Here is a 123,687-nt window from a genome sequence, read left to right on the forward strand (position 1 = left end):
TACCCAGGCGTTCGACAGCACAGTCGTGCTGGATGATGTTAGGTTGCAGGTTTTCTCTCTCTCTCCCTCTCTCGCTCTTTCTCTCTCTCTCTGATGTGTGTAATTGCGAGCTTTGTCTTCTTGCTTTATTTAGCCACCAGTTAAGCCCTGTCAGAGCAGCGCATCGACAGGGGATTCCAGTTGGTTAAGCTGATGTGGGTGGAGGCCGAGTAATCAAGGCTGATTGTTGTCTGCCACACACTGTTCCACCCAGAAGTTGAAACTTTATCACATGTTTAGTCCACTTGTTAAGTCAGCAGTGTTGCTATCAGCGTTTTCCATCGGGGAGACCAGTGAGACGTCTCAGGGCCACGCGATTGTTGTGTGTGTGTGTGTGTGTGTGTGTGTGTGTTCCAAGGCCAGTCTATTGTTATTTGTTGGGTAACAGTAAGTCTCCATTGCATTTGATTTGGTCTCCTGTGACACCCGCAATGAGCCTGTCCTTGAAACCGAAAGGTGAAATTTAAATGCAAACATAATATATATAATATAATATAATACATATAAAGCATCAAAAATAAATGCTTCATTGACTAGCAGATAATTATAAATCATAGATCATAAAGCAAACAATGGTACTTCAAATAAAATTTAATTAATCAATTAAACTTTTCATTAGTAGGACATTTGTAGGACATATGTAATTTTAAAATTAATATGTTGTTGGTGATCAACAATCGAATGTTATAACTACTGTGCGTTTTTTGCAACAACAAACATTTAGTAATTCTAATTACCCTTATTTAGTTACTTTTTGTAATATATTTGTAATATTACTGAAATTTCTTGTATCTTTTGCAGCCATTAATTACTGAGACATGATTTACTGGTGGCGAATCATTACTGGCTCAGATCATTAGCAGCCAAGGCAATGCACAGGTGTCACCTGTCAGGTGAATCACAGAACCATTATATCAATATAGCAGCAATGTACTGACGATATTACGGTACTCAACAAGGGTGACTGTCACCTTTGACATAATACAAATTTACTACAAGAAGGTAATGTGTATGTTCAAGTAAGACTCATTTATAATTCATTCCAAGCTGTCCTTTGATGCAGGCACAGTGCTGGGACTTTTATTGATTGTGAGTGAGACAAAGTACATTTTCACTGTGCTTTCTTATTATAGACGTTAATACAATTTGTCTTGCTTTGACAGTTTTCATATATTTAAAGCTAAACTGACTGGTAGGCTGAGGAATGCAGCCGGTGATTCATGATCATTATGACGCTTCATTATTTATTAGTAACAACACACATAGATTTTATTTTAAAGCTGTTGAAGATAAAACAGTGTGCTGTCAATAATGCAGGTTTTTGGTCTGCATTGTGTAAAAAAATGCTCCAATTCCAATTCTTTGGCACACATGCAAACTAATAATATGAAAGATACCTTTTTTTATTTTACTGATTATTTGGCTATTGAAAGTGATTGCAGGGAGAGCGAGAGCTGAGTGAGCTACATTGAAGTCAACAACTATCATTTCAAAAGCTTGTCTCGACGTTAATCAGTCCATGTGCTTTTAAGATTGTACAGAGATTGTCAAATTAAGCAGCAGTTCTGAGCTCTAATTAGATCAGTTTTTATTTTTAGTATAGCTTTAGATCTTATGAAAGTTGTCTCATTGCTTTTTCTGAGAGGTGTACACCATAATCCATGTCCATGTCCAGAGGCACACAATGATGCTCTTTACGAGCACTCTTTCTAATTACTGCTTTCTTCCAGCACGAATTATGGTGAGAATCACTGAGGGATGCCAGCAAGTATCTCTGATGCATTTTGTTATGCGAGTTGTCAACCTGCAGTATGAGTGTTAAAACAGCCTCTGGTCTTCCACAGCTGCTGAAGTGAGGGGCAGAGGAGATGCAGAGCCACAAGGTTAATTGAAGGTTTATGAGATCTTTCATGGCTGATGCAGAAAGTCACATTAATGTATAATTCATGCATGAAACCTTGCTTAAGCCTATCTGGATAACCCAAGACAACATAGAGTTTCAGATAATTGTTTTATTTTGCTAGTTAATAAGCAAAAAGTATGAGTATTGTGTGTTACCTTGATTTGTGATATGTGAGCAGGTCTTGCTCAGGTCTGAATTAAATACTGATTTCCCCTTGGGCAGAGGCAGCATCCTTCTCTGATTGAGATGTTAGAATTCAGGTCTGCTGTTACCATTTACCGCCCCACTCCTGCAGACAGACGATCCTGTGCACAAGCACTCGCTGGTTGCTGCTTATTCTTCTTGCTTTCCTTCGCTCTCTCAGACCGCATCAGTAGTCATTATGGAATACGGCACAGGTGACATTGATGATTACCTTTTAGCAATTCTCATTGGTTTAATTCCTTACCAGGATGAGAGTGTGTGTCTATGTGCATGCCCCTAACTGTGCACAATGTAATTCCTTTTCAATCTAATTGGATGGCATTCACTCTAATCAAAGATTGACGCTGAGGAGTCAGAGTTTCATTCATCACTGTTCATCTTTTGAACTTATTTGGTGAGGAACATACCTCTTTGAAAAACTGTACTGTAGTTTTTCTGGAATGCTGGGCGTACTGTCTTCCTCTTTCTTCCCTGTCTTGCAGGATGTCACGGGGTTCGATTATTGGCCTTACTCTTTTTTCACTATTAAATGCTGCTGCTCGGATCAATTAAAGTGAAGCATGTCATTTCTCAGTTACATCACTAATGACATTTGCACAGCAGTTAGTGCATTTCTCAAATCAATTAGTGCAAACTGCAGAACCTAGTGGATAACCTGCAAAAGCAAGTCACTTGCTCGAAATGGATATTCCATTCCTCAAAAGCAAGTCTTTGTGCCAATGAAACTGCCAGTGTCATCAAAATGAGAAGTCTTGACACGATCGTTTATGAACAAGAGACTCAAATGGCTTCGTCATGTTTTTATTATGACAGTTTATTCTCTTGGTGTTTTCCAATGCAAAAAAAAGGTCAGAACTCGGTGACACGACCTGAAAATGCTCCAGACAGCACTATACACTACGGTACTTCCACAGCCGTTTGAATATGACAGTAAAGTTGCACTGTAGTTAGGCGAGTGAGTACAAGACACTGCATACGTACGATTCGCATCTTTATCGTATATGCCCTTTGCAATTCGACAGCATTGTGCAAAAGAAACATACACTATAGTCACCTATTTAGACCAAACATAAGAAGCATCTTATGTTTGAAAAGCTGATCTTTTTCAGCTTTTGTCCATGCATTTTCTTGTAGACGAGACAACTGTATTTTCCATATTAGCACATATCTGATGTGATTAACAATAACATTTACTTCATCATCAGTGCTGGCCTCTAATTGAAGAAGATAGCTGTGGTATGCATTCATGTTTTATGCATGTTATGCTATATATCAATGACAGCAGCCAACAAGTAATTCTGCTGTCCTGGGCTTAAAGGATTTGTGCCATTATTCGCAGGTAGGAATGATGGAATCTTGCTAACTGCACATCGATCCGTTGAGTGAATGTGCATCCATTCATGAGACAGTGCTAATCCTTCAGCGTCGCTGTATTGCACTGCACCTTCGTCGTCTCAGGTATATTCAGTTTGCAGTCACTGCCTCCTCATGGCAGACTGTTTTCAATAACACTTTAAAAGTCGTAAAGCAAATAGCAACTGAAGGTCGGTAAAAGAGCGCACCTGTATTAGTTATTGTGAAGTTGAGTTTTTATTATTTAGACTACCGGTACCTTTTACCTACCTTTTCTTTGTTCTTATTTGACTTATCCATGACACGGAGAACAGCGAAAACCGCCTAGAATCGGATCTTTTCCACTTCCGGTTCGAGCCTCTTCCATAAGAGGTCTTAAATCAGACACAAACTGTATTTACAGTGAAACCTCAGTCCCTATTATTACCATATTTGAAATATGACAGTTGAAAACCCTGCAAATCCCACAACAATGCAGATTAGCAAAATTTACCACGCTTAATTGAAATACTCAATGTGATCTTTTTTTGTGGGCCCATTGACAAGTTTTGACTCCCTTTGCTTGCACCAGTATAATGAGGGTAACCCCGCCACAGTTTCACTCTATGTATGACCTCCGAAAGTAATCTCTTTTGTGCAATTTAATATAAGGACATAACACATGGCCTCTGATAATCAAGCTAAAGGAGGACACAATTAATATCCCTCCACCGCTATGCGCTTCAGTCGGAGCCGAGTACCAGCTGTGATGCACACACACACACACACACACACAGAAATTATAGAAGAATGTCACAAAATAAATGAGATTTGGTATAATCTGACATAGAGACTTTATTAGAATTAGATAACATCAAACAGGAGAGCAAAAGCAATGAATGAACAGCAGGAAAGTCAAAGATCACATGCAACAAATCTTCTTCTCTGACACACACACACACACACTGAACACACGTTCCATGCCAGGAATATACAAATGCTATCCAGATGATCTTTGTGTGACAGGGAGCATATCTCTCTTGTTGGCCAAGTCACAGTGGCTGTAATGATAATGAATCGGTGCTGTCATAAGAGAGGCAGGCCTGCGAAACCTCATTCCTCCTAATAAACCAGAATGGAAAACTGCACATTCCAAAGTACAAGTCATCTCCTAAGGCCTTTTGGCGTCAGAGCAGCAAAAACGGATGCGTCAAAAACAGAGAGCAGATCAGAGAATCCTGTCAGCCATTTTTCACAGGTTGTTTTCTCAAACTTGTCGCTCTTTGAGAAAGGACAATCATCCCCACGGGCGTTTTTTGTTGATGAGGCCAATCTCCGACATGTCAGATCCAAAAGTGTTGCCATTGCCCATATTTGTGTTTCGTGGTTGGGGAAACAACCGAGGCCATTGCTTTCGTCTCCTGCTCTTATTTAGCCTTGAACAAGACTGACTTGTGTATAAACACAGCGAGTGATGCACACACACACACACACACACACAAATACTGTACATTTGATACACACTTAAGGCAATGGTGGCCTGGCAACTGTGACCGTTGAAGTAGATCTAATTGTGCCCTTGCATGCTTCTCTATTAATTCATCCCTGCTCACCCACATACATCTCAAGCCTCAGTAAGATGCTTAGAGACATGACACACTGTTGAATCAGTGCTTTCAAAGGACATCACAAAGCAAATATACGAATAAGAGTATAGTTTCACGGTGTTTGTACCTGATTTCAGTGGGTAAATATGGGTGCAGATGCAGTTTATATTTTCATCCTGTTTAAGACGGCTCGTGTCTCCATGCGCCGATGCTGCTATTCACAGAAAGATGGCTGCACTAATCCCAAATCTGTCCCAGAGATACCAAACATCAGCACTAATAAAATAATTCCCAGATGTTTGCTATACATATTTCTCAGACGGCATCATCTTTCATCTTTTGCATTAAGCTTCACAACATTCTTTCTGCACTAACTTCACATGAAGACTGAAATGAATAATGCATCTATCTAACAATTGATAGCCTTATAATGATATTAAAACACAACGCGTGCTGCAACTTGATGTGAATATGCATGAGAGCTGTCCAATCTGCTGCACGTGACAAACTGCAAAGATGACAGCCATTAAAAGATTGAACTGTGGATTTCTTTTTTTTTTTTTTTTACTGGCTCTCAAGGGAAAGTGAAGCCTTTCTTGTGCCAGAAATTAAATCATGAGATTCTAATAATATCATTATTATTAATAATAATATTTCATTGTGTTCAAATAATCGCATAAGTACATTTACTGCAGGCAAAGATTGAGGCAATATGTGGAGGGTCATTAAAGGCTGAACAGCAAATGATCTGCCATCAGGAATTTTTTTTTTTTTTGAAGATGAAGAGTCTTTTCGGAGAGTGCTCCAAATGACGCACGTTTAAACTGGCGATGACCTCTTTTGGCTGGGGTCGTTCTAATGAGGCAGAGGAGAAGAGGACACGTTCCGCATCATAAGGAGATTGCGGCAGGTAAGACGGCTCCACAGAAGGGCAGAGTTTAAATTGGGAGATTGACAGCGGTTTCAAGCAAACAGTTATTTGTTGGGGCTTTTTTCTTTTTTGCAATATGTATTATTTTAAGCAAAATTTGGAAGGTGAAATTAATCTGAACAAAATGCAATTTTAATACAAACCGTGATCTTTTTGAAGACTACGGAATAGGCAATTAGTTGTTGTTTGTTGCATGTATGTATTTTGCCAATTAATTTGTGGGTTTTGTTACAATTCCCTTTAAAAGTATAATGCTTGACCATCAGTTACCAGCTATTTCAATTACATCTGCATTGCTGGTCATTCCATTTCATTTGCCATTTATTCACTCTTTCTTGTCCTCCTGCCACTGCTCTGTGTCTTTTCCATTAATGCACCCTTGCATTCCTGTCAGGCAATTTGGCACCTTAAATACCAGCTCTATTCACATCAAGCAATTTTGACCCTGTTCAAACTTGAGCTGGAAGTTTGCCCCCCCCCCCCCCCAAGCACAGCTGCACCATTTGTAAGTGACACGATTATAACGGTATTTATTGTAAGAAATGACTGCTCTTCTATTCGGAGGAACAACGTCTGTCCAAGCTGCACCTGAAACTACTTCAAAATGTGTCCAAGAAGCAGATATTGGCATGCGACACAGCAAATGTGAGCAATGTCATGATCGCGCATGGCAATAATAGGCTTAGAACAGAGCAAGACCGAGGTGGTGGAAGGTGAAATCAATCGGCAGTCCCAGTAAAAGCTTTGAGTTCTCATTGTGTGTGTGGGGGGGGGGGGGGGGTAGTTTAACCAGCACTAGGGGCATAATAAGACTCAGGGGTCACTGTGTAACGGTCGACTCATTGTCTTCATCGATTGGCCGCATTTACGTGAGAATGGATCCTGGTCGTGATTGTTCAGCAATTTGATTAGTTCGTGGTAGAAGCCATTTAAAACGTAGAATTATATTTACGTCATTAAGTATACATTTATGTAAGAATATTGTCATGGTCAGTATGTATGGGGACGTGTCAAACAGCAGCATTTGATCAGCATTAACTCCGCGTGGCCTTGCCGACACGTGTAGCGCAGGTATCCCACGCTGTGTACTACTATATTAACGAGTAGTGGGTGAGTGGCTTCGTGTCAACGACTCTCCTTGTGAGTTAAAGACCTTGAATACTACGGACGTCTTCAAGCTTTTACAACAAGTCAAGGTGACTTTATTCGACACAAAGGTTTAGCACAAGTAAGTAATGCAATATAAGGAATGTGTTTTGCTTAAATGATCAGTTGAATGCTGTTTTCTTGAAGAAAACTAAACTTGCTCTTATCCTGATCTTTACTTAGAAGCAGTTCAGGTGGTCTTGGATGTGGTCCAGGGTCATAACTGAGCTTTTACAAATAAGGCCGGTGGTTTTAGAGTGGTAAGCGTAATTTAAATTGGGCTCAACAAACGATACAGTAGTAATAACCTGCCCTTTGACTACTGTGAAAAATCTCAACTAGTACCTATGGATAACATTGTATTACATTTTATCACCATTATATTACATTTATATCAGTCAAATAAACCGGTAATAACCATACCATATCCTCCTATTGTATAAAATCACATAAAAAAATTGGTTAAATGGTTTTCCTGTAAGACCCACGTACAATGATTTATATATTGTGTCTTGTAGTTTTTATGATATCTGTAATAAGAATATTGTGTATTTCTTCTCCACAATATTTTCTACAGCTGCAAACTACAATTCAAAGTGTCACATTCGTGTTTCTCTGTAAGAACACAACTTAAGCTATAGCAGCATACACAGAAAAACTTACATCTTCAAACTTAAAAACACTGAGCCATGTCGAACTGACATACCGGTACATAAAACAGTATTTAGACACAGGCACTTAGTCCAGAAGGCAACTGCATCACCATCAACCTAAATAAATAAAAACAAGTGACAATAAACATTTTTAAAAGAAAAGGAACATTAATTAGCTACACAAGGGATAATGCAACTAATCCCTTATATATCATACAGACACCGGATACTCCTATTGCACTACTCACACAAAGACAGCACATATGTCCTGGCCTGAGCAAATAACATGTCTTCATCCACTGTGAAAGAAATAACTGTACATGTTTCTTATATATAAAACCATGAATGTATTTACATTCTGAATTGTTGCTTCCTGAAAGCCTTAAATCTTATTTTTTGAAACATAAAAAAAAAATACCTACATAATGTTAAATAATGAAAGTGTTGATATTATGTCAAAAATGTTGCAGCTAATGAGCAAGGAAAACAGGATAATAAAAAAAAACAATTTTCATTGGCATTGTTTTCCACAACTGCAAGGTAAATAAAGGGATTATACTAAACCGGAAACATTCCTTCTATAATAGTATTTCGGTTCAGCTGACTTTATTGTCTCCTGCAGGAGAAGTTTGCCATGGACAGCTGCTAATGGCTATTTAGCAAGAGCTCATACAATGTTGCTGAAATTAAGTTAACTGACTAAAATGACATGGAGGGCAGTGTACTTTTCCTTGGGGGGGGGGCAGCTCAACAACTCTGGTGATTAATTTGACAGGTGACCAATTCTTAAAAACATCACCTTTTCGCTATTCCTTATACACATTTCCTCACAGCTGTTGATGGAGTTTCTACCGTGGTACGCTGACACTACGTCCTGTCAACGTCACCGCCACTATGAACATGCGTGTGGGCTGCTGTGCTACCTGCAGGATATCTGTTTCTTCTGCATCGTGATTCCATCAGTCTGCCTCAGCAGGTTCCCATGGTGCTGACGGTGGTATAGCTGAACTTGGACAAGGATGCTCCCGTTGCCATGACATCCTCATCGTTATCCTGAAGCCCGCGATGACGGCAGCGACGGCAAAGCGCGGCGCAGCATGAGAACGTGGCAAGCAGAGCTTTGCGAAAACGTGTGTTCATGAAGCAGTAAATAATTGGGTTGACGCAGGCAGATATATAGCTCAGCAAATGGATGTAAGCCATAGGCGTCCCAGAGAGGGCCTGTTTGGCAGAGACGTCATCAAAAGCCCGCCAGGTGTTGGCACAGTAAAGTGGCATCCAGCACAGAAAGAACAGGACAACAATGACCACCAGCATGCGGATAACGCGCTTCTTGGCCTCCAGCTTCGCTTCGGATGTGTTACTGCGTGGTCCTTCTACCTTGGCCTTCCTGGTGGATGAAGTCATGGTGGACATCTCCATTGATCGCGGCCGCTGGGCAACATTAACGTAACATCCATCTCCATCATCGCTGCCGGTGGACACTGCTGAGGTAAGTCCATTCTTCACATCTGATTGGGAGAGCAGAGTGAAAGAGACTCGTATAATAAATGTAATGGATTTAAATCCTGCATTATTTGACGTGTGTGTGTGTATACAGTATATAATTTTCATAATTTAATAGAAAAACTTGAAATAAATCCTTATCATTAACAAGCTTTTGCTTTCAAATGAGTAAATCTGGCGGCTGGAAAACAGCCACGATTTAAAAGCTGTGGAGCTTCATCTTGTTGCAACAGTTTTTATTCCCCTTATTTTTGACTAATATTTCAGCAACTGGATAAAAAAAAAATATTTTATCAGTGAAATTGGCTGCAGCTGGTCCATAAAAAAAAAAGGAATTAACAAATGAGGCAAAGTGCCGCGGCGCTGTGCTAATTATGCAGAGTGAATCAGAGCTCCTAAAGACCTGCAGCTCACCTTAATGAAAAGAAGGACAAGGAGTTCTTGCTGAACCTCAGCAACCATCCAGGGATACTGCAATTTAGTCATAAAATCTAATTCTACAAAGTACAATTCACATTGATTGTAGTAATTAGAGCACTAAGCCAAGCCAATCCTAACAGGAACTGATGCCGTGCAGACATTTTATGTGCTTTTCTAAACCACCGCTGGATTATTAAATCATGCACATTTTCAAAGAGGTAATTTTTTTATGCTTTGCTTCCTGATGTTTTTTTTTTTAATTTGCCGAGTTATTTTTGCATCAAACTCTGTTTTTCAAGCTTTTTTTTTAAGGACATCTCTCTCTGAACAGAATGCGACGTCCAGGCCCGCGGCTGCCTGCCAATTCCCTCCTCTAATGGAGGACCAGGAATCACACAGCATCATGCTCTCATTCAGATTCACTGTCATATGCCCACAAGAGATTATGCTTCACTTAACCTGCACACATTACAATTATTGCCGTGCTAATGAAATTATGTCATGACGTTTCACATCATTGGTGGTTAACTTTACACCATCCAGTTATCTAATGTCAATCAAAAAGTCACATTAGAAAATTCCAGATACAGATAGATTGATGAATTTACAATATTCCCGAATTATGAAAATTAAAAAGTAAAATCAGATCATATTTAAAATGTTTCTTCGAAAATGACTTTGAGAAAAGAATCAGAAGAGTGAAAACGCATTTCTGTTTCATGGCCTTTCCTTTGTTGATGTTCTATCTATTTCAATTTTGTGTTGAATAACAAGATCTCATTACTGACTGTTTTAGGTGCACAACCTCTCGTCAGTGATGCACTTATTTTGTGATGCATAGATAAAGTCTTTCTGATTAGTGGTTAGACGAGCTTTTATTTTCACGAAATTCATTCTCTTTTTTTTTAACAACCAACATTACTAACGAAAACAGAGACAGACAGCCTAATTAAATGCACTGTTACCAGCAAATTATAATAATAGCCAAAAAATATATACAAATGCTGTTTAAATGCACTTGAATGTGGAAATATTACGTATTATAAGTTATAAGTTTGATGCAGCTCAAAAAGTCAAATGTTGGAATATCTATTGGAAATACCGGTACTCAAACACATAAATAAACTTGTTGCTTTTGCTCGTGGCCATGAATCATTAATCAAAGCATTATCTGTCTCTATTATTCATCTCTCCAACGTGTGGTGTGCGTTGTCTCACCAGGACAGTCCTTTCTGTGGCCTATCTCAAAGTGGATGCCTCTATAAAGTTCCCTGGAAATTAGTCCATAAGCCACAATCATCACCAACCCTGGGATCGCAAACAGCACAAGAAGAAGCAGAATATACCTGAAAAAGACAGAATGGAGAGGTTGAGATCCAGCTTCCATGAAGATATTATATCCATACGGGGACAACGTTGTTTACACCCCTCTGTTAATGAAAGAAAACCCCACAAGGATTAATCAAATAACGTGAAACTGACAAAATTAAAGACATTTAACCCACATTGCTTTAGAATTGTGCGTCAACAGAATCATAATGATGATGCCCTTAACTTAATATTTTGTTTAAAAACCTTTTAAGGCAATACGTTCTCCTTAAGCTGGATTATCATAGAGTGGAAAGTCCTAAGAATAGCTGATTGCTATTTTTAATAGAACAAATATAAAATAATAATAAAGTCTGCCGAGATAATGTGTGTGAAGATGAAAGCGCATGTTTGTGTTTTTGTGTAGTTATCTTGCTCTCCAATGTGAACCACTGATTCTTTTTTTAGAGCTTATTGCTTAGTGGGAAATGACAGTTGAAGGAGTTGTGTGTGTGTCAGGCGTTTATTTGCTCCACGAGTGATAATTGATTATACCCATCCAAAATAAGGGATGAAACCCACTTGTAGGTTATAAATAATGATTGCGTGGATGACCTTTGCGTGAGTTTGTTTATCTGCATATTACACTCCCAACTAACGTGAAATATAACTTAATACAGTTTTATTCAGTTCTGTTAGCTAAGTATTGGCTTACGCGTGAAACTTTAGACAGAAGCCGTGAAACTTAAGTGACTTTATGGCCGCTGTTGTTCGGTGCAAGACAATAACCTCTTTCAAGCAAATGACTGACAATTATTTAATTCTTCTGGTTGCCCTTAGGCGCCGCTACATTTTCACAAAGCAGTGCAAAAGAGTTGCCTGAAGATTTCAAAATGAAACACTCACCACGTTTGCTCTGCCGTTGCGAGGGGCCACATGTGGCGACACTGGTGAGCAGTGGTGTTGTCAGCGCGCTTAAAAGAGTCCAAGTGACTGATGATTGGATATGGAATCATGATGAGGAAGGCCAGCACCCATGTAGCAGCAATCACTCGATAGGCATGAGACCGGGTCTGCCACACCCGAGACTTCAGAGGATTACAGATTGCGCTGTAACGCTCAATTGCTATGGCAACCAGGCTAAATGTGGAGATGCTCACTGATATACCTGTAGCAAAACAACAACAGATTGTTTTAAAAGTCAGTAAACATGTGGCGCTTCTTTGTGTTCTCAGATGTTATTGTGTCTTTATGAATGGAAAGTTATTACAGCGCTGCCATCAGAATAGAGTTAGGATAATAAAAGGTAAAAACACGATGGCTGATGTGCGCTTAATATCCACAGTAATAACCGAGACCAATATGTGGTGCTCTGTGGAGATGTGCTTGTGAATGAAAGAATATAATGCAGGGGGGGGGGGCGCTTTGATGATATCTGGGTGTTGGTAGGAGAAATCATTTTGGTCCAGGCCACTGATGTGATCTGGCATCTCCCTCCTGACAGGGCACGACGGGAAATTACTCTTTTCTCTTTACCTCTGTTTTCATGTGTGCGTGTGTGTGTGTGTTTTGTTGTAGTTTTTTTTTGCTGGGGCGGGGGGGGGGGGGTAGAGTCTTAGATTTATTAGGTGTTCATGGGGAAAGCATTTTTATGCGTCAGGATTACAGTATGAAGAACAGTATGTGATTCCAATGGAAGTCAATGGGAACAAAAATCTCCTCTTCTTCACACCACGCAACGGAAGGTCAACAACAAATCCTGACCACAGTTACCTTTTAAACTATTTATTGATTTTTAGAATACAGGGTCCTGCTGGTATTGTCTTCCTCTTCCAGCTCCTCTTTGTCTTTCTCCGAATCAAGCTCCTCCTCCAGAAGGCGAGCCTCATTAGAACCTGAGGTTCTCTCTTTGCCATTTTTCTGGGATGTGGAGGCCACGTCTTTCTCCTGTAGCTCCTCCTCCTTCCCCAACTGAACGTTTGTCTCTTCAGGAGGATATGACTACTCCTCCTGCTCATCCCAGCGACGCTCCAGCTCCTTCAGAGCCATCTTAGTGGTGTTGGTTTCCAGAATTTGTTCCACAATGGTCTTGACGTACTGCAATCTGGACCTCCTGTAGCAGGGAGGCGTTCTCCTGTTGGAGTTGGAGGCTCAGTTGACGGCACTACATGTTGTAGCTGGCGATTCTCTGTACGCCCCACCGGAAGTTGGGCTTCATGGTCATCCTGCATTCTCTCCATCAGCGCCTTCCACTGCCCGTCTCTCATCTGAGGAGTGCCGCCCTTTCGTGCTCCTGCTCCCACTCCAGCAGCTTCATCTCTGCATGCGTCTCCTTCACTCCTTCTCTGAAGGGCGTTGGGGTCGACCGACTGCTGCACCTCACAGGGGAGGTGAAGCTTCTCATGGAATACCATCAGCAGCTTCTCCTCGAGCTGGATGTTGAACCTCCCCACACGTTTGCTCTGGGAGAGGCTCAGAGTCGTCATCCAGCTCACGTCTGAGACGTTTCTTAGCCTGCATTGTATTCTGCGTTTGCACGCCGAGGAAGCGAAACAGATCGTCCTTCTCAATGTCAGAGTGGATTCTGTCCGTCAGTGGGTCCATTTTAATGGGGCTATTCAAATTGTGTTTAAGGTATGTCTTCTTCTGGAGGTTTATTTATCTGTTAGAACCTTCCAGTGTCAACATACCAAGTGTCTAATTATGACATTGTTACAGGGTTAATCATTTCCGCAAATTTTTGTTAAATGCCTCCATTGTAAGTAAATGGGAAAATCCAGATTTTTTTTGTATCCAGACGGGTATCAGGATTACTCTCAATATTTAATGGGATCAAAATTGTATCCGAATTTATAAATTTATAAATAAATGCCATCAAAAACATAACCTTCTTGGTCGAGGTAAAAATTGATTAAACCTCCTCCACAATCCATTCCAGATGATTCGATGAGTGTGTGTGTGTGTGTGTGTGTGTGTGTGTGTGTGTGTGTGTGTGTGTGTGTGACTCAGGGATGCGCTGTCTTTTTGGTACCGATGGGAGCAGCTTTAGAGCAGATCTCATTGAAGCAAATACCAATCAGCCAGCAGGCCCTTCACTCAGTGCATCATGATGATGGCTCTGCTTTATTCAGTGCCGTGTGCTTAATTTAATCCACCTTTTCTATTCAGTTCCCGGAGGTTCATGCCCTCGGGGTACGCACAGTGTTCCTGTCCTCGCTCATGTTTGTCTCTAAATTTCACATTACCGCAATCATTTTGTTGTTGTTCTCCGTTTCACAAATTGTATTCACTCGCATCTCTATTTGCATGGAGTATTAAGTGTATTTTTATATTCTCCTAACTTAAAGGGGACATATTATGAAGAAAATCACTTTTCCCATGTTTCTACACGATTATTTTGGTGGTTTCGGGTCATTACCAACCCAAAAACTACTGAATCAAACCATCCAGTCAATCCTCCGTAGTTTGCTTTTTTGGTGGTAATGTTACGGCAAAAAATGTTTTTAGTATGTGCTAAAAGTATATTGCCATGGTAGCGTGCAGCTACTCGCGTGTCCTCTATGAATTTCGGTTTTTTCGGTTTCATTTTCAGAGGCGTTTCTGACAGCTGTTTGAGACAGAAATGACGGACGCTGTCCTGCAGCATCTGTTTGCTATTTTGACCAAAGACTGTCACAGATATTTCATGTAAGTATTTGGGAACTGCAATAACTTGTGTAAAAAGTGTATAATATGTGACCTTCAACCCCCCCCCCCCCCCCCCCCCGTTCTCTCATTCTCTCACCCATAAGGTAGGACACTATCTTGCACATGGCAGCTCCAAAGATGAAGTCCTTGAGGATGTTGGGGATGAGGGTGAAGGGCATGCAGAAGAGCGCCATCATGAGGTCACTGACAGCCAGCGACAGCAGGAAGGTGTTGGTGACGGTGCGCATTCGTTTATTGGCCGTCAGCACCACAATGATGAGCAGGTTGCCAATTACACTCAGGAAGAAGATGAGCGAGTAGAGCAGGATCCGCAGAGTGTGGTCCCCATCTAGCACAGAAAAGGAGCAATATCAATACAATGACTCTGTCTTCATGAATCCTGGCAGCATTCAGACAATAATGTTATACTCCTTGTGGTAAACGGAGCGGAAGGGTTTATTCAAACTGGCTGAGAATCTGAAAAAAAACATAATGATTGTATTTCAAGTTTGCATTTTTTTTTCTATGTCCATTTCCTCCTTCCAATTTATGAAAAATGTGGCAAAGCTACTGCAGACCTGAACGACTGGTATCTGGGGACATTTTACATCATGTCAGCAGGAAAGGTTGTGTTTTGAACATGGGCAACCTGAAAGCTTTTATTTACTCTGAAACAGAGGTTAATCCCACCATTGCTGATTCATATTTTCTGGCTGATCATCACTCTCAACTCACTGACTCTCAGCATCCTGAATGTTAATAGTCTAACACTATATAGAGTATTAATTCCCCTCCACTCCGACAACTCGCAGGATGAGCAATGAATTTAGCCTCAGTCAGTAAGTCAGTCTTCCTCCGTTGGATTGTCCCATTATATGTCCTTTCCTTCGCCGTCTCTCTCACTCACCTCTATGCAAATATAGAACAATCTAATAGAGTGGCTTTCTGCTGACAGTGCATCAGGATTCCTTCATTAGAGCAAGTAAAAGTGTTGCATTTTGTGCAAGCATCACACGAGCATGATGAAAACATCCAGACTGACGATTGGGAGAATAAGAGCCAACACTCCTTTATTACTTTCTCTCCCTCGTCTCGTGAAATATGTTGCCTAATCAAAGTCAATGACTCTTCCTCTGTGCACTCTGGCTGTGCAGGAATTCACACACACTTCCAACAGCTGCTGCTGGTAGTGTGTGTGTGTTGAGAGCATTATCACTCACCTTCTCTCAACAATGTTCCACCTTGCAGGTCTTGCTGTTGCTTAAGTTCTGTAGCCTGGCTGGGTCCGTTCATGCTGATGCAAATACTGTATTCAACGAGTATCTGGCCCGACCCAGCTGGGTGATACGTATAGTAATACTACACAGACTGCTCTTTGTGTACTAGAAGTGCTGTGAGGAGCTGAGTCGTTGGCCGGGCACTTGACTTTGGTTTTCAGCGTAGGTCGACGGTCAAACTGCTTCTTTCAAGGAGGCTACATGATTAGTTTGTTTTATTACCTCCAGCAAGAAGGTCATGTTTCCGCCTGTCTGTCCGTCTGTCTGTTGGCATGATCATTGTTTTAAACCCTGCAGAAGTAGATTTGCATAAAGAGGTGGATCCGTGTTTAGTTGTTGTTTTTCTAACCCTGAGGGCAGCCATCTAAATTAAAGAAATTAGACACACATTTGCACGAAACCTTTAACAGCGCGGAGGTGGATGGGACGTGTGATTTTCGGAAAAACAACTCGCCAGGCAGAACGGGAAAGGTTGACTCTTTCACTGCCGTTTTTTCCCATACACTAAGATTATGGATGGACCCAAGTTCTTGGTGTGTGTTTTCATGGGCAAAGGATCTAAATACAGACGCTAGAGAAGGGGTCCTCTGGAGGGAAGGATCAGCCTTGGCAGAGGTTGGTGGCTTCTTTTTGACACTGAATGTTTCTTTCTTTTTGTCCATAACCTCCACGTACTATCTGTGTGATGTGTCTCTATCTGCTTCTCTGTATTGTTCAACATATGTTGTGTTGAGACCTTGATGTGTGTGTTCTGTATTTTACAAAGTTTAGTTAAATTGTGCAAATTCGCACTCAATTGAAAATTACCACATTGATTGAAATGCTAATTTTATGATCAGTTTGTCAGACCAGGCTATTGGTAAATGTTGCAGCTGCAGTGCTAATCCAATATGGTAAAAGTCACCTCAGGCTAAATCCGTAAACCAGCTGCAACCCAGAATTACTGATAGTCACAGAATGAAACCACTTTCTGTTAACAACACCACAGTAGCCACAGAAGCCGCGGTAATGGTGGTTAAACTACATGCAGGTTGCTTAGCACAGACTGCAGGCGTTCAAGGAGAAGTGAGACGGGAAGGTGTGAAGGATGAGGTTATACCCAGAAATGGCAGCGGTGGCGCACTGAGCGAAGAAGGAAGTAGAGAACAGTCAAAAACCAGTCATTCATTAATTTTCCAACCGCTTTGTCCATACCGGGTGGCGGGCCATGCTGGAGCCCATCTCAGCAGTCAATGGGCGAGAGTAAAATGAAAACCAAACAGTCACTGTTAGGCAGTCCAAAGACAAGGCTTCCAACCTCATAAAGTCATAAAGGGGTCCGATATACACCATCAAGAAAAATGTCTTCTGGATCTGATCCAGAATGAGGTCAGGAAAAAAAATTACATTTTAACATTGAAACTCCATTTATGGATTCAAAAATCAGTCTGATTCACTTTGACCTTTAACAGACCAGGAGTAAACGTATCTCAGACTTTACATCATCAGTTTCTAATACAATTATTCCTTTAACAAAATGTAATATTAGCGCAAAAGTCTGATCAAATCCTGTTAAAAAAAAGCTCCTCTAACCCAACGATTTAGTTCAGATGTTGGGAAAACACTCGCAGTAACAAATAAACTTTGCTAAAAATGTAAAGAATCAGGAGGCATTAATGCTTTTCTGTTTTCAGTTTGATGCAGAAATGTCTTGATGCTAAATCTACCTTTTTGGGAGCAAAGGAGGAAGTCATGGGGTGTTTTTAAAGAGCGATATCATGTCTGTGGGGAGGAGGGCAGGATGGGTCAACAGGACATTAGACTTTAGTGACGGAGACAGATGTCCATCTTCGAAAAAAGCTTGGCAATCGAGCGGCTTTAAAACAGTGACGCCGTGAGCATTTAGACCGGTTCCCCTGATGGGTCACTTTTACGATGCAATTGTATCTTCCAGAGTGTACGATGGATGACTGCTGATCCAGTCCGGTCATCAGCCTGCCATTATATTTGTCTGCTCACAAAAGGACTCCCCCCACTGCTGTCTTCTTGATCAACTACACAACACTTCAGAAAAGGCTGTTTGCTCTGCAGCCATCTCACTAATATAGCATCAGAAGCAGCACTGTTAACAACTTTAAACCAGTTGCCTATGCTACGAAGCAGCGTTTGTAATGAGCAAAGGAACTTCTTGCCAGGGTGCATCGTCATGGTAACTCATACATCACACTTTAAGTAACAGGTTGTGTTTTAGATTCCAATAAAAACACATGATGACACCACATGCTGGTCAAATAAATGTCTCTCTCAATTATCAAAAGTGTGGAGGGCCCATGGAAAACAGTATAAATAGTAATTACTAACAAATCTTGTGGTCACGTTTGGAGGATGTTGGGGCTTCCAGCTCATTTATTTTTGACAGATTACAAAATATTCCGATCCAGATCCAGCAAAGCGCCATTGGTGAGGATGAAAACCTGCAGACAGCATGGCTGTTTGACCACAGTAGCGAAACACGGCAGGAATGATAAATGGGTTAAAAAAGAAATCCAACTGAAGAGAAGTGACCATCTGAGTGGTGGTCTGAAGGTGCAATTACGTATACATAAATCACGCTTTATGTATAATTCTGTCATTCTCATCAGACACGAGACGCAACCGACTCTTCCTGAACTCATCAAATAGACCTATTTGGGCAATAAGTTTGTGATTTGCAGACTTCTGATTTAGCTCAGCAGCTCTATAATGGGTGAGTACTCAAAAGTACCAGTGAGGGATATCACAATGTAATAATACTGCACTACAAAGAAAAGTCCATTTATGGACGATCACGAGGAAAAGGTAAAGTGCAGAAAAATGTCCCTGGGAGTAAATTATTCACATATTAGTCATATAATGAATGTTTAAGAAGGTCAATTCCAGCTGTTTCGTATACTCTATGTCATTAAAGATTCATCTGTGGCTCTTTACTTGATTAGTATTCATTGTTTGGTTAATAAAAGAGAGAGATGCATGTAGAGTATGAATAACAACAGCCTGCAGCTTTCGGTGAGCGAGAAGTCAAACCTCAAAATGATTTGGTTTTCAGTGACCTACAAAAACAGCTAATAATATATATAAAAAATGTGTATAACAGCTTAACAAAGTTGTTTAATCTAAAACTTTGTATATGATTTTAAATATTAAAGAAAACCGTAATGTTTTGAAGAATTTGATATGCTTCGTGTGTAAAATTTTGAATTGTGTGTGGGGGGAGGGGGGGGGTTGAGCTGTAGAATAGTGCAATTATTGACTAATAAAATACTAGTGAAAATATAATAATCCCATCACTGCTCACACTGGCAGGTGGAGAAGATGTGAGAATGACTGAGTGAACAGGGAAATACTGTGAATATCGTTCATTTGTGATAAATGGAGTGTATTTCCCCTTCAAGTAGCCGATGCAAAGACACACACACACACACGCACACACACACACCTCATCAACATGGGGACCCTAACAGACGGTGAAGGATGGAGATGGATAAAAACCAAGTAAAGAGAGTGATTAAATGTTCTTTCTTCTTTACAAGCTCAAATCAATTTTGTTTTATCGATAGAAACCTAAATCAGAAACTTTCCTGCAGGCTTTGCAATCAACATCTTTATACCCTCACTTTGAATCAAGGACTAGGAAATGCTAGAAAACAGAAAAGGCTATGAAATAGAAGCAGGAAGCAGCAGCCGGTCCGTGCAGCACAGACCAGATATGACGCCATTGGACTTTTTAAATCCTCCGTGTAGGCAGGATTTGAGTCCTTGCTGTGACACATTTTCTCTCTGATCCTTATTTTTTTTATTGTATTTTATTTGTTTGTATTTCTGTAGATTTCCGCTTAACATAAAGGTAAATACTAACAAAACAACATAGCTTCAATTTAATTTAGCTTTTTCTTGTAAGCCTGCCAAGTGTATAGAGGAGCTGTTTATACAGCGCACAGCTGTTCACTTTAGACCTGTGATTTTCATTCATGACTAAAATGTCCAACAAGCCTCTTTCTTTAATGGACACATTTGCACAAATTGAGTTTTAGCCTCCTTAATCTCCAGAGATCTTCAGCTCCACCATGTCAATCAAACTCTAATCACTTGCCACTGCGTGAACTCTTGGATGACACGGCCGTGGCAGCATTTGATGAACCTTCGCGTGGTAGAACTTGCGTGTCCGCTCACCTTTCTGCGCCACGCGATGCGGTGTGAGGAATGTGGAGACGTTGCCGTCGGTGTCGTTTGTCTCCAAGTTCCCAGATCCGTTCAGCAGCGCGTCAGTCTGTCCGACGCACTCTGGGTACGTCGGTGTCTCATTGCGCGCACACAGGTCCATGTTTTTGCTCTGTTGCGCGCGGCTACAAAAAGTTCGATTTTGACCTGTATATTTCCGCGTGCGCCTCAAACATGGTGAAATGACAGGACTCCGCATCCACTGAGCTTCACCTTGATCTCCCCTAAACCGCTGCTGCTGCCTTTGACCTGTTTTTGTCTCCTGCTCTGTGAGCGCGTCAGTCAATGGTCGGCTCAGGACCGGTGCGCATGAGGAGGGCGAGTGCGCGCAAAGGAAAGTGGTCGACTAACGCTATATAGGGTGGTGTGTGTGTGTGTGTGTGTGTGTGTGTGTGTGTGTGTGTGTGTGTGTGTGCGGCGACTTTGCTGTGGACTATATCGGGCTTTTAAATTCTTGAACTGTTTATTGATAATCTTTTTTGCTATTTTCCTCGCTCAGATATAAATTATCATAGCCCCCCCCTAAATAGAAACAGGATTATTATTATTTTTTTTTTTACTGTATATAATAAGCCTTTCATGCCGAATTCCATTCATAGAACACTTTTCCCAACGAGATTTACGCTGAACAATCCAGAACGGTGGATCAAGGCGCATGTCTGGAGGGTGATGGAGTGTGAACGTTTCGTGTTCAACATGCAGGTCTGGATAATTGTCGACTCGAACTTGCACGTAAATGTGAAGTTAGTGATCTCATGCCTTGAACGTTTCCCGAGCTCGTAATAATTATTTTCCATGTGCGCTGCTGCCCTCTTGTGGTGTGTGAGTGCACCTCCGGTCGCACAGTGCAGTGGAAACTTGTTAAATCTCATTTATTTAACATAATCATGGTCATGTTTATCATAGTTTGTTGAAGTATTTGTATTTTTTTTACTAAGTTTATGTGTGGAAAATAGAAATAACCTGACATGCACAAAAGGAAACCTGTCCTTTCCTCACTGAACTCGTTTGATGAGATGTGGCAATGATAAATCTCACTCTGTGTGGTGAGTGAAGAACACGACAATCAATCTGTAAATATTATGAGAATGTAAACGGATTAATGGCCGGTTTTGTAGAGCCGTCATCTGTTTCTAGAATGTTTAAAATCTTGGGATAATACGTTTTTGTCGATCTGAACCCGAGCAATGCATGTGATGTGTGCCTTGAGAATGGACCGGGTGCATGCTTGTTTTTCCTGAAAGCAGCGAGCGACTGCCTCTTCTGTACCACCTGTACATTTGGGAGGCTAAAATGCTGCTGCTTTCTGAGGCGTGTTATTGCTATGGAGAGCAGGGACTGTCTGCCAGGCCGCCGAATGCTCAAATGACTCCCAGAAAATAAAAAAGGGAAGGGCATTATTTCAATCGGCCTACATCAAATGTTTTTTGTGGTCTAATTAACTGTCTCAAGCAGGTCATGTGCAAGATCCACTTACCCCACGTGAACGGTTCGTGTGAGGATGCCAATCAAGATGAGGAGAGAACCAGTGCAGTAATCACAAACTGGCATTACGTGTTGATCGCTGATGCTCCGCTCCATAAGAAAGCAGGTTCCAGGTCATCTCTCCTGGGGTTGACTCAGCTCATTTCTGCAACTTGGGAGGGGTGAAACATCATTAATGCATACGATGATGAAATAAAAGAGAATAAAACAGCAGCTTTGACAGATTTAGCAATCCAGAAAGGTATCGCGTCGCAGAAATACAACAGATTTCATTTTATTCCAGGTAAACAGATGGTGATGACTGAGGGGAATGGGTGGCGAATTCATCAGCGCTGAGCCAAGCTGAAGACAATTGCTGTCTCCTTCCAGTCCCATCATCTGTTCTCCGGTTGGGGCTCCTGGACCTCCCAAATCGATTGTTCAAACATAGCTCCAGGCTGGTAGCGAGTGTGTGTGTGTGTGTGGGGGGGCTGTGAGTGCTCATGTAGGTACATACGCCAGTGACTGAGTGTCCTCATGTTCAAACACAAAGACTGACGCCCCACATCCTGCTGGCATTTTGACATTTCCTGCAGTTCTCAATTTCTGGCAGACAGTCAAGCGCCATCCTGTTATTCATCAGTGCTGAGTGGGAAAAACTAACATTCACTGAACAATCAGGAATTTTCACAATTTGCTCCTTTTTAAAATGGATAGATAGATAGATGACTTTCTAGGAACATGTATAATTATGATGCTTACAAAAGGACATTTGATTCAGTCAGATGGTTCTGTTGATGATGTGATAAGACAATGGATCAACAAAAACGAGGAAGAAATAAGTAAATCAGACAAAGCTGCATAGATTGTAAACCCTTAGAAATGAATAAGATGTAACAAGCGATAACTCATCGTAATATTGTGTTATTTAACTAACAATGAATTTAACTGAGCACAACAGCCTCCCTGGTGGAATAATACATACAGCTTTGAAACAGAACTGCATGCAAAGTCATGAATTAACGTGCGTTTGCAGATTTGTTTTGCTTGTCTTTGGTCGGCTGCCACCTTTGTCCCATCCCAAGGATCGTATCATAATAACCCTTTTACAACGAGAGGACTCACCCATAGCTATCGACCATAGCAGCCAAACCTATAGAGATAAACTACGCCCCAGCATAACACGAACCTTTAGAACCTTGCAGGTGAACGTTCAGGAAATAAACGTGCATTTTGTCCACTCAAGTAGATGTTTGTTCACCCAGATTTGTATTATTATTGCATCATGTGGGCATCGACAGTATAATCTAACATCTGGTGTCCAATCAAAAATGGTGATTTGACACGATGTCCTAAGAAATGTCCCAAGTTCCGCTGTTTTAAGAGCGACGCTGTCAAGAGGAAGAAAGTTAAAAGATAAAGTGCATTGCAGCACAGCCTGTATATTGTCCCCAGAGAACAACAATAATGTAATCAGGTGAAACGACACACAAAGTGGGCCACAGTACGATTCAACAAAACACACCCATTAAAACAGCTCAACTGCAAATTGCTTGTAAAGGGGCCAACATCGTAGATATTCATGCCACAAAATATGTCTGAAATGAGGAGGATTAAGATATATGAATGTAGGGAAAAGTAAATAAAACACTTTTTCCTGAAGTTTTTTTTGTTTTTGTTTTTAATTATGTTACCATTTTTTGAGTATTTCCGTAAGGGTAATGTTGTATTGCTCACGTTAATGTTATAGTGTTTTTTAATTTGTTGTAGTGGTTTGCACTTCAGGGCCACCGTAACTATTAGTCGATGTTTCTTCATCTTAAGAAATAGTTGCCAGAAATCTTTTTTTTGGGGGGGAATAGTCTTAGTGTAACCTTATAATAATTCACATAAATTTGCTCTTATTCAATATGTAGAACTCTCAAAATCCCAAAACGCCTCGTTTATCAAATGTGACACATTTGGCTTTAAAGGGTTAATAATATATACTGATGGTGCAAAACCTTTATTTATATGAACAGTCTCTTTGTGCATAGCTGGTTTTCTTCAACCGCATGTATGATTATAGTCCTTACTGCACTATAATCATAGCTGCCATTTCAAACTGCGTCCTGAACATTTGAACACCGAATGACTGCTGAAAGGCTTCATGGTTCCATCTTCCTTTCAGAGACCGATTGCACGGGGCGGTTAAATAACTCAGCCTTTAGGCTCACCTTTGACCCATCAAAGTTCCTACGGCGTTGGGGGGCGGCTGGCAGGTTCAACAGACAGCGGCGAAGCAGTGACAGGTGAGCAACTCCTTTTGGATCGGGACACTGAGCAGGAACAAGCTGGTGAGTTTCTAAAACTTGCTTTCAACTTAACGTGCATGGATAATTATGTCATCTAATTATTTAACAAATTGAGCAAAACAGAGCATATTTACGGGGGTTAGAACTCCTTCAAGGGGCTCCATGAAAAGAAAGGATTAGTTGTTGCATGATGAGAGAGAAATTAAATCTATTATTTTATTTCAACATTTTCCATCGAGTAATTTCATCCTAATTCTCCATAAATAAAGTTAAAGTTCACTTTTTGGTGAGACTGGGCATACATGGTGGTACCGGGTCACTTAATTAAGGAGTCACACGAGATTTTAAAAATAAACTGTTGGGAACATTCGGGCGATACGAAACCAACCCACAAAAATATACATTTGCTTTATGAATATAATATGGAGATTTGTGTTGAACAAACCTTGAATAAGACCATATAGTATGTTTATATCATCTCAAGTTGTTCATTCTGAAAGCGGATCTATTGATGAGAGAAATGTGTGTAAAATTATCAAGTTGATTTTTGACTATTAATATGTATTGATTACGTTACATTTGCATCAGTGCTAAAAAAAAAAAAAGTATAAACAGAATTAATTTAAGGTGAATTTTATCAACAAATTCTGCAGGCGTCACATAAAGTGTTGTCTTTTTACGGAATAGCACACACACATCGTACACAACGAGAACACTGGACACACACACACGCTTAATGTCGAGCTGTCAGCGTACCGACACACACACACCCTTTATGACCTTCGCATGGCGATGTATCAGTAACAGGTGCTTCCGATGACAAAGTCCACGTCTTCTGCAGGTAACCCTTCCCACTCAGCTGCTCCATCAACCATTAACCTTAACACTCAAGCCATGCCGTGAAATCAACTTTTAATCTGAATCTATTAGCACCTCTGAGGTTTTAAAAGGCTGTACGCTCTGGCTCAGGAGGCGGCGCAGGCAGAAAGTTGGTGGTTCGAACCCCAGCCCTTGAGTGAAGCACTGATCCACATTCTCCTCTCTGGTTGGGTTTCCTGCATTCATAAAGGATTTTTATTTGTATTTTATTTCAGACCTAACCCTTCTCTCTGTCTTTTTTTAATAATTTATCTTTACAGCTGTGTTCACTATGGTCTAAAAACAAAATCACGATTTATTCCACGTAGACTATTTCACAATTGATATTAATTGGTGACATCTGGAGATAAATGTGCCGAGTGCAGAAAGCCAGTTTGACTTGTTTACATCCAAACTGAGTGAGGAGCAGATGAAAGTAGAACTGACATGACGGTTTTGTCCCTCTTGTCCACATTAGGACATGTCCGGGTACAAGCCCAGGTTGATTTCCTTGACCAAGAGGCCGGGTAGCACTTTCGGCTTTTTCTTGAGGCTGGAGCAGGGCGAGGACGGCCATCTGATCCGCTCCCTGGATATGGGCGGTCAAGCTGAGCTGGCTGGCATGAAGGACGGAGACCGCATCCTGCGGGTTAACGGAAAGTTTGTTGATGGGCTGCTCCACTCAGAGGTGATGGGATATTAATGCGGGGCATGAATTAAGTGAGACAGGACAGCATGGTGGCGCGGGAATGACTTATTTAGGAGACGTTTATCAGACAAAAACACGTCAATGACAAACACCTTTGCTTTCATCCAACATCATTTAGCAAGAAAAGAAAGACAGCTGGTTTTTTCCTTTGACCCCAGAAGACATTATTTAAGACCTCCTGCTGTGACTGTGTTCCCCCGGACAGGTGGTGGACCTGGTGAGAAACAGCGGCGTGTCGGTCACATTTCACATCCTGGACGAAGCTTCCTATAAGCATCTCAAAACGCAGGGAGTGGACCTGTCCAACCCGCAGAGCCCACTCGCTGCTAACGGCGCGGCCGAACAGGCGCCGAAACCGAAATTCTGCTACCTGATCAAGTCCAAACTGGGTTACGGGTTTTCTCTTCGCTCAGGCAAAGGTGAGCAGAGTTTGATTTGTGAACTTTAGAATAACGAATAAAGAGAGATAACATACAAATACAGCCGTTTAACATACACAGTGAGTGTGTAGAGAAAAGATGATCTAGTTTAAACCCAAGATTACCCACAATGCAAATCACCAACAGTTAGTTTTGCCAGTACTGTTGACTTATTTATGACCTCCCTGATTGATAGCGAATATATTTCTGCTTCTAAAAATCTCCTGATGTTTTTAATCGCAGTGAAACATTTATTTCCGCTGAAATATCGCCATCTTTAAATACATTTGTGCTTTGTTTTCTATTTTTCGCGGCATCCTCTCTAGATGAACCGGGGTTTTTCATGACAGAGGTGGTGCCGGGAAAAGTGGCTCACATGGCGGGGGTTAAAGGCAAAGACCGTGTGCTGGAGATCAACGGGGAGACCGTGGAAGAATCCTCACACGATCAAATCGTGGAAAAGATCAAGTTGTCCGGCGACGGCCTGATGATCCTGCTGGCCGACGAGGAAGCACAAGAATACTACAAGAACAAGCCCGTGAAGATCGGATCGTGGTTGGCCACCATCAAGTACCTTCCACACAAGCCACGCTCCATCAACATCATCAACGGATCCGACGGCTACGGCTTCCTGCTCCGGGAGGATCCCAGGCAGACAGGCAAGATCCGCGTTGCTCTGATAAATAACACGGCAATGCTGAGAAGACTCTTGTGTTTCGACTGTGTGCTCATTATCTGCAGGCCATTTCATGAAGGCTATAGACAAGGGGGGTCCAGCAGACAGAGCAGGCATGAAGGAGGCAGACAGACTAGTCGCTGTCGATGGCAAGGATGTGGAGAAGTGCAGCCATGAGCAGGTGGTGGACATGATCAGACAGAGCGGCAGGACATGCAGCTTCCTCGTGGTCGACAAAGAGACAGACCAGATGTTCAAGCTGGTGAGGAACGTTTCCACGCTCCAACACCGTAGCTGAGACATCTCCATGACGCCGCGGCTCTGTCCCTCACAGGGGAAAGTGTCTCCTGTGGTTTTCTGTGAAGACGCGAAGACTTCCAGCTCACCACCCAGTTACAGCGAGGCCCTCAATTTACCGACTCCCAGCAGCTCGTCCTTAGCTCCCCAGGTAACGAAGGAGGGGCTCAAGCCGAAGCTGTGCACAATGGAGAAGACCTCAGGTGGCTTTGGCTTTCACCTGAACAGCATCCAGGGGGTGTGTGGGCAGTATATTATGGAGGTAAGGATCGTCCACGCCGCCATTTTCACAGAACCATTTCAAATCAGTGGTGAAGCACAAGCCGGTTTCAGGTGGTGAAGGGCGGAGCGGCTGACAGGGCGGGTCTGGAGGACGAGGACATCGTGGTTGAGGTCAACGGGGTGAACGTGGAGAAGAACAGCCACGAGGAAGTGGTGGCAATGATCAAACGCAGTGAAAGCACGCTGGAGATGCTCGTGGCCGACAGGAGCGCCTACGACCAGCTCACGGCTAAAGGAGTGGCCATCACACGCCGGCTCCTCGGGAAAACGTCTTACGCCCAGGTTCATTCTGAAGAATCTCCCGGGACCAGTTTGGAGGACAATCTAAAAGCTGCAGGCGCCAGAGAAGCAGTGAGAGAGAGGGTGAGTAGCAGCGTGGCCCAACCTGAAGCATCTAGTGAGCAGATTGATATAAACTACGACGGACAAGGTCAACGATTTATTTGAGAGAGTTCAGCAAGTCCAACGTGATCCCTGCTGAAGCACCGCTGGAGAGATGTCTGTAGGAAAATGTAGCCGGTGGAGCAGGATACAGCAAAGAGTTCAACCAGAATGCATTCTCTCACCGGACCAATAACAAACAACAAACAAGCTGATATTACAGATCTACAGTAAACCCTGAAGCGTTCAGATAGCATTAGATGGATCTAATGGACCTTTTTTATTAATCCTCTTTTTAGCATCTGTTTTAAAAAGAAGTGATAAATGAATGTTAACTATTTTAAACGACGATCTTTTATCTTTCCTCCCCTCTAGACCTCTTCTTCGTCATCTGAAGGCAGCATTGACGTGAAACTCTGAGAAGCCATCGCCATCATCGTTTTCTGATTTGACCCGTGTCCATCTAAAGTCGCTTCTTTCAATCCGTCACATTTTTCTCTACAATCGGCACCAAGGTTTTCACACGTCCAATCATTCTGACAAAGAGAGGAAGAAAAGACAGACCGAGCGCAGTTAAAGACTTCTGAAATTGACAATATAACATCTCCACCATAGCAGATGAGTGTTGCATATAAGAGGGAACCTCTACCTGCGGGCATGTGTAATGATCTGAGCATGTGTGTGCATGCATGCTGAAAATAAACTGTCCACCACTGCAGCCTTTATTTGCTGCTCTAAGAATGAAATGTTTCTGCTCTCTTTTTAAGACACTAGTAATTAAAGAGCTGTATTCCAAAATCAGAGGTAGGACAGATGGGAGCAGCACAGGACTGGAGGCTCCTTGTTGATCTGGAGCAGAGACTCTGCTTTCCAGTGGAGATCGCCACGACCAACCTCAGGCCAGATCTTGTGTTGTGGTCTACCTCAATTCGAAGTGTTTACATCATAGAGCTCACAGTGCCATGGGAGGATAATATAGGCGAGGCCTTTGAGCGGAAGAAGCTTCGGTATGCTGAGCTGGCAGCGGATGCTGAACAACGGGGCTGGAAGACCACAGCCCTCCCTGTAGAAGTGGGCTGCAGAGGCTTTGTGGGCAGGACCGCTACTAGTCTCCTCAGGGGCATGGGAATCCGGGGCCAGGCCCAACGGCAAATCATCAAAGCCCTGTCCAGTGCTTCTGAACGAGCAAGCCAGTGGCTCTGGATCAGGAGGAGAGACAACAGCAGGGGGTATAGAAGGGGGTAAGGCAGAGGGGGGCACACCCGGGACGCCAGGTGTTGCTGCTGAACCCTCTTGAGGTGTCGTGGGCCTGTTCAGTGAAACACCTATGATGGAGGGTGCCCACCTGATGACCCCAATGAAACCCTTAGCCCCTTCTATCCTGCCCTGTGATGACTATAATCCCTACCCATTTATCAAGGTAATAAAGGATTGTAACATCCAGTCCCATTCCGGTATGCAGTCAGTGCACTTTGGGTAATAACACCATATCCTGTGTTTGTAAAACCAAGGAGCTTCCATGAACGCAGACAAATGAAGTCATACAATCCCGGGTTAAACTTGCTTTATAAGCATCTGTAAATGACATTTGTTAAATGATAGTGTGAGTGACCATCATCACCTTTCTTGATAAAGTCCATTTACACCTTAAACAAAAAGCAGCAGCAGGAGTTTGCTGCAAACAGTCCAGCTCCAGTGTTCGCAGAAAAAAAAAAAAAAGACCTTTCTGGACAAAAGTCAGGAGAATTAAAGAGAACAGACAACAAGACCTTTGCATTAGTGGTAAGAAATAAAGTTCTAACAGTGTTTTGTCACAGAAGAGAGGCCCCTTTAAAAGCTTTTTTCTTTACACTATTTCCATCCAACAATCAGTTGTTCCTGATTCAGGAACAGACAGTCTATATAATCAAGTCCAGCACAAAAAGAACGCAATTACTGGATGTACTCCAGAGGTGGGGAATGGCATCCACCTCTGGATCAGAGAGCCATGTGTTTCTCCGGCGCCTGCTTGTGGGCCAGATACAGGAAGAGAATGCTCGACAGGGCGCTAACCAGGAAGATGACGTCAAACCAGCGGTGGTAGAAGTTGAACTGCAGCTCTCCGAGGACCTCGGTCACGATGGAGCGATACTCCAGCGGCATGCTCATACGCATCAGCAGCACAGAGGAGACAAAATACATCCCCTGAGACCAAGACAACAGTTTGCTTCAGCAACTGGTTGCAGGTTGTGTTAAAACTGTCAAGAGACCGACTCACCATGATCTGAGCAAAGACCAGCACAATGACATTGGAGGACTTGCTGCTCGATATTGCATAGAAGAACTAGAAACAAGTGTTAAACGGTTAAAGAGAAATCCATGGTCTGTAAGCCAGCTTAGCTTATATCATGAGATGATGTTACCTTAGTCAGGGTGATGAGTAAACCCCGAATGGATGTAACGATTATGATTCCCACCAAAATGAAAGAGATGTGTTGGGACCAAAACTTCACCTGGCGGGGAGGAAGAGAAGAATGAGAACAGCAGCGAGACGGGAAGGAACGGGAACAGAGGAGGGCGCAGCATTATCCTTACAGCTGTGCAATCTGACATGCGATTCCCATTACAGGTGTGTGTGTGTGTGTGTGCGTGTGTGTGTACTTCTTACATCAAACTGGATACCCAAGTAGTTCACGGTAATTTCGATGCCCCTTGTCACTGGATCCGTTTTTCCAACTCGATCAAACACAATGTTTATTGTGGCCTACGGTAGAGATGAGAGGCGCTTTAACAGAAATATAAAAGTACTTGGTAATCGATTACAGGTTCAGATCAGAGTTCTGGTTGGAACTCGACACCTCGACACAGCAGTGGTGCAAAAGTGAGTTACATTCTGAAAAGTGTGCAGTTGAGCAGGGAGTTAATCAGGAATGACTTATAAAGACGAAGGTCAACATGTTTATAGGCAGATATCAATCAACTAATCCTTAAATAACGATTTACTAAGCTTGAGTCTCCAGAAACTCTATTCTGGAGTCCAATCGGTCATTAATGAATAACTGAGAGTTCCTTCGTGACTCTTCTGGTCGTCCCTCACTCTACCGCATTGAAAGCCGTGTACTACGTAAAGCACATCCTCAGTAATAAAGGTGATTACAAAACAGGGCCGCAGCACGCCCTGTACCGACCGGTCAGTGACGGAAGACACTAGCATGGGTAAGACGCCGCCGGGAATGTTCTTACCATGAAGATTTTCCAAACACAATAAATGGAAAAGAAGTAGCCAAGGAAGTTGAAGTATTTCCCCTGGAATGTCTTTGAGTACTCAATTCGTTCCTAAACCAAGGAGAGGAGGCGGGTCAGATTACAGTAAGGGAAAATGACCAGCAGGTTAATATCCAACAATAACTTTACTCCAGATTCCAGCCTCCATGTCTCGCCTTGTTGTCCCTATAGACGTGTGTGTGTGTGTGTGTGTGTGTGTGCGTGTGTGTGTGCGTTTGTGCTACCTTCGTGGCTTGCAGATCCACAGTCTCCAGAAAGAGTTGCCGACTCAACTCTTCCAGAGCATCAACCTCCTGCTGGATCAAAGATAGGTCTGAAGGAAAGACGTTACAGCTGACATGAGTTACAATAAAATGATAAAAATGAACACCCTTCGCAAACATAACACATAAGTGTGAGGATACTTTCGCTGCCTGCTTGAGGCGAGGTGACGCTCTTGATCATGCCCCAGAATCCGGTCTGTTTGTTCTGATCTTCGCCACGCTGGTACATCTGCCTCCGCGTCATGGCGATCCTAGACACAACGTATCTGAGGCTCAATCATTTTCTTCCATTAGAATTGCATCATTAGATTCATCCTCGTTTTCACCCACCGTTTCTTCTTGCTGACAATCATGTCCATCGTTTGAAGCAGTCGCCTCTCCAGAGCGAGAATGTCGCTGTCTGTTACATTTCTGTGGAAAAACGCCAGAGCAGGCAGCGTCATTCAAAACGGCCCTAAAAATTCACCTTTCAGGGGGGGCAGAAACGGAGATAGTCATCACGACTCTCTCCGGATCAACCCCCCACCCCCTTTTTTTGTCCACCTACGTTGTACATATTATGTGTCTTTTTAATTTATTGTTATTTTGCATCTGTGGTGTAATTTATTTTTAATGTATTGTTATTTTGCATCAAGTTAGGAATCTAATATTCGTTTTATTTATATTGTTAAATGTCGATGATTTATGTACTAAGGACTTTCAACGGAAACAAGACCGCAAGGGCTTTTTTGAAATGCTCCTCTTAGACAGGATGTTTGACTGTACTTGTGCTGTAATACATGCTACTGTCTGACTATTTGTACTGTAATACATGCTACTGTCTGACTGTATTTGTACTGTAATACATGCTACTGTCTGACTATTTGTACTGTAATACATGCTACTGTCTGACTATTTGTACTGTAATACATGCTACTGTCTGACTGTACTTGTGCTGTAATACATGCTACTGTCTGACTGTACTTGTGCTGTAATACATGCTACTGTCTGACTGTAACTGTACTCTAACATTCCCATCTAATAAATATATTCATCATCATCATCGCACCGGCAGCATGGCGTCCAAACAGGGGCGTGGATCAGGACGTCTCATAGGCAGACCTCGTTTAAGAGGATGTTTGACATGACTGATGACGGTCGGAGTAAAGCCGCAGCTGAGCTTACCGAAGGAAATATGACATATATGTGTAGGGACAGTTGACAGCACCAAAGCCAGACAGCAGAGCCATGAGAGTGACCCCGATCACACCGACCCGACTGATGAGCTGCTCAATCGACAGGATGCCTGGAGAAAAACAGACGACAGGCTGAAAACGGCTCGGCTACCGCTTCACTCGCTGTGGGAGCGAGAAAGGGACACGCACTCACCGTGCTTCGGGCTGAGGATGGGAAACGGGTCTCCCAACTTCCAGAAGAAATACATGAAGGTGAACCACACCATGCAAGCAAATAGAAGCCTCTGCCTGTGCACTGCACAAAGCAAAAGGCTTTCTGTGACACAGGATTCATCGGTTATTTCAAGCGTTTATTCTCACTGCTGAGCAGCCGGCCGTACTTACACAGGCGGATGTTGCTGACGACGAAGTAACCGATGTAGAAAGGCACCACAAAGATGAGAACCAGCAGGATCACATGGAGGTTCAGCTTCCAGTGGAAATACCTGGAGCTGAGGCAAAGACGATTAAAAGCTGTCGCAGTAAAACCGCGGGTCAGATCCCGCAGAGAACGCACTCACCTGCTGCTTAAGGCCCCCAGAATCTCAAAGATGATGAGCTCAAACATGGTGCATGAAAAAGCAAAGGTGACAGAGAACACCACCTGGACGATGTACTGTCGCACCTGTCAACAAACACCAAAACAATGACAGCCGTCGATACAGATACAAACGTGCATTTGTTTTCTCATCAGAATCACGTCTGAAATAAATTCCTCGAATAAGGGCAGACCTCGTAGTCTTTGAAAAGCTGCCGCATCGAGAATAACCAGCCAAAGCCGAAGAACAGCGCCTAAAGGGGATTAAACGGGGATTACTTGAGGGAAGACATTTGTATTTGTCTCACTTGGCCAGCTCGTAATTACCTGTGAGGTGAACATGATGACCGAGTCCACGAGAAACGACATGTCTCGAAAGCAGCCTTTATTCAGCTGATCCTGAAGGCGTAGCTGTCGAGAGAAGTTTCCCTCCGTGTCGACATGAAATCACCGACAGACCGGAAAACTAGGAAATGTCTGTTATGATGCTATTGAGCTCATTTTGGAAGCATTTGTTGTTCGGCTGCTCAACGTTATCGCTCAGCAGGTACGTCGCCAATAAGCTTCCGACCACCACACTTCCGTCGAAGAATTATGACGCGACAAAACCCAATTACAATACAGTATTACAAAATTAGACAAAACCGGAATCGCTCTGTAAATTATTTTTATTCATGCTAAAACACAAACTTGATAATCTTATTCAACGATGTTATGTTCTGTAGTTCTTCTATCTATTTATAATTGTGACATTTACCTACAGGGGGCGACAAAACAACACAATTGCCGATCGCTGCTTTAGTAGAGATGATAATGCTACTACGTAATTCTGCTGCTGCCATGACTACTACGCTGACTACTTACTGCAACTACTAATAATAATAATAATAATAATAATAATAATAATACGACTACTAATAATAATCATCATCATCATCGTCATAATAGAGTGGGAACAATTATATTCTGTATTCTTCTACTCTTTTTATAAACAATTATGTGTAACTCTTGTCCTTGTCATGCTTTAACATTTAAATGTCAATACAACATTTTCTAAATGTTTTGAATGTTGACAGGTTTTATATTACAAATTGCATTTCTCTTCAGTTGTAATATTAATATGTTTATGAATGGTTCCGGCTTTCTCGTTCTCCTGAAACAATGCAGCGCTACTCTCTGAAATGCACTGGAGGTCGCTGTGAGTGTGACGCTGGCGTTTGGCTTCAGAAGCCAACCGGAGTTCTGAGCCGCCGCCGGTTTTGTTCATTGTGCTGCTGGTGCGCTTTTCTGCAGTGATGCCCGAATAGACTGCTGGCCCGGGTCATAAGGACGGATAAAATGTTACTGGGGTAGACCGTCCTCAACGGATGTCTTTTAGGAATTAGAAAAAGTAGAGGTGAGTGTCTAAATATCGTGTTTGTACAGTTTATGAGTAGAAGAGCAGAGGGGAAAAGGGTATTTTTTAATTGTTGTATTTGGTGTATAAATTGTTTTAAGTAGTTAATTAAGTCGTTGCAAGTTGTTTCAAACTTAAATGTTATAAAATATCTGATCACTTTTAACCCCGCTGATTCGGGATTGACTTAAATTTGCGTTGCCTCCCAGGGAATAACTGAATTGCTGGCAGCATCTAAGGATCACGAGAAGATGCTCCAAATTCCACCATAACGTCAAACGTATGTCTGGATCACGGCTGGATCAACAGTCCTTTGGGAGTCCTGGAGTTCAAATTGTGCTGAATCAGGCACCGAAACATTCCCGTCTCAGTGCTCACCCTTCGCCCTCATTGTTGAATGAGCGATGAAGGCTACGAGGAACGCTCTGCCGCTGTGCGTACTCTTACTGGTGGTGAGATGTCTTCACGGTAAGTAAGCCATGCTCATAATAAAAGATCTGCACAAACTCTAAGCAAGGATTTGAACAATGTTTGTCATTGGGTGGACGTTTCAGGCAGGGTGACAGCGCCGGCGCGTCTGGAAGCTCCAGTGGAGAAGCCTTTCACTCTGACCTGCAGTGTTTCACGGGATCGCGGTGAGTCTCTGAGGCAGGTGCGCTGGCTGGACGTCCACAACCAGACACTGCTGACCCACCAACCCGGGCTGAAAGGCAGCGTGAGTGGACAGCAGCACGTGGAGCTCGCGTCCTCTCCGAAGGACAGCTCGGCGATCACCATCCGCAGGGTGGGCTTCCGGGACGAGGGCTGCTACACCTGCATCTTTGACATGCATCCGCCCGGTTCAAAGCAGGGACAGACCTGCCTCGCTGTTACCTGTGAGTAAGGCCATTGAGGACAGGCAGCCCACAGCATCACTCTGGGTTGTCTCTATGAGGATATATTCAGTTCAATCAGTTTTAAATCGACCTATTTTCTTCTACTGAGTAATTTGATCTGCATTTATATCTGCTTTATTGTCTTATGATCCGTTTTTTGATGAATGAGTGAGACCACATCTATTTGCATGTTAGACATTTATTTGGTCTAATATGCAAAGAGATGCGTTCTCACTAAATCTGACTTAAGTTTATTTGGTGAATTGACCCGAGTCTGCTGTTTTAGAACATCTGATTATAATTTCAGTTAAAACAACATGCTGTGATTGATTTTGGATATTTGCCCCTTTACAATCGAACAACCCTGAGACGTTACTATTCTCAGGGATGGCTACTGCTCTATGCAGCCTGGATATCAGCAGTGGTGATTCCCAAAAAATCAAGACATCCTTAAGTTGATGATCCCGTAGAGACTTGGATGTAGTCATGTTAATAAAGCGCTGAGCTGCAGCAGGTCAAGAAGGACTTTTCTCCGAAGCAGAAACAGCTGCTGCAGATTCCAGTCTGCATGGTTTCTGTTCAGGGGGCTTCGTGTTCTTAATGTTTAGCTTTGTGCTATTTTTCACCCTCTGTCTCCTTGTAATGTTTTTTCTTGCCTCTTCCCTTCATTCCTCACCCTTTAATCGGATCATGGCCTCTTTATACTCCTAGCGCAAGTCACTGGCGGCAGCAACGTGACTGCGGTGCGAGGCAAGAAGGCCCTCCTGTCCTGCTCCTTCGGTTTGCCTGAAAAGGTGCAGCAGATCCTGTGGAGACATTCGTCTGCACGGGGAGATTCCACAGAGGTGGCCTCCTTTGCAAAGCGTAGCGACGCCATGATAGAGCCGCCGTACCAGGGGAGAGTTTGGCTCAGCGCCTCCCTGTCTGACAGCCAGCTCGCCATCCAGCCCGTCGCTATCCAGGACGAGGGATGCTACACCTGCCTGTACACGCTCCCCGACCGGGAAAAGAGCGCCAGGGTTTGCCTCACCATTTACGGTAAACATATTTTTCTAATTAGCCATTAGTGATTGTTTCAGAATGCATTCATAGAAGGGCTCACAAAGGAAGGAAAATAGACTTTTGTAGGGTGAATAATGATAATAAAATGTCTCCATGTAGAAGGTCATCTGTATCTGATCAGGCACCGTCCTTTGAAAATAAATCGGAGACTTGTTTTTTTGAAATCTCCTTTGATTGAGTATGAGACAACTGGAACGTTTGACCTTTTGCACCAAATGTGTTTGGAGAACAAATCATGTGATTTGGAATCAAAGCCCGGAGACCGTGATGATCCATCGAGATGACATGTTTCACTCTGGACCAAAGTCAGGCGCTCATTTATGTTCTCAGACACAAGCTGAATGCATCATTAAAACAGTCTGAACAAAGAGCTCCAGGGAAGCTGTTGCCGATGAGTTACGCTGCTTCGCTTCCCACTGGTGTCCCACTCGTGTCCCACTCGTGTGAACCAGCTGGACAGCCGTGAGGGAATCTATCCTGCATCAGGTCCACGAGCTGAGAGGACTGGATCATGCAAAGATTCAACCCAAATGTTGGGAGAGGCAGGTACCCCTGGGGTTTAGACAGGAATGCTGATCTTTGCTTCCTGAATGGCTCTGCTGCATGCTTTCCTTTGACAGACTATGCTATACTGGTGGCTGATCTGTTACCACACAAACACAGAAGGGTGTGTCCATAAGAAAGAATGGAGCATTAGACGGAATGACGGCGGCAGGGAGCGAGGGAGGGGGTGCATGACTGGGTTAGTGTCTGCAGCAGACACTGATTCCCTCTGTGCTTTGTCTTTCTCTCTTTTTGCTCATTTGTGTTCCCTCGATTTTCCCCTTTCTGTCAGTTATACCCACAAACAGATGCGCTTTTGTTTTAAGTTGATCCGTGCTGCACGCCAGGTGTTCCTCAGGTACAATTCGTGTCAGCTTTACCCCCATTTCTACTCTGCAGACAGTGGCAGCGATGGTTAAAGGAAATCCAAATGCGCTTGAAAAGAACGGATGTAAGTGAGGCAAATCATAATAAATCTTCTACAACCAATGGAATTAAAATGCATTACAGGGCAGCAAAGCGTCGTTACATAAAAGATGTGACGTATTAAACATATTGTAAATAAGCACTGCGAATAGTGGATTCTGAGGGGGGACAAAAACACAATTCAGGTGACTGATTTGGTGATAAACCACTTTCATGTTTGTGTCTTGTCCCTGCTGGTACCTGTTGGTATTGGGTATTAGATATTTATATTTTATGACCCACCATTAAATCTGCTACGCTGCAGTCCAGACAGGGTTTTCCCAAGGAGACATTCGAACTATAAAATATCTTTGACTCCACGCGTTCTCGCCAACATAAACGTTGCCGGTTCCAGTGCGTCGCATTCCTTGCTCGGCCCCGAGAACAGTAACTTAAAAGTTCAGGAATCCACATACCTGAACCCTGAACTGATCCAGAAGCTTCGAGGATATTCTCCAGGATCATCACCGTGATTTAACCGAAGACAGCCTGAACACGCAGAGGCTAAGCCAACGCAGCAAAAGCCTCAGAGGTTTTTGACTTGTGCATTAAACACGGCAAAATGGATCAAGTGAAGAAGAATGAATGTAATAAAATGCACTATATCAAATAATGTGTTGCTTGGCAGAGCGTGTTCCAGTGAGCCGGTCATTCATGTTGCCGTTAGAGTTAGATTTAGGTTTGGGGTTATTTTTTCAGGGTTTAAATCCTCTCCACTCGTCCTTGGTTGTGCATAAACACGTTCCTGAGCCTTCCTATGCTGCTTCTGTTTTCTCCCAGTGCTGCCCAAACCTCAGGTGAGCTACAAGACTACCTCTCCGGGTGTGATCGAAGCCAACTGCACCTCGGCGTCGCGCCCCCCAGCAGAGATCGTGTGGAACGTAGAGCGAGATAACCGCACTCTTGGGCCCCCCGTGACCACACATCTCCCCCAGGACGACGGGACCACTCTGGTCATCAGCACACTGTCTGTCCAATCTGGGCTGCTGAAAGACGTGTCCGTCAAATGCCTGGTGCACCACAAAGGGCTCGAGTCCCCGATCGCTGTATCCATGAACACAAAAAGTGAGGTGACATCGCTCGACTCTTGCTTACGCCACATTTCTGACAGAAATTCTGTTGTTGTTGTTGTTTTTATCCTCCTGCAAAGCAATGTTTCAAACTCAAATGACCTTTATTTGTATGAGAATGTCACATTTAAAAAAAGAAAGAAAGAAAAAACGTAATATATTTCATTTCATTTATATATTTAAAACAAATCATGAATGGTCTGATATATTATTTACTTGCTGTTTGTAGTAAACAAATCACACAAGAACAGCATGAAAGCCTCAATGCAACATATTTTCCCCAAACGTAGCACAAAATCCTTCTTAGCTGACAACGGTCTCAAAATTCTTCACGCCTTCCTGAAGTCCTGGGACTTTTCTGTGTCTGCATCGTTCAACGATAACGGTGCATAAAAAGGAAGTTGTGATCAGACTAGCATAGCTACAGACACTGATATACACTTAGCTTCTAATAATATTTAATCTAGATCTGCAAAGAACAGGTTTAACCCCAGTAATATATTAATGTTTTTGGAATGTGTCCTTTCTCTCCCCAGTTGGGACGGCTCTTACAATCCTGATCTCAGTAACGACCGTAGCAGCGCTGCTGGTCATGTCCCTTTGTTTTTGCCTTTGGAAGTGTTTCCTGCGCAAAGAAGGTGAGACTAGCATTCTCAAGGTTTATATCAGGCAGTAGAAGAAACCAGTGTCGCACCCATCTACATCGCTACGCTCGAAGAGGCTGGGTGGTTTTAGAATTCCCTGTGAGGAGAACAATCTGCGATTGATTAAAGTCAACGGGTCACTGGAGAGGCAGAAAAAACCTCCTTATGTTTTGCATAAGTATTTTAACAAAGCATAAAATCTGTAAAAAAAAAAAAAAATAATAATTCAGATCATTCTGATCTTGGTTCCAGCAACACTGGATGTAGACAGATGGGAAAGATGAGGAACATTCCACAGGTACAAGGTTTACCGGTTATGAAAGCAAATCCGTAAGAGGCTCAGGCATTCAGAAGCAAGGATGGGGGGAGGTTCACCCTTAAGGTTCGGCCTTAATGAACACGGGTTGTGTGGATGATGCTGGGGCTCAGAGCCGCTGTTATTGTTGTGTGTTTATTTTCAGATGAGCAGTCGCTTGGATGAAACCTGAAGTTAAATAGAAGAGGATGAATTGTGTCCCTGAATCATCAGCAGCAGCAGCAGCAGCATCTTTGCAGGAAGGGGAACTGGTCGGATGCACCTCAGTAGGATGTTGAATGCGATCCTATGGATGAGCTGCAACTGTTCAACGATATTCGCCTCTACTCACCCAACCGCAGCGGATTTATAGAAACCTCTTCTGTGTCTCTGTGTGAAATGTGTGTCCTGTTGCCTCTGCATGTCAGAGTCAAGACATTTCATATGATAATGTTGAGTGTGATAAATAGACCAAGGATTTCATGTCTTAAAGTAAAAATCCAATGAAAGATTTGATTTATAAGATGGTTCATGATCGTTCCTATGTTGTATGTTAATTCATTGATACGAGCGATAAAGGTGAATCGCCGTTTGTTGTCCTCGTATGTTTTGAGTGAGAAATATTGAAATGATGATCGATCATTCCTTCTGTGTTTGGCTGCTTTTTTTTTTTTACAGGTATGTGAATGACAACAGAAATAGTTATAGATAAATTAGTCTTACTTTATATTGCCCAAACCTATAAGGCCTATACAGAGACGCTGGATCCAAGATGCATCCTCATGTGTGTATTTATTTGACACCAACGTACGGCGGTACTGGAGATGGACAAAGTCCATAGATAATGCTTCAGACTCCCAAGCTATATTCATGTTCACCACACGGGGCAGCAGAGACACACACATACAGTGCTCACCATAAGCATATTGTCCACATTGAGGTAAATCACACTTACCTTCTCTATTAGACATGTTTATATGGTTGGCCACAGCAAAAGCAAAAAAAAAAGTCAGCAAGCCTGTAATATAATAAATAGTACTAAGTATTTACTTATCATTATACAATGCTTTCAGAACAACATCAAAAAGAACTCTTATCGTAGATTTGGACTGCTGCGTCTGTCTGAGGAGGGCGTTCTGCTCATTTCAGCTGCAGTTTTCTTCATGTTCTCCATGAGACCCACACAGGTATAGAGTCAGTGTGTGACACGAGGTTTCCCTTCCTTCTCAGACGTCATATCTCTCTGCTTCCTCACCATGTCTGAGTTTCATATTCCTCGGTTTCTCACGTATGTGCACTAAGGTGTGATCCTGAAGCATGTGCAGGATGCTGTGTGAACAACTCCGCAGATGAGTTATAGATAGAGTTTACACGTTGAACATAGCTGGCATAGGGTTCCACTTCCTCTACATTGTCACTCTGGAAAAAACAAACAACACACAATTCATTAGCGAAACCTAATAATGTGGAAAAACGGCTTCGTTTAAAGTGCGGGGTGCAGGAAGATGCCTACCGGGGAAGATTTGGATGATGCTGGATTGTTGGACTGTTGGCCTCGCCTGGGAAAACGTGGATGAACGAATTCATTCAATTATCAGAAAAAAAAAAGATCTTTGCAATCTGCAATTGAGCAGCTCATTTTCATCAAATAATAATCCTTACCTCAAAGTCTGTTTCTTTCGTACAATAAATATAATTCCTATCAAGACCACAAAGACCACCACCACCACCACCACAATAATGACACACAGCCAAGGGACATAACCTGCCGTGAAAGAATGAACATTTAAAACATAGAAATAATCTGTTAGACACGAGTATAAAGTATGTGCAAAAATACCAAAACAATAGCAAACACTAAAGAAAATCTCCATCCTGACCTTTTCTCAGTTTTGGTAACAAAATCTTTTCCTCTGGCCAGTACGGGTGGCGGATGGTACAGCTCAGCTTTTCTATATCCACTCCCTCGGGGAGTTTAAGATGACTTTCCACCGTAAATAACCCGTTTGAATCAGCCAGTGTTGTTTCCACAGTGGTTGAGTTTAACACGTGACTCCAGCTGATGTTGGCTGCAGGTTTTCCTCTTTCAGCTTTACACACGGCCACCAGCTTGTTGTCTCTTCGCTCTAACCAGGACGATATACTGGGAGGGACTGACAAGATTCAACAAGAGACATTAGAATCAACATTGGATGTTCTCTCCTACCTGATAGTAGTTTACAAGTAGTTTTAAATGATGATGATGATGAATATATTTATTAGATAGAATGTTAGAGTACAAGTATAGTCACACAGTAGCATGTATTACAGTACAAATAAAGTCAAACATCCTGTCTAAGAGGAGCATTTCAAAAAAGCCCTTGCGGTCTTGTTTCCGTTGAAAGTCCTTCGTACATAAATCATCCACGATTAACAATACAAATTTAACAATACAAATAAAAATAAAACCAATATTCAATAACTCAATTGATGCAACGTAACATTAGAAAAACAAAAATAAAAATAAAATGATTTTACACCGCCGATGCAAACTAACAATTAATCTAAAATAAATTACCCCACTGAATGACAATAAATTACATAAATTACAATAAATTGCTTTTCAGTTTGAAAATGAGCATAAATATTTGTGAGCATTAAACATTTGCAGGAGACATTTGATGAGAGCAACGTCGTGTATTTAACAGTGAAAGCGCGTCTAACAAGGGAGGAGCAGAAAATCACAATCGCAATCCGGAAGGAAAGAAAGAATTCAGTAGCAGACACTTTATAATGTAGGCAAATATTACAAAAATCTAAATAATTACAAGCAAAGAATAATTTTCACCACATGTTTTAAATAAAGCGTCGACTATAACATCCCGCTAGAAGCAAGTAGAATCTGTGGTCATTTTTTTGGAAAATGCACCATTAAATGTATTTTTCCAATTAGAAAATTCCTACCTGTGATAGAAACTTTGAACTCATGACGGTCACCTCCTCCTTTGTAGGCCGACTGGCACGTGTAAGTCCCCACGTCATCGCTCGAGAAGTTTGAGATGTGCAGGAACGACTGAGCGCTGGCCGTGTCTCGGAGTGTCTTGCCATCATTGCAGGAGTTTTCATGCCGTCCATCATTACTAAAGGCAATCTTACAGAATTTGTCTGTCAAATTTAAGTTCCAGATAACATAAAATGTCTCTGCCCGGGTCTTATTGCTGCATGTCAAGTTGGCATCACTCCCCAAGTTGAAAGCTGAATGTCTGACAACTGGAAACAAGCAAAGAACAATTTTATTATTTCAGGATACATATGGGAAAATATGGCCTAACAACATAAATAAACTCAAAAGAAAATGTTGCACATCTGTAATTTTAGGTATGATGCGCAAGATAAATAAAAGGTTATACAGTTGCAGCTATGAAATAAAGGATGTGGTTGAAACCTTTTTTTAGCTTAGTTGGGTCATACTTTAATACTTTAATTTACAGTACTTTAATACGACTTTAATATCAATTCATCTTCTTGAAGACGAGACGACCGTAATCGCCTCGTCTGCAGCTGCTTTTATCGGAAGCTGTGGGTCACGGGTTCTGCTGGAGTCTGTCCCAGCTGAATACGGGCCAGAGGGAGGGCGTACACCCCGGATGAGACACCAGCTCGAGTTGCACGACTTGGGATGACAAACCCACGCCTACACCTTTCCCCACAACAGAGAGAGAATAACGCATCATGGTGCTACCCCCCATCTGAAATCGTGATTTCCACTCATTCCACTCATTCAGAAATCGATGCTCAGTATGATTATTTCCTCCCTTGCCAGCGTGTGCTCTACCCCCGCCTCCAGGCTCCAGCCATGCTGTTTCCACTGACTCCTATGAGACAAACCACAGCAGGAAGATGCTAAGCGGTTGCCTTTACAGATCATGACTCTGCCCAGCGTCACAGATAAAGTAGCGTGTCCAAAATGACACTTTCATGGTATTAAATTGTTATTTTAATTGGCAGCAGTAACAAATACAGCGGTACACAATGTGAATACATCCTACGAAGACCACCTGTTTGGGCTTCTCTGTCAAAAAAACATACTGTAATGATAAAATAATGAGAATAATTTCTAAAACATACCCCCAGGCTTCAGTCCTGACCCTTGGCTCCATGCTCCAGACAATAAGCTGATGAACGCGGCATAAATCCACATCGTCTCCCTCATCTCCAGTCACCGTTAACGTTCTCCGTACACTGGTGGGAAGAGCCTCTCTCTAAAGACACAGTCCTGAACAGCGTCTTGACAGGAAACTCATTTAAGTAACTTTGCTCTTGCTGTCATGGTCTATAATGAAGTTGAAGTATTTCACAAGGTCAGGGTGAAGCAGGTTCTCCTCCTCATAAAGACAAACTGAAAATCCATAACACCCCTCATGAGGTAGATATTCTCGCTCTTCCCCTTCTCCAACTGCGTTCCACTGAAACGTCTATTTCTTCCTCCCACGCAGAATGACGTCTGGCTATGTCAAGGCACCGATTTCCTTTTGTGCTCTTAAAAGCAGAATACGTGAATGCTCTGAGTTAGACAGCGGCAGTTTCGTTTTTATTAAATACATTTAGCAAAAATGTGAGAGGTGTTTATTTAACGCAGTCTATGGTGTCATAAATATGTTGCAATATATATATATAGCAGCGCATATAGAGTTCAAACGTATTCTACAGTTCAATCAATACATTTTCTTTGTGAAAACATTCATTCATGGAGGTAAGAGTTCTTGTTTTATTACGCAGTTTGAGGTTTTGAGTAATGAATTCACCACTGATCACAAACTTCAAAAGAAATCTTTCATGCTGAGTTTGCCAGAATCGTTTGCTTGTGGCCTTGTGCATGCTGCTGTAAGCACATCTTGTCGTTTAGCGGTTGCACAATGCAAAGTGGCTCACATGCACATTAGAATGTGTGGGCGCAGGCGTCATAACTGATGCAAGTCCCAGTTTGCAGGTCAGAGACATCGCATTATTCTGTTATCACATTGATGTGGTCATGCGGAGGTTGTGGCTCTTGAGTAACGAGACATCTGGTTAATAACGGTCATTTAAGGCTGATGAAGAACGGAAACTCGGCGTTTCCTTTTCTCTGCTACTTCAAAAAACCCTCAATGCAGCTATATTGCATTTGAAAGTATGAAAAAGTCATAACTGCATTAAAACTAGGTAAAACTAGCTGTGTGTGTTCTGCTTTTTCTGACGTCTAATATTAGTTATCGGGCACGCAGGCAGCAGTTCAGCTGACTGTGTGCTAGACACAAAGGAACTTATTTTTCCACATAATTGCAAAAAACCTCTAGTCATGAAGTAATGTTGCTCAGCCGTGTTCCTCAAAAAGTTGAAACATTAGGCTGATGAAAAAGGTCTGACACATTGTGTGTGTGTGTGTGTGTGTGCACTGTTTCCCTTTGATAATGCAGACTTCCTGTTTATGTCAAAATTAGCTGTATTGACCGCCCAGAAATAAACACGAACTTCATAAAGTGACTCGTCATCTCAAAATGAACAAGAGGCAGAAAATAAATGATTTGATTTGATCTGTGGTTCATTAAAACATTATTACAGGCCTCAGTTTGTCCTTTTCTGTTCCCGTATCTAAGCACACACACACACACGCACACACACACGCACGCACGCACACACACGCAAAAAAAACTTTATTGGTTGCTACTCTTGTTCATAAAACGAAAACAAAACATTTTTGGCATGTAAAATAAAGTCATTTTAAAACTTACATAATTTCTAGATTGTGTCTCGGCGTGTTTTTGAAGGGCCCTCCCATATTTTAGTTTTGTGAGCGCCCTCCCTCTTCCAGAGGCTCCGTTTATCGTTTCCATGGTTACCGTACACTCAAAGGCTCCAGAGGACATTTCGTCGTCTGAGGAAGAAATACGCGTTCTAAATGATAATATAAGTGAAGAAACATGAGCTTATCTGTGAGCATGACAACTTCGAAAAGAGACTGTCATAAAGTAGTTCAGCGGCAAAGACGTTATGACTGCTTTTATGGTGAGTAAACGCGATTATCGGCCGGCAGGGCTAACTTGGGCCAGCCGCTAGCTCGCTTGTTTGACGTCACCCGATCGGTTCGTCACAGATCCCGTTTTTACGGTGTCCTCGGAGGCGGACCTCGTTCGGTCCGGGCTCAGGGCACATGCGTCTGAGGACCGAGTTGTGAGTTGTGGCCGCGTTTATCCTCCTGACACAAACTATCCATTGTGTTCGTGACGTTTAGGGCACCAGAGAGTTGTAACATAATTATAATAATTATAATATTATTCCTAACCCTCCCCAGAGGGGCCTGCCTAAGTTCGGGCCGACGTTCACTAACCTGGCCCCCCATCCAGCGTGCACCCTACATATGGACCCTGCTGACCCAGTACCGGCCTCTGGGGGCCCCACAGGCCAGGGGTAACACGGATTAGTACCACTTTACTACTAGCAGTGACGTAGTCTGCATAACTCCAGATTAGCTCCATTCTTTATTAAATGCTTTGAAATGTTGATCCTGTAATAACTGTGATTCTTGACAGACTCAATCCAAACACTCGGTCGTGGATGAAAATGGAGGAGTGTCACGTGACCGGAGCTGATCGCTGGAAATACTTTAATCGGTTTGATTAGTCAGCGTGCCACGCCAAAGTTTTTGATACTTTTGAATCCCTGTAAATCTTCACCTGATAGTATAACAGCTAAATAAGATAGTAATACCGTCTACATCAGTGGGTCATTGTATCCGATAACGTTTCCTCTTCCTTTAGACCTCTGATTCCATATTCGCACCAGCTGCCCCCAGATGTGATTTTTGCCTTGCCAAGGTAGGTTGAACATGTTTCTCCTCGTGTTTCTTTATTTGCCAGGCATTATTATTACTTTGTCTCCTCAGAGAAGATTATTTATCCACCTTCAAAGACAATGCGGAACGACAGCCGACCCACTTCACCGTGGGCGTCCAGACGGACTACAGAGAGAGCGAGACGCAGACAGACCCATACAGCCCCGAGTACGCGGCACAACCCGGGACAACGCCCTCAGAACTCCTGCAGCTGGCAACTTTGACTTGGGGTGTGTAATCACATAACTTCACCATTTATAGTACATCTCACTAGACAACTCCAGGAGACATGTATGTGCCTGATGCTTAGCGTGTACTCTGATACTAGTGAAGTATAATTGAGGTTCATCTGTGGCGCCAGCAGTAGTGGTGGTAATAGCATAGGGGCAAGTATTTGTCTGTATTTAAGGTGAGCAGGATGGAAAGCTTCTAGAAAGGTATAATTCGTTAGCCAATACCTCTCGTCATCTCTGCGTATTACATTGGCACCGTCTCCGGTTTAGGTCACGGCCTGCCTGCAGGCCTGGCGGAAGTGGAGCTGATACAACGGGCACGTGCCAAACAGGCTTGGGAAGCCACCCTTCCTCCATTAAATGACCTTAGCCAGCGTGACAAAAGGAGAAGTATGATGGAGGAGATGGAGGCCGCAGAGTGGGCTTTCAGGGAGGGGGAGATCCAAAAGTGAGTGGCGCTGCACGGGAACAGCGATTATTCAGTGTTCTACAATACAATTCTATTCATTTTTATTTCTATAGCACCAGATCAAAGCAGAAAGTCATCTCAAGGCACTTAACAGGAGGAGCAGGGAAAGATAGAGCCCAACGTATAAATTAGTTGTTCTTTCTGTACGGCCCGGTTACTGTGCCCCATGTAGTGTCATGATGGTAGCTCCTTTCTACTGCCCCCAAGAGTACAATCGGCAGTACTTCATCTAATTTAATCTAAACGCTCGTCCGTAAGTCATATCCAGTTGGTGATGCTCCCTCTCGGTGTTCCCGCCGTGTTTAACCTGTAAAAACTTGCCCTGTTGCCCCGTTTCTGTGGCTGCTGGCCAGGCTGCAAGAGGCTCGTCTCGCTGCGTGGAAGGATCTTTTGAATCGGAGCGATGAGGCCCAGAAAGAAGTAACGAGAAAGAGACTGGACCAGGTATATTCTCAGCACTTAAAGGAGAAGGGGAGGAGGCAGCAGAAGATTTGCAACGACTGCAGCAGAGGTAAGACATCCACGAGCAAATATTCAGATCAATTTAGTTTAGTTTCATTTCAGCGCAGATTGTTTTAGGATTTGTTTCGCTCCCTCTGTTTCTTTTTTTTTTTTTCTGTAGCACTGAGAAAACTGGAAGCTAAGAGGAGAAATGAAAAAGCGAAGATAGAGCAACTAGGAAGAGTCAGATACAACACAGATCCAAAGACGTACGCCCCTCGGGACATCTCCACCAACAGGAACCCCCAAAACTTTGGCCTTAAAAGCTACTATTTGGACACATATGAAGGTCTGAATCAAAACCACGTGTGGCTAATTACATTTAACGATCGAGTGTCTCTTCTTGTGGAGGTAACTTTGAACTTTGGTCACGCATAGGCTTACTAAAACTAGAAGCAGGACTCTCTGACTCCATCCGTGAGCCACAAGTTAAAAAGCCCCAACCCAAAGTCAGCAGAGAAGTGATCAGGCCTCCTCCCAGCGCGGCGCTAAAAGTGATGAACAAATACGAGGTAAAGCAGAACGAAACCCTCCGTTCCGTATCTTTTAGATTCCAGGCCTAAATTGATCACCAATCGTGGCTCCACAGGTCAGTGAGAAAGTGAGAGAGAAGCCAATCCGTTGTCTTGTCAAGAAAGAGAAGCCTGTCCCTCGTCCCGTCTCTCCCAGAGTGGAGGCGCCGCCGCAGGTCAGCTGATGTCGCTCGCTCTAATGGACACCCCGCGTAGACGTGTTGTTTGTTACAAACGGTGTCCGTCACTCACTAGGGGGAAGAGGACAAAGAGCTGGCAGTCATCCACTTACAAAAACTACTGAGGGGAAGACGTGTCCAATACGAGGTCTGAGCACGTCTACGCGTGTGTGTGCGTGTGTGTGTGTGTGTTCTGGATAGAAGTTTTGGCTTTAAAGGAGAAAGACAGAAAGATTACTTTGGATTGTGTGTTTACCTGAATGTTGGATTCTGTTATGCTTCCAGAAATGTTTGTGCTCTGACGTCTCCTGCAGATGTTCGTGGGCAAGAATAACCACATGGAGCTCATTCAGGAACTGAGGACTGTCCACGCCCTGCAGGGGGAGGAGCAGATCCTTCAGAAAGCTGACGAAGAGTTCGTCCTGAGCCTGAAACAACAGAGAGACAAATCCAGACACAAGGTTAGACCCACAACCACGTTCACCTGCAACATGCACAGACTCCAGACGTTCTCAACACTGCTTTACTCTTCTCACCCAGACGTCTCTACAGGAGGCGTCTCGGGCCGGACTGGTCGGCGCAGAGCTCGGAAACCTTTTCGACACCTTGTCCAAGGACCTGATTCGTCTCCAGGAAGAGCGAAGGATCCATGCTTTTACACTATTGGCTGAGAGAGATCGTCGCCTCCGAGAGGCTGAGGAGAGCGGGAGGAGACAGGTGGAGGAGCGCAGGCGCAGAGAAGAAGATGAAATCTTCAGACAAGTGTGTATTTGTATGCATTTATATTCATTAGTGTGCAAAGAGTTACAAGAACATTAAAATGTGTCTGTGCGGTGGACGTGTTTTCAGTCTTGACATATTTCTATGCCCTTATCCTTGTCTCACAGGTGGTGCAGGTACAACAAGAAACGGTGGATTTGTATTTAGAGGACATCATCCTCGAGACCTTGGAGCAGACAGCTGACCAGCAAGCCAGAGAGGAGATCCACCGGAGGGCAAGAGAGGTCAACAGCGTCGCTGAAGCAATGGAGGAAAGGTATCGGATTCCTCGTCGAGTCTGATGCTTTTATTTAGCAATTCAAAGCCTAAGAAAATGAACGAGTTCTTTTCGTGTGTCCGAGCAGCCGGAACAACCTTCAGTCAGAGGAGATCGTGTCAGAGTTGGTTTACAGTTTCCTCATCCCGGAGATTCAGAAGATCAGCGCCCGACAAAAAGGTCCAAAAAATGTATTATCATAGAATAAAGTTTAAAAAGGTAAAAGATCCGTGAGCTTTCTAAAAGAAAAAAGAAAAGTAAGACATGATGATAATACAAGCTTAATAATAATGACATTAATGGAGGGCACTGAGCTCACCAGCCAAACCTTTTTATTTTGCTCTTCCAGTTCACCAGAGGCAGCAGAGACACTTGGAGGCAGCTCAGAGTATTCTTCAGGGGGCTGCAGAGCATCCGGGGGCCGCTCCTATCGTGGGGGTCTCCATGTCAACCTGTCCTGATGACGGTGCTGCCAAGCAAATACTCGAGGAGGTGGAATCCAGTGGAGAAAAGGAAAGGAGCAGAGCAGAGCTGCACTCAACCCAAGAAGAGGATTAATGTGTGTAAATGTGTCCTCTCACCTGATCAAGTATATATATTTACAGCATTAAAGCGTCGTAATAAGTATTTAAATTATTATGACACTGTTTTTGGCAGGGTTCAAGAACGAGCGCCTCCATGTTTGGGGAGGAAATGACTTCAGAAAAAGACAAACACTGCTCCCCTGTGGCGAGACAAAGATACAGCACGAATGGACAGACGGGTCTGGGCTGTGCTGCAAAAGAGCGTTTTGGGTAAAACCTCAGATATGGACTTTACATTAGTAAAATATAAAAGGCGAGAAATAAATACCTGTGGACACGCACGAGTAATGGGATGGATGTCGGAGGGCGTTCTATTCTCCACAATGAAATTCACAAGCCGTTCACAGCCCAGTTTGTGAAGCTCAATCTTTGATGACTTTCTAACGCTCGACTGACACCAGATCTCACGCTTTGTAACCGGCCGTGTCGGAGTAACTTCAGCGATGCCTGAACTCATGACATTCCAATGTGATGCGCTTTGTTGTTTCAGTTATGCTAATTACTCAAAACAAGAAGACTGTTTGTTGATTTGTTTTCTTTTCAAGACAATGCAAAATTGACTTATTAAACTTGATCGGCTACACATGTAGAAAGAACCATCTCATAAAAGTTGGAGTGAAGACATGCGTTCTTATAACATTGCAAGATGTTTTTCTCATGAAAGTATGTGGAAGGTTTTGGCCATGTACCGCAGAAGAAACAATTCTGGAGTAAAACATGAATATTTACAGATTGTTGAAATCAGACTTTTCAGTGTGATTTTGAAACATGGATTTTTAGATTTTAATGAAACTTGGAGTGGAGTATGTTCCACATTTTGAGTGGCTGTGGAATCCGTGCCGTGTTCATCACAGAGAACTCAGAGGGCATTCGTAATGATGCACAGATCTTGTTAGAAAGAGTGTACAGTACTTCCATTTATCAAACATTAGCATGCCAACATGCCAAAATGCAACAGTAAACATGCTACACATTATGCCTGCGCTACATTAGCATGTTAGCATTGCAAGTATGTGGGTTATTGTGTCATCACGGTGCCTTTAAGTGCATCATTTGGCTTCGTATGAAGAAATAAAAGATGGAGCAGACACAGTTGATTGATCATTTCCAGGCTATCCTACTCTTTATTTAATGCAAATTACAGTACCAGGGAACTATTCCTCAGAGCACGCAGAGGGAATATTTACAGAGGTGCACATTTAGCATACCTTCACAAGACAAAAAAAAGAAAGAAACATCAGTCACAAACAGAGGCATTCAAGTAGTAGTACTGTTATACAAGGTGTTTGTAGCATTTTCTATGATTCTTCTTTTCTTTAACCCCAGTTACTCGTTTATATGCTAGCAGAAACACCTGCTCGGCTCCTTTGGTGTTTTTATTGAACTGGAGTTATGGGTACGGTGAGGAGATCAAATTATTGTGTGGTAGCATCATATTTGTGAACGCAAAATTACAGCAAGCGAGAGATGGGGGAGACGCTACATGACTCGAACCCTTAGGTGCTACTGAATTCCCCCCCCCCCCCCCCCGGATATGCAAGAAGGGAGAGAACAGGCAGGAGGACAAGGAGACGAATTATTCAGCATGAGAGTTAGAGAACACACGACTGCGTCTGAGGATGGCTCATCACAACTACATCGTCTGGCTTTGGTAACAGAACCGACACTGAGTAATACGGAAACTGTACTGTACTGTATATATACAGTAGATGAGGCCTTTGCAGCCCCCGCTGCATCCACAACTACCCCCCCCCCCCCCAACTTCATGCCCCGGAGTCTGTGCCAGGACGGTAGTGTACATGCTTGTGCCTGCATGTGTCTGCTGCATCTTTAGACGAGGAAGCTTGTCCTCATAATTCATGCCTGCAGAACAGGCTGAGGGTGCAACGAAGAGGGGAAAGCCTTGTGCGTGACGGGGGCGGTAAAATCAAGTACGCACTGTATCTGTGAGAGTGTTGCAGAACATTCAACAGCACCAAAGGGAGAGTCACAATATCAGATGTGTGTGTGTGTGTGTGTGTGTGTGCTAAATGGTGAGGGCCTGTTGATAAGGGGGAACAAGGCAAAGGTGTATGAAAGCAAAGGCACTCCAAACTATAGTTACACTATACATGACTAGTTCTTGTTACAATAATACAGCTGTCATCTACTGTACTGTACAGGTGAGATTGAACATATGGCTGGATAAAGCTGATCATCCTCATCATCCATTAACATCAGATTTGCCCCCGATTCGATTTCTTTTTTTTTTAATCACATTTCTTTCCCTACCCTTTGTCACCGTTGTTCTTGTTCATAAACAGTACACGGGTCTGCATATATACAAACATACCTTGAACACAACATGGAAAAAAATGATCAACATAAAAACAACAACATACATGTCAGAATTTTGGTGAGGAGCATTTATACTGTATATACAAATCCGCCTTTTTCTTTTCTTTTTTTATGTAATGAGTATTCTCTGTAAATAAGACTGTACCGGTGGCTCTATGCGTGGCGGGTGGGGGGCGGGGGGGCACGAGGCCAACACTTCAGTCAGTGGTCACAGACACAAGACACGGCGCCGAAACGCAGGCCGCCGCCGCCGCGACTTTTCGGGGAGTCGAGGAGAGGAAAGGTGTCAAGAAACATCTCAAATTCTTCACAGAGCTGGACAACGAAAGGCGCTCGTCTAGACACTGCACTGCCACAGAAACAGTCACAGACGGGTACAACCACAGAGAAGAGAGCGGCGCCCCGGACCCATCTACAGTCTCAATGCAGACGGCCCGAGAGAACCGGGAAGTGGCCGCTGGAATGGGACAACACTCCAGCGAAGAAGAACAGAAACCCGAACGCCACCTGATCTACATCCATCGTCTTTAGGCAGCAGCAAATATTGCCGCTGCGCCGCCAGATATGGGCTCGCCATAAACGATGTCTGAACCATTTTAGTTAATATACATCTATATATACGTTTTATACATAAGGAAAAGTAATATATAAACTGTGTATGTATGCGTGTTCGTTTTGTACTCTATGTATATATTATACAAGCACACAGGATCAGATACGCGTCGCATCCATCGCACAAGGCAATTCAAAAAGCAAAAAAAAAAAAAAAACGTCTGCCCGGGAGAACAGAACCAAAAATTAAAAACAAGGTTGATTAAAGTTCCCATATTATTAAAAACTCACTTTCCCCATGTTTCTACACTAATATGGTGCATTCGGGTCCTTATCAGCCCCAAAAACAGAGAAATAAACCATCCAGTCGATCCTTCGTAGTTTGGGTAGGTCTGTAATCACCTCCTGAAACGCGTCTGGAAGAAATCTCCCCCCAGCTTGACGTCAAGCGGGGGCACGTGCACAAGGTGTGCGTTAACTTGTGGAAAAGGGTACAATATGGGACCTTTAAAAAAAAAACTTGCTAACCATTTAAAAACAACCCCAGGCAAGGAAAAAACAGCCCATCCAAATATTACCCCCCCCACGAGAGGACTGCTTCTTTCCGCATACATCAGGTACATCATGCATCCGTGTGTGTGTGTGAGTATGAGTGTGCATGTGTGTTTACCCGTGCATGAGCGTCATGCCTTGGAGACGAAACGTGAGGAGGGGTACCCCGGGTGATCCTAACCATACTCAGGCCATGCACTACAGGAGGAACCGGGGTGGGGGGGGGGGGGGGGGCACGAGGAGCAGCTTCTCTTACAAACAATAGCAGGCTAGCGTTGTGTCTACACGGACCGTGTACTTCAAGAGTAACAGCTCTGTTCACGTCCCCTGTTGAAAGGGCACAGACAGATGTCTTTGATGAAGGATGGCGGACAGTTCAAACAGCTGGATGACGGGTCAGTCGGGGGGGTCAGAGCGGGGATCGTGGCGTTGGGCTGCTGAACCCGGGCTGCGTCAGCATCGCTCTGCTGCTGTCGAGGAAGAGAGCAGGACGGAGCAGAGCTAAGCGGCGCTCACCCCCCCCCCCCCCCCCCGGGCCGGGGCAGTGGCGAGGCGGCGAGCTGGGGCTGAGACCGGGGCGGGGCGGGGTGGGGCGGGTGTTCTGGGGGCTCAGGAGGCGGAGTTGGAGGTGGAGGCGGAGGCGGTGGTGGTGCAGGGACCTCGCTCTGTGCTGCTCCCATCTGTGGAAGCAAGGCGCTAATTAACAGTTTACGAACGCATTACTACTAAAAATCTATTCTGATGGAGATGCACTAATTATTTTTCAGTATAAATGTGTGCTCCAGTTGGTGCCATTTATTTTATTGATTTTATTGATTCAATCAGGACATTTAGCCGAAAGTTAACATGTTGATAAAGCGAAAGCCAATAAACACGTCGCTGCCTCTGAAACCACTTCATCGCTTTATTGGCTATTAGAGATTCACACTCTTTTTCCAGTCGCCAGTTACACAACCCACGCCCCGCACGCCTCGACACAAGTGTTTGGAGGAAGCGTGGCTCTGACCTGTGGTGGCAGAGGTGTTGGCCGGGGTGGAGGCGGCAGCCTGGCTGCGGGCGTGGGCGGGGATGAGTATGGAAGCCAGGGCGGGGTTACTGGATAACTCTGAAAGATAGATGGGAGCCAAAGATCAGACTGCATGGCAGGCACCAGCGGCAGGAATATTGCCTGAAGTACATAATGAGGTAATAATACTTTACTATAATACTGATGTGTAAGTGCAATGACGCTACACTGGTGATCGTTTGAAAGGGGGCACTGTTGGATCTGCCCTCTGGAACCCTGCTTTGTGTTCTGGGTGACAGATACCCTGGGTGGTGAAATTGAAGAGCGACGGCTTCTCCCTCCCGTTGGGCAACTTGACGTTGGGGTCGCGCAGCTCGTCAAAAAAGGAGTGCGCGCAGGCCTCCAGCGGGGTGAAACGGGCCGTGGGCGTGTACTCCAGCAGGCGAGAGCACAGGGCGATGGCCTCGGGAGGGGTGCGCGGCCGGAACACCTGAGCGCCAGTCAGACACAGAGACAGATGGTAAGTGGGGGTAGCGTGCAGCCTCGTCGCCGCTGCCGCTGGAAGAGAGAAGAAACGGCATTAATTTCTGCACGCAGACATAAGCAGAACCTGAGACGTCTAAATTCACTGCAATATGATGAATGAATGAATGAATGAATGAATGAATGGCTTTGCTCAAAGAGAGCGAGCACAGCAGGGCGTTTAAGGGCCAACAGGATGACCTGTTGCTGCCTGCTGATTGGATGAATCTGTTATTCAGTGGAAGAGCTTGGCTCGGGCCAGCAGGACAGAACGTTCCTTTTCTGTTTCCAACCCATTTTAGGTTCACTATAACTTTAAGATGAGACAATGTGACAGTCAATTAAAGCCAGACTGACACGAAGCCGTTTGGCACCGGCTTGTAACCGAGATTAAATTCTACACAGTCAACGGCCCAAACAAAAGTATCGTTTTACGGTGCTTTTGTTGGACATATATCATTTACTTACTTCACTTTGACTTTTCTTAACGGTTAAGAAATGTTGTGCATCAGAGTATGTAAGGTTAACCAAGGGGTTACCCAACTGAGAAAAGTAGAAGATGATCTCAGAGCATCTTATTTATGCTCTAGCGAGCTAAGCATTTTGGGAATACCGTCGCTATGGCGACATTATCAAGGCTGCTCAAAGGAGAACATGCTTGAGAGGAATACGAAGCAGCCAGATTAGATAAATCAACATTTTTCAGATTATCTGATAGTAAACAAATACGGACGGTCACGTTACAGACAAAGAAGATTTCAAAAGACTTTGAAAACGAAACGGTCATCCGTTAATCTGAAAGCGTTTGACGACTTTATGAAAGTCTCTGCTGCACTTAGCTTAATGTCCTCGGATATTTACAAGACTTATCAAGCCAACGTCCGTCTCGGATAGCCAAACTGGACTTATTTATGGCGACAGGAGGTTTGAAGGCTTGGGGGTAATTCATTTTTGCACATCTGATGGTTTGTACTGTGTATTAATGTCTTAATATTTGGGACCAAATCAATAAGTATTGATATGTTGCATTTTCTTCTCCCTTATCGGTCATTCTTAGCTCAAAGCATGTAAAGTCTCATGCTGCTGTGACGTGATGTGAGGAGGTGGGAGCAACACTTTAACAACACAAGCATGGAGACAAGAGATAATGCAGGGTGGATCGTAGAAAAGTAAAAAGACTCTTGTACCTGTTGACTCACCTTAGTCCAAGGGTGTGCCTTGATCTGGGGAAACTTGAACTCAGAGTAGTTGGGGTTCATCTCGCGGATCTGCTCTCGGGTCGGGGTGCCGAGAACCTGGACAGCGCAAGATGAAAAGCACAGGACGCAAAACGCCATCTTGACTCATCTCCGGGGGGACACGGGACACCGCTGCATCACACATGAAGACTTTTACCCCTGGCAGGTCACTCCAGCCATTACCTTGATGATTTCCACCAACTGATCCACTCCACTGTCTCCTGGGAAGATTGGCTGTCCTAGCAGAAGCTCTGCCAGCACGCAGCCGGCTGACCACACGTCTGAAAATGGAAGGTGAACCACAAAGGGGGTCCGATAAAACCAACAGAGAGAGAGACGCCCTCGCAATCGTGCAGCGGCTTAAGGGTTAAACGTGACTGCAGCTGCGATCAGCTCACCGATGCTGGAGGTGTAGTCGGTCGCGCCGAAGATGAGCTCGGGGGCTCGATAGTAGCGAGAGCAGATGTAGGACACGTTGGGCTCCCCACGGACCAGCTGTTTAGCGCTGCACACACGCACACACGCACACACACACACACACACAGGCTCATCATCATCTCCAGCTAGCTGCGGCGGCACGCCGAGCCCGCAGTCAAAGACTTAAACGGAACCGAGCAAACATTTTCAGCCAACGCTTTAAAGGCATATTTAGATGCACCATGCAGACACCAGAGTGGTATTGATCTGTTCATCCGACACCACCTCCGAAATTGTGAAACTATTCCAGAGCACACAGATCACTGCCGTCACAACTCGCACCGACAAACTCACTCACCTGCCGAAGTCGCAGAGCTTGAGAACGGCCATCTCTGGGTCCAGCAGCAGATTCTGGGGCTTGATGTCCCGGTGACAGATCCCGAAGGAGTGGATGTAGGCCAGACTCCTGAACAGCTGGTACATGTACAGCTGCACGCGCACGCACGCACACACACACACACACACACACACACACAGGGCATAAATAAATAACAATAACATTTAAAACAGAATTTCATAGACATTCTTTTCTTTGTAAAGCTCCAGTAAATAAAATATCTCCTGACACGAGTTACATTTGTGTGAACAAACATTCCACATGTACAATCAAAATGTTTTTAATTATTGGAAAGATTTCAGATTTATATTTAAAGTAACGGAACAGAAATGTCCTGAAATCTTTCAGACGCTCTCCTGACATAAAGACGTAAACATAAAGCACACTGTACGGGAGTTTGAGTAAAAACGGCCTTTCATAGGGTTCGTTAATAAAGCTACCCTCAGCAACTGTGTTTGTGCGCGCACACACACACACCCACACACACACACACGCACACACACGCACACACACACACACGCACGCACGCACACACACACACGCACGCACGCACACACACGCACACACACACTTCCTACCTTGACGTACACCATGGACAGCGTCTGTTTGGCTCGGCTGTAGTGTCGGGCCACTCTGTAGACCGTCTCAGGAACGTAATCCAGAACCAAATTCAGATACACTTCATCCTTCTGTCGGAGCGAAGCGACAACGAAGACAACATTTAACCCTCGCACGACCTGGAAGTCCCCGTAATAAACAATGACGGTCGTTTGGGAGGTGTGAAAATCACGGCAGCTGTTTGCTCATGATTACGTTTTGTCATCGTTGGTCATTCTCGACCCGCATGGGGTCAAGCCGGCACCGGGGCAAAGCTACCAGCGGGACGGCAACGCGCAGGCCTATTACAAGGCAAACATTCCCAGCTCCCGAGCGGCGGCCAGTCGCCGCCCCTTCCCGAGGTGCGGCAGGCGGATGTAACTTAAGTTTTTCTCCCGAGTCCAACTCGGAATCCATCGTTTAGAACCCCCCCCACCCCCGACAGCAGGAAACGCATCGCCACGCATCATAATGGCCGATACTCAGCAGCAGCCGCAGACAGCGATATCATCGGCTTCTTCCCTGGCTGGACAAGGCCTTTGGCGAGCGGCGGGCGTGCGCACGTTCCGCTCTGGGGCACGCCGGAGCTCATGTCTGCGCTCGCTGCTCGCCTGTGTGCCCGTCGGCGGCCCGTCGGTGGTCCGTCGGTGGCCCGTCGGGTGTTATAACTTTATCCCCGCTACTCCTGATGCACTGCAGTCTCCTCAGACAGATTGCCCGTCGGCCTCCGGCAGCTCAAAGGCCTGCTTTGTGCGACCGCTCTCTCCCACTCCATCAGGGCGCCTACATACTGGGCGGGAGTACTGGGAGGCCGGCTCCCATGAACTGGTGCAGCCGTCGGCCACAATGAACAGCTTTCAGACGCCGGTAGCGTGGCGACAGCATTCCATCATTAGCATCGCCCAAACTCGTTCTGTGCCTGTGCACCCCCTTCCTTCCTCCCACTGATAACATTCGTGACGACTACAGCCCCTCCTGTTGCCGCCACTTAAGCTATATTTAGCCTAGCAACAGCAATGACTCACTTCCTGCCTCACTATAAAGCCACTTCCTTGGCTCCACACAGCCAAATCGTTCGGCCTCTGATTTGCTGGGCTTGCACCTGAACAACTGGCTGAGCTCTCGACCAATCCCTGGGCTACGCCGTGCACGAGGAGGGGCTTGATGGGATCTGCGCCGCGCGTAAAAGACGGCATGCACGCCACTTTCTACGAGTGTGGCTTATAATAGAACTTGCATTTGGCGCTTCCTGGTACGGCGACTTTGTGAAGCTCATTTAATCATACTTGGCATATTGCACGAGTCGGGACTCGACGTAATGCATCCATATGATCCGAGACATGCACAGCAGTGGATGTTTGTAATAACTGCAGAGCGAGGGGACAGGGGACGCCGCCCGATGTCTTTGGTTCATCACAGACTCTGCAGCGCCACCACCAGACCTTCTTACTGGAACGTCTGTGTATACAAGAGTGTCTCTGTGTTTATGCTGAGATACCGGCCACTGCAGAGCGGCACTGGTGCGGAGAGGGGCAGGTAAAACTGCTACTGGGTCCCTGATAAAAATAAGCTGTTGGCCAGCCCACTGCTCTTTCTCTCGCTCTCTGCGGCCCGAATGTATCCAGAAATGTTCAAGTGACCGTTACACAAAGTCCAACAAGCAGACTATACATGGAAACCGCAGTACTTTCACCTACAAACCAACCAGCACGGAATTAATGGAGGTACTTTGGTAACGTGCATTTATTTAGAAGCGCACCATTTAAGCAGAGTCGATGATTCAGACCAGGTTTGAGGTTTTTAGAGACTCCATTTGTATTCTGGATTTAGTGCTTCGGCTTCAGTTACAGCAGAATTTAATTTATCATTCAATATACAGAATATTAATCGTTGCAAATTATCAAATGAAGTTGTATTTGCACAAATCACCACTCCAAGTCAGTCAGGAGATAATCAAGCAGCCAACGCAAACAGGCCCTCGGAGGCCCTCTGATAGGGTGAGAGTCGAGGAACTTTGTGTTTCAACTTACTGGTTTATGTCGCGGTGAGACAGAATGTTTAATTTACACCAACGGTGCGTTTTCCCCGAGATCTTATTTTGAAAAGGTAGCAGTCAAGCTGCTCTTTGCCTTCCTGCCTGCGCCGCCTGAACCCGCGGCCGTCTGTTTGAACAGTATTATACAAGCGGCCAAAGGGTACAAGCAAAAGCAGTGTGCGTCGAGACACAACGCCACACGACAGCAGTTACATAAGAATACCTGTCGACACGTCGATGGCTCCTCCCCACAGGAAACGCCCCCAAACGCCCGACCTGACCTCTCGCCTCTATCTAGCCATCAACCTGTCTGCAGCCCTCTGCTGCCCCCCCCCCCACCCCGTCTACGCTCAGCCAGCCGCCATAATTAGCCTTGGGTGAGAGAATGTGACCGGCGAGGAGGAAGGAGGCCATTAATACATGAAAGGCAACACATGAAGGGGGATTTAGGAGGTGTGAAGGTAAGAGCGGGGACAGAAACACAACAAATAAATAAACGAGTGAACAACGTGGGCTCGTTTTTGTCATCGCTGTGCCAGAGTACCAAGAATTAGCCGCGATTCTCAGAGGCCAGCAAGCACATGACACGAGGCGGCGACAGGGTGGAGTTTACAGCGAGGGGGGGGGCGGGGCTAGTCTATTATTAACCTGAGTCACTGCCCTGCCCCCCCCCTCGCTGTAGTCTCCAGACACCCAGGCTACGCGCTCAGAGAAGAACCTCCCCGTCACACGTTCTGTACGTACTAATGAATTAAGGAAGAGATTCACGCTAATCTTTACAAACAGAGGAGACATTTTGAATCGCTCCTCCTGCCCACACATGGACATTTCCAGGGCAATGAACCCGAGATGACCAGCAGGTCAGCACCTGGTATACAGGACAGCACCGGCCCTCACTATAAAGAGCAAGCGTCCGGCCCTTTGGATGTAAAGGCATCCTGTCATAGAGTCTCCAACCTATTAGAAATCCACACAATGCAGTCAGTCAGCTAACAGCTAAGACATGACAACATGCTAATTCTAGTTTTAGTCATCATCTTAAAGTCTGCCCATTTCTCATCCAGCTAAAAGTGTCAATTAAAGCGTCAGAAGAATCAATTACTGTTGTTGTTAAATGTTTTTATGAAGAAATTAAAAACACAATTCAACGTGACAAAGTGCAGACAGGCCGGCGTCGGGCCGAGCCGCTGACCTTGTCTCCGCTGGAGTAGAAGAAGTAGCGCAGGCGGACGATGTTGCAGTGATCCAACTTCCTCATGATCTGCAGCTCCCGGTTCTGAAACACAAAGAGGCAAAAGATAGAACACCAGTCCTGCGTTGCGGCTCGCGTTAATTAATTAAACAATCAGAAATGTATTATTTCACAGAACGCCGGCGCCGATAGATGGCACGCCGTCCGTTACCATGCACGGATTAAAGTAGGGATAAAAGACATCTGGGAAACTAAAAGAGTTCACAGAACAAACCTTCAGCCAAAACACTAAATGTGGTAAAGCAGGATTCGTCTGCGGTGTGAACAGAACCGGCGTCACGGCGCGTCAACGCAGAAACTGGTTCGCCATTAGCTATGCAATACTGAGCAGCAATTCATGGAGCAACCGCTAGGGCTGATACTCTCTGCCCTTCTTTATCGCAGCGCCGCGTGTTTGTTGACTTCATCTGAAACGCTCGTATAAAGTTCACACAGGAAGTTAGCGGAGAATCCAGAAGAAGAGGATCGATCGTAAGACAAAGAAAAACATAAAAGGTCTGAGGACACGTCACCATTCGTATCGAGCTGCCGAGGCGACAAATGAGACCTGCTGCTATGTGGGTCAGTCCGACTAAAGCCGATGGCCACATTACGGAGGATAAATAATCCCCTCGCAATCATTTTTAACGCAACAGAGCGAGGCGTACATCAACGAAACAAGACCCCATCCTCCCTGCAGCAGATAGTAGCTCCACAGCTACCGGTAATTCACTGACAAGCTAATGCTAAACGGTCGCCCCCCCCCCCACCCTTCCTGCAACTGCAAGCGCACACGTCATGGCGTGCGGGTCACGGATCGGCCATCGAACCATCATGCGCCGCAGGCAACGCCCTCGCTCTCTTGCAGGGGCTCAGTGGGAGTGTCTGAGGGCGTGTCTCTTTGTGCGTTTGTGTGTGTGTGTGTGTGTGTGGAAGATGGGCCATGTGGAGGAGGAGCAGACGGGCTGTTCAATACATGCCCTGCCCCGGTTATGCTGCAGTCCTTCCTGCTGACCTGTCATCTGCGAGTGTGTCGATAGCCAGACCAGCAGAGACGGAGGGATGGAGCGAGCGAGCGAGAGAGAGCGAGAGAGAGCCTGCAAGAAGTCTTAAATCTGCCGTGTCTCTCGTCATAAGAAGTCTTTGCCCAACTCGTCCACCAAAGTCTGTGAAGCGTGTTTTTGTGCTGGAGCCGTGACTGGGTTCTGTTCATGGTGCTCAACCCGAGGCCTTCTGGCGTGCCAGTCGCGAGACCCAAGCCTGGTCTCAGACCTCTTTTGTCAGGAGGAGGAATAATCCGGTGGACACATGTATTTACTTCGCCATCGGAATGTCTCCAGACTCGCTGCTCGGTCGGGACCAGCGACAAACGCCACATCTGGCTTTTGAGTTGTCTTTTTGCGGTTGTGGACCGGATAGAAACGGAACTACTTTGGGTTCGTGGGGACAACAAAACTGGCTAAAGTGAAATCTGGCGCTGTGGGAGGATGGAGCCTTTTTATTCCTTTTTGTTAGCGTTCGTCGACAGGCGTTGCTCTGCATGCAGAACTGTCCAACCCACAGCAACAAAGTCCTTTCCTTAAATTCCTGACTTCACTCATATCATAGACATTGAGAAGACAAGATGTCAGTTTATCTCTGCAGCCCTATAGTGTCCACTAAAATGATCATACTCATTGAAGCTTTTAATAGCTTTAGGGCCAAACTATAACAAAGAAAGCCACAATTTGAACTAAAGAGATTTGATTAGCAGATAAATTATTAAGCCGGTTTCATGCTCTCACTCCGGGCCTGCTCATTGGAAAATGGATCCTTGCATTAAAACCAATGAGGAGATATACGATCCCTCTGATGGGAGTGGGGTAGGATTTATCCCATAATGCACCAGGGGTAGATTGTAAGTTCATCAAGGTTACCTCATGCATTTGTCAGCTACAAATCTAACACTATTCACATGGTAACCTTTTTGACTTGCGCGTGTCTGAGACGGTGACAAAGCCTTCACACGTTGGACCAGAAGGGTTCTGCCGATGGAGAATCACTTCCCAGACAAAGGCCCAGTCAGACAGAAGAAGAACAGAAGTGTGGAGAAAAGGCACAGAGGAGAATGAAAAACGAGAAAACGGAACGCAGGTGTTTCGACGCGTTTGCCTGTGGCAGCGGAAACGCTTTCTGGGTCTGCTTGGGGGGTCATGTGCAGCGTATTAGCACTAATGTGCTGCACTTTTCAGAAGGAGCCGTTCACGAGGAAGGACCGGCCAGGCCAAGTGAAAAACGGTGGGACAAAAAAAAAAAGGCTGAGAAGTTGGTGAAGAGTCTCAGATCACAGACATCGTTGCATCTGTGATCGTTAGCTGACCGCTGTTTAAAACGCAGCACCTGCTGGCATGCTGCGCTAGCCGCAAGCTAACCGCAGGATAGCAGGAAAGAGCAGGACTTCATCACGATCAAGCAGAAGGACCGAACACTTGCAGATGTGATTTCTGGCAGCTGGCCATCATAGGGCTCGTCTGGTTTTGTACAGTAGCATGATTTCACCTACTGAAGATTTGGGCTGAACCTCCAAAAGGTTAAACCAGAGCCGCAAAGCTGCTCAACTATTCAGCCGGACCAGTTGGATCGGTAAAACCATCCGATGGTCCCTGAAGGGAAACGCGGCAGGCTCAACTTCAACCCTAACAGTCGACATCGCCAAAATATCAAGCTGATTGTTAAATTGTATTACCCAGTACAAATACTATAACAATGTACAAACACTATAACAATGTGCAGCCATTACCATCAAGCCTAAAGCCTTCATGAGAATCCTAACAGCCGTCCTGCCAGCCTGGTGGCCTGAAGTCTTTCATCCGTGAGCCGCCAACCCCCCCCCCCCCCCCCCCCCCCAAACAAACCACAAGTCAAATCTATTCAAAACACAAAGGGAGGATACCAGCAGAACTTTGCTTGGAAGGAAATGGCTTTCCTAAGGACGCGACTAAACTAAACTTAACCGAGTATCAGTGAGTCCGTTTGTGGTGGAAAGGATCTCGCTAAGGCCACACAAACCTCCCGCCAGGAGCAGGAAGGATCTCTGCCTTCGTTTTCTCTCGCTTCGCAGCTTCACTGATCTCAACGTTCTTGTGAAAGATCACTTCATCCAGTTAATCAGCGTGCCGGCGTATTATCCTCCAACTCCCGCGACTCCTCTTTTTGTTTCTTGTACTTTGTGAACTGATCTAAAAAGGTACTTGCGTGTGCATTTTACCTTAAACCGTTTGTCTTGCAGGACTTTCTTGATGGCAACCAGCTCTCCCGAGTCGCAGAGCTTTGCCTGGTAGACGACGCCGAACGAGCCGTTGCCGATGACCCTGGTGTCCATGTAGCTTACTTCCTGTGGCCGATCGGGACCTTGGCCTGGAGTGGCCACAACTGTTGTAACCTTGCTGCCATCTTTATCCCCTAAAGCGAGACAAAGAGAAGTACGAAAGAGGACACTAAGAACAAACAACAACAGTCATGTAAGGCAAGGTGGTCGACCGTCGGCAGGGCAACCAGCTCTTTTTTTCTCCGCATCGTTCATCGACTGTTGTCAGCAAGTTTTTGGCCAATTACGCACGTCGTCTCTGCAAAGCCTGCAGGCAAATAGTTGTACAGCTGAATGAACAGAAATGGAAGCGAGGACAGCAAGCTAACAATTGAATGCAAGGAAGCCCATCATTAGAATGCAAAAGCGGTTTTACAGTGACATCAGGAAACGAGCAACTAAAGACCAACCAGAACGGTCTACGTGGTGAACACGAGTCATGTATAACTGGTAGGCGAGCTCCGCTTATCATGCCAACAGCTCGCATATCAGCAGTCCAAGGTCTTCCTCCGTGTGTTCAAGGGCAACCTTTCGGTCCAGACATGGGCAATAAGAGGTGATGCAACAGTGAGCTCTCGGGACAGATCTGTGATCAGCTGACCAATAAAATACCCGTCACTGAAGAGTCAGACAATGATAAGACTATGTGTGATGCTGCAGGACCGGCCTGGGTCTGCTAGCATGCCTCTCTCAGGTCAGTGAACAGGTGTCCTCGTCCTACTGCCTCGTCCTCCGTAAGCATCAAGAGGCCAATCAAGCAGATTGCACTTGAAATTGAATTTTTTTTTTTTTTTTTGAGTGAACTTTTGGACACGTGTGCCCAGCATGGCCTTCACATACTTATCTAATCTAGTAAAGCCAAAATACTCAGCTACAACAGAAGAGAGGGATGCTGCCATTTTTTATCCAGAAGCATCAATAGTCAATTCAGGTCACCAGGCGAGTCCAGGCCACGGCTGGATGTGGCTAGCATGTGCACAAAGAGGCCAAATAAGCCATCATTATTAATACATTTGCCTCCATGTCATACTTGCATTAGAAGGTTCTGCAGAAGAGAACCATTTATTGCAGTGAAGCGCTCTCCCTTTATCCATCAAAGACTTTCCCCACATTACCGTGACAACAGCCGGCTGCTTTCAACATTCTCTCAGGCTAGTCAATGAGAAAATATCCAGTTGAAGTGAAAACACGTATTCACTGCCAGACGAGAAACCCTCGCCTGATCATTCATGAATCACCATGACTGAAAGTCACAAACGGTCCTCGTGCTCGCTTTCTGAAACTGGGCAAACACGGCCATATGCTTATATCAAATGGTTTTAGATATCACAAAGGCGTGCCGCCTAAAACGTCATGTCAAGCTCCATCAAAGAACGCCAACCCCCCCCAAAGGACTGTCCAGAGATCAACCGTCTCGTCCAACATCATGGATTGCAGTCAGAAACCCAGAGTGACTCTGATGGCTGGAGTTTTCTCCCAGTCGCGTCCTTTTCGTTCGGAATCAAGGTTGGAATATTTCACTTTGTTCTCATCGTCACTTGTTAAATGAGCGAGGAAGACAGAGAGGAGAGGGGGGGGGAGAAAGAGCTGCACCTTTGAAATGCTAAGCAGGCCTCTCGTTGTTCTTGGCCAGCTGCCTCACCCAAAAAAAATACAACCAAAGAGCGCCCATGTGGGTGTGTCAATGTGTGTGTGTCCCTGTTCGCCTGTATAGGAGGGGTTAGTGCCTCCTCAGGATCATCCATAGTGGCTACAGCTGCTGGGGATAATCAGCCAATGTATTCACACACACACGCGTGTGAATACGTGTGTGTGTCTAATTTGGTCTGAAGCACAATTAATTGGTTCATTGACAAGTCCATTGGATAAAAAACATTTCCAAAAATATGTTCTGACATCTTTGACGAGTTTATCGTTCAAGTTTGTAACATCAGTTGTTTTTTTTACATTTTAGATGCCAAGCAATTATTAATTTACTGACAAAATCTATATTCAGATTAACTGAAAACGTTACGTACAAACTTCCTTTACAGAAAACCAGGAGGTCTCACAATATTTGAAATTAAATTTCAAGACAACATTTGCAGGATTGTGACTTCCCGTGCTTCCGTGTGCATTTGGACAACACCAACAGTGGGTGATAGTATCTCGACAAAAACCTCCTGCAGCACAGCCTTCGAACGCCAACAGGGTAGAAGACAATCAGTGCGATGTCACTCAGAACCGGAACCTCGTTCACAAAACCATGTTCTCAGATTTATATTTAAACTTGGTCTTCCTATTGCGATATGAAATTTAAAAAAAAATGAAATTAAATGACAGCGATCGCTACGCAGCTTCCATTTCTATGAATCCAGCAGAAACGACGGCTCGATCAAGAATAGCTATGGACCGAGACAAGAAGTCAAGATCCGAGCGATGGCATCGAGAACCGAAGCCAGGCGGCAGCTTTTATCCAGCCGGATAACCGGCAGGCTGACAAACCGAACCAGGACGTAGCTCGGGAGTGTGCGTCATCACTGCAGCGGACGAGGTGGGGCAAGAAACACGGAACATCGTCAATCTTTATTGACAATGTCTATCACACTATTGATAAAGCTTACGCGAAGTTCACCACAGGAAAGGTGATTCATCCCAAACTCACGGCAGCAAACTTTAACGCGACCATTTCCCCGTCCAGGCGAGGTTTACCGGCGCGATGCGGCTACGTGGCTTCCTACGCTTCAGAACAAAACCCACTGCAGCTCCGTTTTCTGCTTGGTTTGCACAAATGTTACTCAACATTTAACACCAGAAAGGGATTGGTTTAATAATTTGAGTTTTCTGATTATTGCTTTCACTTTAAGCCCTTATGACTCAAAGTCTGAACTCCGATCGACATTACAAGAAAGCGAGTCATCGTTGACCCAATTTGACATCGAATCCACCGCGTCAAGAATCCAACAAACCGCCCATGTCCTATTTGATCAGATATTATTACATCAAGGGGATACCCCGTCCGGTTTACTTTACAGGTTTGCTTTGAGACCTCTAGTAAAAACGATTTGGGCTGCGATCATTCAAAATGATGAAGATTCGCTCTGCAGACAAGATTTGACCAGATTTTCTCGTTCATGATTATCTAATTAAAACGCTTGATATAAACCAGTTTATAACTTGCAACCCTCACAGACACAAATTAAACAGCTGAGCAGAGGCCGACACCTTTAGCACGTTCAACCCAACCATGTTAAAAATACACTGCAGATATCGTTGTGTTTGTGCACTACCCGATTATTACAATCTGGACTAGCGCGTTCCTCGATGGGCTGAAAGAAATCATTTAACTGGGTGGCAGAAGTTCCAGGCCATCATGATATATAATAATAATAATAATATATTGACTTTAGAGATGAGTCTTTTGGTAAAAGCAGTAGTTTCAGGCGGAGAAGTCCCAGCCAGAACGCCATCGTAAAACTCAACTACAGAGACGTTTTTATGGTCATCCTCATATCTGGTGCCAATTTAGTAGCAAACCGATACCTAAAGAATATTAAAGGGGAAGTATTACATCTGGCGTGGATATTTTGCCACGTTTCTTGCCATTGCAAGGCATCATAAATTGCATGCCGGGTCTGCCTCCAGCTCCACGGCCCAGAGTGGTTCAGCATCAGGCCTCACGCCACCAACACACATCATGCCCACATCACCAGACTGGGGTGGGGGGGGGGGGGGGGGGGGGGTCCCCTCACACCCCCAATTATGCACAACCGAAAGAGAAAAGTGGACGTAGCTGGAAGTCTCCTGGGCAGGAGGCAATAACGATCTGTACAGGAAGACTTGAATACCTGAGCAGGTGGTCTGAAATCGATCACATGACGATTACGAGCGGTAACCGGCTGCAGGGGGCGACGCGACGGGAAGTAGCACCGATCTACGGCAGACTCCCGTCTGAAGGGAACTCGAGACCCGGCTAGTGTGCTCGGGTCCGGCTGCCAGCGGGCCCCTTCGGGAGGAGGACGCTCAGGAGACGGGACGCTCAGGAGAAGGGAGGGGGACCCTCAGGAGACGGGACCCTCAAGAGAAGGGAGAGGGACGCTCAGGAGACGGGACGCTCAGGAGAAGGGACCCTCAGGAGACGGGACCCTCAAGAGACGGGACGCTCAGGAGACGGGACGCTCAGGAGAAGGGAGAGGGACCCTCAGGAGACGGGACCCTCAGGAGACGGGACCCTCAAGAGACGGGACCATCAAGAGACGGGACCATCAAGAGACGGGACGCTCAGGAGACGGGACCCTCAAGAGACGGGACGCTCAGGAGACGGGACGCTCAGGAGACGGGACGCTCAAGAGACGGGACGCTCAGGAGACGGGACGCTTCGGAGACGGGGGCCGTCTCGTCGTCCGATTCTGACAGCCTGTAAACCAGGGGCCCAGTCCTCCCCCCCCCCCCCCCCCCCATCTGCACCGGCCCTGCCTGGCGCGGCCTCCCGTGCTCCACACGTACCACCCGACACGTTTATATGACAGGGCTAGGCTAGGCTAGCGGGAGCTAACATCACGCTGTGTACCGGTGATGAGGGGGGGGGGGGGCAGGTTAGTACTTACGGCTGACTTTCAGGCTGCCGAACGCAGAGGGCTGCGGCACCGGCTTGCAGCTCTCCGCGAAGGAGGTGGTCCTGGGCCGACCGGACATGATCCGATCCCGGCGAGGCTCTCTCGATAAGCGGGACTGTGACTCGCTGAACGGCTGGGCTGATCGATCAGCCGGACCTTCTCATCCAAAAAGGGATGGCCGGATACGATATTGTTGGGAAGCCAAGCGAAAAGCGATCCTTCACCCCCCCCCTGACTTCGTACAGTCTTGTGAGCCCCTCTTTCCCCAACAATAGTCGCTCGCAGCCTCGTTAATTCATTATAGTCCAGGTTCTCTTCAGCGGGCCTTTGAAGACGCGTCTAGGGCTAAAACACTCATGAATCTGGCCTCTCCCCGTGGGCCCCCCCTCCCCTGATTAAAATCAATTGCGATTTATTTTCACGCAGATGAAGAAGGTAAAAGCTCGGACGTTCAGAGCGTCGAACCAGAACGGGGCGAAGAATAAACGGGGCGGCTCCTCTTCATATCCCGATGTGGAGGCTCAACGATCCGGCTGCCATGGCGGCTCCCTCGCTATACCCTAACCTTCAGACCCGAAAGCAAGCAGTCTTCTTCGGCGAACTCAGCGGTTACGGGGTGACTCTGAATCCACGCTCTTCGCCGTGAAACGTCGGCGTCGTTACCGAAGGCCCGGGGCGGCGGACTCTTGCGTACGGCGTGCGACGGGACTGAACGTCTTCTTTTATTCCTTCCCCATAGGTTTCGAGCTCGCTGTCTTTGTCGCTCCGGACGTCATCTACGCTAATGGCGTAAAGGGTTACGGGGATTGCTCCGTTATCGTGGAGGGATGTTCACGCAGTTGGCGTAGATTGCGAAGGGGAATAAGAAAAGTGAACGCGCAAACGGCAAATCTGGGTGACTTTTTTTTAGCCAATCAGAGAGGGTAACCTTCAGAAATGGGCGGTAACCGTTTTTCATTGCCCAATAACAATGTCGCTCTTGAAGCACCACATGGAAAAATTATCATGGCACCGCCCACTGGACTTCAGAAGCGCCGCCCCCCCATGCCGCGACAGGAATAAATGGGCGGGTCCACTCTCATGATTGATGTTTTTATCAGCCAATGGAAATCCAAACTGAAATATGATTTATCTTATTCACCATATTTGATGTCCCTGTCTGTTTTTATTTTTAATTCACAGAGCATTGCTTTGTTATGTAACAAAACTGAACCTGCCTTAACTTTGCATTATATTATCTAAGGGCCATTTTGGATGGTAAATAAATGGTGATACAATTCAAGTTAAAGGATTTATTATCTCTTCCTAGATTACAGTTTCACCTGGGCCAGGTCTATTTAGCTATTACATTATCAACATTAAAGATTTGATTTACAATTTACAATCCCGTTATGAAGGATTATCTGGGAATTTGGCATCATTTCTGCTTTTCCAGTGGCATAAAACCACTTGAGGAGAATCAAATCATTTCAGAAATAATTTCCCAATATTATTAATTTACTGTTTAATTCAAGTAAGCATTCTCAGTCATGAAGAGAATGCACATATTCAAGATACTTTATTATCATTATGCGAACATAATAAAATCGTGTGAAGGCCCACGGCTTAAGGCACTCATCGGAACACAACGGGGAAAAAAAAAAAGGTTTTACAATTTTACCTAAGCAAAGAAAGAAAGAGTTTCCTGCTGCACATTGATGCTGGCAGTCTGTCTTTTGTGTGGTTTATTTAAACTCTGTTATGCTCGACATCAAAGGGAACTTCTCCCAGGCTGCCATCCAGAATGGAGCACAGAAGCATCTCAAAAGCAGGCAGCAGAGTATAAGTAATGTGACACGCAGTTTTTCCCTTCATATAGAAGCACCTCCCCCGGCAAACACACTTTTTCCTATTAGCAGAAGAAAGGAAGCATGTATATGTGGTCGGAGGGAGAGCGAGGCCAATGCAAAATTATGATATTATTTAGGGGAAATACGCTGCATTTAGGATTTGCAGTAAAATATTTCACTTGAATCAACTCCCTCCAATACAGTCATCCTGGTTCAAGTCACATGGAGGACACAAGTATTTTAATTTAGTACATTTTTAAAGATGTTGCTTATCAAATTAAGGAAACTGAAGGCCTTTTTAATTTTTACTTCACAAGTCAAAGTTGATGACGAGCCAGTCAATGCACGCGCACACACACACACACACACACACACACACACACACAGACACACACACACTTTGATAGAGAAGCTCTTAGGATAGCTGTGTCCTTTGTACATTAAATACTCCAATAAATGCACGCATCCCATATTATTTTTAAGGAATGTTATACAAATTAAATCAGTTTAAAAAAAAGAGAGGGAGACTGAGAGTATACTGCAAAACATCCCAAAATAAATAACAAAATAAATACAGTGTTTGTACAAAAACCTTCCGGCTTTCCTGTAAAAGTCATTGATTTTGATTTCTATGCTTTTGCTCTAAAAGTCGGCCATTTTCAGAATATCACATGAATCCTACCTGAACGCAGACGTACGGCGATCGTGCTCTAAGTATGTCAAAAACAACAACAACAACAAGAGGCCAAATAGTTTCATAAGCCAAAGATCCACTTTAACCACATTTCATGAGGAATATAAAATACATTCTTATATTAAAATAACCTTCCATGATAGATGCACATTAACTTCATGTGTGTTAGACCTCAATTTTAATTTTAGACAACACTTAGCACACTAACACAAGTGGTAGAAATGGATGAACCCGTAAAGTGCAGTCAGCCTTTGGTCATACGAATGTGGGCTTGATATCTTCGTTGAACACCACGGGGTGTGGGGAGCGATACAGGCCTGTGAAGCCTTCGCACTCGCTGTCGGAGGAGTCTGAGGAGCTGTCTGAGGACAACAGAGTGCCCCGCTGCAGGCAGGACTCACAGTAGGGTCGATGGTAGTAACAGTAGTCCGTCGAGCTGCTCGAGTCGGAGTCCCAGGACCCACAGGAGTCTCTGATGTGTCTACGGTGCTGCTCAAGCTCACTTCCTGCTTCCACATCAGGTGACTGATTGTGTTCTGCACAAGGGAAGGCAGAACATCTGTGGGACCTTGGAACACACCTATGACATCTCGCTATCATTTCATCTGCCTCCGCATCCACCTCCTCCATCTCAAGGTCGTTGCTGCGAACGCCATTCGGTCGTCTGCCCAGATTACGGTGCTCACACGTGTTCCTCTTCATCCGACAAGCAGCAGGCTCTGGATCAGTGTAGAAGCGAGCCAAAGCCCTTCTGGAGGAGTGAAACGGCGGACGGCGTTTCCTCATCGCATAAGGGGAGATGCTGGGGTAGCGGAAGAAGACCGGTGGATTGAGGGAGGGAGGTGAAAATGCAGAGGCTTCAGGACGCTTTAGCGGAGATGGTGTTCTAGACGTCTGGTTGGGAGATCGGAGAGAGCGTTCCATGACTGCGTCCACACTCAGCTCCTGGAGGATTTCCTGCAGCTGCTCGCTGCTGACAAAACCAGCCAGTCGGGCGCTTGATCCCAAAAGGGACGATGGCCCTCTCTGGTAGGTGAAGGTTTCTGCTTGAGTGGGGCTTAAAGCTCTGTGAGGTTGTAGAGAAGTGACAAAATGAACTGTCTCTTCTGCTGTTCTCAGACAGCCAGTGGGCTGGGGGGGCGAAGGCCGTGTGAGATCCTCCCCGGCTCTGGACTCGGGTATGTCTTTCCTTCTAGCAGTGACACTCCTCTGAATTTCACCCATATGAACATCAGCAGGGAGCGCAGAAGCAGCAGCGTGGCTTGAGGAGTCTGGAGCAGAGGGAGGCTCAGAGAATGGCGCAACAGCAGCGGTCACCGTGAGAACAGGGGAGGGGTGTGTTGGTGACCGTTGTGATTTGGTGTCTGTTGGAGGTAGAGGTGAAGAACAGGGGCCTTCGTGCAGCAGCTCTGTGGCCTGAGTGGAGGAGGAGTTGAGGTTTGTATTGGAGGAGTCCATGTCCCGCTCCTTGGCGGTCCTGCTGGCGGACATGAGTCGCAGGAGTTTCTCCTTGGCGTTGCTCACCTGCTCCTGCAGACTGTCGATCACAGCAATTTTCTGAAATTGCCGTGGCAAACGAAAGATGAAATATTATGAGAACCACGATACACATGAAGTGTTTCATGGAAAGATTGTTTGTGCATTAGTCACCTATTGTCTGGGGGGGTTGTGTGTTACATCTGACCAAAAATATCATACCGATGATACGGCATCATAGGTAAGCTAATATATATCACGATAAGCACAATAATGTACAGACTAAAAGAAAACGCAACACCTCGTTGAGGAGTTTCTTCATGGAGCTGTTCTCCCCCAGCAGGTAGTAGATCTCATCCTGGCTGTACACCGACGGCTGGCTCCTACTGGGACTGCTGAAGTACTTGGCCATCTGATTCAGGCTGTTCTGATCCTCTTCAAACTGACGCCACTGGGTCAGCTGCAGGTGCGAGTGTGTAAAACGTGATTTAAGATTTATTTATTTTTATCTGTCGCCCAATATTCGTCATCAGGCCCTTTTGACCAGGTGTGTTTCAGCAGATTGCTCACTGTTTGAATACTCCCCCCCCCCCCCACTGGAGATGCATGCCTTTATCGCAACGCAACCCACCTCCAGACTGAGAGTCGTAAACCTGTTTGCAACAGCTGACATGCTTCTGACTCATAAACACCTTCGACGTGAGTCACAATCCACTGATAGGCATCGCAAACTGACACGGTGAAAAGAGGAAGTGGGTTCGCCACGATCATTAAAATGAATTTACTGCCAAAAAAAAGTAAAGACGGTCACACAGGCATTGCTGTCACATGTCTCACAATCAACAGATCCCGTTTCTCCAACTGTCTGCTCCAAATCCTGGTTTCTAGATGTTTCTAGACCCCCCCCCCCCAATACACACACACACACACACACACATAGAGGTTTCTGCCTTTAAAAGTTTACACATCAGAGTCTTTCAAAAGAACACATTTTCTTTAAAGTTTGGTCCTGGCATTTCTTTTCTTTTTTTTGGTCTTGTATCTTGCCTATGTATTTTTGAGCTGGCTTATTCTACCTGAGGCACAAACAGCATGCAGTTGGTGGCCAGAGTGCAGGTGAAAATGGCACCGGCCACTGTGCTGTAGAGCAGATTGGGCCACGTCTGGAGGAAGATGGACACGGGGGCCGCCACAGCTGAAGAGATGCCGACCAGCGTGACGACTGTTAAGATGGTGGGAGACTGGTTGACTGGAGGGAGGCTGACGTCGCTGGTCAGGCCAGCTAGGTAAGTCCCATAGAGAAGAAGGCAGCCCTGTAGAACACAGAAAGGCAATCTTTTGATAAAATGCCCCGTTCTGCTCTGTTTCTCTGGAACGTACTGGACATGTCCTTCAGCTTTTAACCATTTATCACGAAACATATCAAAACGAAACATATCAACCAACATTTTATTGGTTAATATGTCCAATGCTTCCACATGATGAACCACGCCTTTAAAGGGTGCTGCTTTTATAGCCAACTAGGATGTTATGTTATGTTCAATTCAGTTGATTCGTTAAAACCATTGAAAAGGTTTCCAATGTTACGATAGTATAAAACGTAGAATATTTACCTTCTGAAGAGCAATGACGATGATCCACAGATCAGAGTACAGAGAGGAGCAGGTGTCCAGCTCAGACAAGGAGAAGGAGACGTCCCTCTTCAGCACCTGGGCCAGGAAGGTAAGACAATAACGCATCGCTACTACTGCATTGTATTGTAAGAATAACAGTAGTTGATATCCCACCAACATGTGTCTAATTCATTACGTTATGGCTTTGTGATTTTTGCAGTCACAAAATCAGGCTTTACACAAGTGCGACGCATCGCTGTTATAATCTGTAATAGTTATTTCATCAAAACAGAACCTTTACTTGCTTTTCAGGCGCAACAATTAAAAGGATTCTACCTTGACAACAGCGGCGACCGATCGTGAACACCTGAAGGGGTCTGTGAAGTGCCAGACAGTGAGGACCAGCATGTCCACCAGGATCAACAGAGCCACCAGACCCATGAGCTGGACGTCTCGAATGATCTGAGGCGCAGGCGCCAAACACATCAGTGGCAGTTACACAATTAGCTGAGGCCCTTGTGCAGCATCAGTGTTACACTAGCAAGATAGCAATAAGAGAATGCTCCAATCATACCACTCTCTTGTCAGGCATCCGCTGGGTGAACACTCTGTACAGCCGCCACGTCTTCCCCAAGATGGGTCCAAACACCAGCGTACTTCCTATGCAAAGAGTCCACAACCGAGCCTGTGGGGGACGCATCGACCTGTCAGGCGTGTTCAGCAGGCCGAGCAACGCTCTAGCGACGCCGTGGCTCTTACTTGCAGCACGGCGGGAGACGCCCCACCCTGTGAGTGCGTGCGTTCATCGAGGGCAAACAGGAAGCCGCTGCTGTAGGTGAGGACACTTCCAAATAGAGTCAGAACATTCAGGTTGGGACTGGACATCTTCACTATCCTGATGATACAACACGTGCAAATATAAATGATTCATTCCATTTTTATATCTTCTTTGGTTATATGTGTGTGTGTGGGGGGGGGGGGGGGGGTCTTTGTGGTCTACCTGTTGTTTCTGAAGCGCAGGGTGAAGATGAGGAAACCAAAAGTCAGTAAAATACCGCAGGAGAGGAGCGTCCACACGACAGCATTTAAGACTGGGGAGTGAGGTCGGCGTGGAAGCTCCCCCACCACCTGAACACACACACACACACACACACCCCTTTAAGTCAAGGCTAAGATAGCACCAATACCGCTAATTCATTATCATTATTGATTGATTTCAGACATTCTAATCTCAGGTTTGTCAGTGATAGATGTAAAAAAAACAAAAGCATCATAAAGACATGATTCAGACGTTCAAGCGACTTTTATTAAGTCAAAGCCAGCAACAAACAGCATGTGAAATTAAAACGTTGCATTTGAAAGCATTCAGAAATGTAAACGTTCTCCATATTAGACAGTAACAGGCAAGATGATCAGAGGAGCCAAGTTGAGGCCACAATGGTTACGCCGGGGGTTGAAGTAGGGGAAAAGACGTTCGTTGAACGTGCATCCAGTGAATGAGTAGATATGAGCAGCGGTGCCCACGCTGTAAAAAGAAACCTGCCCCCAGTCCACGTCCACGTACACCCCAACTATCTGTGGCTCCTCTACAGGCACCACACAAACGGGAGTGCTGCTGAGGGCCCAGAGGCTCCGGTTCTTTCTCATGCCCAGGGCCCAGTAGCCGTTTTCAGGGTTCACTGTATTTCCTCCTTTCCTGTTTACGGACTCGAGCCCAACTCCAATATCCCACTCTGTCTTCCCTCTCACCTGCACCTCAAAGTAGAACCTGCCCGAACAGAAACCCTCCTTCCCCAGAACACTGAGCCCGGGGTAGAACCTCTGTGGGTTGTCCGGTAGGCTCTGTGCCAGGTCGCCGTGGAAGACCTGCTTCTTGTCTTCAGACAGCACCAGTTTTGGATGAGCTGTGTCAGAATCCAGAGTCACATCTGCAGCATACTGCCGAGCCCTCTGGAGTTCTGTCTTCGATAATGTCCTTGTCTCGGCTGTCGCTCTCACCTCGATCTTCCATGCTGTCTCCCTGACTGCGCTCCTCACCTCGCCCACATGGGCGGTGCCCACTGCGCGGGCATCAAACCAGTCCCTGGTGGCTGGGAGTCTGGAGCGAGTTGGGAAGCTCCGGAGAAGGTAGAAGTCGTCGTCGGTTTGTGAGAGGCGCTCCAGCTCTGCGTGGCTCTGCCTCAGGTCCTCGATCTCCTGCTGCAGCTCCACGATGAAGCCGCCGGCCTTGCTCTCAACTTGCTTCTGCTTCACCCCAATCGCCTCCGCCGCCTCAGCGTGGCCCCTCTGGACCAACAGCAGCAGTTTGTTAAAGACTTTCAAACTCTCCTCGGCCTCCTTTTCCATGTTTTCTTTGCTGAGCTCAACAATTTGATTGATTTCATGGATTTTCTGCAGTCGGCTAGTGATCGATTCTTCGGCCTCTGCGGTTAACCGTCCAATCTGGGCTCTCCTAACTCTGCTCTCATCCCCAATGGGTACAGTGTCATGAGCTTTGTGGCCTTTCTTGGTGCAGATCTGGCAAACACATGTCTCATCAGTGTGACAGAAGCGGTCCAGGGGTTTATCATGCTTCTTACACACTCTGCTTAGCATGTCCACCGTGGGGTCGATCAGGTGGCGCTTCTTAAATGTGTCTTGAACATGGTGAGGGTCCAGGTGGGTCTTGCAGAAGGATGCCAAACACCCCAAGCAAGATTTAAGACCCTTGCCTCTTTTTGCAACGTTTAAATCACGCGACACAACTCCTTCCTTTCCACCGTAACGGTCGACAGTCCGGACCGCATCCTCATCTGCCTTCTCCAACGCCTTCTTGAACTGAGACGTCACCTCAGATATGAGGATGTTAACTCTCAACTCTGGAAGCCTGTTGAACATCTGCTTGCACACGGGGCAACGCGACAGGTGAGCGCTCCGCCAGTATCCTTCTATGCAGTCCCTGCAGAAGTTGTGTCCACATGGAGTCGAGACAGGCTGAGTGAGTAGATCCAGACAGATGGGGCACTGGAGCTGCTCCTCAGACAGCACGCAGCCAACGGCAGCCATATCTGGGAATACATCCAGACAGACAAGCAGGTGGGATTTACGGAATAACTCTTGGCTCCAGGCCTCGTAGTCTTTTGAAACAGTTGTGACTGGGGAGCTATTTATGGCCACAAATAGGGACAAATGCATATTTCATTTTAGTCTCAAGTCAGCTGAGGTCAAAAGAAATGAATGACAATTTGGAATTAAGATAGAACAAAATATAACATTAAAATGCAATCTTGTCACAAACGCATTACAACAACATTAGATACTGCGCCGCACAGATTGGTTCCCCTTTAGGGAATATTATAGCTTCACTATTATACTGATGTGCACATAAATGAATATATAACAACTCACCTTGCTTCCATGTGGCGTAACACAGAGAGGAACGGAGTGTGTGTGTTCTCTGACGCAGTGTCACTACTTCAGATTGAATTTGGACATTAGACCTTCTCCTGTCCGTCTCGGGTTTCTGGGTCCCGCTCCCCCCCTTCTCTTAAAGGCATCGGTGACTGATGCGATGCTAAACATAGCTTCCCTAGTCCATCAGCGTTACTGTCGAGAATGATATGTTCTGTTTTACAGTGTTTGTGGTCATGTAATAAAATACCATAACATTTGAACCCAATAGTTAAGTTTAGCAACTACTGTCAACAAAAACTGCAATGGATAACTTTAAATATTATACTGCATTTAAAAGAAAAATCTGGGATCATGACTGAATGGTTTAAGTCAACTACTATAAAAAATAATCGTTAAAATGATATATTTAAACTTTTAGGGGCCAGAAATGCCTCGTTGGTGAGCCATACTGGATACACACACATTTTATATATGTGTAGGCACACAAATGTCCTTGTGTGTGTGTGTGTGTGTGGGGTGCTTGTGATTACCGTGCTTAGACCACATAGTTTCTGCAGGATGTCGAGGCCTTCCCTCCTGTCGATGCCAGACTGGATGGAGCACAGCGAGGGGTCGCACCAGGAGCTGCAGTTCAGGTCAGCCTCCATGTCTGCCCAATTTCACAGACGCCTTCTGAGGAACAGACAATATGATGTGGAGAGATATCCAAATGAAACATGCTACTAAATGTGTTGCACCCCTTTCATTGTACCGAACATGTTTGCATGTTACATTTAGTTTTGGGTCTAACTCAGGCTGTAATTCACTGAATAGTTGTAAGTTGTGTGGCCACCACCGTGTGGCGCTCTGTCCTCCGAGAGGAACAGCAACGGTCATATCGTCGGCCCCAGAAATATTTGGACAGTGACACGATTTTCACAATTTGAGTTCTGCATGCCACAACATTGGACTTGAAATTAACCCCCGTGAGATGCAATTTAAGTGCAGAGTTTCAGGTTTCATTCAAGAAATCCTATGAAATGTTTCGGATTTTCAACCATTTTTATACAAAATCTGCCCATTTCAGGGCCTCGGCCATAATTGCATCAACATTACCCTCAATAAAATGGTAAACGTTAAATGGACTGCACTTTCAGAGCGCGTATAAACCCACCGTACCGGTACAGGTTGATCTTAGTCTCATCCATCCAAAGAATGCTGTTCCAGAACCGGGTTGGCTTCTTTCCCTTTTTTTTTGTGTAAACTTGCCTTTCTGTTTTTGGCGCTGCTCAATGGTTTGCACATGACGGTGAACTCTCTGTATTTGCTCTCATGAAGTCTTCTCTTTATGACAGACTTCCCTTCTTGCTGGGATGTTCACGTGGGTGGATGCCGAGAAGGGTCTTTCTCTCGAGACTTTTTACCTGCTTAACTGATAATGGATTAAGGAGGGAGCCCGTGCAGCCTAATAAATAGCTTTTGATTCAATTGTCGAATACTTTTTGTCCTTGAAAAAGAGGCGGCTTCGTATTAAAGAGCTGTAATTCCTATATTTTTTCGCCAAATTTGAATGTGAATACCCTAAAAATGAAACACTTTATTAATTTATATAATATATAGCCATAGCTTGAATATACTCTGGCAAACAACTAAAAAAAACTAAACTTGTGTTGGTGTCCAAATATATATGGAGCTAATTGTATGTTTCCACTGCAGACATCAAAGTTAGACAGATAAATTACTTTTTTTAAAGGCAAAAATGATGATAATGGTAAATGTTAAGCTCCCAAAATCAAACTGAGCAGCTAGGACTTTGCGAACTGTGTTTCTACTGATCCTAAAATTCCTAACCCAACATCACCGGGTAACCCAGGCAACACAGGGTCACACTGTGGTGTGACACACATCTGGGTACACGGTGAAATGCAGACCTAAAGAAAAAGAAGCCGCGCTATACAGAGGGCACATCGACTGTGTGTCACTCTTACCATTGGTCTCTTTATGGTTCTTTACCTGCGCTGCACTGACATGCTCGATATTTAACGGCATCACCTGAGCGTGAGCCGCGTGAGTCTGACAGCTGTGACCGCTGCAGTGATTCAACAGGTTCTCCAGACGATCACACGCTGTCGATCGTCAGAGAACGTATGTCTGTGTATGACTAACACACAATCAGAGGACTCAATGAGAACAAAAGAGTGAGAAATGTGTCGGGGAAACGCATCTGGTTTAGAATTGAATGCCATTTTGGGACTTTTTTGAAGATTTCTCTGGGTGAAAATTATTACATTTCCAGAAATGACTAGTATGAACAGAACAATGAGGCCCACTGGGCAGCATATCTGGGAAATGTCTGGAGTTCCTGTCCGTGTCCTTTCGTCACTTTCCAAGTTTAGATCACGGTTCTCCTGCTTCCTGCAGGAAAAGCCGGCAGAGAAGCATTTCCTCCAGTTTTCAAAAAAAAAACGCCACCCCGCAGAGGTCAACAAAGGTGGGCCAGTGGGGAGGGTCGAGGCATAAGCAGGAGAACTGGCCCTATTCCCAGGCTGTTTCGACAGTTCAGAATAGTCATGAGGAGTGTCTTTAGAAGTCCTGACTGTGAAACCACAAATAATACCTGAGGTTACATGAATGTAGGGCGGGCCTGAGTTCCATCTCTTAGTCCTCCAAGCGCATGTTTTGAATCGTCGTTTTTGGTTGATTTATAATAAATATACATTTTCAAACCATTTCTAAGAGGCCACAAAACCTTTACACGAAGCCGAACGTGTCCATTGTACTGTCGGTCGCTGTTTGTCTTTAAAGCAGCACCGCTCCAGCTCAGGGGCCAATATTGAAACATTCCTCCTCAGAAAGTAATCCGCTTATAGCCACGTTTATTCTTTAGGCTGCGTTAGAACGCAAATACCCAGACCCGGAGGACACGATGCGTTTTATGTCCTGCATCAAACACAAACTCTCATTATATCGTTGTCTTAATGTTCTGAGGCATTTTGCTGAACTTAGGTGGCATCACGCGCGTAAAAACGTGTCCGCGTGCGCGTAAATTGAAAGACAGTGAAGAAACCAATTAATCACCGGACCGTCGGGAAAAACAGAGCAAGGCAGTGCATAAAACAAAAGCGTAAAAGGACAAACCTCGGTCTCCGAAGGACACCGTCGTCGCGTCCCGCTCCAGGCGCCATGGCGCAAGACTCCGAAACGTTGCGGCGCTGAAGCTGGAAGTTAAAAGAACGGACAGCGCGTTATTTATCATCGCTGCAAAGGTGCCATGTCTGGAGAGCCGCGGCGAATCCCAGACTTCTGTCCGTCAAACTGTCATCCCGTTCAGGAAAGGTTCGCACCGGGAGCCAGAGGTGCGCGTCAGGAGGAGGCGTGTTCATGCGCTCTCGCTCCCCCCTCCCCAGATGCGCATGATGCTGCATGTTGCCGGAGACCCGGGGGACTGGGTGGCAAACGGGACCGACCCCACAGAACAAATAAATAGAGAGAATAACGGCGCTGGTTTTAATGGAAAGAGAAACACATATATCTATTTGTTCTTTTTTTTTTTACAAAAGCACGAAGCACGACGCTCGGAAAACTAGATTGGTGGTTGCTTTCTTTGCGGAACATAAATGTGCGCAGTAGAAAGACTTGCGCGTTTGTTGCGCCAGCCGCAAGAAGCGCAAACGTGTTATTAAGACGTCACAAAGATTTATAACGCGCACGGTCATTCCTGCTGAGGGAGCGTCGCTAATACTGACACATGTTATTGTGGAGCAAAAAAGCACAAAGGAAGAGAAGAGCAGCACCTCAGTGTGCACGTGGGCGCGCGCGCACACACACACACACACACACACACAGAGTGTTCTTTCTTGTGGTTGCACAGTGTTATGTTTTAAATGTTTGAGAGATTCTCTCTGGAGTGAAATCTAAAATTATTTTATTATTATTTTATTTATTTTTAAATAAGAGGCTTCAATGATAGACGTTCATCTGCGTCTTCAGATCATGTATCATCCGGTTAGCAGCAATGAAGGGGCTGAAGCGCTGCTGCTGTCTCTGAGACTGGAGGTCACAGCTCAGGTTTCACTGAAGATCAGATGCAAGGCGGACGGGACCGATGCTCACGTTACTGGGAGCGTCAATATTTCATTTGGGACATGAAGCTGCTGCAGGGAAGGTATAACTGGATGAAACGGGACACGCGGCATTCTGCCGAGGGTCCCGTGGATCCAAAGAGGGGTTCATTCAAAAGGCCGGTGTAGCGCTGAGTCAGGTTGTCTTTCTGATGCATTCTGTCAGGCCCACCGGTTGCTTTCTGTGGTCGTCTATGGTGATGGCTTTCTTCCATCGCTGAGAATCACAGATCTCCTATTGCGAGTTGGACCGCAACAGATTCCAAATGCAAATGTCACACCTGGAATCAACTCCAGAACTTTTACTTCCTTCATTGATGATGAAACAATGAGGGAACCGCTCACACCTGTCCATGAAATAAGGTTTGAGTCGATTGTCCCGTGAACGTTTGGTCTCTTAAAAGTCATGGATTGCCAATTCTACCTGAAGTGAATCTTAATACCCTCAAAGTGAAAGTCTGCAGATACGTAACACATCTCATTCGTTTCATTTAAGGTCCATAGCGATGGTGTATAGAGCCAGAAAGGGGAAAATTGGATGTCCCAATTTTTATGGCTATAAACAGCGGACTGAATGCATCAGCTGGAAGCCAACCAACAAAAATAAATACCATGCGAAGCTTCTGAACCGAGTGACGCACTATTTCCTGCTCAACTGTCCTGACAGGCCACACCGCTGCTTCCTGACATGGAAGCATCTGCGGCTGTGTTTAAGGCTGTGTGGGTGCAAAGGTGTGTTTGTGTGTGAAGCATCACCAGCTCATGGCCTCAGTGAGGATGGACACTCCCCTGCGACATGCCCAGGTTTGCCTACGAACCTCCAGTTACTTCAGTTTCGACTGGTTTACAGCGTGTTGGTGTCGATGCGTGCTCTCATGCAGTTTAGCACAGGACGGCAGGATTTAGCATAAACAACACTTTTCTTAACGCTGTACTTTTGACCACTTCAGAGGCTGCGCAAGGCGCTGCAGACACAACAGGGCCATCGTGACCGTGGCAACGGGACAGCGTAAGCATTTATTTGCAGTCGCTTGTGTCCATTTGAAAACCGTTCCCTCTCATTTGAGTTTTTTTTTATCTGCAAACATCTCAGTTGAACGATCTGGCTGCCGAGGCCTCCAGCATGTTCATCAGCATGCGGCTAACGCCGAGGCCGTTTCACCCTTATGGTGGCTGAACATAATTACGGGATTCAAGCTTCTCCTGGTAGAGCTGAGGAAGACTACAAGTTACAAGTTCGCAGCAGGAAGTTTTTTCTGTCAAATTGAGCATGACATTATCAGTTAAATTTGTGAAACGCATTGTGATGCAGAGGTCTTCCTTCCCGCTTCAGCACACAATTCCTAAACTGTGAGATGGCAGGTTAGATTCAGGCAGGCCTCTTTCTCTCCCGGCGTTTCCTGCATGACTCTGTATTATCGGCAGATTTCATGAAACTGACCAGAAGTACGTTTTTAAAATGTCCCATCTTTCCCTTTGTTGCACTTACGCGTGATTATCTGGTGTTAACGGCTGCTTTGCACCTTCTGCAGAATAATATTTAAATATTATTCAAATCTCAGCTGCTACGAAGAGCCTGTGAAGACACAGAAATGAGGGAATAATTGAGAGAGGTCATTCATAATGCCAAATCACATGTTTTCGTACAGTACTGCTTGACTGTTCTTTTCTTTTCATCAAACCACCTCCTGGCTTTGAGCTTTAATCTGACTTTCTCCTTGTAGGATTATTTCCTAAGCATCTGCAGCGTGTGGCTGTCGTGTGTGTAAGGTCGGGGATGCACGCTAATGCACACCGGCCTGCCTCCGGCAACAAGAGGCTTACAGTAACACAAATCCCACATGTCAAAGCACTTTTGTCTGTAATCTGCCGATTGCCTGTAATACTGTAAGCAATGTTCGGAGTCACAGATTTAGCAAGTGGTGCAGTTAAAATTCAGTAGCCGAGAAAAGAAGATTTAAGTTACCAGGCAGTATATGCTGCAGATAAGTACAATCGATGATCAATCTCATCTGGAATTTTAATTTCAGGGTTCAGATTCAAGGCTTGATTTATGTCCTCCGACTCGTCTGAAGCTCGTTTGACACGGTGGTGACAGCTTCAGTCCTCCTTCGCCGTCGCGGTGCTTCCAGTTCAACGTGGTTACGTCAGAGCGGCATTTCAGGTTCCATTCGTGAGAGGATCCCTTCGTGTCATGTTCAAGCCTCGCGTGTAACATAACGCCACACAATGGGCTCGACAGGCGCCTGCTGTTAGAAGTCCTGCATGCACGTTTCAAAGGCCCTCCGAAAGCACCGGGCCCCCGGCAGTGACCCGGTCAGAGAACATTCAACTGCACAAAATGCATGCAAGTCTAAACACAAGTTTTTGCCAGCTTGTCTTGTAGAAACCAAGAGATGAAAATAACTGGAGGAAAAAGATCACCAGGGCATCTGGACATTGTGACAGTCCATCGGGAAGAGGATTACTGCCATTATCTATGACGACAAACACATCAACCGCTGATAGCAAAACATATTCCATCTTCAAATTGTCACCAGAGTCCTTTATATAATTTACATGTTTGTTACTGACTAAATTGGGACAAATGTTAAAGTGAGGAACAAAGTAGAGGCTATTTTCATATGATATAAAAGGCATGCAGTTGTTTCCAAGTGTTACGTTATACATTAAGCATCCAACAGAACATGTTCTAAACAGCTAACACCCGGTCACCCAGGTCACGGTAGAGCTGTGCTGAAGGCTGGATTAGGTTAAAGTATCTGGACCTGAAGCCGAACAGAACTGGAGAAACAACTTACGAGTCCAGTTGACTGTACCGGTATTCAACACAGAGCCCGTGTTCTGAAGGACGAACTCACCGCTTCAATAGAATCACACAAAACAAGCTCTGATGTTAAAGTCTTTATTGTGTTCGGTACAGTCCGCCTACTTCAGCTGAAAGGGATTCACGTACGTACAATTATACATCTCAATATATTTGCTTGTCATTTAAATACTTTTTGAAAAATAAGTTATTCTTTTCCAGTTTGCCGTAGACTGACAAGTACACTCGCTGAAATAAATTCAAAATTAACATCACATTTCCAAGGTGGATATTTCACATTCCTCTGCACATTTGTTTCCCCTTTAGAAAGTCATCATTACTAAAGGCACTTCAATGATTTAGTCTAGACGTCACTAATGGAGGAGCAGCCCGTTTTTATTTTAGACTACCTACAAGTCTAAGGTGAAGCCAACAGTGAGACACAATCAGTCAGTTTTTGGTAAACATAGCAATTATTTAGAATGCCGTCCTATAAAACTGTCGTCTACTGGGAATAACAGCTCGCAGTGTCATCAGCAGACCGCCATAAACTACCTTGTTCATTTCTAACGTTAAAGATTAGGTGAAACGAAAAGCTTTCGCTGCTAAATAGCCCTAAGTGCCATATGGAAAGAAAAAAATACAATAAAATGCAGTGCCTTCAGTCTCACTGAGTTTCACTGCCCTCTAACGCTCAGCCATGGGACCAGGACATGATCCTCGAGGACTAGCAGGAAATGCAGCATTTCTTTTTTTATCACGTTTGTGCATTTCATGATGGTTTCATGGGGGCGGGGGGGTTACACATCTACATAAACGCTACTATAACCAAGGCAGCAGGACAGAAAATGGGTGCGATGTTGTGACAACCCATGGATTCCAAAGGCAGCCAGCAGCTCGTCTCTCTAGGCGGGGTGAGCGCGAGATGCTCCATCGCGTATCGGGGAAGGAGAGACATTGCTGCTCTCATCTGATTGTCAACAGAGCGTTGCTCAACGCAAACTAGAAAAGCACCCGGAGAGCGCAGACCTCCGCCAAGCAGCTCGTTCCCCTCCCAACCGGACGTACACCATCCACACGGTGATCTGAATAATCTCCGAAAGGTTCTGGATTGTTCTTGGTGTCTTTATACACCAACCATGAAAAGTAAAAGTGAATCAGAGTTTGTGTATTTTTCAAACCATAAATGGAGTTTTCAATGTTAAAATATATATATATATATATCCATTTTCTTTTTCCTGGCTCCATTCTGGATCAGATCCAGATTATATTCGGTGGAGAGATAGAGGTCTCCGGTCAATAATCAACCGAGATATTGAGTAACAAATTTTGAAGCTCCGCTGACTGCAACGTTAACGGATATTTCAGGGTGATCCAGAACCGTCACCAAAATGTCATAATCTGCTACTGGCAACATACCCAGAACATCTCGTCCAGATCTGTCCATAACTTTGAGTTATCTCGCTAACAGACGGACGGACAGACAAACGGCAGCGATTACGTAACCTCTGCCTCACGAGGAAGGGGCGCAACGTCCCCGTCGCTCTGTCCAGTGTAAGGAAACGAAGGCAGCATAGGGAAGGTCCTCATTGGGATCGTTTGATCTCTGTGTTAAAGGAGCGAGCGTTGTTAGTGTGCACACGATGATGTGTATTTGCATACACGCCTGGCAGCCATATTCACGGCCACAGAAACGTTGAACAAAGACGAGACCACGTCGGGTCAAAGGGTCAGAGACGCCGCCGCGTGGCACTATCCCAGAAGAACCCTCTGCAGGCGGGCGGCAGGAACGCTGCTCTCGTCCTCCGACTCCGCGTCGCTCTGTGGGTTGGAGCTGCAGGGGGACGTGCACTCCGGGGAGCACAGGTAGTGCATGAGGGGCAGCCGGTACTTCCCGCAGAAGTCGACAAACTTGATCTGGCGTACGCACGAATCAAAGTAGACGCCTGTAGAAAAGAAAAGGAAAAGCGAGAGGCAGATCAGCGGCTCGTATTCGTCTGGCATGGATACAACACGGACTTTCATTGATCACGTCAAACAGGGTTTTAAAAAGGAGAAGGGTCTCACCAGCACACTTAGGGTTGGGGCACTTGCTGGCCAGGTCCAGGTACCGCAGCAGGTTTGAGGGCAGCTCGCAGGGGTAGTAAGGAATATTCCGGCTTTTAACCGTACGTCCTGCCAACTCGAGCAGTGATGGGGGGTCATAGGTCATCTCTTTGACAAAGCGCACCACCAATGGGTTGCCACGGAGACTGAGCTCCTGCAAGTGCACCAGACAGAGGATCTCCCTCGGCAGGTAGGCGAGCAGGTTGTTGTGGAGGCTTAGGGATCTCAGTGAGTGGAGCCTGGCGTGAGAGAGAGAGAGGGGGGGGGGGGGGGTGAATGGTTTCCTACCAAAAACACAACCACAGGAATATTCAACCGTCAGAGCAGTAGTATGTACTACTTCTACGCCATCGCTACAGATACCTCGTGAGTTGCGGGGGAACACTTTGGATGCGGTTGTCGCATAAGACCAGGTAGCTGAGGTACGGCAGGTTGGCCACCTCCGGAGGAATGGCTGAGATCAGGTTCCCACCGAGATACAGCAGCTCCAGACTAACAGGATAAAAAAGAAAAGGGTTTAAATGTGTTTATTTCCTCCGCTTCACTCCAGTGTGGATTCACATTCAAGTACAGCACAAGAAAGATTCCCCCAGTTTCAAAGTGTTTTTGTGGTTGTTGCAAAAAATAAAATAAAAAAGGTAGGAATATAAAAGTCAGACAAATTCAATCTAATTTCCAAAATCTTAAAACCTTACAAATAAGGTGTATTTTGGATTGTTTTCCTGTCTTGGTCATTAAAATGCTTCAACGCTGGGCTTACAAAAGGACATTAGAGCAAAGATTCCCAGGCAAGACGTTATCATCACGTGAAAACCATTACTAGAAATATAAGTGGAAAAACCAAACGTGATAACATTTTACTGTACGAGACTTCACAGTTGACCAACAGCACTATATATTATAAATAAACATTACGGTATTAAATCAAATCAGAGCTGAAATTTGCCAATGAGTATTTTTAGAGTTTCAAATTCAGGATTTACTGAGTTTGAGGTAATTATTACAAATCAACAAGGCAAGCCTGCAGTAGAAATATGTATACACATTTTAAACAGGCTCTGATTAGATCATTTTTCTTACATCACTCCTCTTATGTTTTACCTACCGACAGGTATCATCAGTGGTCGAATACACTTTTAACATGTGCAATCATTTTAATGGTGACGCAAATACAGGTCGAGGCAACCGAAAACAAACACCAGAATGTCGTCTCTCTCTCTTTATTCAGTCTTACTCAAATATAGCTTGCTTGGATGAGCTGCTGCGACCGGCTTCTCTTAAAACAAACAAGATAGAGCTTATCTCATCGCCGTCCTGCTCCTGTCAATATCAAAGGCTTAAGGTGAACCGTCATAATAATCGCTTTCAAAACCGACATCTGCCTCAGTCCGTTCTGCCGTGCCGATTCCCCAGAACTTGTTTTTTGACTCTTGTGTGTGCACGGAGCCTTTATTTTCTGTCATTTTATAGAATTTTGAATTTAGGCCATTGACTTTTCAGTACTTCAGCAGATTCTAGTTTTTTTCCTGACAGTCCAAAACCGATAGATATTAATTGCACAAGACACGGACTTGCAGTAAATCCTCACAACGGACGTCACTGAACTAATTCTGTGTTGATAAATGGCATCTCTCATCTCCCTCCACCAAGTAGGTGGACGATCGATTCCATGATCAGTAGTCATTAGTAAAATAAATACATATGGCATTCATAAAGTAGTAGTAATATTGTTTACCATCTATTGTCGCATTGCCACAAAACAAACAGTTTTACTGTTTTTCGTGCTTCTCCCAAACCACGTTGACCTTTGGAAACAGGAATCGCGTGGGAGGGGACATCTTTGTGTTTCTCGTGGAAACTATTACTAAATTAACTAATTAAACTATTCCTGCTGGACAGGTTAGCGCCACACAAACACGTAATGAAATCCTTTCTGCACTAGTTCGATAGTTTATCGAGTTTGCGACCACGTTACACCGGCGTGGATTAGAAAGCACCAAGTAGCCGACATGCTAGCGACCCCGGGCTAACGGGAGCTCCACCGGGCTAGCGCGGCTAACGGTGACATCTTAACCCGATAGCAGACCGCTGCCCTCCCGGTAAAACAGAATAACAGTCTCTGGATCTAACGCGATCATTTGCATCGATCGTCGGAGTCCGCGTTAACGAGCAATTACATGCAGGCTCATCAAAGCAATCAGCCAGTGGCAGCTAGCTCGGCGGCGCTAGCCAGGTGAGCTAGCTCAATGTTTGACTAGCTTACCTGGTTAAATTCTCGATCTCGGCAGGAATGCTTTTCAACCGGTTGCCCCCGAGCGAGAGCGACTGCAGACGCAGCAGCTTGGTGCACTGCAGCGGGATCTCCTCGAAGCGGTTGCCGCTGAAGTTCAGCACCTCCAGCTGCAGCGAGCCGAACTCCTTCGGCAGCGAGGACTCGTCCAGCCGGTTGTTTTTGGCTATCAGCGCTTTCAGCCTGGGGAGTCGCGTAATTCCCTCGCAGATGACCGGCAGCCCGTTATTGCTGATGTCCAGGAACTCGAGGTTGTGGAACAGGCCGATCGACGAGGGCAGCGCCGTCAACCGGTTGTAGTTCAAGTAGAGCTGCTTGGCGTCCCGTTTCCTCTCGTCGCTAACGCTGTCCGCGCTGAAAGCGTTCAGGCTCAAACGGGAGAAGTCGAGCACGCTGTCGCCCGGCGCAGCCGCCCCTTCGGACACCTCCATTTTTACGGTTTTATTGTTAAATAAAACTGAACAAAGTCCTTCAAACGGGTCGACGAAGCGCCCCCGGAAACCGAGCGTTAGCTCCAGTACTTGGGAAAAGAAATGTTTTCTATACACCCACCCGAAAGATTCACGCTCATCTCTAGAAAAGTAGGCCGCGGACTGAGAAGAGGCGATTGTATGCTTACGTCAGAGAAGGTGACCTCGTCACACCCTACGCTGTGGTTCCTTCTTAAAGCTTTCGCGTTTAGTGATTGGCTAATTTCCACAGCAAACCCCGCCCACACTCCATTTGATTGGTGATTCTGCCCTTTCAATCGTATTCCAGCGTAAAACGTTTCTAACATTTTTATACGATTGATTTGACGTATAAAATTACGCTAGAAGGTGTAATTTCACGTTTGAAGTCCCTCAACGACGGTAGAACGGTCCAGTGATCCGTCAGTCCAAGTGCCCACTGGTCCTCCGTTACGCAACGCACATGCCTGTTATATGATGCAATACTCCACTGACTTACGTGCACAGAATGAAAAAGTAAATATTTTATTTAAATTCACTTAAATCCTTATTTACAGTAAATATGCCAGAATTACAATCACAGTATTGCCTCTGAGGAAAACATTGATCATGCAGCACAAGCCTTTGGTCATTCTCCAGCAAAGTCCATCCATAGTGCTGCCACACCGTTAGAGCCACCGGTTCAGCAGTGGACAAAGTCCTGCACAAAGAACTTGATTGGACGCTTTCAAAGTGCAACTCTTACAGGCACTTGAGCCACATGGTAACCTCAGACAAAAAAAAAAGAGTTCTAAGGATGAAACGTCCCTCATCCGAGTTTGTTTTAGTGATGAAGCAATGTTTCATGTTTCAGGGAAACTGAGCACGCATAATGTGATCATCTGGGGGTCAGAATATCCCAATCGGACGAGGAAACTTCACTAAGAGAGAGCAAAGGTGAATGTGTTGTGTGGGATCATGTGCAATCAAGACATTGGTCCATTATTCTTTGCCTTGACCTTTTGACTGAATATGTGGCACCACAACTGGATGGCCTTCAGCCAACCATCATTTTCCAGCAAGATAAGATAGTACACCACCACCATCATTTTGTCAGGATTTCCACATATTTGTCTCTTCATTTGCTTTTATACGAATGTTTTGAAGTTGTAAAGCGACTTTATGGACACCCTGCATAATGAAAATCTTCAAATGAATGCACACAGCGACGGAGCTTTGGGGTGGTGTATGAGCTTTATTGGCATATTTCTGTGTTCCTTACAGTCTCTGCACTTTTAGTGGAATATAAAGGTTAGACCTAGAAATGCAACTTTCACACTGACATGTATCAGGAATCGCATTCCAAAGCACTACCGCTAAACTTCAACAAAGCTCGCTCGTTCTTTTTACGAAGCATAATAGCAGGCAAAGGTAGAGAGCGATGCTGTTTAAGGCACTGTTTTTTTTTATTGTCAAACCTCCTAATTCTAAAATAGGAATTTAACAAATAATAAAATGTATCAAACCAGACTACTCTCAGCATAACAATTCACTATCACACACATTAATACAGTCACACAAACACACACAAAGTGTATATGCACCAATTTATTGATGCATCTAAGCTACTTCAGCCGACACTGAGGCTAGTCCTGATAAGGGTGATAAGGGTGAAAGTACAGGTATAGTGTTGTTGCTGGGTCCAGCGTGTTGTTTCACCTGGAGAGTTCTGCACATCATTCAAACGTAAAGACTTTGGTTTCAGTATTCGCCATGCTATATTCAGATTAGGTCTCAACTGGGTGCTTTTGTGCTGCGCGACAGTGAAAGAAGGGCCACGACGTCCGTGCCGATGCGTTCACTAAAAAGCAGCAGAAAGACTCAACTGAGCATAACATGGGGAAAGGTTTAAGGTTGAGGCCTCAGGCCAATAACACACTGTATGTAGAGCCAAATGTAGAAGACGTCTATTCTAGCAGTAAGATTAAAAAACTCATTTCAAGCTTGTGATAAACTGAGGAAAATGAGACGGCGTAGAGAGGATTGGTCCAGGAGTGACTTGCTTTAGCAGTTCTAAATGATGACACAAATCATTGGTAGCTTCTTATCCCAGATTCTGTTAGAACCTTAAGGTGGTGAACGAACCCGCTGTGCTCGGTGTCACATGGTCAACCGTCTCTGTGCACCCCCATTCAAACGGTGGAATCTCACGGCTTTCACAAACTATGACTTCCATATTCCATTGAGAATAAATGTAAGAGTATAATGATTGTAGTAAAAAAAATATATCCCCAGGGTTAATGTAGAAGCGTCGTAATACAATCAAACACGACAATACTGAACACGAGGGATTGTCCCAGAAGCTAACAAACTACAACACAAACACTTCGTAACTTGACAGTGTAAAAAAAAAGTATAATATTAACATAGTAGAGAAACATGAAAAAAAACTGTTTAATAACGACACATGGCCGCATGGTAAATCAAGTATGGATTACAGGTGATGACGATGATCCTCTTCTTCATTGCATCCTTATTTAGGCCTCTTTTGTACTGCTCTTCATCTTCTCAACTGTTTCCTGTAGTTAAGCAATGGAGCGAGTGACACACAGAAGGAAGAATATTTAACAACATTAATAAAAGTGCGTCTTGGTCAAAGCATCTATCATTCATTGTTTTTGGAAATACACATATAATATTTATGAACGCTTTACTCATTAAAAGCCATGAAGCAAGGTCCTCGTCACTGAATCATTCAGATTGGTGCGAAGAACTAAAACCTCCAGAGTCACATTTGTTTGCAGCCTATTATGAGCTGCCTTTCTGCAGTACAGAATACCTGATGACCTTATTGGCACAGTCATGCCCTAGTTCTAACCTCGTTCATTTAACTATCAGTGAACTGACACCAATGGCCAGCCCATTTGAACCATTTTTGGACACAAGTAAATTTACCAAATTCTGCCACTTAGGATATATATATATATATATTTTAAATGTTACTGATGTGATTTAACATTACACTCCTAAAATATGTTACACTCATGATGGAGATTTGAAAGCAATAATCTGACGATGACCCACACCCAACCCACCGAACCCTACCTGAAGCTCGTGTTCGGAAGCGGCCAAACGGTTTGCCCTCACAGATATTTAAATATATTTTCTTTGCACTGTTTTCAAATAAATAGCAAAGAGATTGGAACATGATCGCATTGTGTGTCATTATTGTTTTACTGAGTGTACCAACATTTTTTTTTAAAATTGGGATTGTGAAATAAAATCTGGAGGACACTGACACTGAGGACTTTGGTTTATTTGTTCGTCTTTTGAGCCATGAAGCTGCATCGCCTAGCATTTTTTGGGTTGGCACACAGTTAACAAATCTGCTGTGAAACGTTTTATGCTGGCTGAACATTTTGCTTTCAAAAGGCTCCAAGCACAGAAACACACTAACAGTAATGAGGTTGATAAGATGAAGGATTGTCAATGCAAATCATTGGGCCTTAACTCTGTGATACTTTATGCAGCTATAATATAAAAGTAGAATCCTATAAGCAGCTTTTCTAAAATAGAAAAGCTATGATTCTGTGAGAAACATCTTGTTGAAACATATGATTTATTATTGTATTTTTTTGACATGACAGTTTTGTATCGCGTACACTGGCTTTCAGAAAGACAGACCTGGTGCTTGTTGAGCTCAGCCACACGGAGATTCCATTCCTCCTCAGTCATCTCTGCCCCCACGTCTGTTGAGTCATCCCCATCTGCTGTTTTATCTGGACCCATTGTGAAATAATCAACGATGTTCACAGGGAACTCACAGTAATGCGTGCAATCCAAAGAGCCAAGACCATTTATATAATTCCAGGTGGTTTAACTTACCGCCGCAGGTCATAGCAGTGCAGACCCAGTTACCACAGGCACAAACACAGCGGTTACACTCCACCTGGGTCTCGGCTCCGTCCTCGTACGTCTCATCCTCCAAGGCGCATTCTGCAGAAACACACGCAACAACCAGCTAACTCCAGGTCGTGGGCTGCAGAATTCATTTCCCAAGACAAAGATTTGCCAGCATGAAGAAAATGCCACATTTTCACATATTGCTTTACTCCTTTATCTGTTTGCTAGTTTAAGTTTACTAGTAAGGAGTCAGCAAGATTTAAAAATGTCTAGTTTCTAGTGTCAGAGCTCAAAATATTTCCGAAATGCTTTGAGATGTCACGAGTTTGATACACTCAAGTTTCAAAGTGCTGATTTCTATAAGCAATTATCTATTGTAAAGCCAGCTGGAGTGTGTTGTAGGATTTGCTAGTATTTGGTGTTCTGTGTTTTTTTTTCACCTATTTTCCCCTCCCCACTTGTTGTTGTTGTTTTATTTTTTATCAGTTTTGTTCCCCCCTGGTGGTCTAAGGCTGGGCGGGGCGGCCCAACCGTTCGCTCCTGCTTTCACCTTCACACACCTGCAGCCCACTCAAGCCAATGAAAGCACAGTTCAAAAGGCCAGATCGTTCATCCACTCCTCGCCAGTTCGTTGTTAATCCTTCAGTAGTAATTCTCCGTGTCCCCAAAACTCTTTAATTTTAGTATGAACTGTTATGTTATCCATCCTGCTCCAAGTCTTCCTCGGTTTTCCACCCAACTAATTAAAGCCTTGAACCTGCTTTCGGCTTCAGGGTCTGCATTGTGGGTTCGGTGATCACCTGTCTGCACGTGGGCGTGTGTGTGTTGAAGGGTGGAGGGTGTGTTCAGTGCTTTTGCATGGGTTTTTTCTCCACTTCCTGTGACCTTTATCCCAGATAAACAGAAGATCAGGTGACCGAGCCAACTGAGAATCTTTCCAACAGTTTGAAGCATATCAGGACTGTTAGTCTAAACTCAGTCCAGCGCATCTATATTCTGTATCTGCTGGCGTGCATGTTGATGCTACATTAGCATGGATATAAAAGCATCCTCTGAGACTCACTCTTCTCTGGGGGGTTGAAGCCAGGCTTCAGACAGTTGAGGAACTCATCAAAACTGAGCTTCCAGTCAGCGTCCTCATCGGAGAGTTCAATGAGCGCGTCGACACACAGGCTCCTGGGAAGCACAATACAAACACAAAATAAGTGGCGTGAAGAATGGCCTAGAACGGGTGCGTGCAGAGCTGCACGCTCCCACAGGAGGCCTCCAGTTCGGTTTGCACCGATCTGGCTCAGCGATTTACGCTGTGAACCCTAAAACAGCACCGCAGCCCATCGATATGGAGCTGGGGGAGGACTGACCTGAGCAGCTTGTTGCTCTCCTGGTCTGCGTAGGACTGCAGCTCCACAACCGACTCGTTGTGCTGGATGAATTTAAGCAGCTCTGAGGAGTCCATCTGAGAATCGCCATTGTCGTACGACTGCAGAAACATCAACAGACTTCTTCACCTTTTTGACCTCGGGCTAAATCCTGTTAATCTTAGCCATAGATAGATATCGAGAGAACTTTAATAATTAATTAATTAATAACTATATCTGCAGGATGGCACTGTGGTGCAGTGGGTAGCGCTGTTGCCTCACAGCAAGAAGGTTCCTGTTTGGATTCCTGTCTGTGTGGAGTTTGTATGTTCTCCCCGTGTCTAGTTCCCGGGTTGTGTGTGTGTGCGTGAGTGAGTCTTTGTGTCACCCATCAGAGAAGAGAAGCCCACCTTGAAGTATCTGAGCAGGATATCAGACATGTTGGATCCCTTGACAAACCAGCCATCTGGCACGACCTCAGTCTGCAGCCACTGGATCACACGGCTCCTCAGCTCATTGCGGTCAGCAGCGTAGCAAACCACTGCAAGGGTGGGGGCATCAATACGTCAACTAAAGGGCACACTCGGGCCTGCTTATCTGTTTCCCAAGTGCCCCCTGTCCTTCTGAGTGTAGATCAGTGTTGCCATGTTCATTAGAGCCCTTCATTAGAGCATAAAATAGTGACAGAACAAATAGAATAGACACATCAATATGTTTATAAATATTTCCAGCATTCCCGTGTTTGAAATGAAAAAAAATAAAAATTTCAATTTGGATTTTCTTCTCACCTCAAAAAGATCAGACTTAATAATAAATTAAATGTGTTTTCTTTTTAAATATCAACTCATTTTAAATATTCTGAACAATTAAAGACCTTTGATTATACATTCAAAAGTGTGCAGACGCATACGTGAACGGCCTCACCTGGGCTGGCGGCTGCCTGCTCAGTTTTCTTCTCTGAAAAAAACAAGATGAAAAATGAGAAAGGTGAGACAACATTCAAGGTTAAAAAATGTGGATAACTGATAAACATGAATTATTATATAAACCAATATAGAACCATTTTCTTCACGGCTCTGATCATTGTTCAGCGTGCCACAGCGTAACATTAGAAAGCCCTTTAGACGCTCCACAGATACACACATAGATTCTGGAGGTCAAGGCCAGCAGTTCGGCGAGCCTTATATAATTTACGAGCAATGCTGTGAACTCACGCACCAGGTCAACAGTTCAGTTCAGTCCAACAGTAACCATAGCAGATCAATAGCTGCAGCTCGTATCGATGCTCGTCCCTGAACTTTTCACCCTCGTCTGTTTCAAATCAAAATTGAGTGAGAATCTGAATAAAAGCTTTCAGCTGCGTGTGTGCTGCTGTCACTGGATCGCATTAGTTCAGAGAGGAAGTAGACGACGACCCTGGAGGAGGACGATTGTCACACATGGAGCGAAGCCTGAGCTAGCGCTCCAGCTGCACTGCTACATGAACATATGACAGGCCTCGTTCTCCTCAGTCTGCTGCAAACACTCTCTCCTAATCCCGTGGTGCATTTAGCTGCAAGAATTCCAGTGCCTCTGCTGCTCTCCGTGCACGTTGCTGCCTGCCCATCACTCCTCCGTATCTGGAGGTAAATCAATCTCAAGGGTTCTCAAGGGTTCTCAAGGGTTCTCCAATTATGTCGTGCAGCTGTAGAAAACATTTTAAATATGTGAGTTTCTAATGGGTCCAGTCCATCTTTGGGGGGGGTCCTGTGGTGAAGGCGCCTTGTGTTCCGCTGCTTGTACCGTGACAGTGTCCATCGTGGGCAACCTGGATCTTCAGGCCGGTCAGACAAGCGTCCCTGTGGAGCTCGCAGTGGTTCCTGTAGGTCTTACTGTTGCTGCCACACACTGACCTCTTGTGGGGTTTGCAGCTCTGTAAAGACAGGGGAGGGGGGGGACGCAAGCCAGAGAAGTGAAAAATAAGGGAAAACTTTACCTCAAGAGCTTTTTAAAGAAATATTCACACCAATTTTATAGGTCTCTGCAAAGCCAACACTCACCTCTATGCACAGACAGCTGGGCTGCCCCTTCTCATTAACGGCACACTCTCTGCCAGCCCCACAGAAAACATTGGCGCACACTTTGCTCTTGCTTTGCACCTCCTGAAAGAACAGAAACATTCTGACATGCCTCTGGTTTCCACCACAAGGCTGCGCTGTTATCCACTATTCACAGGCCCCAATGTGGTCGACACCCTCCACATTTCAAAACGCCCACTCTATGCTCGTTCTCTATGGAATCAACATCTCATTCTGCTTTCATATTAAAAGCACGCTCAATCAAACTTAAGCCACTGAAAGCCAACACAGCTTTCAGTTTCTCCTGAACTGTAGAATGAGATGTCTGCTCATTTAAAGCAGGTGTTAACAGCGTTGTTTACTACAGCTATCACTTAAATCCAGAATGCATCCTCATCCATCTCCCCTGGATTATTCTCTGTTCGCTTTTTGTGTCTTTTGTTTGCAATTTAACTCCATTCTAATGTCTCCTTTTTATTGGCTTGTTTCTGAATGGTGCTAGATAAATAACTCTGTTACTGATCTAAACAGTCTGTGTACTCTCTACTGCATTGACAGTATAAAATCCCCCCCGAGATTCATTTAAACTAGGTTGGACTAATTTATCTTATTTGCTCATCAGCAACATTTCTTTGAAGCACTTCAGAATTTTCCAAGACATCTGGTGGAAAGTCAAGAAAAGAACAGCAGATGAATGATTGGCCGAGTATTTGTCATCATTTTGTTTCTAATTTATTGTGAAATATACTTTGTTTTGCAGTCACATTTTCCACAAACTAGATATTTAATCAAAGCAAAATGAATATTACTTAAACTATCCAAGCGTAAATGTGCCCTTTTTAGCATAAGCTGTTTTTCAACACGTCGCTACCTCCGCCAAGGAGATTATGTGATCGGGTAGCAGGGTGATACAAAAACTACAAACACTTTTAAACTACAAAAACTACAAAACTACAAACACATAAACATTTCTGTTTAGATAAATGCTTCAGGATCCCCGTTCTCTGACACGCCTGCTTTTACAGCCTGCTTGTTCGCCAGGCTCGAGAAGTGGCCATGCTCCATTTACAAAAGAAGGTAACCCTTGTGTGTTTGTGTGTGTGCGTGTGCGTGTGAAGGGTGTTTCCACATCTGGAGTCTGAGCTGTGTTTTCCTTTGGGCCAATTCCCATACCCATGATATGTTTCTCCTCTAGACTCCCCTCCTCCTGCACAAGCCGCCGTTTCCTGTAGGAGGGAGACCGAGCGCCGGCCTTCCATGTATCAGGACACGTGATCTGGATTCCAAGCTGCTGCGCGTGTTAGCGAGTTCAGGTTCTGGTATGTAGCTTAGAAAACAAAGCTGGGTCATTGTGATCGAAATCTAATAAACTCAGTGATGAGCAAAAAGAAGAAGATGGAGAGAGAGAGAGCCGAGCAGTTCACTTCTATGCATGATTTAAACACTCTCATGCACACACACACATAAAGTTGAGGTCATGGAAAATGTTCAAAGCAGCCCCTTTGGCTCTGAGGATGTTGGACACTTTAGTTTGTTAGTCACAGATGGGCTGGAATCCTGCTGAAACCTGTAGAAACCTCCGGTGAGGACATGAATAATAGATGGGTCTCCTGAAATGAATCTGGGATACCAGTAGAGCGCAGTCTGTCCGTCTCTCAGAGCAGAACCAGCAAAGGATTCGTGACATTTGGCAAATTAAAAGGGAGGCACGGCACCCTGTTTTTTTCTCCAGCTGATTCAAGTGGATTGTTGCTATGGCGAGGGCATGTAGGGATTCCTGCTGTGGCAAGATCGCAGAAGTGTCAATCAGCTAAATCAAATGGAGCTAAACACATAATGAGATCACAGCAGGGCGTTTAAAGGTTTCCACACAGACAGCAGTGGTGAAAGCGAATGACACTCCAGCCTTCATTACAGCAGGCTGCCTTATGGCGCCATAAATCACGCCTGCGTTTTGCTTTCATTGTTGCCGTGAGCAGGAGCGCGTGGACACGCTCCATTATATGGCGGATGTGTCGTCAATGATGATATCTTGATGTGAGGGCTGACATTATCGAGCATGTCTCTCATTGCAAAAACCAATAAAAGGAGCCATCAAGTCCCTGCATGCATTGTGCACGAGAAGAGACAGCGCGGCGTGTGTCGTGCAGTGTCAGTCATTTCCTCCCGTGATAACTGAGGCAGGCGAAAGATAAAGGCCAACGATCTCTTTCTTCATATAAATAAATGAAATCGTGATTATCCACAGCTGATGAGGACTCACCACAGCAGCGACGCAACATCTGCATCCGACACACAGAAACCCCAGCAGGGCGTCTCTGTCATCGGTTAGTGCACAGTGCAGACGACCAATGGAGCCTATCCACCTCCAAGGGACCGCTCTGTGTTTGGTGCATACGTGTGTGTGTGTGTGTGTGTGTGTGTGAGATGCATCATTGATCTAGCAGCCCAATCAATGCTTCTCTCTTGTGGATGCCACATTAGAGCCAGCAGGAATCCCATTCCCATAATGCACAACCAGCCCCTCATTAGCACAGAAAGCATTGATTTATAGACTGTAAACACACTGGCTCCAATACACGCTTCATGACAAATAGCATAATGGATGTTACGAGAGAAAAAAGAATCAGCAATATCCATTTGATCAGCTCGATCTGTCGATTATACACACGGAGATTCATGAAAAGGAAATTCAACAACGGAGCAGTGTCCTCTCCTTTTCATACGGACTTGAGTCTTTCTGCAAAACAAAATAACTTCATGTATGACAGTAGATTTCAATGCATCCTGTCTTTACAACTGATAATAATGTACATATATGCATAAAGGGAACGATGAAACATTTTGGGTAGATTCTTTTTCTTGGTTGTGTAACTTAAGAAATACGAAACTAGTTTAGTTTTGTTTCATTTAAAGTCTTAAAGAGCTCGTTTGTCTCTGTAGAATAATAGAAGAAGAAAATTGACAACTTATGAGCGTGCATGTATGAGTAAATTCATCGAAATCGTTTAACATTTAATATCTAAACACTCTTTTCATGCCACAGCGCAGCGTCTGAGCACGGCGAGGCAACTTTACTCTCACAAATCTTTATCGCCGTTTCTCAAGCAAGACTGAACGGGAAAGAAGAGGTGAGGGGTTACATTCCTAAACTATGCCTCAGCTTGGGTCTGACAGAGTTCATCTTGAGCCAGTATTTAGGTCAGAGAGGTGCCTCTGCTCCCCCCCCCCCCCCCCTCACTCTCTCTCCAGCTCTTCCCTCCGTTCCAGCGCTCCAGCCATGGATTGTCCAACCTTCGTCGGCCTCCATGAAATGTGGGCTCACAGCCAGCAGCCAAAAACAACAGGGAGAACTCAGGCCGAGCAGCTCGTCTACTTCTGTCCGAGACCTCCCTCCCAAATCTCTCTCTCTCTAAGCAGAACACACCGGAAGAGAAAGGGAACACAGCCGAAGGGGAATGAGAGAAGCACTCGTCCACCAGACACGGCACTGACACGTTCAAGCCGTTTTCTACTTTAAGGAATTTATTTCACAGGAGATCAACAGAGCGAACCACCGGGTCTGGTTTTGACTCATTCCAGTCGAATCCGCCCTCAATACTTCTGAATCTATTCATTTATGTCTTTGTACATATCGAATCAGGGTGAGTATCATTTCCTCTGTACCTCCGCCTCCAGAGATGAGACAACAGCAAGGAAAATCTCCACTGAAGAACACATGAAATCACCATAACGACGCATTCTGAGTGTTGACTGGCGACGTCCTTGGAATAGCGAGGCCAGAGTAAGACTCATTTGAGGGTGTCATGATAACATGGGCGTTCTGCGGGTGGTCTCAGATACCGGCTGAGGGGCCAGATCTGATTTTAAACCCGCAGGAACGAAAGAGGCCCTTAATAAAGACCGGTTTGTAAAGGGCTCTCTGGTATTCTTCACTCTTCTCCTCTAAATCTGATGCAGTGTGAAAGGAATGCGCCAGTGGAGAGGACGATGATGTCACCCCCGTCTAGGGACTTAACACTCACCATCCCAGTTTCAGAAAGCTGAAAACAAGAAACAAAAGAAAGAAACGGGGACAGAAAGAACCGAAAAGAAAAGAATGGAGGAAAAGAAAGAGGAAAAAAGAGAAAGAAAGAAAGCAAGAGGCTAAAATAAAGTCACAGTCTGGGCAGAGCCACATCTGGCAGCAGTTAAAGCGTCACTTGAGAGCATAAACTGCTCTAAACACAGCACCGCCCTCCTCCCCTACCCCGGAGTATGTTGACCAAAGTGTCTCTTGTCCCCACCAGGTGACCGTGTCAGTCCCATACAGGACTGTCCTGCCTTTGTCCCGCCCAAACGCGTCTACTTCCTGCATAAAATACTGATGTTGTCATTCCTGTCAACAGACTGCACATTTTACCCTCTAATTCCTTGTCTTATCATTTTATCTCAAAAGTCTTTACTCTTTTTTTCTCCCACCTTTCTGTCCCTTCCCTGCCACCCTGCTCTGTCCTGGCCATTTTCTTCCACTGCCAGGAAAAGAGTGGGGGGTTAGAGGAAGGGAGAGGGGGGGGGGCACTCCAGGCTCAGGCCAGGAGACTGAGCAGCTCCGTTTCCCTGCCCTTCGCTTCGTCTCTGAGTTCAGTGTCAGGGCTAATGGCTGAGTCGTGTTTTTTGCCTCATTCATCCCCACAGCTCACTGAGAATCCGTGAAACATTTACCGTTGTCTATGTCCAGTCTCTGGAGACCTGTTTGCTGTTTTAATGCAGATAAATAGAGCTGCACAAAGACGGGAGATTGGAAGCAAAAGGCCTTTTTTTCCATTTAAAATGTAAAGTCAAGAGGCCACCAGTGCCACCAAAGAAATCTAGTCTGTGTAAAAAAGTTTTCCTCTTCTATTTTGTGTTTTTATTTAATTAGCTGAATAAATACCACAAGTTGTATTTGAAAGCGACAAAAATGTGCACCGGAGAACTCGTCGAATAACCCACTTGAGAGTTCACCTGTGTAAATGAGCCCATTTATCAAGGATGTCTGCTTTACGCGTAAGAATTTAAGAATTACTGCTGGAACGACGCCAGCAGTTAATCGCTCGTCCCAATTCTCCACAACAGTCTGCTTTCAGACTCAGCCAGGTCTCGAGGTGCGTTCAATACGAGCACAGGACGGAATCTGGAGGAAGCAGACACACGGCTTGTCGTCAGTGCGTCTTCCCTTTCTCCTTTTCCTGATTCAAACCCACTCGTAGCCCACTTTTAGCACGCAGGCGTAAGGTAGCGTGTGACATTATCTTCCAGACACAGACCTTTTGAGTGTCGTGCTCGGCTGTTTGCTTGTGTTTATCCGTGTGTGTGACGCCTTTGAGCGCAGAGCGCCGCTAATGATAAGACACAAGTCGAGCTTGGAAAGGCTAAATGAGGACTGCTTTTATGCCAAGCCGAGAGTGAAGAGAACGCACTGCGGGGACATGAAAAGCAACGCACACCCCTCCGTTTTCCTTTCAACACCCTCACCAAAGCTTTACCCCCCCCCCCCCCCCCCCCCCCAATCTCCTCTGCTATAATTGCATGACTGTCGCTCTGTCTCCTTTCTGTTTTACATCGCTCTGTCTCACTGCCCTCCGCTGTCCCTGTGCTGGATCCATGGCCGGATGCTGGACTCCAGTACCGTAATTGCTGAACTATTATGCGCACCTGTGAAAAAGCCGCACCCACTGAATTAAAAAATATATATATTTTGTACTAAAATAAGCCGCACATATTCGTAAGCCGCAAGTGCATTGAGACAAATGATATTTAACGGAACACGGCTCGTAACGATATCCGCAGCAGGTCTCCAAGGTGAACAGCCTCTGGCATGTTAGAATAAGGGAAGTCGGCAAATCAGATCCGTAACTTCGGGATAAGGATTGGCTCTAAGGGCTGGGTCGGTCGGGCTGGGGTGCGAAGCGGGGCTGGGCTCGAGCCGCGGCTGGGGGAGCAGTCGCCCCGTCGCCCTCCCCTCTCCGCCCGTCGGAGGCTGCGCGGCGCGCGCGCCCGCCTGGCCGGGTGTCCCCGTCCCCCTTGCCCCCGTCCCCCTCATCCTCCGTCCGCGGGAGCGTGGTGCGGCAGGGGTGGGGACGCCCGGGAGGTCGAGGGGGTGGGTTCCTTCCCCGCTACGCGGCGCGTCCGACGCCGCGTAGCGGATGGCGGACAGGCGGCGGGGACCGGGTACGGCGGTCCGGCGGCGGCGACTCTGGACGAGCGCCGGGCCCTTCTCGCAGATCTCCCCAGCTACGCGCAAGCGGGGCTTTCCCTCCGGGCGGGCGGGCGTTAATTTTGTAACGAAAATAAATAGTCTTTAACGAAACACGGCTCGTAAAGAAAGTGGGAAAATATACGTAAATTTGCCGCGTCGTTGCATAAACCGCAAGGTTCAAAATATTGGAAAAAAGTAGCGGCTTGTACACCGAGAATTACGGTAATTAGAGCAGGCCTGCAGAGGACACGGTGTCCCTTCATGCCCCCCCCACACCTGGGCAGATATTTTTAGCCCACCTTGTATGCAAGAGAACAGGCATCAACATGGCAATGTGGCAGGCTGCTTGGAAGCATGCGGCTCAGTCAGCCAGGCTACCTTTCTCTGCCCTACTATGGGGAAGTCAATACAGACCCTACTCTGCTCTGACAACGTACCCCCCCCCCCCTTCACTCCCCTGTTGTCTTCAGCTAATTCGATCAAAATTGTTTTAAATGTGAATTTGTGCTCTTAATCATTAGCAATGACACTTTTTGAAATGTTATGTCTTTCCTTGAGTAGAAAGAGGAGGAATAATTTTAAACCATGACTTGACGTAACAACACGAGATTTCAGCCAGCGATGATCAGCGGGTAGAATCATGCAATGAATGGATTTAGCATATTCATAAAGAATAAGAAATAATCAAAACGTCTGGCAGACAACGACGCCGTCTATGCAAGAGGAGGATGAGGTCAGCAGATGATGCGTTCAGTGACAGGATCTTTGTCATTCATTAGAGTAGCTCACGAGAGCGCAGGATAAAAAAAACTTCAACTCATTGAGAAATGTCATCGTCACGCCGAACCGATCAGAGAAGGGAATGTCATTCCCTTGCCTCCAGATTTCCGGCTTTAACTTCCAGTCTTCTTTTCTTTATCAGCTACAGGCCTGCCTGAGAGGAAAGAAGAGCTTGTTTGTCGTTTATTTGTTGGCCTCACTTCCTCTTGAAGGCTGCCTGTTTTAAGATCCAGCGACAGAGCAGATCGTGTCTGTGTCCTTCCACTCTGGCACCGTAGCCGGTGATACAATAACATCACATGCCATGAAGACGGAACTATAATCACTCCTCCCTGTTTATATGCTGGAGGTTGCTGCACAAGCTCCCAGGGCTGCAAACCCTTCAGACTTTATCTTGACCTGCTTTGCATTTGAATAACATTCCAACACGCCCACATCCAACCGTCCGTCCGTTAGCAAGATAACTCAAAAGGTTCCAGACGGATCGGGACGAAATCTTCAAGACATGTTGGGAATGTTACCAGGAACAGATGTTTAGATTTTGGTGATGATCCAGAAGAGATCCTGGATTATGGATCAGTTTGAAATGTTTGGTATCATTGCAGTAAATGGAACTTCAAAATGTGTTCCTCAGTATCTCGGTTGATTATTGACTGATGCTTATGGAGTTTGACACAGTCGTGTAGGGTGGGGGCCCCTATCTCACCACCGAATCTCATCCGGATCGGATCCAGAACTGAGTCAGTAAAAATATTTTATTTTAACATTGAAAACCCCATTTACTGATTACAAACACACATCAACTCCGATTCACGTTTACTTTTCATGGTTGGTGTATAAAGATACCAAGAGCAATCTAGAACGTCTGAGTTTAGTTTAATAGATGGACCATCTTGTGTATTTCTCACCTCAGAAAACATAGTCCTTCATAATAAATCAAGGGTTAGCATCCAGATTTTGTCTTTCCCTATGTATAACGATATCGACACGCCCTGTGGGCTCATCGGATCCACTCCTGTCATCGCTTTGCTCCAACTTGTTGACCTCCTTCACACAACACAGTGGAATGCAGCCAGACAGCAGCCCATGCATGACCGGGGGAATTACCTCCAGAATAGATTCTTCTAATGCCCCCCCCCCCCCATTAACATACACTGAACACACTCAGCTGTGTGTTCTATCTTCACCATACCTCACAGATCACCCTCAGCAGTCTAATAAAGGGAAGGACAACAGGGGGAGCTAAGAGAGGAGCCGGCCTTCACATTAGGATGGGAGTGATGAGACAATTGATTTATCCGTCGCTAAAGCATTTGAAAACCCATCCTCTAATTAGCGTGCAACTGTGGTGGTGGTCAACACGGGTGTAAACACAACGGCAGGTGTTAAACACAACGGCAGGTGTTAAACACAACGGCAGGTGTTAAACAGCTGTCTTCAGTCACCATCAACAGCCGCCCGTGTGTTTCTGCTTCTCAAAGCAATAGTTTGACATTTTTTTTAATTGCTTTTCTCACAGAGTTCAGAACATTAGATCCAGCCTTCCCTCTGTGATATAAGGTCAGCTAATAAGGTCAGCACATTATCTCCTCTGTGTTTATCTTTGTGCCCCCCCCCCCCCAGTACACACACAAACATCTGTTAAATGACCACCCAAACACAGTTTGCCGTTGGAGCAGCTGCCAGTCGGAGGAGCGTGTGGCAGCCTGTGTGGACGATGAGTGGACATCAAGCACAGCAGCAAGATGGGCTTTGAGATGCACACACACACACACACACACACACACACACACAAACACACACACACACACACACACACACACACACACACACACACAAACACGAGCCTTCCTTCTTTTCTTTTCACAGCTGTCTGTTGCTCTTTTGTTGCTCTGGTAAACTAAAAGCTCCACAATAAGACATTCGTGTTTCTGGTCCAGCCGGATTTATTTGTGTTTGTCTCAGCTCACACATTGAATTACTCGTTATTTCCTTTTTATTTGGTTTGTTTCGACTTTTCTATGTGCAATCATATTTCGATGAATAATTCCGTCTCTGTTTGGGGGGGTTGTCCTGGGGGCATTTATTTATTAAACTGTGAGTCTGACTGCCTCCAGAAGGAAGCGCGTAATTGCGCAGAGTGCCAACAACACGGGAACAATGGTTGCATGAGAAGAGAAATAGGTCCAGCTATAACACGCAGGATTCTGCATGTAAATGCGGGTTTTGCGACAGATGATGTTTTCCAGATGTTTCCCCCCCCTCCTGTGAACAAAGCTGTGTTGGTGTTACGCAGACGGACACCTTTGCGCGAAGATGTTGGCAGATGAAACGTTTAAAACCACCCGTTTGGATTACATTTTGACATTTAGAACCGTCTGAAGCAAACTTACCTCGGCGTTACAAACAGCGACGGCCAGCAGAAGCAGCGCGGCGACGCTCGGCGACATCTGGACGCCAGAAGAGGAAGAACAAAGTCGGGTTTAGCGATGGGGAGAGTTTCTCACCCCCATCCGGGCTGAGGAAACTTGAAAAGGGACTTTTCTGGCTCACCATTCTGGAGATGCAGGCGCTCCACTCGGGAATCCGCTGGACGCTGGTCGGGAGGCGAACCGGAGATCCGCGGATTCAAGAAATCTGAGGAGCGGAGAGGGAGAGACGCGTCGGGTCGTCGGGCTCTCCTCCTCCTCTCTCTCCGCCGTGGCCAATGAGAAGGTCTGGGCTCCTCCGAGGACGTTCACTGGGGAGTCGAGGGAGGAATAAAGTCTCCCACTCCTCCTCCCTGTTCGAGGCTCCCTGCTCGAGGCTCCCGTCGCTGCTGGCTGCATCACGCACGCCACGCCACGCAACGCACGCCATGCAACGCTCTGACCAGGCTGGTGGTGCAGATGATCTTTACAGAAAGGGACTTGTGTTTGTCAAATCTTTGTGGTAAACATGACCTGAAACAATGAAAGATAAACTAAACCAGATGTGTGATGACGTCATGTGAAGAAAGCAGACTTACACTTCCTCCTCCCACCCAAACACCAAACTCCATGTTATCCTCAAACACACACAAACACACAAAAAATGCTAATTTAATTTTCGAAGAGAAGCTTGACGTACTTTTTCCCCTGAATTCATTTGCACGCACAGACTCTCTCTCTCTCTCTCACACACACACACACACACACACACACTCACACACACACACACACACACACACACACACACACACACACTTACACATCTGTGAAACAAAGGGCATCTCAGAAAAGGGCACCGTTTTTACAGCATTGTTCTCACTGTGTCCTGCAAGCTGCTGCCTGGAGGTCAGACTTCTTGCTGCTACATGCTCCAAACAAAGAACATTTCCTCTCCAAGCATTCGTCTCTGCTACTGATTTACATTCATGCTCTGTGCATGTACGTGCAACAAGCCATACAGTATTCAGGAGGGGGAACAGCGGCATTAGCTTGTGTGATGTCTCTGTCTGCTTTCTGCCGGTGGGCTTTCCATGAAGTATCTCAAATATTCACCGTCATCCATCAACGCCTGAAAGGGTCAGAGAGTTGGTGCAGTCACTCAGAATGAAACTCACAAATACACAATATATAAACATCGCATTCATGCATATTTCCCTTTTGAGTTTTCTTGAAAAAAAATTCACAGTCCTTGTGTTCCCTTCTGCTGGAAGATAAATATATTTTTGACGTGCACACGGCGCGTTATAGTGCAGTTTATGTGTTTCTGCAGCAGCAATAAACTGGGAGGCATGTTTATAATACAAAACAATACATGCATATACATAACGTATATGTACCCAGAGAGAGAGAGAGAGAGCACTGCAGGTGAGCCTTGGAGCACAGGTGACCGGAATGAGCTGATTCCAGGAGGAGGATCTGGAGGACATGAGAAGTTAGTGTGTGGACAAGCACAGACCCGCCTCAAGCTGCGACATTTTGCTGTAAGGGGAGACAGGAATCCTAAAATGTGTTATTTGGGTCAGTGAAGCCTCAAAAACTAATACCGTACAAGCAGCTACATTCATTTCACTGACCTGGAAATATTTGGTGGAAGTATTTTTATACAGAAGGTCAATTATTATTATTATTATTATTACTATTATTATTATTATTATTATTATTACTATTACTATTATTATTATTATTGCTGTTGCCTCACAGCAAGAAGGTCACAGGTTAGAATCCGACTTGCAGCCTTTCTGTGAGGAGTCTGCGTGTTCTCCCCGTGCCGGCGTGGGTTCTCTCCAGGTTCCCCCCCCCCCCCCCCAACCAAAAACATGCAGCTTAGTTGAATTGGTTACACTAAATTGTCCATAGGTGGGAGGAAATCAGAAAACCCAAGCAGACACGGGGCAAACATGCAAACTCTGAGGCTGGATCAGAAATCAAATCCACAGTGATGTGTGTCCCCCAGAAGATAATAAGATACTTCCTAAGTGAGGCCAAGGAGCTGTCAACATGTTTTTATGTTGTTGTTGCATCATATATAACATGTAATAATGATGTGTATATTTAAATAAAATCTGATAAAAGATCTCTGGGAGATCCGAGTCGTGCTTTTGTACATAGTAATAAATACAAGGATACAGACTAAATCCTATCATAACTCCACTAAATATGATTGATTATTTTTTTAATTGACCCAAATAACTTTATTATCACACTTTAGAGATATTCACAACAATGTAAAAAAAAAAAATAGCGCTATCTGATTGTTAACAGTTAATAATCGTAACTTGTGACACGTTTTGTTTCTATAAACAGAGAGAATATTTATCACAACAATTATTGATCTCATATTTCTGTGTATGACACCGCAGCCTGCATATGTGTGAAGTGTTAAGATTAAGAGCTGGCCGGGTGCTCTCCAGAAACGGGCTGCATACAGGAAGTGATGATGATGATGATGATGATGATGATGATGATGATGATGATGATGATGACTCTGGTGAGCTAATTAAGGCCTGGTATGTAACACATGTTGTGAGCCAGTTGTTTGCTGAAGACAACGCAGTGCAGGGACTTTGCTCACTCGGTATTTGTATTGTTCTGTGAATCAATTTGTTTCTCCACTAAAGCAAATGAAGTGAAAACATTGCTCGGTTAGACATGAGAAATAAAGTTGCAGTACTTACACGCCAGACCTGAAAACAGAGCGCTTGGTAAAATGAGGGCGGGGCGCCCTTGAAAGCTGTTCGACCATGCTGTGCGTCATCAGGACTAAAAGGAAATCACTTTTGCAGATATTTTGTGTTGTATTATGCACCACTTTGCTGCTTTGCTTCGGTCGGCCGCCTCCGCTTTCAAATGCTAGAGATCTCTGTCTGCTTGCTCGGAAAAACCTCTGCGCTCTGGTTGGAACTAAAATACAGCTTTGAAATGCATTTAAGTGCTGGGATGCTGAACGGAAGGCTGGAACTGTGAAAACAAAAGGTCGTAAGAAGAAAGAGACAAAAAAAAAAGAGTCCAATTCATTACTAAATATTCTCTATATTCTCCTTTTTCTATAAAGGAAACGTTGCTTTTGGAATCATCTCAATTCTTGCTTTGCCACTGAGATCTGCACTTCTAATTGATGCCTGGTGAGAAGAAGCTCGAGTCAAGAATAATAAATCCCTTTACAACACTGCCCCTCAGTGGGGATTTAGTCTAATACCCTCAGCCGTTCCTCCTCCTGTACCTGTGTTTCATGAAAGTACAGCACTGAATGTTTTTCAGACTTCCTCTCCAAACATAGCTGCCTGAAGCCTAATGGTTTGTCTTCCTGGTCATCTTGAGTCTACAATAGTTTCCTTCCACTCGCCTCCAGCTCAGGTGAGTGGCGCTTTGGGACATTTACATTCAATCAGTGGATCTGCAGAGAAAGCCACCAGGTGGCTTCGTATACAGAGAGCAAGCCCATGGACGGCTGCTGCTGGGATACAAACTGGGACTTACTCAACCCCAGTGGTGTGATGATGAAAAGCCATGCAATGTGCAAAATAAAAGTGAAACACTTTTGTCCCTTTTTTTTTTTGTCCCAGATCACTTTGGTTCTTCCTCAGGTGCCCGACTCATCTACCAAATTTCATCAAATCCTCTCAAGTATTTTAAGTGATTCAGATTCGAAGAGCAGCTTTTCATAATTCAGTGATGTCATTCTGGATGGATAGAAGGGAAGGGGAGAAGATCAGTGTCAAACTTTTCCTTGTTACTTATGATAAATATTCAACTTGGAAATTTTTTTGTTTGCTTCGATTTGACTTTCTCCAGTAAATGCAAGGTTCCAATTCCCCGGTTACTTCACACTACTCTGAACCACAGAGTGTGTGTGTGCATGCATGTGTGTGTGTGTGTGTGTGCTTGAGAGACACTGACTGACAAACACTTCTTGACCACGTGTGACTCTTTATTTCATTGGTTCCATTCCAAAAGAAGATACTGCTACACATCTATCAGCAAAGAAGACTACAAGTTAGTAAAAAGTTGTTGTTGTTGTTGTTGTTTTCCTTTCCAAAGATTAATCACGTCTTCTTATAAACATTCAGGCAATGCAACAGTCTTAAAATACAAAAAAAATAGAAATACATTATCGCTGTACACAAGGACCAGCATCATACTTTGACCACAACACTGTTATGTGAATACGTGTGTTCAGGTAATTTGTTTTATTGAAAGCTCTCAGATTCCACAGCATTGGATTATGGTGGGGGGAGGGATGGCTGGGGCTCACAAAGGGGTCAAAGGTGAGTGTGTCTTGGTCATGTCCACCAACACGGTGAGGTGTGTGTGCATTCAAAGGCACATCCACGGGTTCAAGCTGCACTGTGCGAGCGTGTTCATGTATGTCTGCAACCAGTATCTTGCTAATACTTTATAACTTTTATTTGTGAGGTGGTGGGGCCTACAGAAAAAACACTGTGGGTTTTTTTTTTCTCTCTCCATACATCCCAGAGCAATATATGCACCTGCTTACGATCTTCCAAACATTTGAGAATTCACATTTACAGATAAGGCACAGCAAATGATGCAGGAGCTGTTGAGATAAGCAAGCCCGAGACGGTCAGAAGCTTTGTGATCACTTTAAGGCTAACCACACATTGCATTTTAATTCTTGCTGATGAGTCCCAATCCAATTAGTCATTATTTAGATAAATGCATGAGGCAGTGTGGGCACTTTCCCTTTACTCCCTTGTGTTTGTGAGGTTGGATCAACACCGAAATCATAATTAGAATTTGCATGAATCCTCTTCTAGACAGTAAAACAGCTGTTCTGCACATTATGCACACGATCAGACACGCAACAGGGCATTGTGTACGGGGGGGTCGCCCATAGTTGTTTGTTTCTGTCTGGATTGGACAGCATGTAATGAGTATTGTGTTTTCTTGTTAACGTTATATCGTCCCATAAAATCAAGTATAAAGATTTTGTCACAGTCGGTCAAGGAGGCCTGTTTTCATTGATGAGCGCGGTTTCTTTTATTGTCTCAGGTCCAACAATGCTACGTATGTGCTGATGCGGCGTGATCTTTATCGCCCGGACGCTTGTTTGTACAGCACCAATAGAGAGGATTTGGCCCGAGGTCGCTGTTATAGTTCATTCTCTAGTCTGGGTCAGAATGGGCCCTGCTCGCTACAACGGACAGCCAGTCACATTTCTACCTCAAGCCTCCAAAACATAAATGTAAAATGCAGAGAATCACAATGAAAAAGACATTCAAGGCGTTGTGGTCTGGTTTTAGTTTGTTTTTCCTCACTCACTCAGCTCTGGCTGTGCTACATGATATATTTATATATATATATAAACATGAAATGCTCTGAAATTGATGCACATCTCTCTTCATTGAAAGAATCCCGTGTAACTTGAAGCATAGACGAGGTCTTAAGAGGGTAGCGCAGTTTAAAACCTCTGAATGTGCAAAAAAGGCACGCTCTTCTCAACCTGAAAATGGACTTCTTCCTCCAAAGAGCTTCATACCTTTAAATGTACGGGCACTTAGTTGTGTGATTTGTGCATGTGTGCAGCCGCTCACATGCACCGCATTCTGCTTTTACAGCAGTTTACATGGGAATAAAAGTTGGTGCCTAGCTACAGCAAATGTACTAATTGGCAGAAACACAAGAATATTGTACCCCCCCCCCCCCCCGTGCCGTCAGCCCCATGTAAAAGACCTAACCCTCCATTTAAACTCTTTCAGTAGAAAAAGATGCTTCTAAAAATCGACATCGATTTTCATCAAGTATAAACATTTACCTCTACCGGTACATGTGTCCTTTCCACATTTTTTGAAAAATATATGAACACGATACAAAATAAATCCTGTACTCCTCCCCTCTTTAACCAGTACTTTTTATATTCCACACATTATGTAGCATAATTGTTTTAAGCTTTTAAATCTGTCCCTGTTGACTTTTCATCCCTTGGTTTTTGACCTTTCTGTTTGAGAGTTGTCTTGAGTTAGAAGCGTGTGTGTGTGTGTGTGTGTGTGTGTGTGTGTGCTCTGTAGATGTGTGTGTTCTTGCTCAGGTTCATACAGTGAGATCGTCTGACCTGGCCCTGCTGCTGGCTTTGCTCATTCGGCTCAGTGGTCTGGTGTCTTCTATCGTATCCATGGCCTCCATTCCTGCCTGTGGTGTAGCGGTGCCCTCCCTGTTCAACACCTCTTCTACCTCCTCATCCTCATCCGCAACCCCCTCCAGCTTCTCTGCTTCCACTTCTGCCGGCTGCACCTCCTCAGCCTCCTCCTCGCACAATGTCACCCCCTCTGTCTCAGTGGTCTGGGCATAAGAGGGCAGAGTCTCATCGTACACCTGAGAGAGGTCCTCCATTGGAAGCACCTCATCCATCTTTTCCTCTAGCCCATGAAAGGGTGGGGCTCCTTTCCCAGCCTCCATGCCCACCTCAGCGAGCGGGTAGAGGTGAGTAATGGGGGGAGCTTTCTCCTCCTCCAGTAGCCTGTAACCCCTTGCCCTCTGCAGGGAGGGCACGGCCAGGGAAGGCAGGCTCTTCCCTTGTGGCGGTAGAGGTGCGGTGGCCTCTCCTTGGGCCGGGGCTGGCGCTGGCTTGCGAAAGACAAAGCGGATCTTCTTCAGGCCCAGGTGGCTGATCTCCACAAAGTTGAGAAAGAGAGAGACACAGGCCACAGCCAGCATGAAGATGATGAAGACAGTCTTCTCTGTGGGGCGAGACACAAAGCAGTCCACGGTGTTGGGGCAGGGCCAGCGGCTGCATTTGTACAGCGGCAGGATGCGGAAGCCATACAGGAAGTACTGGCCCACCACGAAGCCCACCTCAAACAGTGTCTTGAAGATGATGTGGCAGATGTAGGTCCTTAACAAGGTGCCCTCCAGTCTGAACTTCTTGCTTCCCTTCGTGCTCGTCTCCTTGGTGGTGCGGACGCTTCCCTGGTCGGGTGCCAGAGGGAGACGCTCCTCGCTCAGCTCCTGCTGCCGGCTGAGCTCTGCCTCCTCACGCTCCTTACGCTTCTCCTCCATGTGAACATGGTGCACAGCATGGCCCACGTACACCAAAGACGGCGTGGACACAAAGATGATTTGCAGCACCCAAAGACGGATGTGGGAGATGGGAAAGGCCTCGTCGTAGCACACATTCTCGCATCCAGGCTGCTGCGTGTTGCACACGTAGTCAGACTGCTCATCGCCCCACACAAATTCCGCCGCTGTGCCGAGGATGAGGATACGGAAAATGAAGAGCACCGTGAGCCACACCCGGCCGATCACCGTAGAGTGCTCGTTAACTTCCTCTAAAATGTTACCCAGAAAGCTCCAGTCACCCATGATCGGTCCGTAGCACTACAAAATGAACGGTGGGGTAGGAATGGACATGGAAGGTGTAGATAGACAGGAAGGGTGGGGTAGGCAGGGACAGACAGGGGGGGGGGGGGGTGCCAAATGTAAGAAATTTAAAATGGCTAAACTCAAAAAGTCACAATTTGCATGTTCAAAACCGTAATAATTGAAAACATCTAAAGAGGGACATCAAGTCTGTTACAGCAAGATTCAAAATCATGAGTCAATTATGAAATTACATTTATTAACAATTAGTTGATTTAGCCTTTTAGAAGTCTCCTTCTCAATGTGAACAACATAAAACATGCATAAAACGTTAAAAGTAGTTCAAACTCTAGCTCTTTGCAAAATACCAAACAGCAACTTTGGATTAAAATTCCTTCAACGAGGTGACGATTTGGTAGATCGTCCCTCTTCTGTAAAGCATGATGGAGGCTAAAAGTAATCAAATGGACAACTTGCCACAGCTGCGGCTCCGGCGAGGTTGAGTCCTGTCCCGTTCTCTCGGCACCCTGCAGGGAAAAGTGAACTTTGTTCTGCCCTCCACCCCGCCTAAAGCCCCGTCCTTGTCGCCCCACTGAGCAGATGTGAATGAATCCGCTCTGATGGTTGGTTTTTAGTTTGCTGCAATATTTAAGCTTGGAGCCAGACGGCCTTTATTTGCTGGGCGACGTGTGGTGACGCAGGAGACAATAGGATCAACAGAGCCAGAGCGAGGATGTATGGGAGCAGGCCTCAGGCTCCCACACCAACATGGACGCTGCACCGCCGGGGCACCGAGTGCACTCCAGAGCTCCATGCATGCAACTTCCTCACACATACTGTACGTCCTCTATGTGGAAGCACACAGCAGCATGTGTCCCCTCCAGCTGCCGTGTCCGCCATTAGAGCCATGAATGACAAACTAACGCTAAGTTTATGTCCTCACACTGACCTCATACTGTGAAAAAACTCTCATGTTAAAAGAAATGTTACATTTTCTGATTTTGGTGGCAGTGGTTTAATTCTAATTGTATTTAATTCTCTGAAATGCTGCTTCTGCAGTTCTGTTCAGCGTATTCGTTTGTCAGCTCGTCAATAAATGGGTAATGGATGATTATGTATTATTCTTCCTTTTCAATACTGCACATGCTGGCTCAGTAACTAGAATAGTGGTTTACTATTAGAACTGGATTTAAAGAGCGATTCAATTAAAGGATTGCACAAAAACGTTATTAATTTTTTCAATTTGCGCAACTCCGTTCCTTTCGAACAATCTAATTTCAGAATGTTATTATTTTTCCATGATGTCACAACTATAAAACGAACAGAAACCAGTATTGGTTTAATCTATTAGAAAAAATAAAATATAGTAATAATTCACAGAAACGTGCTTTTTTCGAATACTTTTTGGCAAACAACTTCAAACAGGATAATATCCAGTAACCATGTACAACATATTTGATGTATTTCTCAGCTGGTCAGGTGAGGTGATCTCATGTTGCATCTTATTAATGGTCATATCCATCAATCACTGACCAACACTCGTTACTCCTTTTTTGGATATGTTTCCACTCTACTCATCATGTTACAGCCAACCCTCGCTGTCTCTCAACCAATAGCATTCGCTGACCTGGATGACATCACAGGGGGTCGAGCGGCCTCCACACTGAACACAGATTTTCACAGATGTGTGAGACGCTACTGTATCTTTCTGTTTTAAACATCCCATAATCACTCATTCTCCCCTGGATGGCCCATGTGATCTGCCCCTGGTGTTGGGAGGATAGAAGCTCAGGGCAGGCATCAGGCTTGGGGGGACCAGGGGACTCCCTTTAAAGAGCTATGTGTTTGGTATAGTTGCATGCTAAGCCCTAGCCAGGGCTCATGAATGGCACTAGGATTTCACACAAAGACATGATGTCATGATGCAGGGTGCGGGCCCTATTAAGCATGTGCAGTGAGGCGTGGGGCCAGATTAGACTTTAGGAGCAGGACACCAACTGGCCGTTAATCAGAATGCTAACGCGATAACAAACATATCGTACTGTGATCTGCCTATGGAGCGATGGTGCCACAGGCTTCCTGCTCCCTGGGCCTTTGAAAGACAGGAAGTCAGACTTTTGTATCAAATCATTGTGCTTTGATTTATCACATGAATTTTAATGTTAAATCTCGCCGACTTCGGCAGGGATTTGATCCTCCAGCTCAAATCTCGCTGAGAAAAACGCTTGCCAGGACAGCAAGAAGGTCACAGGTTTAAATCCGACTCGCGGCCTTTCTGTGAGGAGTTTGCATGTTCTCCCCGTGTCTGCGGGGGTTCTCTCTGGGTTCTCCGACTTCCTCCCACCACCAAAAACATGCAAATTGGTTACACTAAATTGCCCACACAGTGTATGTGTGTGTGAATTATTGTCTGTCTGTGTGCGGCCCTGCGATGAACTGGCGGCTTGTCCAGGGTGTAACCCCGCCTCTCGCCCGTTGACTGCTGGGATTGGCTCCAGGACGACCCGCGACCCGGTTACAAACAAAGCGGTTCGGATGATGAATTCATGAATGGATTGTTTTACACACCTATAAATAGCTAGAATGTAATTTATCAGTTGGATGCTAATACTGTATTGGGATTTATTGGGATGCTATTGAATGTTAGCATTGTCATCCCAACTTGATAGACTCAATAAACAATCCAGTTTACTTCCCACACATCTCTTCAAATAGGTATTCACACACTTGTAGGCATATATTTATAGTTTGTATATATAAACGAACGAATGCTGAGATCACATTGCAAACTAGGTTTGCAACAACCCTGACACCAACCGGCTACAGCAACCTCCAAGGGTCCAGATCAAATCCCCAACAGGTTCACACGATGAGAAAGCACATTCCAGAAGAGGGCAGCACAGGCTGCAGTAGCTTGCTGTACACACTGTATTTAGCTGATTCAGCTTTTATAGCAATATAGTGTAAATATCAGGGAAAGCCATAACAAGTTACTTCAAAAGCATTTTTCTTTTTTTAATTCTACTTCATTCACCACCATTAAGCTCTGTGACTTCGGATAGTTTTCAAGTTCAGTTTAATGTCTGGAGGTCTGAAGGATCACATGTATCCTCAGTAGAATAAAAAAAAGAGAGAAAACAGCCCTCCATGAAAAATAACATGACAGAAACCACACAGTTACAAACCCCGTATAAAAATCTCTGCAGCAAAGCTCTAATAACAAAGAAAAGGAATACATTAAGGAAAATAATTAAAGTTCTGGAGTGGCTGAGACAGTCCGGTCTGAATCCCTGGTGGTTCAGCACTAAAGCGGTGCAGAGTGACACCACAATGTTCTCAGAGACAGGTCTCCAGTTTCCATAACCTCATTGCCTTATTAAATTAAATGCGGAGAAATTGCCCTTTCAGGGATCAATAAATTGTTGAATCTGAATCATTTAAAGCTATCATATCATGTTCACCCACACCTTTGTTCAGTTAAAGTTTGAAGACCATCAGCTCTTTACTTCAAATAGTATCTATTATTATTTATTTGTATTTATTTGTGCAGCCTTTCTTCTCGGTCGTTTTCGTCGCTCGCTCTTTGAAGCTTCGCAGGAATTGCTTGTGTCCCACATGCCATCGTCTCACATGCTCAGAAGGAAGGCATTCACAGCAGGTTCATAGGGACGCCATCAGCATCACCTGCCCCAACAGTTGCAGCATGACCTGAGGGCAACACTGAGTCCGGTGACATAGCAGAACGCGAAGACCTCAATGGCGTCGGGCTTATGTCTGCAGACAGAGACACGTTGTCCCGGGACACGCACAAGTCCATATATATTTGTGCCTAATTGTGCGAGTCCCACCATTTCTCTTACTTTCTAGAATGCAGATTTGGGGCATCAAGGTGCCAGAAGCTCAGCAGCAGCGTTCTGTGCTGTGCTAACTTCCTCTAACATTCTCCTGCAGCAGTTTCTCATTTCCTCTGAGAACCCGGTGGTTTCTTTCCTGCGTTGGTGAGAAGGTTTGCGAGCGTTCACGAAGTTTATTGAGCAAACAGCAATGACGCCGCAGCCACTCGATGTGAGAGCAGCTCCCAGAATCCGCATTACGGAGGCTTAAATTCACAATCAAAGAGGCTCCACGTCTGTTCCCAGGCCATAGTATTGTGTTCTTGAGGGCTGAATTCTTGTCATCCCGCTGGACTGGGGTTCTGCCATTGAATTTGGACCGACCCACTGTCCCTCTTGTGTTCAGCCGCGCACGCGGACAGTAGTCTCATGGGACGAGGTCATTAATAGTTTGGACGTGTGAAACCAGGCCTTTTGAGCAAACTTTACTGCAGGAACTAACACATAAAAACACTCACGTACATTACACTTTCAGACGTGGTAAAGAAGTTTGGGGCTTTTTGTGAATATTTTTCACCGGCTATTGTATGACAGTTTGTTGGAGAGTTAAATGCAGATTGTTGTAAAGATTATAAAACAGCAGCGTGTTAAACGGTGAGAATATTACTACCTGCATTCCTGTTATAGCAAATCAAATCCCCCCCCCCCTGCCTGTGAGGGCTGCACTCAAACATGAATGAATGTTTGTTTGTTTGTTTACTGTCTTTAAATGTTTTTCATCCGATTATGAGGTAGATCCAGATGGATCTGGATTACTCTTTAATTTTTTTAAACACAGGTTCACTTATATTTTACCAATATCACTAATAATAATAATATCACTAATATTAATAATAAACAGCAAGCCATTGATACCTCATGAGGATTCAATGTGAAGTTGATGTGAATTCTCTGATGCTTCTTCGTCATAGAGGGTTTTAACGTCACCAGCAGTATTCTGGCTTGTAATTAAATTCCTCTGTGGTTTCACAGGACCAGATCCGGCATTGGGAAAACAAGTATGCTCAGGTTCAAGGCGTCTGGATTGGATGGGGAGAGAGAGTGAGAGAGAGAGAGAGAAAGGGGTGAGAGAACAGACGTGAATTGTTCTCGCCGTTGAAGAAGGAAGTGGAAGGGCAGCTTCCTCTTTGCGTAACGCCGGGCACCACAAGAGGGAGAGGAGAATAAATGTTCTCACAATAAAGAAGGGGTGGGTGGAAGGCGAGCAGGAGGCGGCGATGGAGGGGGGATGTCGGTGTGTGTGCCTGGATCTGAGATGTTAGCCGAGAGAGCAAACCTCCTCTGTTAGACTCATGAACTTCGCTATTGTTCTGTGTTTCTTTGTGTTGTGTTGTCACTTTCCCACGGCTTGCCTCATTAACTGATAATTTCCTTCATGCTTCCCATAAAGACCCACGTCGTTATGACACTTTTTCCTTTTCCATTATTTGGACATTTGGGCTAGAGTTGATGACCTCGTCATCTCCGCGTCTTCTAAGAGAAGCTAGACGGCCCCGCCCACCTCGACGTTTCCTAACGGGCTCCATGGCCCTGGAGGAAATCACGACGCAGTGTTAAAGTCGGTGAAATTTTGTTTCTCACAATAAAAATGAATAAAAAAATCTAATTCCAGAAACTGTGGATGTTTAAGGGGAAAAATGCCTTTTAATGAACAAAAGGGTTAAGGTTAGAGTTCGGGCTGATGAAGCCAGACAATCGATCGGTAGGTGGTTGACTGTGATGAATCAAGCAAAAAATAATCAACTGGACTCGTTTAAGTTTGGTTGAAGACGTTTCATCCTGCAGGCATCTCCGGTTCTAAATGACTGGTAGAGCGTCCAGATACTTAAACTCCCGTTGGAGCCGAAAACAACAAACAACCGAACTGCAGAAGCCTCTTTGACGAGAGGAGAAGCATCTTCAACCAAACTCGACCTGGATGATGGAGAACCTACACAGACTGAAATTAGTGACTTTACATCACATGTGGCTAAAATCGGAGCTCGAGATTTCAGGCTCTTTAAAAATGATCAACTCTTTGATTCGTTGGCTCTCCTGGTCCTGGACAGTTAGCACTTGTTGGATTTATAAATAGCATTAGAGGAACTGCATGGTTTGGATGAAAGCACATGAAGGGCGGCAGCGGTCCCAGAGAAGCCAGTGTAAGACGGAACACTGAAGGGCCGCTCGTCAGGCTGGAAGCAGAGTTCAGAGAGGGTCGCACCCTCTCCGTCCCAAGAGAGGGAACGTACAGAATAATATCACTTTCTTCCAGGTCCCTTCAGCCAGCCAGCCAGCCTCCCAGGACAATGTTATCTACGGATAGGAGTGCCGGCGCACATGGTTGACCATCGACCGGCAGCCTCCCGCAAGAGTTTCTCACACACTTTCAGTTAGTAAGCGAAAAGAAATGAGAATTTAATGTTTCCTCGTGACGCCGAGTCACTTTAACAATGATCAGGACAAGCAGGAAGTCATAAAGCATTGCCACGGTCGAGTTTATACGAGGGAACATGCCAAGCCCGGCGCACAAATATCCATCGGTGATTGTATTTAAATGATCAGGTCAGCTATCAGACCGACTCTTGTTTTTTATTTATTTGATGTAAAATAAATTCACTCGAAGGTTGGAGAGCCAGGAAGAGTCTGACGAAAGCCTTTTCCTCACCTTTGGCTGATGACCCCCGGGTCATATGTCTCCAGAAATGAATGAACAATGTCATCGTAGTTTGTTTTCAGGGATGTAAGTCGAGGGCACGCACACTCCGCGTCTGTCTTCAGTCGTCACGCACACATTAAGCATCGTCAGTGCACACACTTTATCTTTTGTCACACATGCATGCAAGGATGTGCACATCACCCGTCTGTACTCGTGGGTCCTGGGAGAGGGGTCTTGTAGATACCCCTCTTCCTGCATTTGTTCGGCAGCTTTCTATCCATCGCTGGGACGCTGTGAGTCTCCAGTCGTAAACAAAAAACAGGCATTAAACGGCATGTTTCCTCTGGCACTCTCCACATCTTGATAACGAGGTTCTCAATAGGGCGGAGGAGGAACCGACAAAGGTCTGCTGTACGGGCTTTGTTTGCTTTCATTGTGATAGAACGTCAGCTGCGACTTTTGCACAAAGGAAGATACAGAAATCACATGAAAGAATTCGCTCACAGCAGAGATGCTGATCGAAGGGTTAAACCGGTCTGACTTGCTGCATATCTGAGGCAGAAGGGGAAACGATTTATTCAAATATCGCAGGGAAAGCACTGGAGGTACGTCGTCTTAAGAAGGCTCTGCTGTGTCCGAGCGAGGGATGACTGGCAGAGAGAGAGAGAGCAGCCATCAGCGTAGATGGTACGACGATCGGAAAGATATCCAGTCATCTCGGCCATGGGAGGAAAGTAGAGGAAGAAAGGAGAACGTAGCCACCAGGCTAACATTTCAAATGGCAGTGCACACCTTTCACCCCCCCCCCCCCCCCCCCCCATGCCCGATCCTCCCATTTCACACATTCCCATGTAGGGTAGTGAGTCTTTGGGGAATTGAGGGGTCGTGGTCGTCCATCCCTTCAGACGTCCCTCCAAGTGAAGCTTTTTCAGATGCAAAACCGAGTGGTGGGAGAAAAAGCCCAAACAGGCATTGAAAGATTGCTCACGGGCCGGTAAAAGAAGTGTAGGAATGGTATTTATCTTCACAAATAAATATGCAAAAATGTTTTTTTTACAAAATTCATATGAGTATCTGATTGATATAGATGCAAATAAATATGTAATTGGATTGCTGTAATACATGCTTTAGAAAAATCCCCATTTATGTGTTATTACACGCTATTCTCATCCCGTTGTAACAATAAACATTTATTATGATATGCAGTTTGTTTTATTTTGTTCTGTAAATAATGTTAGATAAATCGGACATTCTGAATATGAACTATATTCTATTTGTACTATATTTAGTAAAAGTTTTCAGAGGGGATTTCCAACTCATGGCCTCCCGTTTATAATTTGCATTTCACAGTGTGAAACTTTTTTTTTCCACCTTGGTCGAAGCTGTAAATGGAAACGACAATTTGCTGCCCTCTTCCCAGCTGCCACGCACAGACAGAGCTTATGGGAATACCGGATTAAAAGGACCCACAATAACACACGCGTGACCCACATATGTAACCATAACCGTCATCGGTGCTTTGTAGAAAGGATTCCAGCCGGCCAGAACAGCAGGAGTCTAAATCTGTTGGAAACATAAGGAGGATTGAACGACACACGTCGGTTTATCACAGCGCCTCATTGATGCCTGCGAGCATGTGGTTTAATAATAACCTGGTGCTAATGGGAATGATATTGAAGAAGGACTGCAAGGATATTAGACTCGCAGATCTTCCCTTTATCACAACAACCATTAAACGGCATAACTGTTTTAAAAACCCGATGATTTCTTCCACCTTGTCCGCCTGGTGGAAAGCGTTAGAAGTTACAAATTCTAAACTGGAACCCTGCATGTTCTCTCCAATCTGGAATAACCCTGACTTTCAGGCTAGCAATCAACCTTTCCATGTAGGTATGTGGGAACAGAAGGGAATCTCTCAACTCCATCATCTCTTTCATGACAATACGTTTATGTCATCTACAAAATTGTTCCAAAAATATGAACTCGGAAGCGGAAATTTCCTTTACTATCTTCAGGTAATGAATACAATTAAGAAAAGAATTCCAACGCTCCGGGGCCCGCCTCAGCCACCTGTATTTGTTATGGAAGTCACAAAGATTTCCCCGACAGTTAAAAAGACCCTTTCTAAGATTTATAAACTCCTCTCAAGCACAGATACGTTACTTCTTCCCATCTCAAAATGGGAGACGGATCTGTCACTAACCTTAGATCATGACTTTTGGACACAAATCTGTGAAAATGTATTTAAAATGACAAAACACAGAAATCTTCAACTCATCCAGTATAAGATCCTTCATAGAACACACATTACTCAATATATGATGAAGAAAATGGGCTTTTCTGAATCTGACATCTGCTCTCAATGCTCCCAAAATGCTGCTGACACTTATTTCCATGCCCTATGGTTGTGCTCACCCGTCCAGGATTTCTGGGTCGCAGTATCACATAGACTGTCGTCCATCTTAGATTGTACGTTCCCTTTATCTCCGATCACTTGTCTACTCGGTGACTTGGCAGAAATCGTTATTTCTAAGAAACATACGCACCCCACACTCGCAGCCCTCGCCATCGCCAAGAAAACAATCCTCGTTAACTGGAAAAATAAACAGTCTTTAAACATCAATCATTGGTTGAATCTCCTCATAGAACACATATCAATGGAGAAAATCTCTGCTTCCAAAAAAATAAATAAAAAACATTTGAAATATTTTACAGAAAGTTGGTCTCCTTTTATTAAATCATTAAATATAAATATTACAACCTGATTCTGCCTGCTAGCGAAAGCCACCACAACGATGTAAATGGTAATGCTGCTTGTTTCTGTTTTCTGTATCCAGGACCGAGTGGATCTCAGAAATACATCGTCGCCCAGCCATTCTAACTTTCTATGTTTCAGCTCCAGTCTCCAGCTCAATGTTCTTCACACAAGGATGGTTGATCTCCGGGGCTGTTGGCATGCTGGGCTAACTCTTCAGGGGCTGTCCCCGTGGCTTGATATGTGCAACCCGGCTCCTCGGGTCTCTGCTGGGTGGCGCATGCTTCTCGGGCGGCCGCCGGTGTTCCGCTAGGCTGCCATGCGGGCGTGCTGGCCTATGCGTTCGGGATGGCACTGAGCTGGCGCAGTCTGTCACTCCTCTGCTGGTAGTAGCGGCCGGGGTCCGGCTGGTGACCTGGCGTGGCCATGGCCCCCTCACCTCCCCTCCCTCCTCCCTGACCTCTCTCCTCCACCCTCCCCGTCCCCTGCTCGCCCTCTTCTCCTTGGTCTCGTCTCCTGTCCTGCCTCCCCCTTGCCCCTCTCCCCTCTCCTTCGCCTCCCTTCCTCTCCCCTCGTGGTCTCCCCCTTCCCCTCTCTCCCCGCATCTCCTCTTCCGGCATCCTGCCTCCCGCCGGGGCCTCGCGGCTCCCTCCTTCCTGGGGGCTTGATTATGGGGGATGGGTGGGATGCGTCGGGGGCGGCGCTCGATCCAGGCCCTGTGCATGGTTGGGCCCTCTGACACATGTGGGTGGGACGGGTGAGGCTGGGGACTATGGTCGGGCTCCCTCCTCCCCCCGCCTGGTTGGCTGGGGCCTCATGTGCTGCGCCTCTTAACTCACCACCTTAGCACAACACATTTGTAAATATACACATAGGGTACATGCACCTGGGGGGCCTGGTGCTGGGGGGCGTTCACCGAGCGTCCCTCTGCAACCCCCCCCCCCCCCCCCATTTTAATGCACCACATGGGGTTACGCGGGTGCTAGGCGGGGAGATAAGGGGGAGGGCGCAGGGCAGGAGTGCGCCGTTGCCCTCCTCCGCATCCCCCGTCTGGCCCCTCCTGCCCCAAATTTTAACGCACTACATACATGTGTATATAGCACCTGGGTGTCCACACAT

The 123,687-nt window shown here is 45.2% G+C and overlaps 12 protein-coding genes across 14 annotated transcripts; 3 read left to right on the plus strand and 9 right to left on the minus strand.

Moving 5' to 3' along the window:
* Positions 1-8,784: 8,784 nt before the first annotated feature.
* Positions 8,785-20,352, minus strand: LOC137914840 (cholecystokinin receptor-like). Its single transcript, XM_068758335.1, has 5 exons — positions 20,202-20,352; positions 14,834-15,085; positions 11,956-12,217; positions 10,960-11,087; positions 8,785-9,326 (listed from the first exon to the last, which is right to left on the minus strand). The coding sequence occupies exons 1-5, from the start codon at positions 20,350-20,352 to the stop codon at positions 8,785-8,787; spliced, it is 1,335 nt and encodes a 444-aa protein (XP_068614436.1).
* A 4,994-nt stretch (positions 20,353-25,346) lies between these two features.
* Positions 25,347-28,139, plus strand: LOC137914845 (Na(+)/H(+) exchange regulatory cofactor NHE-RF3-like). The gene is made up of 7 exons (XM_068758342.1): positions 25,347-25,553; positions 25,780-25,993; positions 26,320-26,652; positions 26,735-26,931; positions 27,004-27,228; positions 27,300-27,611; positions 28,005-28,139. The coding sequence occupies exons 1-7, from the start codon at positions 25,347-25,349 to the stop codon at positions 28,047-28,049; spliced, it is 1,533 nt and encodes a 510-aa protein (XP_068614443.1). The 3' UTR covers positions 28,050-28,139.
* Positions 28,140-29,085: 946 nt separating this feature from the next.
* On the plus strand, positions 29,086-38,995 carry LOC137914841 (OX-2 membrane glycoprotein-like). The gene is made up of 6 exons (XM_068758336.1): positions 29,086-29,090; positions 29,289-29,326; positions 34,859-35,179; positions 35,891-36,217; positions 38,030-38,314; positions 38,856-38,995. The coding sequence occupies exons 1-6, from the start codon at positions 29,086-29,088 to the stop codon at positions 38,993-38,995; spliced, it is 1,116 nt and encodes a 371-aa protein (XP_068614437.1).
* LOC137914839 (Golgi pH regulator) lies at positions 29,205-33,277 on the minus strand. Its single transcript, XM_068758333.1, has 14 exons — positions 33,236-33,277; positions 33,103-33,162; positions 32,892-32,995; positions 32,716-32,822; positions 32,525-32,626; positions 32,321-32,441; positions 31,487-31,567; positions 31,298-31,407; positions 31,118-31,206; positions 30,852-30,944; positions 30,277-30,372; positions 30,032-30,121; positions 29,887-29,952; positions 29,205-29,813 (listed from the first exon to the last, which is right to left on the minus strand). Exons 1-14 carry the CDS (start codon positions 33,275-33,277, stop codon positions 29,607-29,609), a joined length of 1,368 nt encoding a protein of 455 aa, XP_068614434.1. The 3' UTR covers positions 29,205-29,606.
* Positions 38,996-40,542: 1,547 nt separating the features above from the next.
* Positions 40,543-43,450, minus strand: LOC137914842 (cell surface glycoprotein CD200 receptor 1-B-like). Its single transcript, XM_068758337.1, has 6 exons — positions 43,366-43,450; positions 42,202-42,507; positions 41,139-41,411; positions 40,921-41,023; positions 40,772-40,817; positions 40,543-40,677 (listed from the first exon to the last, which is right to left on the minus strand). The coding sequence occupies exons 1-6, from the start codon at positions 43,448-43,450 to the stop codon at positions 40,543-40,545; spliced, it is 948 nt and encodes a 315-aa protein (XP_068614438.1).
* Positions 43,451-45,267: 1,817 nt separating this feature from the next.
* Positions 45,268-49,596, plus strand: LOC137914843 (cilia- and flagella-associated protein 91-like). The gene is made up of 16 exons (XM_068758338.1): positions 45,268-45,282; positions 45,569-45,684; positions 45,807-45,887; positions 46,035-46,091; positions 46,160-46,338; positions 46,612-46,789; positions 47,164-47,321; positions 47,433-47,600; positions 47,690-47,823; positions 47,901-47,999; positions 48,079-48,150; positions 48,317-48,463; positions 48,543-48,764; positions 48,890-49,038; positions 49,127-49,218; positions 49,388-49,596. Exons 1-16 carry the CDS (start codon positions 45,268-45,270, stop codon positions 49,594-49,596), a joined length of 2,076 nt encoding a protein of 691 aa, XP_068614439.1.
* Positions 49,597-53,625: 4,029 nt separating this feature from the next.
* On the minus strand, positions 53,626-68,546 carry LOC137914837 (glycogen synthase kinase-3 beta). Its single transcript, XM_068758331.1, has 11 exons — positions 68,439-68,546; positions 63,754-63,947; positions 60,468-60,551; positions 57,222-57,332; positions 56,605-56,735; positions 56,228-56,334; positions 56,013-56,110; positions 55,791-55,886; positions 54,373-54,559; positions 54,070-54,168; positions 53,626-53,743 (listed from the first exon to the last, which is right to left on the minus strand). Exons 1-11 carry the CDS (start codon positions 68,524-68,526, stop codon positions 53,673-53,675), a joined length of 1,266 nt encoding a protein of 421 aa, XP_068614432.1. The 5' UTR covers positions 68,527-68,546; the 3' UTR covers positions 53,626-53,672.
* A 1,743-nt stretch (positions 68,547-70,289) lies between these two features.
* On the minus strand, positions 70,290-80,600 carry LOC137914834 (probable G-protein coupled receptor 156). Its single transcript, XM_068758329.1, has 10 exons — positions 80,570-80,600; positions 77,983-78,124; positions 75,060-75,187; positions 74,819-74,954; positions 74,634-74,744; positions 74,396-74,521; positions 74,060-74,155; positions 73,523-73,759; positions 72,748-72,906; positions 70,290-72,527 (listed from the first exon to the last, which is right to left on the minus strand). Exons 2-10 carry the CDS (start codon positions 78,097-78,099, stop codon positions 71,226-71,228), a joined length of 2,412 nt encoding a protein of 803 aa, XP_068614430.1. The 5' UTR covers positions 78,100-78,124; positions 80,570-80,600; the 3' UTR covers positions 70,290-71,225.
* On the minus strand, positions 75,350-77,492 carry LOC137914835 (E3 ubiquitin-protein ligase TRIM39-like). The gene is made up of 2 exons (XM_068758330.1): positions 77,447-77,492; positions 75,350-77,106 (listed from the first exon to the last, which is right to left on the minus strand). The coding sequence occupies exon 2, from the start codon at positions 77,102-77,104 to the stop codon at positions 75,449-75,451; it is 1,656 nt and encodes a 551-aa protein (XP_068614431.1). The 5' UTR covers positions 77,105-77,106; positions 77,447-77,492; the 3' UTR covers positions 75,350-75,448.
* A 4,962-nt stretch (positions 80,601-85,562) lies between the features above and the next one.
* LOC137914847 (leucine-rich repeat-containing protein 58-like) lies at positions 85,563-89,185 on the minus strand. Its single transcript, XM_068758343.1, has 4 exons — positions 88,728-89,185; positions 86,828-86,956; positions 86,426-86,703; positions 85,563-86,304 (listed from the first exon to the last, which is right to left on the minus strand). Exons 1-4 carry the CDS (start codon positions 89,183-89,185, stop codon positions 86,111-86,113), a joined length of 1,059 nt encoding a protein of 352 aa, XP_068614444.1. The 3' UTR covers positions 85,563-86,110.
* Positions 89,186-90,426: 1,241 nt separating this feature from the next.
* Positions 90,427-106,185, minus strand: LOC137914838 (follistatin-related protein 1-like). Its single transcript, XM_068758332.1, has 11 exons — positions 106,054-106,185; positions 105,894-105,950; positions 96,483-96,584; positions 96,226-96,355; positions 95,368-95,400; positions 94,854-94,984; positions 94,447-94,565; positions 94,149-94,261; positions 93,068-93,178; positions 92,867-92,961; positions 90,427-91,761 (listed from the first exon to the last, which is right to left on the minus strand). The coding sequence occupies exons 1-11, from the start codon at positions 106,054-106,056 to the stop codon at positions 91,720-91,722; spliced, it is 936 nt and encodes a 311-aa protein (XP_068614433.1). The 5' UTR covers positions 106,057-106,185; the 3' UTR covers positions 90,427-91,719.
* A 5,831-nt stretch (positions 106,186-112,016) lies between these two features.
* On the minus strand, positions 112,017-113,294 carry LOC137914844 (gap junction alpha-8 protein-like). Of its 3 annotated transcripts, none has more exons than XM_068758339.1 (2): positions 112,365-113,285; positions 112,017-112,286 (listed from the first exon to the last, which is right to left on the minus strand). In XM_068758339.1, the coding sequence occupies exons 1-2, from the start codon at positions 113,283-113,285 to the stop codon at positions 112,017-112,019; spliced, it is 1,191 nt and encodes a 396-aa protein (XP_068614440.1). The 3 variants fall into 3 exon arrangements, with proteins under 3 accessions (XP_068614440.1, XP_068614441.1, XP_068614442.1); XM_068758340.1 differs by having other exon boundaries at positions 112,017-112,115; positions 112,203-113,285; XM_068758341.1 differs by having other exon boundaries at positions 112,017-113,294.
* Positions 113,295-123,687: the final 10,393 nt, after the last annotated feature.

Source organism: Brachionichthys hirsutus, unplaced genomic scaffold, assembly GCF_040956055.1.
Source record: "Brachionichthys hirsutus isolate HB-005 unplaced genomic scaffold, CSIRO-AGI_Bhir_v1 contig_919, whole genome shotgun sequence".
Lineage (NCBI taxonomy): Eukaryota > Metazoa > Chordata > Actinopteri > Lophiiformes > Brachionichthyidae > Brachionichthys > Brachionichthys hirsutus.

What these genes read in the sequence shown, in the direction of transcription:
- LOC137914839 (XM_068758333.1), bottom strand. Translation starts at nt 33,277, where the DNA reads ATGTCGTTTCTCGTGGACTCGGTCATCATGTTCACCTCACAG. An exon ending in TATATGTCATATTTCCTTCG is followed by an intron (nt 31,568 to 32,320) that starts GTAAGCTCAGCT and finishes GTTTTTCCACAG; the next exon opens with AAATGTAACAGACAGCGACA. An exon ending in ATTGTCAGCAAGAAGAAACG is followed by an intron (nt 31,408 to 31,486) that starts GTGGGTGAAAAC and finishes CGTTGTGTCTAG; the next exon opens with GATCGCCATGACGCGGAGGC.
- LOC137914843 (XM_068758338.1), top strand. An exon ending in GGGGGCCCCACAGGCCAGGG is followed by an intron (nt 45,685 to 45,806) that starts GTAACACGGATT and finishes GATTCTTGACAG; the next exon opens with ACTCAATCCAAACACTCGGT. An exon ending in GTGATTTTTGCCTTGCCAAG is followed by an intron (nt 46,092 to 46,159) that starts GTAGGTTGAACA and finishes TTGTCTCCTCAG; the next exon opens with AGAAGATTATTTATCCACCT.
- LOC137914834 (XM_068758329.1), bottom strand. Translation starts at nt 78,099, where the DNA reads ATGGAGGCTGACCTGAACTGCAGCTCCTGGTGCGACCCCTCGCTGTGC. An exon ending in CGTCTCCCGCCGTGCTGCAA is followed by an intron (nt 74,745 to 74,818) that starts GTAAGAGCCACG and finishes CGTCCCCCACAG; the next exon opens with GCTCGGTTGTGGACTCTTTG. An exon ending in CGGTCGCCGCTGTTGTCAAG is followed by an intron (nt 74,156 to 74,395) that starts GTAGAATCCTTT and finishes TTCCTGGCCCAG; the next exon opens with GTGCTGAAGAGGGACGTCTC.
- LOC137914845 (XM_068758342.1), top strand. Translation starts at nt 25,347, where the DNA reads ATGTCCGGGTACAAGCCCAGGTTGATTTCCTTGACCAAGAGGCCGGGT. An exon ending in ATGGGCTGCTCCACTCAGAG is followed by an intron (nt 25,554 to 25,779) that starts GTGATGGGATAT and finishes TCCCCCGGACAG; the next exon opens with GTGGTGGACCTGGTGAGAAA. An exon ending in GGAGGATCCCAGGCAGACAG is followed by an intron (nt 26,653 to 26,734) that starts GCAAGATCCGCG and finishes CATTATCTGCAG; the next exon opens with GCCATTTCATGAAGGCTATA.
- LOC137914842 (XM_068758337.1), bottom strand. Translation starts at nt 43,450, where the DNA reads ATGAGGGAGACGATGTGGATTTATGCCGCGTTCATCAGCTTATTGTCT. An exon ending in GTTACCAAAACTGAGAAAAG is followed by an intron (nt 41,024 to 41,138) that starts GTCAGGATGGAG and finishes CTTTCACGGCAG; the next exon opens with GTTATGTCCCTTGGCTGTGT. An exon ending in CATCATCCAAATCTTCCCCG is followed by an intron (nt 40,678 to 40,771) that starts GTAGGCATCTTC and finishes TGTTTTTTCCAG; the next exon opens with AGTGACAATGTAGAGGAAGT.
- LOC137914835 (XM_068758330.1), bottom strand. Translation starts at nt 77,104, where the DNA reads ATGGCTGCCGTTGGCTGCGTGCTGTCTGAGGAGCAGCTCCAGTGCCCC.
- LOC137914841 (XM_068758336.1), top strand. An exon ending in GCAAACAGTCCAGCTCCAGT is followed by an intron (nt 29,327 to 34,858) that starts GTTCGCAGAAAA and finishes TGGACGTTTCAG; the next exon opens with GCAGGGTGACAGCGCCGGCG. An exon ending in GGTTTGCCTCACCATTTACG is followed by an intron (nt 36,218 to 38,029) that starts GTAAACATATTT and finishes GTTTTCTCCCAG; the next exon opens with TGCTGCCCAAACCTCAGGTG.
- LOC137914847 (XM_068758343.1), bottom strand. Translation starts at nt 89,185, where the DNA reads ATGGAGGTGTCCGAAGGGGCGGCTGCGCCGGGCGACAGCGTGCTCGAC. An exon ending in GAGATCGAGAATTTAACCAG is followed by an intron (nt 86,957 to 88,727) that starts GTAAGCTAGTCA and finishes TTATCCTGTTAG; the next exon opens with TCTGGAGCTGCTGTATCTCG. An exon ending in GTTCCCCCGCAACTCACGAG is followed by an intron (nt 86,704 to 86,827) that starts GTATCTGTAGCG and finishes CTCTCACGCCAG; the next exon opens with GCTCCACTCACTGAGATCCC.
- LOC137914844 (XM_068758341.1), bottom strand. Translation starts at nt 113,285, where the DNA reads ATGGGTGACTGGAGCTTTCTGGGTAACATTTTAGAGGAAGTTAACGAG.
- LOC137914837 (XM_068758331.1), bottom strand. Translation starts at nt 68,526, where the DNA reads ATGTCCGGTCGGCCCAGGACCACCTCCTTCGCGGAGAGCTGCAAGCCG. An exon ending in AGTTGGTGGAAATCATCAAG is followed by an intron (nt 55,887 to 56,012) that starts GTAATGGCTGGA and finishes TGCGCTGTCCAG; the next exon opens with GTTCTCGGCACCCCGACCCG. An exon ending in AGGCACACCCTTGGACTAAG is followed by an intron (nt 54,560 to 55,790) that starts GTGAGTCAACAG and finishes ACTGGCGCTCAG; the next exon opens with GTGTTCCGGCCGCGCACCCC.
- LOC137914840 (XM_068758335.1), bottom strand. Translation starts at nt 20,352, where the DNA reads ATGGACCTGTGTGCGCGCAATGAGACACCGACGTACCCAGAGTGCGTC. An exon ending in GATAGTGTCCTACCTTATGG is followed by an intron (nt 12,218 to 14,833) that starts GTGAGAGAATGA and finishes GTTTTGCTACAG; the next exon opens with GTATATCAGTGAGCATCTCC. An exon ending in CCACAGAAAGGACTGTCCTG is followed by an intron (nt 9,327 to 10,959) that starts GTGAGACAACGC and finishes TCTCCCAATCAG; the next exon opens with ATGTGAAGAATGGACTTACC.
- LOC137914838 (XM_068758332.1), bottom strand. An exon ending in CCACGATGGACACTGTCACG is followed by an intron (nt 95,401 to 96,225) that starts GTACAAGCAGCG and finishes TGTTTTTTTCAG; the next exon opens with AGAAGAAAACTGAGCAGGCA. An exon ending in CACTGCTATGACCTGCGGCG is followed by an intron (nt 92,962 to 93,067) that starts GTAAGTTAAACC and finishes CAATGGGTCCAG; the next exon opens with ATAAAACAGCAGATGGGGAT.